This window comes from Pelecanus crispus, chromosome 3, assembly GCF_030463565.1.
Source record: "Pelecanus crispus isolate bPelCri1 chromosome 3, bPelCri1.pri, whole genome shotgun sequence".
Classification (NCBI taxonomy): Eukaryota; Metazoa; Chordata; class Aves; order Pelecaniformes; family Pelecanidae; genus Pelecanus; species Pelecanus crispus.
In genome coordinates this window covers 81,862,405-81,988,907 of record NC_134645.1, presented here as the reverse complement: position 1 = coordinate 81,988,907, position 126,503 = coordinate 81,862,405, and the positions used below count along the sequence as shown (strand labels likewise).

Genomic DNA, 126,503 nt, shown 5'->3' with positions numbered 1-126,503 from the left:
GACAATGCTGTTTTATCTAAATGCTTTGCTACTTTAGAGAAGAAACCAAAATGTGCACAGGGAAAGATAGAATGCACGTCCTTTTATCTTTTTGTTTTGCTAAGTCCAAAGATGATATGGTGACGTTTGAGGTGTAGCAAAGAATACATGTATATTTATAGATATATTTATACCACTATACTATATATGTATATGTATATATATTTATACCACTTAAGTTGTGAGCCAAGCCATGTAATAAAACTTATTTTTCATCTAAGTGTGAAAATCCAATGTTATCCAGTTTTGCGTATTACCAATGACCTCAAAACCAGAAGGTTGTACTAAGGCATTTATCACTTGCAAGTACGCATGCACAGCTGTCCCGGTGACGCCTGAACTTGCAAACACCTTATGTGAATAAGGTCACCCACGCGTGGCGTCTCGGCGAGTTCGGTGGGAGTGACCCTGTTTGCAGGACGGGGGTCATCGGTCCCCTGCTCTCCCGGCACTGTGTCCTGGGGGGAAGGAGGCGGGTGGTCAGTGAACAAACAGCCAGCAAATGTAACCGAAAGAACTTGAAAAGAAGCCAAACACGACCCGTGCGTGGGGTGTGCACAAACCACAGCGAAGGGCAGGATGGAAGTTAGCTGGGATGAGCCCCTCGTCTCGTTTAACCCTGCCATTAACGAGTTGCGCGGTCGACTCGCATAAATAGCAGTAGCATTATTACACACCTCACCTCCACGTATATCTTTTTGTCTGGTTATATTCTTACAAATCTGAAAATAGCCCACTTCAGCAATCCAGGATTCGGTGATCTTTTTTTTTTTTCAGCAAACTTCATTTTAATGCCTTCTGTTAAAAAACAAGCACTCCTGAAATACAAGTCTCTCGACACAGCTTTTGAAGGACTACAGTTCATTACATTTCCACTCCTGCAAATTGTGAGGCTGACATCTTTTAAATGTAGCAATAGTTCATAAATATAGTACTTACTTGTAGGATAAACCAAAGTATCACTACTCTGTCACTGGACACACACTTTTCCTATTATTTGCCTGTAGTGCTTTCTTGTATTTGATACAAATTTTACAAGAATTTATATGCATCAGCTTTAAGAATTGTTACTTCTCTTTACTGTTTCCCCCTTCCCTTAGAAGTTTTACATGTGAATGTAGCAACAATCAACAGTGTTTTGGGGTTTGTTTTTTTTTTTTTTTTTTTTTTTTTGTCTCTCTTAAGAAAGACTCTGACCAAAGTTAACAGGCTTTTTACTTTGCTAGAACAACAAACTATCATATGTTTACGTATTGGTTTACATCATTATTTATGTGCAAATTGTCAAATGTAAATTAAATATAAGTGTTCATTGCTTTACTGATGCTTCCCTTGTCTTCAATCTCTCTCTCTCTGCACTGACTGCGTGCGCGGCCGCGTTGCGGGGCGCCTTCCCCTCCCAGCCGCAAACAGGCGCTACGCTGAGGGCGATGATGTCTCCAACAATGCCGGCTCCTGCCTTTGCGGGCTCTGATTTTCCATGATGGAACGTTGCAAACAACAATGCCAGAGCCGAATACCCTGGCTTTGTTAGTGATGCCGCTCCCTTCAGTTTTAGCCAATACCTTTTTAAAAAAAAAGGGGGGGAGGGGGGATATATATTAAAAAAAAAAAAAACAAAACAGAATTTTCAATGTTTCGATGGAAATACTTGAATGCTATCTGCCTCGCAGATATGTGACCAGGGCTCTCATTTACATTTTTCCAAATGATTGTCATTTCTGGCCCGAAACCCTAACCACTGGGACCACAATGACACACTCAAAATGTCAGCGTGAGACCACTTAGTCCCGTATCAGCATGGTGGGAACTACATTCAAAACAAATGTGGATCTGTTTTCGCTGCTCACAAACGAGACGCAAATGCAAACTAAATCCAGGAGAAGGTCAAGTGTCCGTCGTCCCCCCCCCCGCCACCTCAGCCAAAAAGTAACAGCAGGCCAGGATGCCCCAGAATAGCTAATTCAACATTTGCTACTTCCATCATTTACCCTGAGATCTAAACCAGAAAGGCCATGTGCTGCCCTGCCCTACCTGAACGTTAAAGAAATAATGTTCCTGCTCATATTGAGACACTCAGCGCCGTATGATGTTTTAAAAGTATTTCACTGTCCTCTTAAAAAAAATTCATTTAAACATCTGTCTCAAGAATTTGAAATACTGCCAACACTGAACTGTGGAGTTAAGAAAACCAGAGCACTGTTGTCATAAACGTGCCAAATGCAGCATGTTATATTCCTATATTCAACAGAGCTATTGCTGTAATAATTTAAAAAAAAAAAAAAAAACCCCAACCAAACCCATAGGATAACCGTTACCGCCATAAATCATACTTCATTACTTGGCACAGCATTACGTTGCGCTGGAGAGTTATGTCCTGGGGACACTTGTAAGCTTTAGAAGATGTTTAATAAAACACATTACATAAAAAGACAATGCACGTTATAGATCACAGCCCCGCGAGGCCGAGCCCGGCAGCTGCTGCCTCGGTTTCTGGCAGCCCCCGAGCGGGTTGGAAGCCACTGAAGGCGCGTATTGCGACCAGAAATACGGCGGGTTTCAGCCATGGCAACACCACCACCACCCGGCCCGCTAACCGCAACAGCCCTAGCGAGGTGCAGGGGGGAAGAGCTCGTCCTTTCGGGTGCTGCTGCAAGACGCAGCCCTGCGAGGCCGCGTGCCCCCAGCGAGGAGCCATGGGCTGCCCGCGGGCGGGCTGGATGCCCGCCTCGCTGCCGTCGGCATGAAAATTTTGGGGGGCCAGGTGATCCGCGCTTGCCTCCCGTGACTTTGCCGGCTGAGCTGCTTTGCCGCAGGATGGGGCGAATTACAACCGAGACGGACTCGAACACAGATTTAAGGAGGATCCTGCTCTTCTGGCTGGTTTGAGACACTCGCTGTGTCTCAGCTGGGTGCTGGGGAGACACCGCTAATTCCCAGCACAGGCAATTATGACCTTGAGGTCGAAAATGAAAAACGTGACTCACCGAGGGGGTATGAGCCCTTCGGGTTCAAATCAGCAGCTGCCGGTGCACGGCGGCATCCCGACACGTGCTGGGACTGCGCTCCGCGCGGGACGGAGCCCAAAACCTTTGCTGTCATTCAGAGGCATTACGTTAAGAGTGAGGGAAATAGTTGCGGCTGTAATTAAAGGCAGCCAGGAAACACTCGGCTAATTACTGCGTGAGCCGGGGCTGAGTGGATGCGGTGCGGCTGAGGAATGCGCTCGTCACGGGGCAGGTATCTGAAAAACACAAGCTGTCACGGCGGCCTAAGAAAAAAACTCACCGACGGAATCAAGGCAGCCGCCCTGGCACTGAGGCGGACCTCTCCCTCCTCCGCACGCGGCCTGGGTAGACTGGCAGGGAAAAGGCAGCTGCCTGGGCCGGGATGTGGGGGGCAACAGATGGAAATTTTGGCCACTTCAGCACTAACCAGTCCTGCCTGAACAGCGGGAAAACATGACTCTTTGTCAAAGATGTGACACTTCCCAAAAACACGGGTGTTTAGTTTTTCGTCAGATGCTGAAAAAGGGCCATCCCGCAACCAGCAGCACCTGGAAGTGCTGGCAAATCGCACATTTGCACACCCAGCGAGGCCGCATTCGCATCAAGTGCAGGCGACGGCCGAAGGCTCAAGAGAGTCTGGCACACTGCAGGACTGCACTTTTGCTCATTTTTGAAAGAGGTTGGGGACTCTGGTGGAAAGGGAAGGGGAGGGGAGCTGCTAATTCACACTGAGCCCCCGCTGCCTTGGTGCCTACTTTGGGTGCAGAGTTGTATTCTTGTCCCATACTGGAGGGACCAGAGGTCGGTCGCTTAGAGACGCGTGCGAGCAGACGTCGCCCCTGCTCGTCTTCTGCTTCAAAGCCAGGCCTCCTTACCGCCACCACAGCCGCTTGCGGCTTGGCACAAGCCGAACGGCGAAGCCCAGCACAGGGAAAATAAGGCGATGCTTTCCGCCTCCCGGCAGCACGGGCTCAGCTGGCTTGGGCCGCTCAGCTCTGCAAACTTCAGCCCGCGCAAGCTCACCTAGCAAAGGCACCTGAAGCAGAGCCAGGGCTCTCGAAGTGTTGTCTCTCATCCCGTGCCGATGCTGTCCTGCCACTCGCTATAAAATTTTCCCCGGCACCCTCTCCTAGGGCAGGGCGACGCAGCCCTGTGGCCAGCCAAAGCCCAGCACCGGAACATCTGTCTCCTGGCGCTTTGGAGGCGCCCACCAGCCGTCACATCTGGCCACAAAGTGCTTTCGGGAGCTGGGGGTTAAAGAGACTGGCTGCCACGAGAGGTAAGCCGGGGCCCCGAGCGGAAGCCCAGCAGCGGGGCGAGGAGCTGCGGTCACTGGGTGGGTGGCATGCACCCCTGGGAGGAGACCCTCCCCGGCAGGGACCCCCACGGCTGGCAGGGAGGAAACTCCAGCATGGAGCATGCATGAACTTCTGATCCCTTTTTGATGCCAGGGCTTGGGGCAGGCACCTGTGCCCAAGCACAGGGATGGGCGGCACTGGTGTGTGCATTGGGCAGAGATCCCTAAAAAGAGATGCCTGCCCCCCCGGGAAAGGGAGATGGGCACTCAGAGCTGGTGGCCAGGCACCTTGGTGGCACACGGGCACAGTGGCCCTTCCCTCCTCCTCCCGGCCGAGCGCGGGGAGATGGTTGGGATGCCAAACCACTTAGGTGGGTGTGACCAAATAGTCCTATTGAAGGGAGCCAAACCAGTATGACTTCCTTATTGTGCAATGATTAATAAAGGCCTTCAGCTCTTTTTTTCCATTAATTGTGAATAGGCAAGTCCTTGATCATTTCCTTATCCAAGGACCGAGTGAGATTCCTTACAGCATTCCTGCCCCAAAGTGGCTGCACTGCACTGGGAAGAGAAGTGATTCCTGCAATACTGAAACCACACACAGCAAAATCAAAGGCTGAAGACCTCTTTCCCAGTTTGCCCATGCAGAGGACTCAGCTGACACAATGCGATACCAGGCTTAGGGTTAGGGACACCCCAACATTCCTGCCCTTACCAGGATTTACACGGTAAAATCCTAACTTAAATGAGCAAAGCGGAGAGTAGCTTTTGGGCAGGAAGAGGGGCACGGCAGGCAGCAGTCCATACAGAATTTCTTGGATATTACAGTCTTGGTTCCCAGCTTCCCTACAGCTTTCCTACGGCAAAACTTTGCGCGTGAGGACTGTCCCTCTGCAAACTGCAGGCAACCTTTGCTTTCCCCCGTCCTTAGTCTACCTTGGGTATTCAGGTGGCCTTTTATGTTTTTAAAGGACAGGTTCTGTGCGACTTTACAGACAAGATCAGCTCTTCTTGTCAGCCTCAAAGCCCCGTGCAGAAGTTCTTGGGGAAGGCTTGGTTTCTCCTGGCCGCACTGGGGCCGTGTCCCCAGGCGGGGACCCAGTTAACCAAGCTGGGTGGCGTCCCCGAGAGGTCTCACTTTACTTGCAACCAGTCACAAAAAAAACAAAAGTTAAAAATGTTGTAGAAACTGCAACCAGGTGCGAAAGGGAGCAAGGATACATGAAAAGTGAAAATTTGCCTTTTTAATAAGCCGTTACAAGTTAGCTGGGTGTTTAGGAGGGAACGCGCGCTGGTGCTTATAGTCATTCAGAGAAGATTGTGCGTGTGTGTGTGTGCGCGCGCGCGTGTGTGTTTTTAATGAGACCAGAGGGTGCAGAACAGGGCTCCTTTTCTAACCTATATTGCAGCAATTTGTGCAGGTCTGTAGCTGTGGGTGTTATGTGCTTTCTACTCTGAGTGGTAGGTTTCAGTTTGATTCTGCTCTCGAGAGCCGTGGGGACAGTTTGCACTCGCCTTATCAACACAGAATCCAAATAGCTTCATGGTGTGCCCGGCCCCCTGACACTGCAAACTGAGAAAATACAGTTTAAGCACAGAACACCGAGTGAGGTGACGACCAGAGGGCTTTTTCTCACCAGAGCATCCCAATCTGCCAAAACCCTGCACCCCGATCAGTGGGGCAATAAGTCACCTCGAGAGCCGCAACCTCGGCACCGCCCTGAGAGGCCCCGGCCAGGACCCTGGGGAGCAGAGCCGGGAACCCCGGGGCTGGGGCTCTTTTCCTACATGCCCACTGCCCAAAAACCCTGCACCACCTCTTCTGGCCCCTTGCACCGATGCCCCGGCACTGGGGGCTTGGCCTGGCCGCTGCAAACTGGGCAGCTGCGGGAGGCGCTTGCCTCTCCCCATTCCTCCCTGGGCCGGCCCTGAGCAAGCCTGGCTTCGAGCCAGCAACCAAAATTGTGCCCACGATTAGAGATGGCAGCAAGGGAAGGGTAGGGCAGGTACTTCCACAGCCCTTGGGAAGCGGCTCTAGCTTGGCTCCAAAGACTCGTGATCTCAACAGTAATCCCTGTGCTCAGCCATGCAGCCGATTTCCAAACGAGCAATGCTATCTTTACATCTGTTCGCTAAAAACGCCCATCTTTTAGACTACACACCAATGTCCACGCTGCCCGTCCTGCTGTGCCCAGATGGGCTGTGACCGAGCGGTGCCCCACGTCCTCCATCCCTGCACCTCCTGCCTGGGGGTCCTGTGTGGCCACCGGCCCCCTGGCAGCAGCCCCGGTGGTCCATCGCCCTCGGGGCTCGAGAAAAGCCTGTTCCCTGCAGAGACAGACCCCGCTGCGGCCTCAGCAGTTGCTGACAAAATCTGCAGAAGGATGTTCCCCCCGAATCTGGAGCCGTTCAGGAGGAGTTCAGCGCAGTTCCCCTGGGACACCCGGGTTCCTCTCGCCCTCCTTGGGTGCCATGCAATTCACTGGGAGCCGCCTTTGTAAAATACCTGAGCGTTTCTCCAGTGAGGTTAGGACCTACACAGCAGCTAAGAGTAAGGTGCAGATTTCCTTCCTCCCTCCCTCAGATCTGCTTGAGGTTTTTAATCCCCCCCACCCCAGATACAACACTCAGGAATGACTGCGGTGTTTGCTGCAGTCACTTGTCTTGCTTGAGCTCAAAAAGGAGCCCAGGAGACGAGGTGGAGCAGTGGCTGCAGGTAGGGCTCCCTCTGCCCTGCCACACACAAGCAGTCCAGGCTCCTCCAGGGCAGGGGCAACGTGGCACTGGCCCTTCTGCTGTCTAGGGGGGGATTCTCACCCTTATTCTGCAAGCGAGCACCCAACAGAGAGGCAGGCTGAAGGTGCAGACTGTAGTGAAGGCACAGCGCTCTCTGGTCTCCATCAAAATCTCAGCTACGTGTCCAAATTAAGGAGGCCAGAAAACAAGGGCCTGACCATCAAACACGTTCTCCTGAAGCAGCACGCACCCCTGCAAAACACTCTAAGAGCCTTGTTAGACACCAACATCCTAAATCTCAGTCCTTTGCCGCCGGCCTCCTGCCTGCCGACTCCCTCTGCACCTGTTAGCCACAAGGCAACACCTCAACCCCACATGAATCTGACTCCAAAAATACATTCAGGGATGGACCCAGCCACAGAGTTCAGCTACAGGTTCTCACTTCCCCCATATTTGGGGTATTTAAGTCTGGGAATGCCTGTTGATGCCATTCCAAATGCATCTCTTTTCTTTTTAAATTGATTTTCAATGTAGTTGTTTAGATCAATCTAAACACTAAGGCAGTGATGTGCATCTATGCAGGGGAATACATCCAAGTTTATCTTATCAATGGAGATTTAAAGAGACTTCTTTTTTTTATCTAGAAATTTCAGTATTTCAAGGCCAGAGCTAAGTTTTGCAGCAAGGACAGGGACCCAGGAGCTAAGACAGCTGGCTTCTGGTTTTGGTACCTTCACTAACTGGTAGCGAGGTCTGGAACAAGTCAGTTGACCTTCCCATACAATGCCCGACTCATTTGTAGAATAGGTACAAGACTTGTGCAAGTTGTGGTGTAAGACTAATATTTGTACCTTGTTTTGAGATCCTCTGATATGTAACAGCATGTATTTTTGTTGTTTGTAGAGCGAACAGGTTGGTTATAGTGCTATCTGCAATATCGTAATATTTAGAAGTCTTCACTCACGGGCTATGACTACCCTGAACGCAACAAAAACTCTCTCTGCCCCAAAGAGCTTACAAATGAAGCACTATTAAAAACCCAAAAAACCACAGTGGCTAGGTGCAGAGCTTAAATTTCCATTTTCTCTCAGCATTTTCCCACGAGGGGATTGCATGTGAGAGCACACAACAGAGAGTCAGATCACGCCCGGTTCAGTTGCTCTGGCATGCCATTTGGCAATACAAGAATGACATAAATTAAAGTGAAACCTCTTCACCTCAGCCCAAGCGAAAATGTGAAGAGAGAGGGGGGAGAGGAGGAAGGAGGAGGTATTGATCCATATCTACTCAACAGTCAGACCAGTGGTGTGACAGCAATAAAAGACATGCCTTTGCTTTTTCAGTAACTAATAATCTATAGAGAACCATTTCCTCTTCTGCTGTTAAGATAACACATTTGCCACCTCAGCTGCATGCAAATAATTCGTGCCTCTGCTTAACTAATTTACCTCTCCGGTGCAGACAGAAGGGCAGAAACCTCCCACCAGTGTCGACCGATGTGCAACACTGAAAAAGGAGCCAGCTCACCCAGAACTTTCTAAAATGTTTAAATTGTTAGAGGACAACTGCACCAAATGCACTGTGAGAGAGAGACGGCTTTGTGAGATTAAATGGGTTATTTTTGCTGGTCTTCGGTCCTGCCTCTGACCCACATGTGGGTTGCAGGCTGGAACTGACATTATCCAAAGAAAAGCATTTGATATCCCTGCACATAGACCACAGCTGGTCAACAACTCATCCCAGATTTAAGCACAATATATTAGCTCTCATCTGTTGCCAGGAATATTACACGCCATTAAAAGCCCAGGCCCCCAGAAACTGAGTGGGCCTTCACTTCACATTGCTTGGAAACAAACGGGTATCGGGTTGGACATGTGTCTGTATCTGATGGAAACCTTGTTCTAATCAAAGCGCTGATGCTACTTTCACTCGCTCGCATACGCACACCTCTCTCCCCGCATTAACACTACGTGAGCAAGGTTGCAATGTCAAGCACCAAAAACTTCTGAAATACCAGAATTAATTAATTAAGCTTGTCCACACGTAAGCTTCGGGAGCAGCCCTCACTGCTGTTTTTGGATCACGCACTGGTTTTCCCACAAGACCTCTATCTCACGCAGCGCATAAGGTGGGAGATGCTCGTCCTGCGCGGGACGGAGCAGGTTGCCCCCCCCCATTTCTGTCGCTGGCCAAGCAGCTCTGGCCCTTCTGCTCCCACCCCACTCTCCAGCCGGGGCCGGTTGCTCCTCGGTGCTTTTGGTGGGCTCATGGGGTGGACAGCTGAAGGCTTCACCTGTGTCAGTCAACGTCCACGTGGGAGAGGAAGGTGATATCCCTATGCACGACAGAAAAAGAACAAAATACAGGAGTTGCAAGTCAAGTATTCTCTTTGGGTGCCCAGACTTTCCAGGGCAGTTTATCCCAACCAAAGTGTTATTTGACTGTAGCATAGCTCATCCTAACTTTGGGTTCACTGGGAATCCTCCACAACTTCAAACCCAGCACCAAAAACCAGAGAGTACTATACTTCACAGCCTGTGAAAATTCAGGTTGAGTGACTTGCTCCATGCTACGCACAGCTCCTTGGGTAACAGCCAGTGAAAAATGCGTTTCTCCCAGGCAGCACCCAGCTCCCCGGTGGAGACGGCCGCTCCATCTACCCCACCCCTTTCAGAGACCACCACCAAGATGCGGGGTTTACAGATCAGAGCCTCCTCTGCTTCCCAATGCCAAAGGCTATGCGGAAAGGCAACATGCATCCTGTAAAGACCACATCGATACGCACATCCATAGGGGCCTGACTCAGCCTTAATTCTGGCTTTTCTCAACCTCCGAGTGCCCAAGCTTGCCGCCTCGGTGCTGTTCTCACCGGCTGCCTGGGCAAGCTCCTGGGTTTCGGAAAGCACATGCACCGGTGAGATTTGTCCCGCTCCGTGGCTGGCGTGGGGTATGTCAGTACAACGCAGCAGGATTGGCATTTTCCATGAATCAAGCCACCAGCTCTGCCGGCTGTGGCACTGCTGCCAGGAGCAGCCTGTCACCCGTTACGTAGACCAGCATGGGCGAGTGGTGAGCCCCCATGCTCTTTCTCTCCATCCCGGTTACCTTTCTCATCCTCCCCTTCCCTGCACCCAGCTCCATCCTCTTGCCTTCTCGGTGAGCGTCCCTGGGGCTCCCGGCTCCCTGCCGGTGCCGCCAGCCCTGCCAGCATGCCGGCCATGGGGGAAGGTGGCCACCGGCTTCTTCAGTCTCCCCAGAGGGAGAGTTCCTGGGGAAGAGAAGCAGTGAAACGCTGCCTTTTCTTTGGAAAACCCGGTGCCTCCTAAGCTAGGGGACCCACACAACTAAGGGCAAGGGTGAGATGAAACACTAAGAGAAGGGGGGAAAAAAAAAAAAAAAAAAGAACATCTTTTCACAGTCTGTAGATGCAAAGTGAAACTATTTTGATAGATTCAGCTCTCCCATGCTGAAAGGCCTGGAGTTTCTCATCTCTGACTTTACTCTGAGGCATGAAATTTCACCCATGACTTGACAAACTATAACATCCACAATGCCTTGTGGCTCCTCAGAAGCCTGCTGCCACCCTGCCAAAGCTCACCTTCAGCATTTTGCTGTGTTAATATTGCCAAATTACTCCCTTTTTTAGGGTTTTCCTTATTTTGATGCATTTACTTTGCTAATACTTCTCCCTGGAGCTGAAAACCCAGTGGTGTGGAGCTGGTGCTCTTGTTAGCACACTGACACCTCCGTGGCTGGATACAGGCGGGCAGGGAAGAAACTAACTGGGCCCACACTAGCAAAGCGTCCCCTTTACTGGCAAGTGATAACTGCCAGCTTTCCCACAGATGCTGAGAAAATTACTAAGCTGCTAATGTAAGCAAGAGCCATTTGCCTTCGGCTTCCTCACAGGGACTTGCATAGCTCAGCAGTGGGCAGATCCAGCTTGGCAGCCTGATTTTGGAGAGTCTTCATCTACAACCCATGCAGTGGACATTTAAATTAAGATTGTTTTATGCAGAAGCATTTTAAATGAAGAGAACTGTGTTTACGCCCAGCTTATGAAAGCTCATCCATATGCTTGGCTTACCAAAGTTAGCTCAAAGGGATAATAATTCTATATGCTGCCTTTGAAAACATGTAGTGGTTTTGCTCTATTCTGTGTTGGTAAAAGAACGATCTAGCCACAGAGATGAAGAAATTGGTATATGTTTCAGTCTGGACCGAGCATCTTTCAAACGGAAATGGTCCATCTCAGTGAAGTTGCAGAGGGGTTCAAAGGAGTGGATGACACTCAGCAGTTTGTATCATACAAGGAAACAACCAGGGATTAAAAATCTATTATTCTGGGATTACTGTATGAATTTTGCTCCTAGCATTATGAAAGGTTTCTGATTCCCTGTCGACAGATCATCTTCTACGATGCTGTCTAAATACATAGTACCTTATCTGCTCACTGTCACTGTTGTCGCACCCTCTGATTCAGGGGAGATAAGAAGATAGGTCAAAAAAAGAGGTAGCAGGTGATCGTACCACCTGTGAAATATTCATGCCTAATACGTTGTTTGGTACAAGTTGATACTCAGGTATTTAAGATACGTTTCCTGCTTACTTCTCCTTCTCCCTCAAGACAATTTCTTCTTTATCATTTCTGTACCATCGTGGTCAGTTTTGGCATTGACATGTAGGAGGATGTATGTGCTCTGCCCTGCTTCAGGGACAACTAATGTACCTCTCTAGAAGCCAGGAATGGGGAAGAACAAAAAACAAAATACAAGTTCAACGCTTTGGAGACCTTTTGTCCTGGTACCCATGGGAATGAAATTGTGTTTGTCTCCTCCCCCAGCTCTAAAGACAGAGGTGGCATTAGTAATGCAGAGCACATCTCTCTTCAAGATCTCTTGCAGCTTTTAAAACATAGAGAGCAAATGGCAAACTTACCTTTCCTCTCCTTTTGAAACTTAAGTTAGGCCTTATTGGTAACAAGTGAAATTAAACTGGTTGTTGCTGTTTAACTTCTCTTTGCTATTTCCTCACATGAATTAGTCATGATTAACTCTACTTGGCAGTTGTCCTTACAAAAAACAGAACAGAGAGAAGGGTTAAGCACTCCCATACAACTTACCCAATAAATTTGTCATACCCCTTATATAGAGTTGTCCCTCCAGTTCTGCCTGTTCCCTAACATATCTGGCAGTTTGAACAATGTTGGCAATATTTAAGCAATTAGGCATTCCAAGTGGAAAGGTTAATATACCTTACCCTCAAATGCAGGGTGTGTTTTGTGTTGTGCCTTCAACCATCCTTGATGAGCATTGATTGCACAACAGCCGCAAAGTAGGAAGGTCTTCTTTCAATTTCAGTATGGCCTAGATTGTTTTGGTTTAGCAAAAGGCCAGTAGTCCAATGGTGAGGACGGGACAAACACACCTTGACTTGAGTGCTATCGAGGCAGATCACAAAGAGGGAACTTCATTGCAGTTACCACTTTCAGATTGCTAAAGCCTTTGGTCATACTGGCACTGGTGCAAAACCAGGCAAAGAATAACGCGTAAAAGAAACCCCTCCGATAGAGCTTGGAGTAGGACCGGTCAAGGAGATGTGAGATTTATGGTTTATTTCCCACCGTGGGATCTTGGTTTCTTTTTTGGCCAGTTCTCAGAGGCAGCGCTTTGTTTGTGGTTCAAGTCCAGCAGGAAGCTCTGGGTAGGAGTGAGCAGGGCTGGAGAAGTCCCTCAGCCTTGTGCTGGTGGGACCTGCAGGACCACAGTCCACCAGGACAGGGATGAAACCACCTCCCAAGCCAACCAGCCCAGGAGATGACATCCTCAGCCCAAACCATCACTGAGGTTGGAGAGCACATGCATGTTGGAACAACAGCCCTGCAGAGGTGCGCCCCAGGTCGCCGGAAGGCCACCAGCTGCCAGACCAGCTGCCACAGCCCTCCTCTGCCGGCAGCGGGGCACACCCAGCGGCCAGCCTGCCCACCCTGCCTGGCAGGGATGCTTGGCTGCATAGTCAGGACCTGGCTTAAGCCAGAAAAAAACAAGTCTAAGCAGTAGAGAAGGAAGTTCTGCAGGTCACAGCCACCACCAGTGCTGCCCATCCACTCTGAGCCTTCACAGGAGGTCCAGAGCGCTGGTAGACGAAGGAGATCAGGTCTGAGATGCCTGGCTGCCCCCTCCCGTGAGACCTGAATGAGTGTGAATGACCCAAGCTGTGCTTGCGTGCTCCTGCAAGGCCCCACACACCTCACCAGGGTCTCTCATGCGGCAACCCTGTACTGGTAAAAACTGCTGAGAATTGGGCACTCAGCCTCTCCACTTGTGGCTGGTGGTATTTCCCTGGCTGGGGTGATGTTGATGTTCATAATAAAGCTTTGGCAGAGGAAGAGAGACATGTTGTAACCATTAGCAGACTTTGCATTTAGAATTTATCTCAGAAAAGGACAAAGGATAACTCAGCTCAATGGGGTTTTTGTGCAAGTTTGGGTCTACACTTTCCATTGTAATACCAGTCCTGGTCTTCACCATTGTCTTCCTCTGACCCAGAAAAACTTGATCACGAAAATGATGTTAGTTAGAAAATAATGGAACTGATAAGTCATTGCAGGCACATGTGTGTCTCATTATACATCAGTTCGGTTTCACTATATATTTTACACTATGTAACATAAATTTCACTATGCGCCACAAGTATTTCAATATGTGATAGTCAGAAAGTGGCAGTTTACACTAAAAGTTTCAGTATGTGGTAGGATATTTCAAATACTATAAATTCTCCTTTTAAATGAAATGCATTGTGTAGATTAGTAAGAAATCCAGTCGGTTTAGTTTACCCAATGTGGTTTTCTTTCAGAACAGTATTTAGTACTGCGCCATTCAATTACCATGTTTATTTTTGTCATACATATTAATGGATGATTAAGTGAAAATTCATTAAACATATACCACACAGGACTCAGGCAACCCAAGTTCCGTTTCTTAGATCTTTTATCTCAACTTGACTTATACCGTATTAACAAGCACACTATATTTATGAACACTATATTAACAAACAACATAAGCTTCCTGTGTGAGGCTTGTTATCGGGCTCCTTTTTTTTAAATGAATTAGAATCCTCTTCGAGCAAGTAAAATTTGAGGGACCTGAAATCCCCTGTAAGGTTGAGTTGTTAAAGCAACAAGCAGGCATATCAAGGGTCTGCACTGAATCACCATTTATTGCACATGATCACTGTTTCAATTGCAACCAGCAGCAGAGGAATCTGCGCTGCTAGCACTGCCCTGCTAATCATGGCTTTGAATCTGTTGATAAGTTGACCATATAAGTGTTGTGTTAATCAGGCCTTTTGCTAGCAAACCCCATCCCAATTGCTGAAAAGGGGTATTCACTGTGATACTACCACACCAAAAAGCTCTGTCATATACGAGAGTTACCATATCAAATGTAGTCATAGTCATCCTATTTTCACACGTGACATCCTTCAGCGCTAGAGGGTACAGATTACCTTTGAAAGATAGTTGCCATGAACCAAGAGCATGTAAAAAACAATCATAACCAAGAGCATATAAAAAACAATCATGTGGCTTAGCAAAGCCAAGGCACATCTGCAGCAAGGACCATCTCCTGCAACCTTGGTCAAACCTGTACTAACGCTTCCAGACTGGTGCAGCAAAGCAATTTCCCCACATCCGGTACTTACCATCAGAAATGCAGAAAGAAGAAAAAACATGAGGCTAAATTTTGGTTATGAGTTCTCCCTCATTCTTGTTGTCTCTAAACACAAGCTACACCAAGAACAGCTCCATGCAAAGTTCTATTTTATTCAAAAAAACAGCCTCAGCAGAGAGCACAGGCAATGCTGAACTCCAGCCCAAGAGAGAAACATCAGTCAGTTACTTCTGCTCTGGCTTCTGCCCCTCAAGATAGAATCACACAGATAATTTTCAATGGATATTTTCAAAATGCTAATGATCTGTACTGAAGTTCAGTGTTTAGAAGAACTGGAGGCCTCATCTACCCCATCTCGCACTCAGAAGACAAGGGTGACCCTGAACTGGCATGACTCTGGGCAAGCCACTTACAGAGTTACAAAGGCCCTGGATTAATTAGAAACTGGGTCTTTTAACGTAACACCTTGCCCCATTGCAGGCCTAACAGACCTCATTGGCTCCCTGCCAAATAGTTCAAGCACCTATTAACCAAGGAAAAGGTAAAGAGCTTGGGTTGTAATGTGCTGGATTTCAGCCCAGCAGTTTCAACTCTCCTAACCCGCAAGAGCAGCTTATCTATGTTTGGAGGTCAAAGACCTCAGCAAAGCCCTGTTAACAGGTGCACGCTGGCACAAACTCAAATGACTGGCTCTTCAGAATACAGTGATTCCTTGGTTTCTTACAAATGGGGCAAAAAGGGCCACTGAAGCGGCCAGTGACACACTTGGGGCTGGCCCGAGACTGCTTAGGTCACAGGAGCCAGAACCAAATGCATCCAGCATACAGCTTGGCTACCCTACTCTTCCAAAACTTACAACCAAGACCCACAGTACTCCATGTTTGTAGTCTCTGCCTACCACAAGAAACAAATTCTATCCCAGACATACCACAAAGCAAAGCTCATGAGCGGCGTCAAGATGTTTCCCAGTGACTGGGTTGAAGGAAACGGGAATGTTTGTGTCAGATGTGAGGCAGGGGGACAGTCCGGAGAGCGGCAATTACTGCTTGCATCCCAGACAGGGGCTGGGTGCAATGGGAGCTGCCTTCCTGTGCCCAGCCTGAAACCTTGAACCATGAGTTTCCCCATGTGCCTCCTCCAAGGCAGCTTGAGAGCAGCCCTGCTGTCTGCCAGAGCAGTCCTGCATTACAATGAATAAAATGTGGGCTGATCTCTCCATTCGATAGGATATTTGGGATGAAATAAAGGTAATGTTTTTAAGCACCTGTCTGTTTTCCAGCATGACCAAACCTGAGCTGTTCCTGTTCCTATTTAAGAAAAGGAGAAGAGACAACAGTGCAAACTTTCCCATATTCACTTATTCCTGTGTTAGATCTGCACTGAGACATGTACAAACAATGTATTTATGCCCTAGATTCCACTGTCGATACTGCCAACAAAAGCTAAAATTACAATGATTTTCCTGTAGTCAGGTTGCTAGTCCAACAAGTTTTGGAAGGAGGGAAATATATTACACACATCCTCCAAGTCCCCTCCTAAGCACTGTCAGGCTATAATTTTAGCTTACTCTTATTACTGATCATATATAATTGATGTTGAGCCATCCTTTAGCCATCATGAAAGTTACATTATCTAAGTTGTTGCATTACTTTCACTAACTCATCCTGTCTGAAGTTTTTAGTATTTCTTGACTGAAAAGGCAGAATAGCAACAGAAGTTCATAAAATACATGCAACTCATTTATCAAATCCAAACCTTTCCATTTGAACCAATTAAGTTTCACTTGTAGGCTAAACCACATGATTTCAGGAAAAGAAATTGCAGTGTAGCTTGCAGTATTTGCTGTTGTGATTTCAGAAGCGGTTGGCATTGGCTTGAAGAGCACAGTTTCGTGTGTACTAATAACATTTAGCAAAGGACTTTTCCATCTTTGCTGACTGAAGAAGTAGGACCATTTGTAGTGTATAATTAAGCTGTTGAGTTTCCGTTGTTTTGAATGTGACCTAAGTTTTTTCCTCTTTACTCAGCTATGGCTGAAGCTAATATCTGTTCATCAAAATCCTTCTGTTTTGAATCAACGTATCTCTATCTATGCAAATCTGAGAGGGGAAATACTCACAACACAGTTCATATTCCTGATAGCTGAAACATTCCCATGGAACATCTCTGCCGCATTCGCATTTTACGGACCTTTCTTTGAAGTCAACTTCTACAGGTTTTCACAGAGAAAATTTTCATCAGCCTCATTTCCTCCAGCTTTAGCAGCAAAACATTCTCATCAGCACGCAACAGGCAAGAACCGTGCAAAGTGACACCTTAAAGAAAAACCTTTATACAAGGTTGTCTTGGCATGGTGTGAAAATTTTCCACATCAGCAGCTTCCTGCATTCTTTTCTGTTGATTTCCTTCAAATCAGCCTTTCTTTCTTTTTAAAAAAAGAACAAGTATTGGTGCTTCTTTTAGCTCTGATTCATAACAACCGAAGATCTCAACAACATACTGCGGCAAATAGTATTCTGCTGATCTTACTGGAAGGGAAAAGACCAGTTAGACCAAACCTCTTCATTCACCAAACCTCTTCATTCATTCATTGCTGCAACTCCCTGCCTCTAACTGATGGTCTCTTCAGGACACGGGGAGTAGCTTTGCTTTGCTGGTAAAATTGCTTGAGAGTTTTGATGGGAAAAAGGCCTTTCCTTGATGTTCGTATTGTGGCTTTTATGCTGCGAGACAGAAAACAACTGTGCAATTCAGCATCCATTGAATTCCGCCTCTGTGGACAGGGAGGCATTTCCCTGTTCTGGAATTGGGGCTTGCAATATTGTTTAAGAGGACAGCAAAACCGCCAGTTTTCATTTGCAAAATACTCCACAAATACAGACGAAAGCCACGAAGGAGACTGAGCGGTCACTTTTGTATCTTAAGCAGGATGGCAAAATGAAAATCAACAGCGTGTTGATTTAAGGGAGTGCTGTGAGAACACCTCTGCGGTAGCACAACGCATTTTGCTTTCAGGACAACTGCAGAAAATGAACAAATCGCTTGTTTAATGCTGGATTTCTATACCTAGATATCTGCTGGTTCCCATTTCCCATAAGCATAGGATAACACTGAGGATAACAAATTTTGCTCTACCACAGCAACAGAAAACAGCAGTCAAAAAGAGGGCAGCACAGAAAGGTGTACTGTAATCGGCAGTTGTCTTCTGAGGTTGACATACCTAATAATTTCCTCAATGAAATCCCCATAAAATTCCCCATAAAATCCCCAGATATTTAGCTGGTCACTGATATTGAGATTATTGACCATTATCAACGAGAGCAGAGATGTCACTCCACCAACGCACCAGCATGCCCCTCATTCCTACACATCTGACTTTTAAAATTTTTTAAATTAAAAAAAAAAATTTTTAAAATTTTAACATGCCATTATTTCCACGGAGCTGGCAGATCCAAAGAGTTGGAGAGGAACAGGCCAAATCCAAATGACTTCTTACACACAGAAACATCAGAGGATGCTGCAGTCCCAGAATGTGTTTAGGAAACTCAAGAGCTGGGGAAGGTTTCTGCTGCATGGGGCTTGTGCCTGGGATTAGGCACTGAGGCACAGCCTTTGGAAAGGACATTGCTCAAAAGGCACAAACCAGCACTGGCATAAAGGAACCTCACTGGTCCAGACAAATCCCGAATCGTTGCAGCTCATGCAAAAAACAAGCATTAAAAGTAAGAGTACTCTGAATTCATTCTCAGATGCCATTGCAGATCAGGTTCACACCTTCCCTGGAAGTTGACAATTGGAATTCACATTTATCCCCAACTGCTTCTGTGGAAGTAATGAAAAACACCAAAAGGAAACTCAGGAATCAACCCAGATCCTCTGTGCACTCCAGTTAGGCATAGCGCAAACCCTGGGTGGCGGGAGAGGGAAGCAGCGCTGTCTTTTTCTTGTTCAGATAGCAATACCCCAGAGCATACTGAAAGCAATTATTTCCATCTGCCACACACAACCTAGAAACCTGAAAATTGTTCTGCTAGTAGAAATCTAATACATCAGTGAGTAACCAGAAGCAACCTAGTGCTTTCTCTCGTGAATGGTCACAATGTTCTGGAGATGCCACAAGTGCAGTTCACTGTTCTGCTAGGCCTGGTAGGGTGGATGTTCAGTACTGGTCTCCAGACTGAGTAGTATATCAAGCAGCAGGTGGGAGAGAACAGAAGTACATCAAATGCTGATCCACTGCAGAAATTACTCTTTCGTTTTGGTCTGCATTTGGAAAGTATTAGACTAGTCAATTTTTCCCCTTCTTTTGAGGAAAAGCTGGTAATGACCCAATGAACTACTTGCAGAAGGATAACTGCTTTGAGATTATGAGGTTCTTTGTGCAAACAGCCACCATTTGTAATGAAAAGTAATTTCAGGATAAATGCGTAGGACTTCATAAGGTACAAACATCAATTTAAGTAGTGCAGTTGCCATAGTTCAGCCCATAAAATCTCCAGATATTTAGCTGGTCACTGATACTGAGATTATTGACCTCTATCAACGAGAGCAGAGATGTCACTCCATCAGTGCACCAGCACTGCCCCTTGTTCCTACACATCTGACTTTTTAAGCTGCTGCATCCACGTCTGCACCATCCACCTCCCCCCGCCCCCCAACAGGAGCACAGCACTGGGTGGGGAGGAGAAGGGAAATGGAAACTAGCTGTTAGCACTGTTTCTGTAGCCATTTAAGCCCTAACTATTTGTTAAAACACGGACCAGTCCAGTCTCTTTATGCAAAACACTCCAGGAAAAGCAAAGCGTTATTATCTGAAAGCACAGCCTAGCCTTTGAACAGCGTGCCAGTTTTCTTCTAACCATGAATACAGGACTATATAGTCTATATTCTGTCTTCTGCCTGTCTTCCATAGCTTGGTGAATAGCTATGAGTGTTGTATCTTGATCAAAAGGATAAGGACAGATTCCCAATCTTCAGAACCTATTGAAAAGTAAGCATGCTAGAGAGGGAAACAGATGACTTTTCTTCAAATGGCATGGATGAAGTCTGGTACCTGGCTCTCTATAGCCAGGCATAGCCTCCTGACACACCCAAATTGTCAGTCACCCAAGCTACATGGTGTCACCAGCTAATCCTCAGCAGTTAAGGCTCAGTCCCATGCACAGAAGACGAGCTCAGATCGAGTTACCTAGCAAAGAGCAAGTTGCTGGTTCAGCAGGACTAGCAGAATTTTAAATAAAAGATGAGCTCACGCACCTTCTTTTAAGGGAAGAGTCTCCGTAGCAAATGCATAAAGCAAAGCTCTCATGTTTGCTCAAAAAGAGATTTTAACTGATGAAAAATCTCCAGTTACTAAACTTGTCTCAGTATTCCCCATGAATTTCTCAATAACTGAGAAGTAGACTGGCTAGAAGCAGACAGGCTAGGCAGCCACTCTCCCATTGTTAAAATAATTGGGATGTCTCAAGATTCTCAATTAAGATAACAAACTAACTCTTGTGGTCTGATCTTGTTGAAATATTTTGGAAATTCTCTGTTTCTGACAGTCCAAGGAATTCTATTATTTTGTTTGACAAAAGAGGCAAAACCAGTAGATCTGCATGATGAATCCCCACATAATCACCATACAAGTCAGATCAAAGAGGAGCTCTGTCTGAGACTGCAATATTCATCCCCCCCTTCTTATTTATTGGGAGCTGCATTTGCCAGACACAATATTTTCGAGAAGGGAAAGTAAGATCCAGAATCTAAAATACTAGGAATGCCGCCTTCCCCTAACCATATGTACTAACCTCAGCCTTATCAAAGCAGTCAAGAAAATCTGAGGGTGCTGCATTGCATTGATTCAAATTAAACAAGCCAAGCAAGAGATTTTTTTATATTTTATTTATGAGATGTGAAAAAGTTGCCTTCTACTCTCCAAACCATAGTGCGAAATACCAAAGACACTGTGAAAGGGGCGCCTCTATTATTCATAAAATATTTGTGTGCTTTTGGTAGATTAATTGCATTTAACATTTTGGTTAAACACACAAACAAGCACAGCTTTTTGTTGTTGCTTCAAATGAAGCCAGAAAGAGAACAAAAGGCATTCAACTGAACCAATTTAGGTTTATAAACATATTAATTTTAAGAGCGCTATGTGTACACTTAAAATGAATTTAAAGCAGTCAACCTTTGCAGTACGATGCCCAATTTCACTGTATCCAAATAATCCATAAATCCAGATGCAAGTTGTCACAGACACGTCTTTGGAGAGCTCGCAAAGTTAAAAGTCAATGTTTCCTATTAATTAATAATTGTTTTCAGCTGTTTTGGCAAGTGATTAAAACAAAGTGTCTGCCTTTAATGTAACAATATAAAAGTTTTCTTCTTTAGAGGCTTAAGCGCCAAGCGGGTATTACCTCATTTGCAGGAAGGTGTCATACGTGATTGCCTGGAACATTTGTAAGCAAATAAGATGAACAGATATTGTACCTGCCGGTGCAATGATTTCCATACCACGTCCATTAAAATTATGCACCGAGCAGTTTCAGAGGAACATCAGCTGAGATAATTAAAACAGTACTTCTCATGTTAATGGAGTACCGTGCTATGAAAGAGTCAGTCCATAAAGAAAGCGTACGGGCTGTGCATCATTTACCAAACTCTGTCATCTGGTGAATTCAGTATCACACGCCCTTTAAACTTTGCACTGCAAAGCATGATAGCACCTGTCCCTTCTGAGCTCCAAACCATCACCAAGATATTACTGACAGGCTCGCCCAACGTGCCAGTGGATGGTTCAACACAACTGCAGTTCTGACCAGCGCCTGCTCTGCAGCAGGATGAAACTCGGCTTTGAGAAGGACCTTCTGCCACAAGAAGCCTTCTAAGCATCGTCTTTCATTCCCAAACTTCTACCAATTCATTTCCCCAGTAAAACTGAAATAATAGCTCTCCTAGGAGCCGAATTTCTACATCCCTGCAGAGGAAGGACAGCAGATTTCACGGCACAAGCTGAGAAGCTCTGCTTGCAAAGTGGAAGGTACTGACATCAACATAAGCAGCAGTAAGATCCCTAGTTATCTTCCCTATCTGAACATCAGACAACTCATTGAGAAACCTTTCTCTTCTGCGGCATTGAGAAGCCTGTGAAGTGATGAAAAGTGCAGGATTTGAGCTCTTCTCTGGTACATCATGGGAGTTGCTGCTGGGTCCTCCTAGGTCTTGGCTTCTGCCTCTAGTTTTAAAAACTTTTAAGGTGTTATTCGTTTGTTGAGGCAGGATATTTTTAGATTAAATAGCACACTTTATCTCTGCAAGGCAGTGAATCCAGATAAAGCTGCAGACTGTGCTGAGTAAGCAACAACATGGCTGTGCTTGGGGAGCGCATTAGTGACAGAATTCAGAAGAACCAGACTCAGGTTTAGGTCAGCCCTTATTTTGGGGAAGGAGATTTTTCTACCGGTACAATAGCCTTACTACACGATCTGAATGGCAGAGTGACCCACCAAAACACTCAGCAGAAAAGATAGCACAAACAGAAGCGGTCTCTTGTTCCTGTGATTCTATTTGCCATTGCAAAATAAACTCAAATAATTCTCAAGAAATTGCCAGCCACACCGTTCACACTTAATTGTATCTCATTGCACAGTGAAATTAAATAAAAAACCCAGCCACTGATTTGCTTCAAGTAACTAGCAATAATGCAAGTCAATGAAACGATCCCTGCCCTAAGGTTACTTCAAATCCCTGAAAACTCTTTTTGGTATGAATAACAAAATCACTCAGGAGAAATCCTGCAGGTAAAGATGAACACTCAGATTCATTACTGTCGGGTCAAGATGCACGTGTGGTTACATAGCATCTGGCAAATCCACAGTAATTATTCATCCTCACGTTCTCCCGCCCTGGCCAATGCCAGAGAAAGCACCCTGCTGCTCTCAGAGCAACCTGTTCACCCTGGGACAACAGGAGGTAAAAGTTCCCTATCTTGGGGCAGCTCCGAAAAGCTGACGCCCTTGTTTATTACATGGCAACTGCGGCACATGCCCGTACCTTAAAGATGTTAAAGATCTTCTCCTTTATCGATGGTATCTGCATCCATTTCATCGTAGCGCCTCACAACCCATTAGGATCAAACACCTAATTATGTTACAGTTCATTTGAAGCATATATTATATTAAAGATGAAGAATGTGTTTTTATGCCATCCAGACAATACCTTGCAGCAAAGACCTACTTGCTGATGCTGCACATTCGAGGCCTTTGATTATTTCAGCATCTTCTAACGATGAAGAATAAACTCCCTTTAAAAAAAGAGCCTTGTTTTTTTTTTTTTCCTTGAACTCTCAAGCCTCCTGAGACCATGAAATGGTGTTTTGGAGTGGGAGCTGCGTGTGGTTCTGAAGCACCGTTAATCACCTGCAGTGACACAGCAAGGACAGGGGGAGGGGAGCTGTGCAATATGCCTCTTCCACACGCCATCACGTGAGCTCAATTAGGTTTGCTTTTTGAAAGTATACAGAAAGCTGATTACCCAGGGGCAGCAAAATAAGTGTGAACAAAGGTAGTTATCAGCCTTTGTGGATACTGCCATTTACTTGAGTGACAATTTTTAAAGAGAATTTAATTTACACCTTGCATTATCTTCCCAGAAGCTTGCGTGGTTACCCCAGACCAAGTCTCTGTTAGAGGTGTGGCTCAAAAACTCGAAAGGCCTAAATTTCAGAGCCCCCTGAAATGATACCTTAAGAATTATCATTATGCCCAGTAGCTATAGTTCTGCTTCATTGTTCAAACCATGCAACAAAACCAGGAAGAGCTGCATTATGGAAAATTGGGGCATCTAGTTTGGGGAAGGGGGGAGGGAAGAGTACAAGCAGGCAGGCTTCAGAGAACTGAAACATTTTCCCCCATGTCCCCAAAAGACACCAAGCCCAACATGATTTATGGAGGCCAGAGAGGAAACAACTCCTGCTGCACCCCCCCACCCCGAGGAAGCCAATCGCAGCACAACCCTTGAATGCATTCAAGTTTCAATAAGAGAGAAAATAAAGACCAAATAGTTCCTCTCATTGGCCTATTAATTAAAAACACACAATATTTTTGAAGGAAATTGTAAGCTGACCCATTAGGATTGTGCCCTTTTACCATCGAAATAATTGAATGCACAACCAGAAGTAGGACATCACTAATCTCACTAAAAACTGACATTAGGATTTCTTAGCGAAACAATAAATTAAGCTGATTTTTTTTTTTTTTTTAAATTGCCATTATGGCTATTGTTCCAGTGATTTCCTCAACAGCTGTCAAGTATAAATTTATACACAGTAAAACAAAACTGGATGGTTTCCATAAGGGAGCAGATCCCCCAAATTGGCCGAGAAACTGCCTGGGTGGTTCAGCAAAAACACACCTCAGCAGAAAGGTGGAAGTCTTGGTGCATCTTCTTATCGAAGATGTCAAGCCGGAGCAGAAATGCTAAAGACTAAAACCGACATGTCCTCCTTCTACTGTCTATGCAGCCTGATTATGAATATCGACATATTTTTCTACAACTAAACCCAACAGAATGGAATCTTATTCTGACTGGAAAATGAAACAGAAAAGGCTTGTGACCAAAACTGGGTTTGGTATTTATTACACATGTTAAAATGTATTCTGCCGTTTTGTATGAAACATTCATAACAGCATAAAGTAAAACTTCCATGAAACAGTAATTTTCATGACACAAAGGTCCTCGAGTGACTCCATCATCCGTTCCCTGAATAAAAAAACCGAAACGCCGATGATTCGCTTTTCCGCAACGCATTCAGACAGCAACAAGAAGCGCCTCTGCAGACTGTGTCTCCATTTTGTGCAGGACCTCCCGATTCCTCGCAGCTGAACCAGGCCCGGGCCTAGGACCCGCTCCAGAGGAAAAAGCTCTGAGTTTTTGTAAATAAAGGCCTTCTTAAGCCGCGTGGTTAAGACAAGAAGGTTAAATACACCCCCCGAAGCGTCCTGCTCGCTCCAAGGAGAAGGCGGCTCTCGCAGACGGGGACACCAGAAGCGCCAGACGTTTCGCTTCGCAGGTGCACGCCCCAGCGCGCCGCCGCATTCATGGAAAGGGCGGAAAGGAAAGCACGCGGTGGGAGCTGCGAGATGATGAGTGAACGAGAAACCCTGGTGAGATCAAGAATCCAGCTCTGTCATTTCACTCCCCATGAAGTATTTTTCTCTCAAGCCCCACCTTCACTGTTTTTTTGTTGGTTTTTTTTTTTTTTTTTAATTCTTCTCATTTCCCTCTCCCCTCCTCCGCGCCTTTCTCTCACTGTTTTTCCTACCGGGCTACCCAGTTTGTGGTAAGAGCCAGCAGAAACGAACTCACGCCTCAGACGTCGAAGGAGAAGCTGTGCGAGAGGGGTCACGGAGTGCTCCAGAGATCGGGGTTTTAGTCACACTCGCTGCACGCTAGCGACAGCAAGCCCGCAAGGGAGAGACGGGCGCCTGAGAGCCAGGGGCAGGTTCCACCTCATCCCCAGTCAGCTGGCTAGCTAAGTCAGGGATTAGCTACAAAAGGACAAGCTGCAAATTAAAGGAGAGTTTGCAAGTAAAGGGACAGAACTCGTGTGATAAAATTGTCGCAGTGGAAATAGTGAACAAGCCCTATAACTTCCTGGGTCACGGCGGCACTACAGAGCTCGAGGGCCACTCCCACGGCCAGGTCGCTGCCTCCCATTTGCCTTGCACAGGCTGGGATAAACTTCAAAACGAAGGAACACCACCAGCTTATTTCACTAATTCTGAACCGTGGAAAAAATCCAGTCAGGGCGTGTGTACATACGACTGATGAAAATCAAACCTCTGAAGTGCAGATTATTTTAATTATAGCATGTAGTGTGCAACTTTCAGCCAGATAGTTTCCATTCTGATCTTTAGTTCTGTAGCAATGAAAATACTTGTGAGTGCCTCTGTCTAGCTTGAAAGAATTACAAGTTGTCTCTTTTACGGCAGTTGGGACACTACTGACCCTAAGCAACAAAAAATCTACACAAGGAAAAATTATATACATTATCTGTATGAAATAAGACCTCATCAGCTTTCGCATGCGCCCTCTCTCTGCACGCCTTTCAACCGAAGCAGGTGAGGCTTTCGTCAGCGTTTACAAAATTAATTACAAAGCGAACAACAATACGCTGTTTCTCTCCTAGAATTACCTCCTGTATATGTTAAGGACAACTAAAAGGGGCAGACGGGGTGGAGGGAGAGGTTTAGTGAACAACACTACTGATCGTGTCCCCCCGCCGCCCCCAGCCTGGTTTTCCTTGAAGGAAGACCTAACTTCTAGTAGCTTTTAAGATGTGCACGTGAACTTGTAAAATGCATTTGACAAAGTCTAGCAAGCAATCCTCCAAATTCTGGCAGATGCAAACTATGTCACGTATCGGCTTTACCCTTTCCACTGTACAATACTCACGATTACTGTGAATGCTAAGATAAGAATATAATGTGTATTAGTAACTAGATCACACATTTGTTCCCACAACGTATTCATTCTATTGTATCTGTTGACCTATATTAGAGAAACGATGCAAGGATTAAGGCTTTAAACATCTTCAGTGGAAAGTGCTATTTTAACATCTGACGCATTTCGGCAGTTTCGAGTGCAGTAAAGTCAAGATCCTCCAACCTTAACACGGTGTTTGACTGCCTCCCTCTCTACCCTGGGTGGTTTTTATCCATATAAATACTATTAAAACCACGTGGAAAAACATCCCTTTAAATTTCATATAATTGCTAGTTATTTCATACGCATTTAAAAACCTGAACTACACAAAACAACTCTTCGTGTACCTGTTTGCATAGTTTGAAAGAAGTTTTGTATTCTTTTGTGTTCTTTAATCTATTGTTTAGAGAAACTGGTGTTTCATTTCACAGTTAAAAGAACTTAATTACTTGAATCGTGGAGACATGAAAGGCAAGGGAAGGAAAGAAAACATCTCTCTCATTTTAAACTTCTCTTCCACAAGCTGATTTGATAGTATAACTTGAAAGTACAGAAATCTGAAATCTACTTCTGAGCATTTGAAACTTCACATCTTTTTACCTCTCGCAAGAGATATTACTCAGGTTTAGTGTGACATTTTGAAATGTCACCATCCCTGTCTCAAAACCAGAAGTTTTAATGCAGAATAGACACCTACCTGCTTTAATTCAGAAATCCATTCTATATGCGATATGCTAAGAACCTCTGTGCATACCCTTTCTCATCCTAAGGAAAGAAAAAAAAAAATCACTTCAGGAATCTCTTTCGTGTCCAAATAAACAGGGACTGCTAAAATCAATGGCTAAAGTCACTTTCCAAAAGCCTTATTCTTCTGATACAGCCACAAATTTTGAATCAAAAATATTGGGGGTGGGGTGGTAATATATTCCCCTGAAATACACTTTTGTCATGTCAAGAAAATAACATTATTTTCTCAGTAAAGACAAAGTAATTTTGGTTTTGCTGGAAGGCTGAAGTTGGAAAAAGTGGTGGTACTTGCCAGAGATACACTCAAACTTCACGTTTCATCCATTTGCAGCACCACAACAACAGCACTCACAGGAGACCTCACAATCACTGACGCAGTTCTCTTTCTGGCATAATCCAATAATCATCAATATTAATATTAGACTTGGACAAGTATGTAATCAGTTTTAGCATTTACATATGGTAGCATATGAATAAATACATTCTGTAAGCTACTGCTGCATTTGCAAGCAAACGAACATCTAGGTTCTTCAGAGAGTTTAAAATCATTACACTTAAAAATGTTCAATTTGGAAAGTACCTATGAAAGGGATTTAATCTTTTTCTTGTCCAGCCACTTGATTTGGTAAATTATCACTGGCAAGCTGTGACATTTGCTTAAAACATTTTCTGAATTAAGGAGTCACGTTTTAGCCCTAGAAGTCTTCTAAGAGTGTGCTAATACACTTGTACAGCTAAGATGCAGATTCTCCTAAATATCGAAACTGAAAAAACACCAGCTATCATCAGTGCCATAAACATGGGAGTTGTCACTCAGACATCCTTCACCATGTAAGGAAACAATAAAAAAAAAAGGCCATAATTATTATGCAGGATATAAATAATACTGGAAGTAATGATCAAGTCTTCATGAGCTGACAGGTATCCGGCTGTCAGAGCAAACACGCAGGAACACAGAACTAAAAGGACTTTCCCAGTCACCGAGTCCAACGACTGCTATCACAGGCAACCAGTTCTCCTCCTTTCCATAACTTAACCTTCACATTGGCTTCCTCCACAGCTCCCAAAACTCTTAGTGGAGAAGTGACTTGGTGTGAAGTGGCTCAATAGTTCTCCTTTCCATACATTTATTAATGGCTAGTTCATAGTGCACGTTCCTGTTCCTGATCTGTCCGTAAGATTTAGTATTTCTTCACATTCCTGCAAGATTTCCCAATCACACCAATACATATTCCCAGCAGTATCTGCATTTCTGCCACTAAGGCAGCACAGTCCCTATACCAGCCCGAATCTCTCCTTTCCACACAGGAGCAGTCAGAACACCCCACAATATGCCACGTAAGAACCACCGCCCCTACAGGCAAACAGTTCCCCCCACCTTTTCTGAATTTTCTGTACCTAATGGAAACCTAGGATTGCAGATGCTTTAGCAGCGTAACACACCATTGTACAAGCTCTAATAATTTCCCAGCAGAAATCCTTCTCCTTCTGTATATTCAGTTCAACATCTTTTCCCATTCTCCATTTTTCAGGGTTACCAGGCCTTCAGATGTTAAGTTCACATTCTTCCCAGTAGCAGCAATGTCATCTGACTTTACCAGTACAAATTTATTTTATTATGCTCCCTTTTTTTTTTTTGGCCAAAGAATTCATGGAAATTAATTTAAACCTAAAATAACCAATTTCTAGCTCTTAATGAAAAGGCATCATCTTGTCTGCTGACTGACAGTAGGCAGAGTGACAGGCAGTGGTTATCACAGAAATCACTAGAAAAATTCACTCTTTGTTCACCGAACACTCAAAAATGGAGGTAGCCTTGCCAAACAACATGAAATACAGTGAAGACAGCAACAGGCTCTGGGTTTTGCTCTTTTTTAAACTATGAACTTAAACTTAACTTGCTCACCTGATACACTTAAAATTCTAAATGCAGAGAAGTGTATGTGTATTTGGCACTTTTCCTTAGCATTGAAATTAATTTAGTGAGCACTATGTTAGATTCTGACCAAATCTGTTTTTTCCAGAAGTCACAGCATTTCAAAGTGAAGAAAGGTATTTAATTAAGCCACAATGCACCTTCTGTTGCTATTGTTATTCACACACTAAGTAAAAAAAACTACCAAAATGTGATTTAAATCAGGTAAAGCTAAGACACCACTTCATTTTTGTGATGATGTGCTTTTGTTTAGATACATCACCCAACCACTCTTTAAGAAGCTCCTACTTATTAAGTATTAATAAATGTTTTTGTCACTCCATGACAAAGATCCTTATTTAGCTGGAAATAAAGACAGACTCAAACTTTGTTTTATTTTTTAATAAAGTTTAAATAGTTAAAATAAGAGGCAAGAGTATGTTTTAAAGCCAAGCTATTTCTTTGTTCCATGCCAGGCCTTAAAAGTTGGATTTACTAGCAAATATGGGCCATGAGAAGAGCTGTATACTTAAAATGCTGGTGTAGAATATATTATAATAGCCAGTGAATTACTCCAGCTTACCTTAAAACAAAGGAAACACAATCTTTACAGTTTTTTAAATGTACTGCCTCTTATCCTGATTAATGGAAAAATTATCCCTACAAAAGACTTTTTTTTTTTAAATATGAAGAGTCTACAAAAAAAATTTGCTTTATCCATTGTTAGGACTTTAAAATTCTCCAGAGTATTTAGATGTGTCTGCCTAAGAAAGTTTATAAATGCCAATCCAACACTGTAACAAAAATTCCAAACAGGACTGGAAATTAGAATAACTCAACCAAATCATCCCACTATAAGAATATTGTATTTCAATTCTGCATAAACACAGATCAGCATGGTTTGTTTTGTTTTAAAAATTCTTCATGACCCACAGAATACAGCATAGGTTTATTTCACTATTACTTTTCCCCTTCCTTTTCCTTAATGTTATTTCCTCATTTTCATTTAAAACATTACCTAATTTGTCTACTGACTTTTTCTGCCCTTAGGGGTTTTTTTAGCCTCAATTCTATCCTCACCCAAGGAGATCCTCCCCCTCTTGCTTCTTAAAGAGGTTTTTGTTTGTTTGATTTTCATTTTATTCTTCTTCAGATACAGGTAAGTATCCTACCATAAAGGGAGCACGGAAACAGAGCAGAACGGGAACAGCACTGAGAAGTACCAGGACATTTGCAAGCCAAGACTGAGTAGGAACTTCAACAGCTACTATTTTTGAAAGAAAAATGTCATGCTTTCTTTATATTGGATAATATTTGACATATTTGATAATATGTCCACTATAAACATAATCTTGTGCCACGAACAGCCACAAACTGCAGACAAAGCAATATAGCACACAGTTTGATGAATTCGGCATAACACAAAAAAATGGTAGACTCCTAGTAGCAGCTGCAATGGTAACAAACATTTAGGAACTGAAGCAATCCAATAACCTAAAAATACATCTGCTAAACTAAGGAAAAAAATCTGTGCAATGAGATTAGAAGCTTCCAAATTTCAGACTGACTGCTCAGGGACCACAGTAGAAAACTAAACTCAGATGTAAGGAAGCACTAGCTTGGAAAAGCCTCAGCTTTCCAAAATTCACAATTTTTAAAAAGCAATACATCTGTTCATCATTCTACGATTTAACTGTTTTCTAGTCTATGGGAATAAACAGCAGGATACAATCGTTTGCAACATCTGTTTACTTTTTTTTAAAAAAAAACTTTTTAAACTAAATTAAGAAAATATTCTTACAGAAAAAAAAATTTAGATGAGCACAAAGAAATGCCATGACAAATCCTGAGACAAATTATCCTACATCATTGCTAGTCTATGAAAACTGGTTTGAATAATAAACATACTGGAGTATTCATGACAGCATACAAATCAGCAGTATTTGTAAATTATTAAGTTGTGCATGTTTTTAAATGACAAAACATGCTCACGGGTTTACTTTAAAATCTCTCACTGCTTGTTATCAAAGTTAAAAGATCATTTGCATACCAATACACATACTGTAAACATGAACTTCTCATTAAGGAAAGAGGGGTTTACAGTAATTTGATCTTTTACAAAAAGCTATTGGTAACTGAATCTCTCAGTGTCTAACTTTCTAGAAAATTAAACCAATGTTTCCACTCTCAAAGTTGAAACACTACCGCTTTAGGAAACAGCCCTGTTTATTTGTTAATCAGAAATACAATCAAGTGGCATATTTCCATTTGCTCTTCGGCTGACAGTTTCAGCTTCATTATATTTTACAAGAAAACAGCAGACTTGCAGAGGTCCTGTAAATTCTTTCATATCGCAACTGATTTAATTACAGCGGTGAAGAAAAGCAGCGGTGATGCAAAATAAGATCAGCCCTATTGCCCTTATCTGATGATAGGATCTCTCTTCCTGTTTGGCTTGCAGCAGTGAGGACTTCTTGTTTTGTTTCGTTTTTTTGTTGGTGTTTTTTTTTTTTTCTGGTCAGGCTGCCTCTGGCAAGACTGACAGAAGCAAGAAGTTGACATGCCCTTATAATTCCAGCTTGAGACTGATCCGCGTACCAATATGGCTGAGTTTCAATCAGTAGGTCGGGGAATGATACTAATGTGGAGAAAATTATCTGGATAGCTCATATGTTCGCTTAGCCACTGTATGGGTGTTTCCAGCATTGGCTCAATTCCATGAATCATCACTTGAGTCTTCTGCTCTCCATCTAATTCAAAGAAAAAGAGAAACCACTAGTATACCATTCAAAGTTCACAGAAAGATTAAACATTTACTTATACTTAATTTAATTGGTGTTATAGAGTTTAACATTTAACAGAACGAAAAGCAGGAAATATTGGTATGGAGAAAGCTGAGATTTCTATCATCTCAAACAGAAACTTTTAGTTAAAATTAATTCCAAGAAAAAAACTGCGTTAAAAATGAAACTTAATGAAAGTGCCACTCTTCTTTGTTAGTTGCAAGGTTTTTTTTCCTACAGCTATCACAGCTTGGTGTCAACACAGTTAAGGCATATCCATCTTGCCTGGCTATAAGCCATATGAATTTTACACAGATCATGCTTAAGATGTTGAGCATCCTAAAACATACTAATAAAGTTGTATTCTTAATACCTGATCTCCTAAAAGAGCTGGACTGCATGTAATATGTCACACATATAATACATGCAATAGTCCTGAAGTAATTTTGTTTTGCTAAGAATAATTTGCTTAAGTCTCTAGCAATATTTCAGTTACTCAGAAGGCTGAGTTGGCACCAGCTTTTTCTCACTTAGCTTCATCTCTTGGAAAAGCTAAGTTAGCAAACAATTCCCAGTATGACAAGAATATTTTCTAAGAATATTTCAATTCTCTTTATTTATACTTGTCCCGGAGGATGCAAGTACTTTGATCCTTTCATTCAAATGATGGGAACCAGCTAAAGCAACTGACATAACTGTCATGAAATGAACTAAAACAAACAAAAAATGAAAATTTATTTCAGAGTCTTGAGATGAGAAGAGCATCTGAAATATGCTCCAAATAATGGGTAGGGGAAAAAAAAGTAGGCAGTGACCTTTTACTGGTTTTATACCATACTCTGGCATTCTCACATGGACCCACCACAGTGAAATCCACATTCAGTGCTCAAAAATATCACTGCCTTCTCTAATTGGCATTTTACCCCCCCCAACTGTCTGTATTACAGAACAAACCACTGTGCTGCCCAAGAGTTGCATGGAAGAGAGCAGAAGCTAGAAAGTACCATTACTGGCTCTTTCATTCAGCTCCCCCAATTATAGTATAATTCCTGTTTTATAACATAGATAAAATTTTATTTATTTGATAATCAAAATGATTTGATAGCTGCCCGAAGAAGTTTGTATTATAACCAGGTATCTATGCCAGCACAGGCTAAATTAGACTAGGACGAATCATCCTTGAATATGCTGTTGACTTTATGCTAGTAATAATTCTTCCTGCAGAAGCAGACAGTTATGTTTGCCTAAAATAAAGCATTATATTAGTTACATGTTACCTACATATGCTATCATATTGGGTACAAATTCTTGATTAAACATATAAAGCTTGATTCTCTAAATGGCATAGTATACATATTACCACACTAAATTAAGCATAAACAATTGCTGGTTTCTGGTTTTATTGCAGATAGGTCAGAAGAATGTAGCATGTAATTTAAAAAATAAACTTCTGGTATTGCCAACCAAAGCAGGTATGTATTGGGCTGAAACATTACCAGTCAGATTGTCAAGAGCATTAACTCCAAAAGAAGAGATCTCAGAAACCAAGTTTTTTACACTGAGAAATTAGGGAACATCTAAATATTTTTAATATTAAAAGTAACTCCCAATTATATGTATTTAACACTTTCAAATTAAAATCTACCTACTGTATTCCATAAACTGGCCACAGAGTTGGTGATATTTATTTACATTTCATAATACTATTTAATTTTCAGAAACAACTAATTTGCATACACAGACAGATGGCAGAATGCTGTTTCAGCATTAGTACTGTGCTTGCTACCTATGCTGACTCTTCTTCGCAAAAACTTGCACAAAAAAATAGATTAAAAGCTCTAGAACCTCAGTATCATTTTCTTGTCATTGGAGGAAAGGGTTATAAATGATAAACACTTTTTTTGGCTCTTCTTTTACTGTGTGACAGAACATTTTTGGATGTCTGTGCGTGTGCGTACTAACTTGATGCATCTTGCTTAAAAATGAAATGCAGTTAATCCACATGTTCCCATTCCCTGCTCCCTACCCAACTTTGTCCTTTTCTCATACAAATCTTTTATTCCGTTCCTCAGCAAACTGAGAAAGTCTCAGAGGTCAATGAAGAATTTACAGTTTAATAAAAGTCTAAATCTCTGCGTTAGCATTGTTTGTGCTTTAGTATTATCTCTGACAAAGCATCACTGCTCCTTAATTCCTTTTCCCCTTGAGGCTTGACTAAAGAGATCTTATCTACTCATTCTGTATTTACTGTAGCCTTCTTTCACAAAATCCATTGTTTTTACTTTAGCATTCTTCCCTCCTTTTGCTACTAGGGACCATAAACTCTCACTTAAGTCACATTTACTCCAAGTTTCTTCAACTTTCACGTTTTCAGTAACTTCCCCATTTTGAATCACATACAGAGTCTCTTCTCCTATAGATGGCTCCTCTGCTTTACATAGCAAAAAGTTGTCAACAGCAAATATACTAAAAAATCACTGGAAAATATTCTTGTTTTCTCAACAGCTAATTCGTATCCACCATTACCACTGTGATCTGGGTTCTGGATGATCTGCTAGTTATCATGAAAGCTGCATCCACCTGGTTTGTAGATATAACAGATTTACATAATATTTTTCCTTCCATTATTGTTCATAGTCTTAAGAGTTGTAGCTTATTTTGTATGCATCTTGACACACCAAGTGCTGTCCTCTTCTTCCCCACCCCATATTCTATGATAACAAAACCTCTTTTTAGACTGACCAAATGCCTCTGTAAAAAAGCATACAAGTTGCTAAACACAACATATATTTAAATGAGTGGTGTAAGATTTAAATGACTCAATTACAAAGATTAATGCCATTTTATGTCATTGGACCAGGCCTATAAAAATTCGGGCAAATAACTCTGCTCATCTGTAGTGCACAGGGTCTAGACCTGATAGTATCATTACTGTCAGTACCCATTTTGCAATATTCAGTAGTGTAGTAAAAATCCCCCAATTTCCTCAAAACCAAGAAGTTAAAATTTTCCAGTCACCTCACTGACTTTTTTTTTTTCCCCCTTTTAAAATCATGATAGAACTGAGTTACATGTTAGGTATCATATGACCTAAAGATGGTTTCTTTCACTTTGTTGCAAACTAATCTCAGAAAGATGATGAAGTGGAAATATCAGAAAAATAAAAGCATAGCAATACTTGGTTTGTAGGAAGTTTCTATAATGTGTGTACATAGTAACTATTTACTTAAAATGATAATATTTTTATATTACTGAAGTGATGCACAAATAAATACTGTTTTGGCATTTACCAAAAAAAGCCTCAAAACCAATTAAGTCATCTCCTGTCAGTGGGGTTGTCCCAGGATTAAATGATTTTTCTTTGCTTTCCTTGTGGAAATCCATGAATATAGACGGCACTATAGCCCCTGAAAGTCACTAGTGGCAAGTGATAAGCACAGATTATAAAGCTTTTTGGTAAAATTTAACAATATTCCATCTCCAGAAGGCAGATAACTATGCTTAGATGTTCTATACCAAGACATTTTTGAGACATTTCAGATCACTTAACTGAGATACTAACTCAAAGGCTGCAACACTTAAAGCAGGTACCTGACCCAGGCTAATAAATCATACCATGTAAAGTCCGAAGAGTTTTCCAACTCTGTACAGAAAATGAAGAGAAACAGGAAGCTCTGAAGTGAAGGGTTTAAGAAGAGTTCTGCTTCTCTACCATCTATAAGGTCCCTTAGAGTTCCTGATCAGGAAAGCACCTTGATCCAGCCAAAGAAAGTATTGGCAAAGGACTCTTTTGCAGATAGGTACCTGCTGGAAGGAAGCAAGAGCTAGTGGCTGTTGCATCTCAGAGTCCTTGAGGCAGTGGCTCAAAGCCCTCCTCAACCTGAGGCAACTTGCATCTGCTCTCCCTTGTTTAAGGAGAATACCCTAACTACTACAATATTTGCTGTTGCTAATCCCAAGCTTCCTTTAAAAACCCTCAATGTTGAAGAATCAGTGAGAGACAGAGAAAGAACAAAGAGAAAATAAAATCCGTAGTCTTCAGAGAAGGTAGGAAGATGTGCAATGTCATGGTATCACATGGTAAGTTTTCGTATTTCCTTTGCAAGCAAAACTTATATAGCTAAAGTAAACCACTCTATATTAGGAAACAAAATAATTTAATTAGCTTATTCAGCATCAATTTAGATTGTTACACATACCCCTGATACAACCTAAATGCATTTTTCTACTGAATTACCTTTTTATTTAGAAAGGAAGAATTAAAGATGGAGGGAAAAGATTGGTTTTGAGATAGATTCAAGCGCCTAAGAGCAGAATAGTGAGAAGGCACTACTTCTGGCAAAGGTACATATTTCAGCCATTTTTCACTCAGATTAGCACCACAATGCTCACCAATGCTGCAGCTACATACTCCCTTTCACCTACAGAAGATCAGCTTCTCTAGCCAGACTACATCTGTGATGCACTAAAAATTCTTTATTGGGATGAAGTATCTGCTTTCTGATTTGTGGCCTCTAGCAATCACCTGGCAGGGCAATTTAGCTGGCTTAAATTCTTTCACTGATAGACAATACAAGATGTTCAGGATTTAGCAAAAATGTCCCCGAGTACTTCAGTTAGAATCCTCCATATGCAAGTCCTCTGCGTAGCAAGTCCCAGAACCTGCCTGTAGTCATCAAAATGGACAATGCAAAACCCACAGCTTCTTACTCAGGGCAGCACCACTTACAAAACTGGCTTTAACACCCTAAAAAGGGAAACAGAACCATGTGCTCCAAACTAGGAGCAGACAATGCACTTCTTAGATGTTACAAGGCCACAGGACTATCTTGGACAAGGATACTAAAAAGTGTAAGGAGTAAATACAACCAAGGAAAGCATCATGCAGCAGCAGCCTTATGAATAATGTAACAGAACTAGCTTCCAGCTTTTTCAGCTGTGAAGTGGGCCATAAACATTTGCTTACTTATCTTCAGAATCTATCATATGTTCTGGATTAGATGATACTAAAGGTATTCCTGACATTAGGTTATACCACACTGTAGGAAAACTCATCTTGGGTCAGCATTAGACGAACAGAGTTCTCCTTTTGTGGCTGTGGAGTGACTGCTTTCCTTTCCACATCTCCTGCTCCTCAGATTAGCAGGCAGAACAGGCCTTTAGGTGGATGTACCTTGAAGCAGCCAGGGCACTCCCTGACAGCGTGTGCTCAGCAGCTGGCACCTCAGACATCTCTGAATCTGAAGAGACACACCAACATCTTCACCGGGAAGATTTTCATCTACCTCTTTAGGATCTCTCAGGACATTACTTAAGGATACATAGCTTCCAGTAATGTGCTTCATGTGTAGATACAACCACTAAGTTTGTTACTGACAGATATTGCTGACTTAATTTTTAAAGCCTAAAGCCAAAGCTGGGTGGGGCTAAGTCCCTGGCAAGCAAAGGTGAAAATTTCCTTCTTGAAAGCTAGACTTCTGCTCTAGCACAGAGGATCGCATATGAAACTAAGTGCAATTATTTACAAAAGACTACACTATATTAGCAAGCAAATTCAAAGACTGCATTCTAACCTGTAACCACAGGTGGTAAGAAAGAACTGGACAGTGGTTGAAGTTATCCTTCCCCTCTCTAGGCACCTCAGGTTGGATATTCTAGGACATACAGAGAAGAGACAGCCCCAGACAAGCCTCATAGTCTAAAGAAGTACTCCTCTGGTGACTTCTGCACCAGTAGTACAATACAAACAAACAAGCACTTGATGAATGTACTTCACTTTTTGCACTTTTTAGTAGGTAACATCTCTAAAAAGACCACCAAACCTCAATATTGTCAGCAATGGTTCAATTTGATACGGGGATCTTTCAACTGCTAGCACTGAAACTGACAAATAGCACCTAGCTCTTCAACAACAACCTGTCCAAAACTGAAAACAGCTCCAATGTCTGATATTAAAATTGACAATGACTGAATACCATTTACAACAAAACAAGCTTCACAATTATTTTCATTGCATGTGCCACAAAAATCACATTTGCTCATGAAACATCCATAAACTTCAAAAAAATTAAGCTAAGGGGTATTTATGAACATTTTCACATCACTTTTGGAGTATTTACTTTAGCTAGATACCATATCTTTTTTAATTTATGGCAAAATATTTCTTTGCTCAGTGAGCAAGCTTAGCTTTAGAATGAATTCAACCCATCCATAAATCCAATATTCACACTTTGCTTTTCTTAAGTATCTTTTTTAATTAAAAAAAAGTATTAGAAGATAAAACATTATTTCAAGCTTTTCCATCCATAAACTCAAATCTAACTGGAACAGTTCTGCAATCAGTTTCTGGCATGTGTATATGTATGAGTGACCAAAGTACAGAAATATGGCGAGAAGTTCAGATTCCACAGTAATAATGACCTCAACATAAAGGTCTCAAATAGAAAAACAAAACTGTATTTTCAATAAATATTACCTACTCAGCTGAGTACTAACAGGTGCTCAATATCTACACAATTTTATGGGAAGTGCATACAAAAAAAGTTGAGCTTGGTCAAATCTCTTGGCCACGTGATCGCTTGCTCTTTGAATGAACTCAGCACAAGTACTTCTGACTGAACACTTAAGTTCTCTTTACTGATATAAAGTATTTTATAATTAAGAAATTATAGCTTCAAAGTCTAAGGTTACTACACATTCCACAGAGCAGGGTTTTTTTTTAGTTAAAATTTTTTAAATAGGAATAAAACCTTAGTACGAGTTTTCAGAAGCTTCACATTAGCCTATTTCAGCCATCATATCCAGGGCTTTCCTTACTTTTCTGTGAATTCCACCCTATTGCAAAAAGGGCCCTGCTTGTCACAGTAGTAGGCTCCATTGCTAGGCATGACTCATTTTCCATAGCAATCTTAATGTACTTTTTGCCTCACTTTAATTGCACATAAACTACCAAAACCCTTATTCTTTCCTCTCTCCTAATTTGGCATAGTTATCAGTTTAAACAGAAACACAGATGATATATTGGATCAGAATCAGCAAGATACGCTGTTCAGTATCCTCTGACCACGAGCAAGAACACACAAAAAATTCTGCAAAGCCAGCTCTAAAATAGCCTAGCCACAACAAAAGGTTCCTCCGATCTCAAACATTTAGAGGCCAATGTATGACACGAAAGCACAGGATTGACTTTTCCTTCTGGCCTACACATCCCACCAGCCCTGGGGAAAGCCACTGATGCCGATTTCAGATGAAGAACTCACACACAGAAATACATGGTCAATGCATCATTCAGAACAAGTCTTTTTCCTCAAAATGATTCTGTACCTGGAATAAACATTGTTCCAAACACAAGATGTAGTTGGAGAATGAGAACTTCAGTTCCTGGATATAATCCAACTGCCCAGCATGAATATAAACAACCAACCAGGTAGATCTGGTTAACTGGCAGCAACAAGAGAATCTCCCTCATTTTAACCATTGGTAGTAACATGAGTTCAATTGCTCAAACTGAACGTCACAGTTTTCCTAAATATATGTTCTCAGCTCTGGATATTCCTGATATCTACACAGATATCCCAGAGAGCTTTTAACTATGGCAAGTTCCTGGCCTCAAAGACAGCTAATGGTAAATAAAATCCACAACTTTGTATTTTGTTTAAAAACAAACAAACAACTTTTAAAAGGAATGTTAATTTTTACTGGGTTTACTGAACAACTCCTTATAGATAACAGAACAAGAGTGCTTAACCTATCTTTTCTAACTCATTATTTTGATTTTTTTATTCTCCAAAATAAACAGTTCAAAACATCAGTGTCTCCATCCTGAAGTGTTTTGTCATTCATATTAAGTGTCTCAATTTCATCCTTACTGCGCCTTGATGTCATCTTACCAGAGCCCATAAGAACTACCGCTTCTTAGTTCAAAATGCTATGATAGAACTAGACCTGTATCAACCTCAGCGAACTCTGTTCGTGCAGAGTACTTGACTACAAAAGCCTAACTCCAGGCAAGATCTCAAGTATTCCTTCATTGCAACACTGTCACGAAGTCCATATTCACTGATTTAGCTTTAATTACTGCTGTATTTCTTTACATGGTTTTGACACAGGCCAGTTGGCTGATCTCTACATGATCTTCTTGTGGCATAAACATCTCCTACTTGAGTTTAGACATTTGTGACTTAAAGGAGAGGGGGGGAAAAAAGTTTCTTTGTCACAATTCTTAGTCTGATTAGATTCCCTGGATTATATTCCAGCACAGTCCTGGCTTTCTCTATCCCCAAAATGAAAGTAGATGCATGTGCAACATTATGACCTACATGAGGTATCATTAAAAACTGAGATCAAACCAAATACTTGGCATCATCCCTATCCATCATTTTCTTGTCCATGCAATTTTTCCTCTTGTTATTTCCTGTCATTTTTCTACCTCAAGTCTATCCTCAGGTTAGATAGCCACATTTCTGAAACGTAACAGACAATGTGGGTTAAACTCATGACCACAAGCAAAAGTTATTTACACTTTGGAACAGCTTATGAGAACTTGGGTTACACTTCTAATCTCATAGCAGCCAGAAAGTATGTAAACAAACTAGAAAACACTTTTCTATTCTACTATTCCATAGTTTTTTTTCCTTCTGTAAAAGAGTTCATGCAGCTCAATGGAAAAGCAGGTAGAGGAAATGAAAGCTTTACTTAACTAAACTTTGTTGTGATTGGGTGTTGGTTTTGGTGGGGTTTTTTTATATAATTTTTATTCATGTATATTTAATAGAAGCTTTTTAATGGGGTGGTTGTAATAATCCCCAAACTAATTTATGACAGAACCCTGAGATACTTTTCTTAAACATCTAACATTTTAGTAGTTAAAAGGTTTTAGAAGACCTTACAAAGACCAAGCCTGAGATGCTTCCTATCAAACATCTAGCTTCAGGCAGAAAAAAGAAGAAATTTTATAAGATGAAACTCCCAGGACATATTCTTATACCCCTTCTTCCTTAGCATCAGTGCCTTAGCCTCAGCTTTGCACAACAATAAACCTATGCTAGTTTATAAAAGACTGGGGTTAGCAATTGACGCTTATAAAACAATTTTCTGCAATACCTTTAAGTTTGGCTACGCACATGGGAACAAAGTGGCAAAGTTCAATGCAGATCATGCTGCTGTTCCATGAAACAAGCAAGCACACAATACATTTCTATATACGAGGAACAGGCAAGGCGTGCATTAAAAGATAAGCACTTGAATGCATGACAAATTGAGCCCAACTCATCCATGATGTTTTCCATTGTTGAGGGAGAGCTAAATCGCTTTTAGGAGTTGTGTAGCTTTTTTTAAATGGCAGGCATCTTGACTTACAATAAGTTAACTCTTTCATGCACCATGCCCTTAATTGGATTTGAGGTTTCCCTTCCCTCTAAACTGTGTACAACTGACCCTCAGAAGTTAAGGCTATCTCTGTATACAGCTAGGGAGCTAAATGTGATCAATATGGTTCTTGAAAAAATGAAACATTTGATAAAGATTTTTCTCTATAAAAATTGGTATAAAACAGATCAATTTGCTGTAAAAGACCTCTTGTGGCTAATAGTTTGTAAGAACTTTTATAATGTCATTGTTTTCAAAATAGTGTTATGCCAAACAATTAAATAGCAAAGTCTCTATACAATCATATTATATATTCCTTATGCATATGCACATTCATACACTTTTAAAGGTTTTTAATGGCATTCTTGAACTTTCAACCTCTATTTTACTTCATTTTCAAGTTACTATAATTCACATCATGCCTGCAAATATTCTTCGATTCTAATGGCCGTCCATCTTTTATAATGAACTTTTCAGCTAATCAAAAGACAAACTATTCCTACCAAGGCAAAGCAAAAAAGGATTACTGTTGCTGCAAAAGCATTGTCAATACAGAAAAGACCAGCATGTTTACTTGTTTTCATCAAGCCATAATACTAATTGTTAGTTTACCTGCCCAGTTTAATAAATCAAATTCAAAAGTGGACATTCGGACATAATTACAGTTTTAAAACATTTGCCTGAAAAGTGATAAGCAATATATAGAGATCAAAGGCTTAATGGTTGCTATTTCATGATTTGTACCTTCCTCTCTTTAACTGGAGAAAAATAAACTGGTTTTGCTTTTTTTAAAGGCTACTTCCAGCAATTTTATTATGATATTTAACAAAGTAAACAACTTCACAAGCAAACTATACATGAAAATGGAGATGAGCTATTAGCTTAACCCCAAAGTATGGACAGTTTTGTTCCATGTCTAACAAATTCTTCAACCTCTGCTAAGCTGATCAGTAAAAACTTGGCTAATTGAATCCATCGATGTGAAAAACCACAGGCTCAAGTCTGTACTGCATACATCAAGCTGAAGGATTTCTGCTTCAGCCATGGCGGTAATAGTCAGTGGGGTCAGGTCAAAGAGGGTTAAAGTGAGTCAGGATATAGCCAGAGGAATACATCAAACACTGATTTTAAAAGGGCAATTAATCTTAGACAGAAATGCTTCCTGGGGAATGAGATCTCAATCTTAAGAGCACACTACATGATGTAGCAGTAAAAATGTACATATACAAGCTTAGAGCGCTTTCATCCTGTGATCACAAACAGAAGGGGAGTGCTGTTTATCAGAGAAATACAAACCCTTGCTAAAATACTTACATTAGCTTCTTCCGGGCCCATACTCATTGAAAAATAAATTCTTTAATGAGCAGGCAATAGAGTTTGCACACATGAAATATCTTTTTCTGTACATGTACTGTAAGTTCTTTTGAACAGCTGGTAGATTGAAGTATTTAGAGATCTCTACCACAGTAAAAATTGAATAATTTAAAAATTCAGGAAAGAGTGGATAAAGGAGTAACAGAATACCTGAAGGGATCTTTACACTGAACAGTAACTTAAAAAAACCCCAAACCAACCAAAAACCACACACACAAAAAACTACCACCCCCCCGCCCAAAACAGCTACCTGTTCAGAGTTAAGATTGGAAGTGACTTTTCATTGTACGTTCATTTTAATTTTTCCACTCCAAAATATCAGGAGTTAGCTTATCATACAGATATGATTATCATATAATCTTTATTTTTAAAGAGAGTTTGACTAGTAACTTAAGTATTTATTTTAGAGTTCAGAAAGTATTTTTCCACTTCACAGCAGGAAAGTAGATCCATAAAACTTAAAACACATAGATACAGCATTTGCAAACAGAATTTACTAAGTTAGTATCATTAATTAGTTGGCAATATTGCTAGGAATCACTAGCTATGTGGACAAAGCGCTGCAGGTACATACCTCTGAACTGAGTTACAGCTAATTCTGCTGCATTAGTTTGCAATTTTAAAGAGAGCTGGCTTTGCAACCATCCTTCCATCTGAAGATACTGATCCCCAACATCACAAGTGGCAGAATGGCATCTATTTGTGTATCTGGTCCATACATCTGGCTTCTTTGCTTAAATTGCCAGTGAGTAACAGTTTGCATTAAGATACTGGACTTAGTGAAGCTTCCTAAAGCGTAGACACCACTGCATTTTGCCATTGTAAGTGTGGTGCTGATACCATCAGGAAAGAGGGCAAGGAGCACAAGAGGCATTCAAATCTTCAATGACTAGAGCACTTCTGTGCACAAGCCAAGCCACTGCGTAAGATTTTGGCTTTGATGTAAAGAAAAGTTTTATCTCTGTTTTCTTACAAATATTCTCCAAATCCCTACAGGTGCCAAAGAAGACAGAAAGTACAATTTATTCACTGAATGTGAAGTTACCAAAATCTCTGATTTAAGCGAGGTATTCAGGAAGGGGACAACTACTATTAACAAGTGCTGCTGAATCCTTAGAGAAAAGTAGGACACAGTAAATAGTGTTTATCAGTGGATTGCTCTGCTTTACATTATTCATAAGGCGACTACTTTTCTCCTAATTATTTCTGTAGGTCCTTTAGTTTTGCAGGTTCTTTTCTTTTTAACCTTGTAAGACATTTATCTCCTGGGAAAATCAGGTTATACCTATATGCATCAAAGCAGAATAGAACAAGACTGCAAGAGAGAAGCAAGGAAGATGGGAATGATTTTACTCAGCCCCCCCCTAAAGATACAGTATATATACCTAATTTAAAGGTATAGATGTAGCTCATAAAATGGACCAGAACCCACTCTCTGGACCTCAGGGCAAGTGCCAGAGAACAGTTCATGCCTGTTCAGCTAAATTATCTCCCCCTCCATATTGCTTAGTGAGAACAGTCCCCAGACTGTTAATCCATGAACACTAAAATTTTCTGGGAGAGTATTAATTGGCCTAGACCAAAGTTATGCCAGAGAACTGCTAATAGTCATGCAGCACAAACACCACATGTTCTAGCCCTCTTCATTTACTAGTATAAATAAAACCACTGACACCACAATGTCTGAATCTGGTTGCGCACTGCAGTGTCCTGGTTGAGAACTTCATGTTGCAAGTCTTCACAGAGGTTTACTTATGTCTCCTGAAAGCTTTGGTAGACCCACTAAAGTCTCCAGTTACACTTGCACCAGTTACAGCACTAAAGGCAGCAGTGATTATACAGCATATGAACATTAACAGGATGATGACTCCTACTGAAGAAAAGAATTTTGGAGCATTCTCACATTTTCTATGAAACTAACCGTAAAAAATACCCTGTATGTCTATATACTTTGTGTACTTTAGCTGTTGCTGACATGCTTGTTTCTGTGAGCAAGGACAGATAAGAAACTAGAAGAAAGATTTGTTTTGGTTTTTTTCTGTGACGTTTTTGATGGCTCAGTCATACTGAGTGACCTCTGTGATCTCCTTGGGGTGAGACAGACTGATTTAGGATCAGGATTCAAAAAAATCCAATTCTTAACTCTGCTACTGACCTCAGCGTGAGCAGGTGCAAGCCACATCACCCCTCTGTGCCTCTAATTTCTCCTTCCTTTCTGTGTCTCTTCACTCATCTTTTGTCTAAGGGATAAATTCTGTGGGAACACACTGCAGTGTCCATACAGTGCATAAAGAACCTGAGGTCTCCTCCTAAAACACAAAAAAATATTCCTTTTAAAACTGAAAATCCACCACAACCAAAACATTTTTTTTGTCAAGATGCTTTGATTTCAGCAGTTTTCCTAGAACTCATATGCATGGCAGATTACCAACAGAAAACTTGCCCAATTTCTAGTAATTTTCCACAATCTTTTCCTGACTGCCTAGATTTTCAGATCCATAGGATTCCATCAGGGATTTGGGGGTAGGAGACTGATGCTCCCATGAAGTGCAGCTCTACTGCAGCCCATGAAGCAGACTGCTCTAGGATGGAATATCCCACCTCTCTTCCACAGAGAATTTTAGAAGTGCTGGCTTGTGATTTCCAAACAGAGTAAGCTAAATTTTGAAAAAGTTATTTTGCTCTGTGGAGGATTTTACTTTCTCCATTTCATACTACTACTGTTAATAATAGTCTTAAAACTTTGTTGTGCCTGAATAAAGTTATTTGCCTTCTGACAAATTTAAAGAGAATAGTCTGGAGTCTGATACTAATAAAACTTATTGGGTGGCCAACAGAACAAATTTAGCTTAAGCTGAACAAATTTCCAAAGGCTTCTCTGAGAAACAGGATTATTTCCCTATTTGCTGTACCTCTTCCTACATTCTACTCTTTTGAAAATGCAATGCGTGTGCATGCCCAAAGCCACTTTAAGTCAAAAAGAAAAAACACATTACTTATGTGATATTAGGAAAGTTGCTGGACAGAAGAGGAAAGACTAGACTAGAATATTTCAGTTGGAAGGGACCTACAATGATCATGTAGTCCAACTGCCTGACCAATTCAGGGCTGACCAAAAGTTAAAGCTTGTTGTTAAGGGCGTTGTCCAAATACCTGTTAAACACTGACAGGCACTGGGCATCAACCACCTCTCTAGGAAGCCTGTTCCAGTGTTTGACCACCTTCTCGGTGAAGAAGCGCTTCCTAATGTCCAGTCTAAACCTCCCCTGGTGCAGCTTTGAGCCATTCCCACGTGTCCTATCACTGGATACCCGGGAGAAGGGCACCTCCCTCTCCACTTCCCCTCCTCAGGAAGCTGTAGAGAGCAACGAGGTCGCCCCTCAGCCTCCTTTTCTCCAAACTAGACAAGCCCAAAGTACTTAGCCGCTCCTCATAAGTCATTCCTTCCAGCCCTGTCACCAGTGTTCTTGCCCTCCTTTGGATGCATTCAGCTACCTTAACATCATTCTTCAATTGTGGGGCCCAGAACTGCACACAATAACTCAAGGTGAGGCCACACCAGCGCTGAAAACAGTGGGACAATCACCTCCTTTGACCAGCTGGTTATACTGTGTCTGATGCACCCCAGATGCGGTTTGCCCTCTTGGCTGCCGGGGCACACTGCTGACTCATATTGAGCCTGCTCTCAAGCAGCACCCCCAGATCCCTTTCTGCAGGGCTGCTCTCCAGTCACTCCTCTCCCAATTTATACTTGTGCCCAGCATTACTCCATCCTGTGCAGAGTCCGGCATTTGGACTTGTTAAGTTTCATCCCATTTGCCACTAGGAAAGGGGCAGAGGGCTCACAAGCTACCACATGGATAATCCTTGTATAGTTGATTGAGGTAAAATTGGAGCAATCCTTAAAACCAAGTTATGCTTGCTGTTTCCTGAGAAATTCTATGCAGAAAGATCACAACCAGCCCCAGATCCCCACAATGTTTTTTCTTTTGTGAGCAAGCAAGCCAGAATATTCTGCATACACAGAAGCCCTCTCTGATTATGCAAAGAGCTTGTTTAGAAATGAAGATGGCCAACGAGAAGTCATATAAACAGCATAGCTGCCACACTATTAACTCTCAGATTATTCACACCTTTCTATGTAGTCACGACAAATTAATTCTATACTAATTAATTATGTAGTCATAGTCATGACTATTAATTCTGTAATCTCAAGCCAACCTCTGGACTTCTACCCCTTTTGATCAAAAGGAACTACTAAATCAAAAGGCACACGATTTTAACACAGAAAATAATCTTTCCACTTCCACTCGGGGGAAAAAAAAAAAAGCAACTGGGGCAGGTAGGGGTGTGTGTGTAAAAAAAAAAAAGTAAAATCAAAAAGTTGGAAGTCAGACAGATGAAAGGCAGATGCAGAAGGATAATCCAAGCAGATGGGCTGGTTAGGAAAAGATAACAGGCACAAATAATGACTCACACCAGAAAGGAGACATACATGATGACCTCCTCTAACACAGAGAGCACCACTGAGTCAAGGACACAAGGAGGGTGGAATAGCTTAAGTAGTGGTCTGAAGTTCAGTTCTGACCTGCAAGATGACTCTTACAGTAGAGGAGACAGTGGACTGGAATTCGTATCTCTGGTGAGCTTTTAATATGCCTGCACACTAAGACCTCTAACCCTTCACAATACTATCATATCTATGTGGGATGAAAGTGTGGCTAATAAGCTGCCTAAAACTGACCAGGACTAGTTATATTTCTAAATTTAGGTGGCCTGGAAAAGTATTTCAACACTGTACCTCCACAGCACTGAAAAGCAGAGACCAGCCTGCAGGGAGCACAAGCAGCCAGACTTACTAGCTAGGCATGGGGAGGGAAAGCTTCCTAAGTTTGCTCGTCACTGGAGCGGCAAGGACTGGGATGGTGCTGTGCTGCTCCTCTCCCTGCTGTGCAGCTCCCATGGTAAACCCCAGGTCCAGCTAATTCTGACCTCAGACAGAGCAAGCCCAGTTATATTTCATGTGAATCCAAAGACATTCATACCGCATACATTTACCTCCTCCTATTGCACTATTTGTCACTCGCATCACAATTAGGAGCCTATGTGGCAAATCTAATCTAAATTCAATTTTCTGTTTGACTAATTTACTGGAAGTCAATGCTTAGAAAACTGAGGGAGAACAAAAACAATTAATACGGAGTCTCTCATACAATATACATTAAAAAAAGCTGAGAGTTAATTGAAAACAGTTGATCCCTAATTTTACAAAATCATTCAGTACAGTAAGTCTTAAGAGAAAAATCCTGGAAGTCTTTTTGATCCTTGTTTTATTTCTGAAAGAACTAATGACACTGCTGTAGAAAGAGGTCAGTTCACACAGCTTTTCTGAATGAACAACAATGCTGTGAAAACTGGGATTGATTGATAGCCTACTGTTTGCGTCATTATGTCCAAATGTTTACCATTTGAGTCTTCAAGGAAGCATGAGACAAAAATCAAAACAAGTTTTATGAAGACTTCAACAACACTGGCAAATTAAAATTGTATCCAGAATTGTTTAGACATGATAGGAGTGGAACAAAACCGTTTCCTTCTGCATTATACAATTTTTATCTTTGCCTTATGCACAATGTCTTAAATTTCTAGTGTGGAAGAGGAAAGAAGTCTTTTCCTCCCCCAGAACAACTCTGTTTTCTATCATTTTAACCCTTTGCCTCTTCAAAGCATTCTGTTGAACTCAACACTGTTTCCTCTTGCAGTTGTTGCTCTCTAGTTATGCAAGATCATACTGTGTTCATCCCTTTCTCCTAATAAGATGAGTCACCACTTCTAAATGAACTGGTTACAGTATTAGGATATTACAGGAACCTCATAAATATCTACTAAACAATTTTTTTTTTTTAATTTGCTGTGAATTATTCATGTGGGTTTTTTCAAATTTGATAGTTCTGAACTTCAGAGTTTGATATCAGTAGTTCTGGAAACAAAGGCCCCTTAATTGGCAACAGAACGCCTATCATCAGATGCATAAAACCATGGGGAAATGCAGCATGACCTCTCTAGCAGCAACAGATAGATAACACTTAATTTTATTTATCTGTCATAAACAACATTGTTGCTGTATGCAGGTAGCCTAATCTACCTAATCTCAGTAAGGCAGAGGTTATTAGACAGTAGGGAAAAATAGCCATGGCGCTATCTCCTTCAGGCACAGGTAATTAATTTTGTTATTCAGCAGTTTTGGGAAGAACACCCGTAAGTAATGTGTTCTACCATGTCAGCTATGTGACCTTATGCTATATTTGCAGACAACAACATGGTCTTAACATCTTCTCTTCCTTACCTGCACAGAAACTATAACTATGCAGTCCTAAAAGACCACAGGCAATATCAAGCTTCATCTTAGCCTGTTCCTACATAATACACTAAATCTTCTCATAAATAGTAATAACTCTCAAGCTATTTAAAAGACCACCTAATTTTCTGGAACTGGAACTACTGCTGACAATTCCACTTTACCACACAAGAACAGTCCAATTAAAGGATCAACTTTTGTCTGTGCAAGTGGCATCCACAAGCACAGGAAAAAAGATCAGACAATGAGTTTACAAGCTGTAGCATGAATAATCAGAATAATCTGATTCTAACCCTGGAGTCCTCATGAATGCATGTTTCATATTAAAATAAAAGAGACATCTGTCATGAGCTTAGATTCAAAACTACATGATGCACAGTCTATGTTAAGTAAAACTACGACTTTGGACTGTTGGCTGGAAAGGATCATTGTACAATTTCAGGAGTGTAAAATGGTAAACAAAAAGGGGGACACTGGACAATTTTATTCTCGACTTCCCTGGTTAACCAGGACATTAGTAGTCTTGGAGGACATCTGAAAATCAAGAGATCTAAACTAGGAACTGGAAGGATGTTGATAGAGAGACACAGTCCCTAGGTGTCTAAATATTTTAGATTTTCATATCTGATAGTACAAAAAATTGCTGGAAAACTCAAGGAAACTGAAGTAGAAGTATAGATAATGGAACAAAAGGATGGAAAGCAAGAAGAAAGAACTAAAGCAGAAGTGACAATGACTAACTACTTCCGTGAAGATCTAGATCTATTTCTATTAGGTAATCAGCTAAGGTTTGAAAAACTACAAAAATGGTTATACAAATTATGGTGAGCTTAGTCAAAGAAGTAGAAGAGCCAATTTTAAAGGATGCAAAAGCAGATATTAAAAAAGTAACAAAGGACAGCAAGAATTATGTACAGAGTAAGAGGTATTGAATGAACATGATGCAGGAAAAAGAAAGGAAACCGCTGTAGAGCCACTGACATGAAAGAAAATAAGTTGAAGAAACAACTGAAAAATAAGTGCCACTCTTCCATGATGCTGGGATCAAGATCAGAAATAATTAAACATTGCCCAAAACCTAAATGACCAGCTTGTCTCAGTTTTCATAGTTTTTAGTATGAACAACTAGGGAGAAACAAACCTACAAACAAAACCAAGCACCCCTCCCCCCCAACAGGGTATGATCACAACTGAGAACTAAACAGTTTAATATGCTCAAATTGCAGAACTTGCAAAGTTTTACTTTAAAAAACTGAAAACTGAAATGAAATTGCACATCATCTAGTAAGGATTCCCAATAACTCTAGGAGGTCGTGAATCGTAATCCATGAATAGCATGCTAAGTATTTTCTATACAACCATGGAACTCCCAAGTTTGGTTTCAGTGATATGCAGCCTTTAGATGAATTTAAGTAAACAATAATTATGGAAATATAGTAAATAATAAAAAAATGTACTAATACACAGCTTAGGTTTACCCATAGTAAGATTTCGGACTGAGGTGTCTGTCTTTCATTTATCAACTGCTGTGTAACTGATAAATTACAATTTATTATTGCAATAACTAAAAACCAAATAGTAACATGCCTTAAAGAGACATTACAGTAGGCTGCAATACAGAGAAAGTGTAGATTAGTTTGTGTATGAGAATATTAATTTTAATATTTATTAAACATGACAAGTAGAACTTCACTGCTTCCCAAACTTCATGTCAACACAGGAGGACCAGAACAAAGAAAAAAAAATTGAAACAAATCAAATACATCAATATTAAATGCAAGGTGATGCATTTTCTGTGGTGACTTGGTCTTACTATTTCTGTTGCCACATAACCACAACTGCTACCTGTGAAGCAGCCAGAAAGGCACCAAGGAAAGAGAAAAACTACTGGGCTAATTAGAAAATATCAAATTTAACACATTTGCTGTCTAAATACTCATTCAGACAGAAAATTAGAGAGGGTTATATTAGACCAGTTCTATCCTAGTCTTCTGAAAGAAGGTACTGTACAGTACTGCAGTAGGGAGTACTGTAAGGTGAAAAAAGAGCATCTTCTCTGAAGGTTGTCTCAACATTGTATTATTCTTAAAGATGTTTGCTACTAATAAAGGTAGCCATTCTCCTTGTTGTTCTAGAGGAACAGGGTATCCTTTACAGTCAAGATAATTAATGTAATTGCCAAAAGTTTTAAGAACTACACTGGCTTCTTAGTGCTTGTTCTAATTCAAAGTACTGCTTTTCTTCACACCTTCTGATCATTACTGGTAATGTACAAATTGCTTGATATGTGTTTTGACAAATGGGTTCCAAACTGCTATACTCTCTGCAACAACTCCACTGTGGTGATTAAGGACAAAAAAAGATCAAGCCAAAACTCCTTGCAGTCTGAAGAGTTAAAGGATAGACTCTAAGTAGAAGTCACTCTTTTTGAAGGACAGACTCTAAGTAGAAGTCACTCTTTTTAAAGGATAGACTCCAAGTAGAAGTCACTCTTTCCTTTGGTCTAACAATGCCCATGACAAAAAGCCTTTAACTTTTATCCATCAGTTCTCCTCTGATGAACAGTTTAAGGAGATAAAACTATTCAGCCAGAAAGGTGAGCAGAGTACAGCATTCATTAAGCAGGATAATATATACGTAATTGAATAAAGGACCAGTTTGAGGAGAGACAGGGGAGTATGGGTTGGGATACTAACTGCTCAAGTTTTTATTTTTTAGAGCACTTCAACAAACAATAAAAGCCTTGAATAAATAGTTTCGTAAGCCAATTTAAATAAAATGCAGTATCTAAACAGTTACCCACAGTCTGTAACAGTCCAAAGTAATATTGAGACAATATTTTACAAAGGCCATGTTCACTATCAGTGTTTTAATGTCACTATTCAACCTGTTCTACTTCTGACAATGTTCTTTACATCATGTTTTCAACAGTTGGTAATCAACATATATATTCAATCCACATATATAAAAATAATTTTTTTCATTGAAATACTTTTTCTCAGCACAGTTAAAAGAGAGACTTAATTATATCCATGTTTCCTAAAGCAAAGGCATATAGACACTGTGGGTGGTTCTTGAAACCCTTCCCTCCCTCTTCTTGTGGTGGTCCCTAAGTATCTGGCAGCAGGAACAGCTCACATATATGGCTACAAATGCTGAGTCTGAAAATCATATATTCTCTGTGTTCCCACGGCACAAAGCTCAGTTACGGATGTCACCATAGACAAGCAATCACCACAAATACCATGAAGCTTCCAGTTGAATGAAAAGTCAATGGAAAAGAGAAAACCATAGAGGAAAAAGGAAAAAAAAAAAGTTCAACAGATGGAGAAAAACAGAAAGAAAGAGAAGCTCATATTGATTGTGTTGCACTGACAAAAAGACACAGCTAATGTCACCAATGCATTAATTCATGAAAGAGTGGGGAAAATTACTTTTTGAAAACAAGAATGAAAAAGGTTGAAAACAACTTGCTTCGCCAATATCTATTATGTCTTTAAGCATATCTTTGATGAGAAGCTACTTTTTTTTTTCCTTTGTTCTGAAAAATTAAATAGATCTAAACTTCGATAACACTGAATAAAATCTGAAAATCCAGATGTGGAAAAGAGTTTGCTATAATTTTCTAGTATACCTTTGATAATGTATTCTATTTTGTTACAACATTACTTTAATGCCTTGACCACAGTAAGTATAAATTGTGGATCAAGTCAAAACATGTAAGTTTACAAGAACAAAAATTAGAAAATACCAAAAAAGGTCCAAGGAGTACAATTTCTAATATGAAATTCAAACAGTCTTGACCACAAGCTGTTTTTCCTTCAGAAACTGTTTCATCAAGATTTTCCTGTGGAAAGAGACTGTATTATCATTTCCTAGATCACGTACTGAAGTTAAAGCAACATTATGGCCAGAAGTATCCATTTTTTGGCCGGTGAGAGAGAAGAAGAGTAATGAGGAGCCTAGAACTTGACTTCAGAGTGCCTGGTGTTTGCACACTTAAAGCCGCAGAGCTCTCACCGATTCCAAGTACGAGCAAGCAAGCTGTTCAGCAGAACACTCACATTGATCACTGGAATTTTCTGGTGCTCCTGTCTATAAAATGGGTGGTTTTGTAACACTCAGCTTGCCTAGTATCACATATGAATGAACTCCCTAGGGGAGAAAGAACTGAATTCAATTCCCAAAGGCAGTATTCAGCTGCCTAAATTACAATACTTCCTGAAGCACATTAATTCCCTGTCCATGACTTCAACAACCAGGACAATGATTTTTCACTGCACAGCCCTGACACTAAAACATGCTCAGCCTGTGCAGGAAAACAAGTCTTACAGAAAACAAAGGGAGATGAGAGGTGGAGAGTGATTATAAGCTGTATAATGATCACTGTGCATGTGTATGGAAATTAAGATTGTGCGGGCAGTCTACAAATCTGATACCTCCTAAATTTCAAGTATTCAACTTCAAATGGATACAACTACTTTAGAAGAAAACCATCTATGCATAGTTTCCCAGGTTTCCAGAAAATGCTTGCAAGTTAAGTTCTCATATGCCCATAAAATGGATAGAAACACTCAGCTCTACAATCTCCTCTGCATTTTGAACTGATGGAACATCTATTGACAGAGAAAGCTTGTTAAACTCTCAGTGAACCAGCAACAGAGAGAAGATGAGTTGACGGAATGGGTTTCACGGAGACTTCAGCAGCACAGATGTGCTGAGGTTCTGTAGTCTCAGGAGTCTAGTCCACTTGCTGGAAAAGGAAGAAGTATGTCCTTGTAATGGCTGCTAACATTTCTATAGGCAAAACTCAAAAGTGGCACTATGCAGTCTGGTAGGTTAGTGGGATTGTTTTTTAATAGTTCAAAGCTGTATTAGAGCATAAACATTTCATATGGTACACATTATATTTGAATAGTGAATGAGATGAGTGGATTAAGCCAAGCAAGAGAATAATCAAAGTTCACTTATTGGCTAAGTTGAATCATCAGTGAACAGTATGATGAACTGAAGCAGTCAAGCCTAAACCAGTACTGCCCTTCACACCTTTTAAGTGCGCTGACCTTACCTGAGCATGTTCCTCAGCAGTAAGAATCCCTGCTATCATGGGCATCCATCTTTTCAGGTAATCTTCCAATAAGTCTGATCCTTTCTCTATCACCCCTCCATTTTGTCCTAGTTCTGCTTCTTCCTGATCTATCTCCTAGGTCTTTTTTCTTTCTGTGTTGCCATGCTTAATTTTCTACTTTGTATTCCTGTCTGGGGTACAGTCTACTTGTACAGCAAACCCTGAACAAGTTTTCCCCAGTCCCTTATCTGACTATCTCCAGCTCCACTTGACCACCTATCCACCTGCATCTTCTCATTCTGCCAGTGCAGACTGCCCTTCTTTTCAACTTTTGATTCAATTTGTTTCTCCAAACGGGTCTCCAGACCATCGGAATCACTTCGCCAGCCCGACTTCCACTCCCATTCTTTCACAGATGCCTTGCACAATCTCAGTGTATGATCCACGTGCAATATGCTTCTTTTTGTCCCTCATCCTTTTATCATCTCCTATCCTACTTTGTCCAGGTGTTCACCGTTATTATGTCAGTTTTTGGCTTTTGCCCCAAACTCTTTCATCCTGCCACATTGTTTATAGTCGGTCTCCCCATCACATTTAATGACTCCCAGATCTGTCATTTTCTTCCAAATTACTTGTTCAGTCAGTCTGCCTCCCCCCCTCCACTGGCTCTATGTATCAGTCTACCCCCATATTTCGTCAAGAGTTCACATTATTTTCTGCATTTAGCTCAGACAGCTTTCCTTCTGTTACCTACCAGAAGAGGAGGAGAACACTCGCAATGTAAGAGGAACAACTGAACAACGCAACAATACAAAGCTGCATTACAGGAGAAATTCTGCTGAATCCCAGATAGCTCACACCCACATGAGTGATCAAATTTATTAAACTCTAAGTTTGCAAGTTGCTCAGTAGAATCTTAAGGATTCTTAGGCCAAATTTAAGCAGATTTATACAGGAACAGACAAGTATATTGCAATACAAGGACACCCTTCTGTCAAATTTCAAATCGCTCCTCCTAAGTGTAAGGAAAGTACCTATTTTAGTTTCTTTTCTTCCAAGTAATCACCATTTTTTGTCCCCACTGAGTAAACAGTATAGGGGTTTTTTTTAGCCTTTAACAAAAATGAAGGAAGCAATTAGCATAGCACATTTCTATTCTGCTATTAAAGGTTGACGCCTTTGTTGACATCTGAAAAGAGGCCTACTAACGGGAAGCATCAAGTCACTGGTACTCAGATAAAATGACATTACATTCACACTTTTAATAAAGGCAGTAACTAGCACATTCCCTATCTGCAGGTTTAGCAAGTCCACATAAAAATTGTCATCCACTATATCCTGGAATAACTTTTGCATAAATGCTTTTTGAGATTCTTTAATTTGTGGTCTTGACTGCCTTCCAAGTCAAAATACATCCTCCTTCTTATTTTTTTTTAAATTCACTTTGTACCTTTTCACTAGTGTCTGTAGGATCCTCACACTTGAGTACTTAAAAATGGTTAAACTTGATTGTGCTAACATTCAAGTATGTATTCGTATCTTGCTTTATCTTTTGGACAGTTAGTTGAAAGCATTAGCTAAAATTATGCTCTAAAATTTACAGTAGCTTTAGGAAAAATGGACACATGGCTAGCAAAATTCCATATTTTTCTTACCTTTTGTTATTTTTGGAAATTGTTTCCATGTCTTAAAAAGTATTAAATGGGGGTAAAAAAAATACTTTGATATTTCAGTCGATTTCTAAGATCACCATACTTAAAGAAATCCACAACAACTATTTGATTTTGAGTTACATAACTTCTGGGTACAACAACATCTTATAGATTTTTACATGATTTCAAATTCAGTGCTTTACTGTCAAAAGGTGCTGATACTATACCAGTAAATTCTGGGCCAAGATATTCTCTAGAATATCAGACATTTCTCAAAACAAATTGTGATTTATTGACTAAAAAAGTTACCCATTTACAGGTCTGATAAGACAACAGCAAGAACAAGATGAAACGCATTTCACATTAAATAATTTTGATCTTAATTTGTAGAGTACATAACTTTTACATTTATCCCACCTCAAAAGTATATCAGAGTTCTGATAGTTGTAATCTTTGAGGCTAAAATAACATCCAGAAATGCTTATTTTTCTGAATAAGTGCTGATCAACAAATGCTATTGAATGAAATGCTATAATGCTACATGAACTAATTGGTATCTTGTCACACAATACTACTTAGCAACCATACATAAACTATTACACACTTATAACAATCTCTTTTCTTTTCTGGTATATTTTTAAAGGTTGGGCTTCAACAGGGAAAAAGGTGTTCTGAAAACATCTTCAATTTCTGTCAGTTTTGGAGTTTTACATATGAAAAGTTTATGCAATATAAAATTAAAGGTAACTTAAAATAAAACTTCTGTTGACGTTGCTTTAAGAATGCTTTTTAAAAATGCAGAAAATAACATGTGAATGGTTTTATTAAGAACAGCGCGATGGCAAAGGAGCACACGAATTTTAAAATAAAACTTCCAGAGGTTAATTTTTCAGGAGTGCATAAGGACTCAATCTTGCCCTCTCCAAACACTGCAGGTGATGTATAACGGGCACACTAAAGGGCCAGGAAGAAGTGAAATCTGAAACTCTGATTTCAGTACCAAAGTCTCTGTAAACGTCTCCAAAATCCCCACATTAAAAAAAAACCCAAACAATAAATCAACAGAAAAAAATTATCTTATTGGACAAAAGTTATTTCTACAGTACCTTCAGGGGTGATAGCACTAGGACACACATCTTTTAGCAGATCTCCCAAAGTATGCAACTGTCCTCCTGAAGCAACTGGTCGAAACAGCTTCTGTATAAAAGGTCTCTCTGTTGTTGCCTGTTTTAATAATAAAATAAGCAAAACCAACAATTTAAGAACCATGCAAATATGTAGTATTACTATTTGAGACAGGCAGAATATAGGACAGAACAAGAGGTTGCAGCAGAAGAAACATCTGGCATTTCCATTTCTTTTTTTTTTCCCTTGCATTCCATTCATATCATGAAATGCAGGGGAGTTTTTGTTTGTTAACAACTGAAAGTTGACACTCCAGAAAACTATAAAGATTATTTATAAACAGTGTCATGGATATAAAAGCATTAAACTTTTTTTTTTTAATTTAAAAAAACCCTTCTGTTATGGGAATAGGATCTGCTCGAACAAAACATTTCAATATATTCTTAATTTAAGTAAAACAAGCAGTGAGCACAAACTTAGGTGCTCAACATACACCTATATATTTTACCAAGTCAAAGCAATATTGTAATAAATATCCTATACCTTCTGCAATGGTCTTTTAGAAACACATCAAGCACTTCCAATGGCAAACAAGTACCCTTATAGCTCAAGCCAGGTGAGTTTTTTCCAGTAGATTTTATGTTGAAAAATTCAAACTATTTCAGCCACAAGAAACAGAGTACAATTAAAAAAAAAAAAAGTGTTGTGCTTTGACAGACAACCTAGAGTCTTCTGCCTAATTAAGGAATTAGTCAGATGTAAGAACATATATGCCCCACTCGTGCTGCAGTTATGCACAGGAATTCAGAATGATTTCAACTATGGGTCCTGACAGATCATCATAATTTCTTTCGGAAAGGAAAAAAAAAAAAGCAAATGGACTGGCAGTAACTATTGCTAGTCACTGTCCACAACATAGGCAATAAAACTCCCAACATTGCAGAAGAAGCAAAGTAGCTTATGGGATCTAGAGATACACTTAGTGAAGAAGTATGGTTATGTTAAGGTAATCCCTTTCTGTGAGTATCTGTACAAGCAACCCCAGGGTCAGCAAACATCTAATATTGAAAGGACAGGAAAATGTTTTTTTCCTGACAACCTGACCTCTCCCCTCAAACTGGGCACCTGAGCCAGAAAACAGAAGTTAAAAACCTCATATTCAACCAACCCCAAAATTTTAATCAAGCTCTAAATTATTGCTGACAAATTTCTGCTAGCAGCTAGCTCCAGAAAGCAGCTGATGTGGCCTGCATTACAGGTGACTGGGCTCCAGTAAATCACACTTTCACCACATACTATCTTAATTGGAAAAAGCAATACAAGCCACTGTGCCTTCCAAATTTAGTTTCCTACCACTCAGAAAGTGGTTCCTGTCCTACTATGGTAATTAAAAACTAGAAACAAAGCAACACAACTCAACATCAAGAAGTATTTTATCTCCTGGTGGATTTTTTTTGGGAAAAAAAAAAAACGAAAAAAACAAGTACAGTAAAAAACCTGAAAGTTAAAAACTGATTTTGAAAGGAAGTTGCAATGTGGTCTCTGTCACCTACCTACATGAAAAGCCACAAGTAGTAGATTGACCATGACAACTTAATTGGCATTCACCTCTGAAACAGCCTTATTGTAAGAGTGGTACGCTACCTCAAAGCAATTCCAGGGCAGCACAGTGCAGAACTGTTGACACACAGCTACTTATTGCTTCTTGCCAACGGTCTCCAACAATGGAAAAATAGTCTTTTCCCAGTTTTTCCTTAGGAAGACTGATCAGAAGGAGCTGACTAGCTGCTGTAGTAAATTCTCTATGTCCTCAGGGTTGCAGAATGTGGATACAAACAGTGCTAATGAAATGTCTGAACATTTGAAAAATGATGGGAGGCACACAGCCAGCAGGATCCACCTCAGACAGAGCCACACTTGAGAAGTGAACTCTGGCACATTATATTGAAGTGTACTTCCAAAACATAAAAGCAGAAAGAGAGACCAAAAGCAAAAACAAGATACAAAACCCCTAAAACATTGTTATAGCCAAAACAATTTTCTGTGAGTTTATTTTAAAAAAATAATCAATTATTCACAGAAGTCTACTCACAGCTCCCAAGTGCTTACCCATCTGAAGTAGCAGCAGTGGAAATAAACCAGGAGGAGGATGGCAAGCAAAGGTAGTTATCACCAACAGACTTTTAAGATAAGAATTTCCCAAGTGCATACTGCAGTTTCTCATTATTTATTAATAAATTACAATCAATTTTTGCCTAGTTATCATAACTTAGTGCCAAGAGGGAAAAGGAAAAGATGTGTTTTCTAAAATCTCCCACATAGTTGCTGACTGCTGCAAAGCAATATCCTGAGCTGCTATCATGAAACATTATAGAAAATGAGTTAGATTTTATATTTTAAGTGTTGAGCAATACAGATGTGGTAATGTAACAAAAAAAAAAAATCACTGGTCTCCACCAATGTTAAAATGATACAAGTAACTGCACATTGTTTATACAAAGATTGCGGTTCACAAACACATTACCCCAACACACTTACACTTTTTCACTCCTGCGCAGCTGATGCTTTATACGTTACAGAGTCAAAAGAAAATGTCCCATCCTGCAATCTAGAATGTTTACAGGATAACTTTTCAAAGCATCTTAGTCATATAGGAGCCTAAATAATTTTAGAAAAATCTTACCATCGCCCCTTTTGAAGTGAGGTAGCTAGTAACATAAGCCCAACCTGACCACAGCTTTCTACTCTAGTATTTACTACAACACATGAAGGAATAGCCAATGTGAGCAACTGCTTACATAATGTTGTGTTTTGTACAATATTTGCTTAATCAATCATGCAAAACAGTACTATCTGTAGTCTAACCCATAAAAACATCACTGCGTAACTGTTAACTGACAAATGACCAAAATGATCTGAGGGCTGGAGCACCTCTCCTACAAGGACAGGCTGAGAGAGTTGGGGTTGTTCAGCCTGGAGAAGAGGAGGCTGCGAGGAGACCTTATTGTGGCCTTTCAGTACTTAAAGGGGGCCTACAGGAAGGATGGGGACAACCTTTTTAGCAAGGCCTGTTGTGACAGGACAAGGAATAACAGATTTAAACTAAAGAAGAATAGATTTAGACTAGACATAAGAAAGAAGTTTTTTCCAATGAGGGTGGTAAAGCACTGGAACAGGTTGCCCAGAGAGGTAGTGGAGGCCCCATCCCTGGAAACATTGAAGGTCAGGTTGGCTGGGGCTCTGAGCAACCTGATGTAGTTAAAGCTGTCCCTGCTCACTGCAGGGGGGCTGGGCTAGATGACCTCTAAAGGTCCCTTCCAACCCAAAGCATTCTATGGTTCTATGATTTTAAATAACCGACATCAGGCCTAAAGCATGTATTTGTACAGTATCCATCTTTTTTCCTACTAAGATTATCATAGCTTCAACACAACATAGTGCTTTTTAAATTACTTTATTTTACAGTGTAGGCCCAATGTAGCTGTGAGCTGTTCAAAAGATGCTGGATGCATTTGGAGGATACAATAGGTGAGAGTCAATCGGTAATCGCTGATGACAGAGTAGCAGCATTTCCTTTTGATGACAAAGGAAATGCCTTCAAGTATATGAAGACAATCACCTGGCCCAAAATTTGCAGTGCATTTTACACTGATCATGTCCACAATTTAGTATCAAATAATCAAATTTTTACGAAAGCAAATATTCAACTCTAAGTTAACACGTTTTCTAGAAAGTTGGACTTATTGCAGTTGAAATTTCTCATCTTCTATACTACTACACAGCACCACAAATCTTGTGCTTTGCAGAACAAATGAAGACTTTACTCGTTTAAACAATAACAGTGATAGGAAAGTGACAGTGAAAACAAAATTACACTACAGTGAGGAAAAATAGATTAAAAGTTACCTATTCAGGTATACTGGCATTGAGAAGAGTTATAGGTGAGGGAAAGTTTTAAGAGGCCCTTTAAGGCAGCATAAAGCCTCACAGGATCAGAGACAAGCTATATAGTTACATACTGTGCTAGCAATTATAACTCCTTTTCTTCCCTATCATGCTGCCAAAAAAAGAGTAGTCAGCTTGCCTGGTCCTTTTCAGAATCAACAGAACATCAAACACTGCATGAAATCCACAATTTAATTAGTCAGATATTTTGTACAGGATGCATCTTAAAATGAAAAACATAACTCACGAACTGCTGCGTTTTAAATCTGGAAAAATCACAGAGTTACCAGAATTTCCATCTAGAGGAAGGGATTTGGGTTTTCTGCCTAGACACTCTGCTGCTACTCTAACAGTATGCAAACAAATAAAAGTTACCATACATGTTGAACTCACAAAGTAAAAAAAGAACTCCTTACAATTCCCACATGTGCATAAGCTGGCAGCCTAAAACCATAAAACTTGAGACTACTCTACATATTCCATCATATTTTCAGTAACTTGTCAAGCTCATAGTCTGTGCTGTTTCGTAATGAACCACTTTACACTAAAAAACCTCTCATAATTAAAATTTATCATTTTGTCTGAACTGATTTAAACTCAACCAAGAACCTTTAAAAGCAATAGTAAGAGTTTGCATAATGAATTAAGTTATTTTATATAAAAAGGAAAGTACAGGAAAATTAACTACTCCCTGAAAAGAAAATTAATTCTATAAATTTTATTTAATATTTACTTAAAAGTACATTTTCCATATATTTTCTAAGATGTCTTCTGCTTTGTAGGAATGTTTTCAATTAAAAAAATCTCAATGCACAATGAAAAAGTGACTAATTGAAAAGATGACGAATAGCTGTAGTCACAGAACCATCACAATACCATGTCTGTCTGAAAGCAAGATACTACAAAGCCCCATCTGAAATACTGCTCTTTCACTGGTGCTGAAATGCAGTTTTTCTCCTGGTATTTCTGGGTGTGTATCTTTGGCTTTTTTTTTTTGCCTTTTTTTTTTTTTTTTTGTGCTTAACATTAGACCAGAATCACAGAGTACTTCATTGTGGAAAAGGCACAAGCAATGTTTCTGGGTTTTTTTGGCTTTTGCGTTTTTGTGTGTGTTGGGTTTTTTTTTTTTTTTTTATTGTTGTTAAAAAAAACCCTGACTCCACTCACTGCAAACTAGACGGGCAAGTTATCAGACTGAAAGATTAAATGGAAGTGGCAGCTAAGACTGAAAATCACGAATAAACTGAGGTAAAATGAATTTGCATCAGAATGGGAAAGAACTATTTCTGGGTGTGCAGAAAAAGCAAGCTCTGAGGACCTAGCCTAAGGTGGCCCTCCTGAACTTGCCCTTTCTCTTGTCCCAAGTTTTACAATTTTAATAATGTTATCTACAGTTGCTTCAACTGCTGCATATTTTGACTTTCATTCAGAAACTAGTCACATATTAAGAGGGGTTACTTGGCTCTTAAACTCATTTCATACATCCTGGTACCAGCAGAATAAGGCCGATAGAAACATTTGACTGGCTTTTGGAAAAAAAAATCACCAATGAATAAAAAAATACCACATCAGAGAGCTTTTACATGTATAAACAGCTGACATTAGATGGCCAAAACAAGCCAGCAAGGCAGTCTATGCAACAAACAGCATCAGTGATGTAGGAGGGTAAAAGGCATTTGAATAGCAGGGCAAACATTGACTATCATAATCTAGAAAACAAACAGGTGACTATACAGTAAAGAAATCTAAGAGCAGATTTAGTCCAACTCACATTCATTATTCGGCATTATTGGGATGCCTGCAGGCTGCATAAGCTGGTGATCACAGCAGATAATAAAATGCTTTATAAGCAAAATTGTGTGTACGTAGACCCCTAATTCTTCCCCGATCATTCAGTGCTGCTGTTCTAAGCTTCCTATCTCCAGTCATGCCCTTTCTTAAAAGCAAAACTAAAAACCCATCATTTGCTTTTGCCATGGCCAGTGTAACTCAGATGAAATCAATTTTGTAAGTTAAATTAAATGCTGCAAAATATTTGCATATAAATAACCAGCAAATATCTATAGCAGTCCTTTTTTGTACTTTCCTGCATATTTCTTGTTCATACAACCTATTTAGTATTTTGATGTATTAAGTTGTGTTCCACCTATCAAGACATCTTAAGCTTATGCTAGGACAACAGAAGAATCTAGTGTGATACTCACATCCTAATTAACTCCACAGCAGACTAAAGGTGATCATGTAGCTAAAAATATCAGTACTGCTTAACTGACACTTGTAAGTGATTCCTATTTCATCATTCAATTAATAAAAGCTTACAAAAAGGGCTAGGCAAGCATGTATGCCCTTCGCACGTCCAGAGAAGGGCAACAAAGCTGGTGAAGGGTCTGGAGCACAGGTCTTATGAGGAGCGGCTGAGGGAACTGGGGTTGTTCAGCCTGGAGAAGAGGAGGCTGAGGGGAGACCTTATCGCTCTCTACAACTACCTGAAAGGAGGGTGTAGTGAGGTGGGTGTTGGTCTCTTCTCCCAAGTAACTAGCGATAGGACGAGAGGAAATGGCCTCAAGTTGCACCAGGGGAGGTTTACGTTGGATACTAGGAAAAATTTCTTCACCGAAAGGTTGTCAAGCATTGGAACAGGCTGCCCAGGGAAGTGGTTGAGTCCCCATCGCTTGCAATGTTTAAAAGACATGTAGATGTGCTGCTTAGGGACATGGTTTAGTGGTGGACTTGGCAGTGCTAGGTTAAGGGTTGGACTTGATCTTCAAGGTCTGTTCCAACCTAAACGATTCTATGTATTGAAGGAAATACTACTCCAGGTACAAACTTGTGATGTTAAACTTCAGATTTTCCCTTTCACTTTCATTTGTAATCTCAAATTAAAAAAAAAACCCACACAGGAGACACTGCATTACTTATTAAATTGATTTGTTCTCCTATGGTCCAATCTTCTTTTTAACTTGTGTTTTTAATCTTAAAGTATTTCCCTATTCATAGTTGCTGCTATTTCCCAGCATACCTTCCAGTTTATGCTTCTAAATAAATAGATTCTGAAAGGTTTGTGTGTCAGCTGGAGTCTCGGCATTTTACTTCAAAAAATATTTTAAAAAAATTATTATACTCTTACTTCTTCATCGAGTATTTTATAAGCAATCACTTTGTGCTTCAGTCAGGATAACCTTGAAACAGTATTTTCAAAGTGTGCTAAGTAATATGCTTATACACTCTAAGGCTAGAGATTGAAGTTACAGCATAACTTGAAACACATTATTTAAATACCAAAACACAACATCAAGGTAACTTCATTTTCACTACTGAATTGTAGTATAGCATACCTATACACAAACACTACATTCCAGTAAGTTAGCCACAAACCTAGAGATTTTAAAAAAATGTAAAGTAATCCATGTTTGTTACTTACAAATAAACTTAAATTGTGTCTACTTCCCAAAGAATTCAATAAAAGGTTGCTATTCATTTCAACACAAATGAGGGAAGCCTTTTCTGAACAAGCAGCCATTACTCAAAGAGCAGCCTGAGAAGCAGAAGGAAAAGAACAGATTCCTCTCTGATACAAGACATTTAAAACAAAAAACTGTTTGATTCTTCCATCTTCATTAGATGTTTGGAAAAAAAAAAAAAAAAGGAGGAAGTTGAGGGCCTTTCCAACCTTAATGATTCTATTCTGGTTTTACTTTCATTAAAAAATAATCCAGCCACCAAGCCAGGAAACATGAAATTAATTATTACTTTACCCTTAATTGGTTTAGTGTTGGACTTGGTAACATTAGGTTAGTGGTTGGACTGGATGATCTTAAAGGTCTTTTCCAACCTAAACGATTCTATGATTCTAAGTTGTATGTTTCTTTCCACATCACATCATCTATGATAGTAACCATTTTTGAGTCTTGTTTGCTATGTCAGACAGAACTATAATACTTATATTTGTTATGATCCAAAGACAACATTTTGACTTTGGTTTTTAAAAATCTCTATCCCAAGATACAGAAATCTTACACCCCAAAATACATCTATTAAAGCAACTCAAAGCAAGTTACCTGCTATAAGCAAAATGCAACATCATTTAAATGAAAATTCTGATACAAATGGATAGCTATAACAGAGAGAGACTTCCCATGGACTCCGAAATTATCACAAAGTTTTCCAAAGGAGGAAAATCATTTTAGTCACCGTATGTCTTTGTTAAATTATACACAGTTGTGTTTTACCGAATGAATGTGATAAATGAATGAATGAATGAATGAATGTGATAAAACCAAACATGAAATAAATGCATTCCATTCAGTGTCCTCAGACAATTGGAATTACAACACAAGAGAGAAAATACAATGTTAATATATTGACCAGCAAAAAAAAAAAAAAAAAGAGAAATCTAATGTGAGAATGCTACTTAAAAAATATCCCTGGATCACTTTTTCTTTAGTCCAGTTTTTTTCTGTGCTGCAAGGAACTTTGATCACTGTCCTTAAAATCATTGTATTATTCATCACAGACTTGCTCCAAGCTGTAGTTATAAAATTCCATTTATAGGTTGTGGTAACAGCAAAGCTGACTTCTAGAAAGATAGACATTTAAGTAAACAAATATTCATATTGCTTTATTAAATCTTAAGTTATCTGAATTTCTGCATTAAAAAGTATTAATTACCCCCCTCTAATTTCTTTAAGTGATTACTTTACTTCAACATATCAAATTCAATGCTACCAGTGCACAGACTGAGGGGGTGGACAGGGGATGGACAGATGGATGACAGAGTGTGGAGGGAATCTGTAACTCTGTTATTAAACCATTTTAACTGACTTTTATCTCTGTTCCCTCCAAAGATTCTGTAGGAGCTCTTAAGCTGCCAGAATGCAAGGAGTTTCAAGAAAAGCTGTTCTCTCACTTTTTATGCCCACAGGTTTACAAGGAAACAATTCTAGTGTGAAAATCAACAGAGACTTCCAGAGAAAGATGGGCTCAAGTTTATACCGTTCTTTTTGGCTTAGTTTGTGAGAAGGATGCAAAGTAACTATTTTGTAATTGCTCCAATGCCCAAGACTCTGCAACACTCTCATCTAATGCTTTAAGGGTCTGTTTGCAAATTGCTGCTTTCTGACAACAGTCGACACACAAAAGGGAGGAAATTCAAACACTAATGATATTTATTCTACTAGAATACTGAAACAGAGTATTTCTACAAGCTTGTCCCACTTTAAAAAAAAAAGTAAAACCAGATCCTTTCTACACTAAGCCTAATTTACAGCTCAGCACAAGGTTGTCTCTGCCACTCTAGAGCACAGCATTTCATGCTATGTGGAACTTTCCAGTGACAAAATGAGAGGTTATCTTCAGGGAACTCGATGCTCAACGAGGATCAAAGTGAAACACGCCAAAACACCTCTTTTTATTTCTATCTATTTCTCTTTTAAAAAGAACACAGTCCTCTTATTTTAAATAATTTCCTTGGAAGCACTGGTTACACTGTTGCCAGCACACATAATTTATCCTTGCCAATTTCTTTCCTAGAAGGAACATACCATTCTCTTAGAAAGCATATTAGTGCAGTTGGGACTAAAACTCTCTCAACAGTAGACCTCACAAACTGATTACTCAGATTTAACCTTTATTTTTATACCTTTACAGAGACTCAGCTAGAAATCAGTAACCGTTCTCCTCCATTTCCCTCGGCTAGCCTTCATTTGAAATATTAACATAGTAGGTTTTAGGAGGCATACACAGAGCATCAGTAAAACAAACTAAATGAAAGGTACAACTCTCTTCCTCTGTGTTTTAAGCACCCGCCCCCCACATCAAATCCCACAACAAGCAGTCAGTGACTATATGAAGGACAACTGGCTAAAGTTAAACTCAATAAGAAATATATGTACACACTGAAAGAAGCTTCAAAGAACTTGCTCTTCTTCAATCATAGAATCATCTATTAAAAACCTATAAACTTCATCTCCTTGTGAGGCAGCAAGTTTACCCTTGATTTTCAGCTCAACAAGCTAAAGCATACACATAAAAAGGAAATGATCTCTTGTTTTATCCACTTGCAATCTGTCACCTTACAAGTTTTATCAGTATTTTTTGAGCTTCCATTACGAGAGGCATAAAACATGACTACGTGATTTGTCTTTATCCTGTAATCATTGCTCCTCTCCTCTCCTTCAAATCTTCCAAGCTGAAGAGGGCTTCTCCCAGACACCCCACTGCTTCATTGTATACCTTTGATGATTTTTCTATTTCACTTACTCCCCAAGCTGTTAGGACTGGAACAACGTTCCAAGAAAATTAAAAGACTATTTCCAGTATTTCTTTAATTAGTCTCTGCAAACTTCACCTAATAGATGCTGTAGTTACGATTTTGTCTGCTTTGAATAAGGCTAGCACTGCTTTTGTTAGCATTTAGAATTCTGAACTGCTCGCCTGCAACATCACATCACTGTTCAAAGAATAAGGTATGTCACATTGCAAAGTAGAACTAATTAAATTTTTTTGAATAAAAGAACTAAGTAATAGTTTTATATGTCCAGTATGTAACTAAAAACCCTAAGACGAAAAGAAGGAGTATAAACATGCTCAACACACCTATCTAGAATTACCAGAAAAATTGACTCACTGACAGGATGTGATGCGGGTTGCAGGACTAGCTGTAAAGTCAACATATAGAATAAATCAAATGACTTGTTTTTCCCATAATACATTCTAAATTGCTCTAATAAATTACATATTTTCAGTGGCTGTAAAGATTACAATATATACCTGATTACAACCTATAGAAAAAATGCATCCTTTCACTTTTTCTTGAGTTTGTATTAGGATTTCTGCAGTTATGTGGTGAGAAGGAAGCTTTGGTTTCCTCATGAAGTTAAAAGTCTTTATGGTGATGAACAGGAACTTTATACTGCCTAATATCTTTAAGAGGCATGCAACAACAAAAGAAAAGATGAAACAAATAGGCTACACTTCATACATTTAAATCACACTAACAGCAGTCACATAAATTAGTAGTGCAGAAGTATATCACTAGATTGAAGCTTAAGATGATTCTATGAATACTTGTACATACACTTTAATATGGTCATGACAAATATGTATTGGGATACATCTTTAAAACTTCTTACTCCTAAGATTTGAAATAACATAAAAGGGTAAGATATGAAAATAACATATACTGTTGCATAACATGAAGGACATACAAACTTACTCAGTGGATCATTTTTCTCCTATAGAAGTGTGTATCCAAATTACCTCAAACTGATTTTCTTACATTTGCATACTTTACATGATCAAGACAATACAAACTTGCGGTCAAAATTATAACCTGTACACATATCAAGTAAAGTGAAAATTATGTTATTCTCGAAAGCACTCAATAGTATTACACAAGCTGGAAATCCTTTAGTTTTTGAGCATTAATGATCACTGTTTTAAAAGCAAGAACAATTATATGATGTGTTCCCTTGGTAGAAGCTTTAACTTGTTATGGTCTGTTATGTGGCAAAATATTATGTCAAGAATTGATGCAAGTAATATTTAATGCCAGAATTAACTAGTACCTTAGTCAAGACTGCAGTCAAATTAAAGCCACAACTAGAATTATAAACACATCTGAAATAAGGTTAAAATTTTATGTAGTAGGGCTTATTACAGTTATGTCTAGACAATAATATTGAACAATTTTTGGTCATGAATGGTTAAGGACTATTCTCCTAATCATGTGTGGGCAACAACTCATGTCTTCCTTAAAGGCTTTCATTGAACAGAGCACACCATATGAAGCAACTGCAGTTCTATCCTAACTTCCTACACAATTAACAATAATTTAACATTATTACAAACCTACAGAGAAATGCGGCAACTATTTCGGTTAATTCTCCCACACACATTGTTGAGGGCCATTACTTGCTCATCCTTAAAAAGATCAAAGAACCATTTAAAATATCACCCTTTTCCATATTATTTAAACTGGCAACGTGCTTCCTTACAATCTTTTAGAAAAAGCTTTATGTAATAGCAACAAAGTTGTTATTACAGCCATGTAAAACATTTGAAAGTTAAAGTCCTAGCACATACTCTACCAATTTGAAGAAGATATGCCTAGTTAGAACACATCCTTTACCAAATTCAAGTGATTAAAAACTTAACGGGTTGGCTTAATTGTAACACTTCAGAATAGAAGACATTGCTTCAGTTTCTGTAACTGTTTCTAAAGATGCACACTGTCCACATTGATTTTGTGTCCATGTCAAACATTCACATCACATTGTGTAAGGGCGTAGAGAAGAAAAGAGACACAAACCTCTCTCAGATCCTTCTAGGAATCCTAGATTTTAGCTTTGCAGCATCAAGTAGGAACCTGTCACAGAATTCAGAAGAACAATGGTTCCTAAGGAACAACTTAAGCTTCTACAGCCTGATAGAACATCTTCGAGGTTTTCCAAATGGCTTTTCAGCATGCTAGCATGTTGATTCCAAATAACAGAATCCCAGAATGGTTGATGCTGGAAGGGACCTCTGGAGGACATCTGGTCCAAATCCCATGCTCAAGCAGGGCCACTTAGAAACAGACACCCATAGCCAAGCAGCTTTTAACTATCCCTGAGGATGGAGACTCCACAACCTCTCTGGACAACCTGTGCCAAGTGCTCGGTGACCCTCACAGTGAAAAAAAAAAAAAAGTATTTCCTGATGTTCAGATGGAGCCTCCTATGTTTCAGTTTGTGCCAACTGCTTCTGGTCCTGTCACTGGGAACCACTGGAAAGCGCCCAGCTCCTTCTTCTATGTACTCTTCCTTCAGATATTTATACACATTGATGGGATCCCCCATGAGCCTTTTTTTCTCTAGGCTGGACAGTCCCATCTCTCAGCCTTTTTTCCCCCCTCATATTAGATGCACCAGTCCTTTAATCATTCTAGTGGCCCTTTGCTGGATTCTCTCCAATAGCTCCACGTCTCTTCTGTACTAGGGAGCCCAGAACTGGACACAGTACTCCAGGTGTGGCCTTACTAGTGCTGAGTAGAGGGGAAGGATCACCTCCCTCAACCTGCTGGCAAGGCTCCTCCTAAAGCAACTCAGGATACCATTTAGCCTTCCTTGCCATAGGTCCCACTGCTGAACTCCCTGTATTCTTTGAATTCAAAGGTTATCTAGGAAAACCTTCACATTTATGAGTGTAGAAACCGAGACCCTTATGAGATGTTCAGAGATTGTACACTCTTCCATCTGAAGTGGGTCTGTCTGTTTTATAAAGAGTTCTTATTGTAGAACCTCAGTTCCACTTGAGTCTACCGTGTGGAAGAGTGGTTGCAGATCTGTTAAATTAAGAAAGGCCACGACATAACCACATCCCTTTAAAAGGTAAAGTATTTTCATACTGTTATTTCTGAGCAAGTCTGCAACTGTTTGATAAACTGCTGTTGGGAAATATGGATTATTTAATAGTAACTCTTCTTCTTTGAAATGCGCTTTATGTCTACACAAAATCTTTATTCTGCAAACTGCCAAATCATCTATGGAAGGACTGAGTTGACTCTTCAGTTCTCAACGAAAAATTTAGCATTTCTTCAAGGTTTCTGTGAGAAAACAGCTGGACAGATGATGAGTTGAGAATGTACATCTGTTCTTCAAGGTGTGTTAAAGAACACTCTTAAAATGCTCATTATGCTGTGAGTGACTCCAAGCAGTATTCCTTACAGAGCATGATCACTTGGAGAGTGGTCCTGAAGTCCCTTGTTAAATGAAGGCTGAAGCACCACCAAAGCCACATTATTTTGGTTTCCATAACATGACAAAAATTAACAAATTAACAAATGTGTGAAGAATCTCCCTAGGTCTGCAAGATGGCCACTAATATTGCTAGAGCTGAAAGAGACTTGGCCCTAATCAATACTTGCTTGTATCCTGACCATCTTGGACAAGATTCTTAACTGGATACAGGTTTAAAAAAAAAAAAGCTGTGTTGAAGTAACCAGTGCTTTGGGATTTTTCAAAGCACTTCAAGTGCAATCTGCAAGTGAAGAACTCTCCTAAAGGACCCTCCCCAGTCAATGTCAAAAGAGAAAGCCCACAACACATCAAAAATACGCAGCAAAGCTTCAGTCTGGGATGCATGCAGTTATGGACAAGACTCTGGCAACACAGCATCTTGACTATTGACCTGGGAAAACCCTAAGTATTTAGGATTGCCCAAAACATGGTATTGTTCTTACAAGTAGTGATATAAGAAGGACCATCTATAAGAGCTTGCATAGTCTGGCCCTTTTGGTTTAAATTGCTTGGAGCTTTACTAATAGATAATAGTAACATAAAGACTCTAAGAACAGACTCATTCATTCAACAGATTCCCATAGAGGAAAAAGATCTCTCAGAAAAGAGGAAGGAGAGAGAAATCAAGATCTCCAAGAAGCCTATCAGTAACTAAGTAAATTAAAAGCCCTGAAAAACTCTTCATCTGCACATATACAGCAGATACCCAACTAAGTGACCTTTGCCAGAAAGGGCTAAAAACCTCTAGAACTAAAAGGGTACATGCTGTAATCCAAAATACAGTGCAGATGCCTTACCTAGAGGCAGCAGTTTCACTTCACAACAATCTAAAAAACTCAAACTGCTTCTCTAAATAGGCATTTTATTTTGTGCCATCTGCACTACAACATTTCTGACAGGGAAGGAGTACATCTGTAGTACTATGAAAGCTACCCAGTAGAAAAAGGGAACAAAGGTTTGAAAGGTGGTGATGATCCAGCTGCTTTACAAGAAGGGTCTAAGAAAACCAGAGTGAGTTCTGGGCATTGAAATCAAGAGGCAGAGTAGGGTGTACCAAAAAAACCAAAGTTTTTTAGGACAAGCTGGAACAAACATTATCCAAAGCAAACGTCCTGTTATACCTTGTGGGTCATTTTTAGCAAGAGTATATACTGCCCAAAGTTCTATTACCAGTTCCATACCAGAAGTTGCAGAAGTACCACTCTCAAACACTTTCATGTCGAAATACCTAACAAGCACGGCTGAGCCACATTCTGGCTGTGGCCTGGTCTTTCCAACGATCTGTTAAATTTGCTTCTGCAGGGAAAGTAGCCCTATATTCTCTCAACAACTGAATTTGCATTATTTAACTTCAGGCGAATTGTACAGATCCTAGAGGCAGAAGAAAGTCAACACTCAAGAGAGCAATAACACACAGAACAGACAGCAGGCAACAGTCATAAGGGCAGAAATAACAGAGACTAAATAGAAGAAACAGTTCCAAGAGACAGTTTTGTTGAGCACTGAAAAGACTGACATCTACAATATAAGCATGGCCTTGAAGTATTAAATTTCCTTCCCAGAAAAGGATTCATATTTGCAATTGATAAAATATCAAGGTATCTGAAGGGTCAGTGACAACAAATCAATAGTGCTTTTCACAGCTGCAGTGCCATATGTGCACATGCAGACCTAAGCCTCACATAAAAGTAAGCAATTGAGTACTGACTGCCTATGAAGCAAACAACTTTAGAAATGGATTTACATCCACAAAAGCAAACACTACCTTATTTGCTTAGAGCAATGAATAGTACAATACTTCATACAACACTTTCAATCTACTTAAAGGCATTAAAACCAATAATCCTCCTTAGTTTTCTAGAATAATGATTAACCAGAAGAAACTCCTATAGTTAAGGACACCAAAATGTCAAATTTATGTTTGTTAATTCATAGTGTATTCCTAGAGTATGGTGTCATATCCCACTTCCTCATAGGTTTGTTCCATTCCACATTTACCTGTGTAAAGTTTGCTTTCAGTCTTCTGGAAAACGCAAATAGAAGTCTTGGTACTTTCCAAAAAATGAACACTTTCTATATCTTCTAATCCTCAATTTTGTGCAAAAGTTAACCTTTTTTATTTATCTATTTTACTTAAAAATAAGTAAAGGGAAAAAGATGGCATACTGATACTGACAAATCAAAACATGTACTGCTGTGACTTTCATCTATGCAGAGTTAACTTTTTGCATCATTATGATAAGCTAGGCTTTGTTCTAGTTCAATTCCTAAGCAATAGGCACTGCATACGCTGCACAGCCACAGAAATAACTCTTGAAGATGACGTTCTTCATCCCTCTGAAGAAAAAATTCCGTATCTGCTTTTCCCCTTTTTCTGAATGCAAAGCAGTTTACCAACTGGGGATTTTTTTTTTTGCTGTTACGTCAGAGTACGAGAGCCAATCTCAGAGGAATACAGCTCCGGATTGCAAGTTTCAGGTAGCAAAAATCCCTCTTGCTACAAAATAAGAACCTGACCACATAACAAAGTATGTAGTGAAAGTGGCAAATCAGTTTGTGTTGACTAAACCAGTGAAACAGAGAAGTAAAATAATCAGCTTTAATGATCAAAAGAAAGGCAGCAATATACTAAAGAGCACTGCATTTAATTTACAAGATCTAACAGTAACTCTACACAGACCTAGTTCAACTGAATTACTGCTTCATTCATTGTCTTCATCCCAGCCTCTCAACACTTTCATATTCTTAAGAATTAACACTCAAGGTTGAGATGAAAAGTGCAATTACTTTTAATTGCATGTATATATTAACTTTAATAACAAATTTAGAATGATATATAAATATACAAGAGTACTACCGTAATAAAACAGTTTGGGGAAATAGAGCCACAAGAATTCAAACCTCATGGTTTAAATTGAAATTTGTAGCATGAATACTTACATAAAGTTATTTATATCTAAGTTCATTATCACAAGACAATTCAGAGAAAAGATGACAAATTAGAGTTTTATACAAAAATAATTTCTTAAAAAAGGAACTACCAATTTGTGATTAGGGAATGCATAAGACATTTGGTAAGATCAAGGCATTTTCTTATTAGGAATAGACAATTTTTTTCACCAGAAGTGTTCATTATTTCATAACTCAAAATGTATTTTCACTTATCTTTTGCTAACAAAACAAAAATCTATGTAACTGTTCACACAAAGTTAATAAATTAACCAAGATGCTACTGGTTTTTGATACACCTAGATTCTTCTAAGACCTAAGAGTATCTGATAAGATAAATAAAGGATTTAAAACAAAATACTACCCAGTCTTCCCCAATATGCAGAATCCAGTATGTCCCTAAATTGTATTAAACTAGTTATAATGTAATTCAGCACCTCAAACTATTTTTCATACAAGCAAAACTACTTTGTTCTTTGTCTACAAGCTACAGCTGCATTCAACTCAGAAGGATTACTGTAGCTCCTATCAACAAGCCTGAGCTAACTTAAAACTACCCAGTTTGGTAACAGTTCAGCCATGGCTCAGAGAAGCTACCCAAATTGAGGTTTTATAGCCCCATCTCTTCCACGCCTCCTTCCCTGAGCACCAGGCAATTTTTACAATAGCTTTGAATTAGGTAGATTGACAGTTTTACAGGTAACTTGGGCATATTTATGTAAACTTTAGTCACATCTCTGACAACAAATACAGTTTATAATCTCAGAATTTTTCTTTTAAACTCTGATTCACAGCCCCCATCCTGTACTGAGATTCTTAAAGGCACAAGACTGATCTTGCACGTGGGTTTCTTAAGTCTTCTAAAAGAAATGCTGGGCATTCCTTAATACAAGACTTAAAAAGTCATCTTTAGCAGCGTTGGTTTGAGCTAGCCCATTTCACTTTGCACTGAGATGGACCAGAAAAGCTTACGCAATTATGGAACCTCAACTTGGTGACAGTGGCCTTCAACTCAAGGTGACAACTTGTCAAATTGCTATTACTTTCAGCACAGAAGCAATCAAGTTCAGAAAACAAGTATTCATAGCAACTTCTGGATCATGCTGCCCATATACAATACTTAACAGAAGGGTTTTTTTTTTTTTCTTTCCCCAATAATGAGGCACTAGGAAAAAATACTTGCCTACCAAAGCTTTTAAACTTTCTCATTCACAGAGCTTTGATTTTGAAGTAATTTAAAACTGGTGAAAGTGTGCTAGTGTTTCTTCAGTGCTGAACCATCAGTTAGAGGAAGTCATTCTGTGTACTCAATGATGAATCAGAGTCCGATTCTTTTCAGCACAGAAATTCAGCTGAGCACAGCTCTGCTACACAAATGAACCATCATTTCACATTATTTTCCTATTCACTCAAACTTAAAAGGAAGTTTTGAAGAAATAAATTGACCTATTTTCAGCAGGTCCTTTGTGAAAATGTCATTTTTAATAAACAAAAACTTAAATAAGGTATTACACACAGGTCTATTCAAGAGTTTGAATTGCTGTGTTGTGTTGCCCTCTTCAGGTCGACAGCACTTACATTTTCTAGTTCTTTTGCTTGACGAGTCATTGCATTTCAACTTCTTTCATAAAAATTTTCATATTTGCAGTTTCAAGTAGCAGCTAGAGTTATTTACCTCTATCCCACCAGTGCTTGAAGTATTTTTTTGATCTAAAATCTCACAGAAATAAACTTTATTTTTGGCCTCTATGTCTCCCTAACTTTAATACTAATCTTGAGGATTACCAGAATATCAGCTGGTGTTTGAAAAGATTGCTAAAAAACCAACTTCAGCACTCGTAAGGAAGTGTTGTGACAAGAGGCTTAAAGAGCTCAATTGATTCAGCTTACCAAAGAAGACTGAAGGTGCTGAAACCACTGTAAGTGAACTTAGAGGAGGTTAGAAAGTCAGATGACTTTAAAGTGGTGTAAGGGAAAATGTCATGGTTTAGCCCCAGACAGCAACTAAGCACCACGCAGCCGCTCGCTCACTCCCCCTGCCCCGATGGGATGGGGGAGAGAATCGGAGGAGTAAGAGTGAGAAACACTCCTGGGTTGAGAGAAGAACAGTTTAATAATTGAAATAAAGTAAAATAGTAATAATAACAATATAATAATAAAATACAAAGCAAGTGATGCACAATGCAATTGCTCACCACCTGCCAACCGATACCCAGACAGTTCCCGAGCAGCGATCGCTGCTCCCCGGCCAACCCCCCCCAGTTTATATACTGAGCATGACATCACATGGTATGGAATAGCCCTTTGGTCAGTTTGGATCAACTATTCTGGCTGTGCCCCCTCCCAGTTTCTTGTGCACCTGGCAGAGCATGGGAAGCTGAAAAGCCCTTGACTAGCATAAGCAGTACTTAGTAACAAGTAAAATATCAGTGTGCTCTCAGCATTCTTCTCCTACTAAATCCAAACCACAGCACTACGCCAGCTACTAGGAAGAAAATTAACTCTATCCCAGCCAAAACCAGGACACAAAACAAAATCTAGAAACTGGAGTTGAAGTCAGACAAATTCAGCCTTGAAATGCAATGAAGGCTTTTCACTGCCCCCCACACCCCCCCGAGATTTTAATAACCTACTAGCATTAGCATAAAATGATGAATCCATTATTACTTGAAAACTTTACAGGTGGACCCAGTATCTTTCCAACCAATCTGTTTTGATCAGTTTCTGAGTAGTTGTCATAACATGGGCCAAGTTGTGATGCTGATTTGCATACTTGTAGTAGATTTTGCAGTTGATTATTGAGCTCTGCCAATTAATGTGGAAATACAAGAAAACAGTCTTCCATTGCTTGGGAATTGGCCATGCTTGGGCTTCCAATTCATTTATTGAGCCAGATATTAATAATGTCTTTGAATATTTCATTTCCCCCTTCCACCTTGCCATTTTTAGAGAACAGGTCATGGTAGACATTTCAATCTATTTAGACATCTCAGTACTGCAACTTTGACAGAACGAGCATAGTGTTGCATTTAACCCATGTAGTATTAAGTTAAAGATGTCCCTGCTCACTGCAGGGGTGTTGGGCTAGATGATCTCTAAAGGTCCCTTCCAACCCAAAGCATTCTATGATTCTAAGTATGGAGAATTTCACTCACATTACTAAGGCAGATAAACATCATAACAATTTGTGACTATGATTTAATGATAGAAGAAAAAACCTGTTCAAAGCTAAGGACTACCATGCAATTAGGCATTAAAATTAATAACCTAATCAAAACCCTTAGAAAACAGAGGCAAAGGAAATGCTCATTCCAGTACCACGGCATGTCCCAGTACCCAAATAAAGGAATAATCAAACAAACAATCCCAGATCATCCGATTTTGGGCTGGCAAACACAAACCAGCCAGCCTGCCTTAAGCAAAGTGCGACTCTAGAAAAGCTCAGAACAACTTGTCAGGAATAGTTTTAATGCATTTTCTTTCACATACTTTTGTAATTTTATTCTCAAGAATGAAATGCTGTTTACAACTTTAAATCCTGTAGACACACAGGGCAGACTCCAGAGGAAAGAACAAAGATTGACAGGGAGAGAAGAAAGAGCAAGTGGGTGAGCATGACACAGGGAGAGAGCAAGATACCAAAACTCAGGGATGTGTGCAAACTAAGTGCACAACTGAGACTCAAGAGTGCTCCCATCTGCAGCATAAGACAGCAGTTCATCAGGGTAGTCTCTATCAGCATGTAGAGACTCCTCTCTGGTGCCTGACTAATACACCCTGTCACAGTGCCTGGAGCCAAAGGCTGATGAAAACTTCTTGCCATCTATCAGCCATATAGTTTGTTCAATTAGAGAGTGCAAAACCAGCTGGTCTTATAAACATGGGGAAAAAGTCCTCAAGCCAAACTAACTCCAGTACTGTACAAGAAAAGCATCACTCTTAAATGCATAATATACTCCAAACATTACCATTATTTTCTCTCTTGCTGTTAAAGAACAAGTGGAAAAAAGCACTCTATTCAACAGTACTATCAGACAAAAAGGCAAAAAAGTGTTCATGCAACTGTCAACTGAAGACACAGCAGCTTATACCTCTGAAGTGATGAAACGGGACACTTTTTTTTTTTTGGATGCCTGTAAGTAAAAGTGTCACAAAAATATAACCACTATTTTTAAACTGGCTCTGGTAGAAAAAGTTTCCACCTATGTCAAAGGTTCATCTGGTGCAAGTACAGTTTAGACTATGACAGCTGGTAATAAAATCTCCAAGATCTCTTAGCTAACTTTTAAAATTGCAAATGAGTTGATCCTTAGTTATACTCAGTCATCGTCTTCATCATCTACAGTAGGTGCCAGGATTCTGGTCCAATCTTAGCTGCTACACTTAAAAGAAGAGGTGCTGGACAAGGGCTTTTAAAATTACCTGTGGTTAGTTTAGTTCTGACTTAGTCGAGTACAACATTTGTATTTTTGCCATCTCTTTCTCCCCCACACACCATCAGATTTGGATACCACACAAGGTATGATTCATATTATTCTTTAGAAATGTATTTTAATAGGCAAGCTTTACAATTGAAAGAGCATTTGGGTTTTGAAAATATCAAGCCTTCACTGAAAAGCATGTCAGATCACTTTATTGCACGCATTTTTTCTACAGCAACTTTTCCTAGTCACATTTAATTATTGCTAAGACGGATTTTTCTTAGTTGATATCGTAATCTAGTATATTTCTTTGAAGGAAAACAAATTCATCCACCTCATACTACCAAAACACAATCTACGCAGTTCTCTTCACAGAATTTCCTTCTCATAATTTTGGGGTAATGGAAGGCATGGAGGCTAAGAGGAGGAACTCTCCTCACTGAAGGCAATGCCTAGTAATTTCCTGCCATCCACCTGTATATTCTTAACATCTACACAAACACTACATGAAAACACATAGGGAATAAGTGTCCACTGTAATACATACCCAGGCTAAACTGGCTTTCAGGTATTTACGTAGGGATATGTAAGCAACCAATTTGAATGCAAAGCTGACTTCTGCCAGCACTAATGGAAATTAAATGCAATCGGGGTGGAGGTTAAATACATCTTAAGAATACTTTTGAATCAGTTACTTCAGCATATGCCAGTCTGTCACTAAGTACTGTAAAATTATGTTAAAACTACAGGAATTAACTCCTTGCTTGGAATCAAATTATAATCTCACCCTTCCTAACACCTTCTGAAAATTCCTTTAAATACATAGAGTTTTATGATGAGCAGTATCAGTACACAAACCAACAAACCGAACAAAAAAGCTAGAAACACCTGCATCCACTTTTTTAAAAAGAGGAACATTACTGAAAATATTTAGAAATATTAAGAGCAGCATTACTGAAAATAATATACACCAACCTTCTCAAAGGCTGTCTCAGCATCATCTTTCTTTATGTTTGGCCTTCTATTCTTAGTTAGATATTTTGGGTTTAAACTACAGCATGTAAAGGTTTCCAATTGAAAAAATAATGAGAATCAGGATTAAGTACTACTGGCTAAAGAGATAGATATTACTGAATTAGATTTTTTTTTTTTTTTTGAAAAGCTTTACTAGCCTGAAATCATGTGATATCGTAGAAAATTTCCCTCATGGCTTAGAAGTCTGTACCTTATTCAGACAGCAAAACCTCCATTTCGCAAACCCATTTACGTGATTTCTATGAAAAGACTTAAAAAAACCCAAACCCATCTGAGAACAAACAACTTGGTTACCAACCAAACAAAATGCTGTGAGTGAACTACTTTTCTTGATACATACTTTTTGATATTTATACAAACCTTGCCATCTGCTATGATCTCTGACAAAATAACTGACTTCCGTTCTCAATCTAAGGTTTCAGTATGACGGTAAATGTCTTATGTCTAACATTAAAAGTTACTTCAGTCCCACTGCAAGATTGTATAGGTTTGTATGGTCATTAAAACCTGTTATAAAGTAGCATCAGACTACTCAATACTATGAATAAAGGACTTCTTTGATAGTTACAGGTGCAAAACTTAAATGTAAATAGATTAAAATGTTTCAAAGACTTAACAGAGCAGAACTGTTTAATTTACACAAATTATGTATAAGCTTTTAACCATACTTAATTCCAAACTTCATCATGACCTTAACACTATAAAAACTAAGGGACACTGAAAATTTGTAAGGATTCCAAGGAATAGATCTGCTGAGAAAAATAGAGCACTGGTGTATTAAAACAGAAAAAATATTCAAAGCTAGTTTTGGATTGTAAAGTATACAATTAGAGGACAAAGGTAAGAACTAGATGCAAGACCTATGCCCACTAATTTCACCTTATAATGCCAACAAGAAAAGAAGCCTGCACAGTGGTTGATGGAAACATGTTGCTCCTGAAATGTTTGACATAGACCTTTCAGAGGGCATTTTTACACACTTACAGCATAATGAATGGTAACTACCTATTAGAATAAATACAGATTACCTATTAGAATAAATACAGTCTATTTTGTCTTTGCTAATTCATACAATTCAAGGGTCCAGCAAAGATGAGCATACAAAGTTTTATCATACTATTAGAAAAGGGAACATATAATTCTGAAAACAGATTATGATATATGACACATCAGTGGATGAGTTTGGTAAAAGTGATTTTATTTCATTGTCTCCTACCTGATAAATTCTAAATGGGATGTATCGAAATCCACTGTCTTCTGGAGGATACTCCATGAGTTTTCGATTTATTGCCCAAAACTGCTCAAATTTATCTGTGAAAGTAAAATTAGATTTTGTTAATATTAATAGCATATATTCTTTTTCAGCTAAGAGGTAAATGCAACATGATTGGAACAACATGCAAATTTCTCTTACAGAAGTTTGACCTGTATGACTCTATATTCCCTGCATCTCTTTTCCCTATTTAGCCTTAAGCCAAAGGTAAGTCATCTGCATTCTCCTATGAAAACAGTGATGTGGCAACTTCTCGAACTGAAAGGGAAAGCAACTTGAATTCATATCGTATGACTATCTTAATCATATCATAATTCACTGTTAGGGAAATATTGGGCCACAAATTATGGATTTTATTACCTCAATTCACAGTGCCTGTTTCTCCACTCCCTGCTGCTACTGGTCCACACTGTCTTACAGTTTGTTAAAACCATCTAATTGTTCTTAACTATAGATGAACAATAGGTGCAAAGTGTAGAGAAACTAAAGCAGTAGAAAAACTTCTTGCAGGGTTTACATTTGGATATGTAAATCTTAAAATAATCTGCAACAGTGTACAATACAATCAGAAAATATAGTGCCAGTTTCATGACACAACCTGAAAATAAAAAGTTTATGTTTGAAAAACATTTTTGTTAATATTATCCAAGTAACTAGGTTTAGTAAAGTAGCCCGAGGCAGCACACTATTTCATCCTGTTCAGACATTATAAGAACTGTATAGTTTATTGCGCTTAAAATGTATTAAGGACAGCATAGGTCTAGAGCATTAAAGGCTTTTATACATGCAAATCAATTATTCAAAATCAAGCAAACAACCTATACCAAAAGTGACAGAAAGAAACATGAAGAGCGAAGATGACTAAAGCTGCTGCTAGCCTTACTGGAGAAAGCAGCTTTAGAAGGGGAAAGAGCAAGGGATAAATTTGCTTGTAGGCCTTAACTCCCCAAGACACCAAACACAGCAGACGCTTCTTCAGAAGGAACGCACAGACTCCAATGTTCCCTCCTCGGCACAATGTTCAGCCGACTCTCAAGAAGCCTGGCAGTATAACCGTTACAGAATTCAGCCCCCCTGGAGCAAGGTAAAATTCAGAAATCTATTCATGGAACAAAGGTTCTCCCTGCTTCCAAAACTGCTGATAAGAATTAAAGCAATCGCAGAAAATTAAGAGAGCCTGAGATTTGCTTCACTCCAGTGTACAGCACAGATGCCTGTCAGTGCACTAAAAGACACAGTTAATATATATTGTGGGGTTTATAACACGTTGCTTTTCCTGACTGAATGTGACACAAGACAGGAATTTCCAAGAAACCGTAAACAAACTCCTGCCAGGTATTCTGTAGGAGAATTTCCTGATACTTATCTCAGAAAGTACTTCCACACCCTTGTTTCCTGATTAGCAGCAAGCACCTCTTGACAAGCACTTACCTGAGCTGCAGCCAGCACCACCAGGCAGGCACCTGCCCGAGATGAGGAGCTGCCTGGATGCAGGGTGCTACCCCAATAGCAGGGTGCTACCCCAATAGCTAACCAGCTGGGAAGCTCAGCAGGCAGCAGTGACAGTGACAACCCTGGAGCTGACTGTACCCAAGCAAGCCTACATTTGGCAACCCCAGCCTACAGAGTCAGAGGTTTACTCTTTACAATGTCTGACACAAAGAACGACTGCATCCTCCTCACCAACTCTGTTCAGTGGGAAGGTGAAGATTTAGCATACTTCCCTCATCCTTGGAGACAGCACTGAGAACAGCTTACAGCTTTTCACTACAGATTGTGCGGACAGGCATCCTACAGTAGGCATTAATCGATTTATACTTCAATTACCACTTGTGACTATGAACTCAGTTGATAAAAGTATTAATTATGGTGATACACAAAACAAGCAAGACCTACTTAAGCTAGTGAGCTTCAGCAGACTCTTAAATAAGGAATCTACATATTTGGACACTTCCTACCTGAACAAAAATAAAACAAACATTACTTTCATTTACTTGTTTAATGCTCATATTACAGTAACTAGGAAAGTTGGGTAAACAGCTTACTCTCTTCAAAATTCGAGAGAGATGAGCAACACATCTTATGGATCAGAAGAACAAGAAATTCTGAACAAGTAACAGACTTACGGTAGGAGCTTAAGTATACTGTCCCTTGCGGCATATATGGCAAACAAGTGAATCTTTGAAGGACAAAAAAAGGACTTAAACAGTGGTAGTAATGTACAGCTAACTCGCTTCTGTTCTTCATTCCAGCTTCCTCACCTCCCGGAAATCATGCAGGTAATCTTATTTAAGGCAGGTAAATTTACAGATTTATACCTCTCAGATTATTCTCTGGACACTCAGACAATGCTCAAGACAATCTATTGCTATATCAATATTTTTAAATTTCTAGTAGTTCAGTAATTTCAGTTCAGTTCTAGTAAATTTCAGCAATAAATCTGCAACAGTGGAATGACAAACTTGTTGCATTTTGTAATCAAGTACGTTCTGTCAATCCACCTGATAACCCAGGGAATGAAAAAACTTTCTAGTAAATTAGCTAGACATAATGGAGTCAGACATCTTAAGACACATCTCCACCTTGTGTACAGCACTGTCTGAAGACATCTAAGCTAATTAATCCTCATAATTTTATACTGCTGTCCTCCAAACATCTTTCCATGCACGCCATATTTTCACTACAGGAAACTGAGCTGGGTGTAAGAAAATTAACACAAATTAAAGCAAGCAGCAGGAAAAGGCTCTCCAGTTTGCATACTGGTATTATGACCTGGCAAGAGCTTTTATTAGCATCAGGAGTGTTGGCTAAGTGCCAGAATCCAAAAGCTCCAAAACACAAAATCCAAAAATAACTGCTTTCACAGAGCCCTTAAGACTCAAAGGTTAAAACAAACAAAAAACCCAACACCACCCAACATCCCCCCCGCAATCCCCTCAAAAATATAAGTGAAAGAATTCATCATTCTCCCGGTTTTGTGTGTCAGTACCTCCTATTTATGCAAAACAGACTTAAGGAAGCTATTAATGCTATGATGAGCTATAAGAACTAATTAGTGCTTTGGCTAGACAGGACTTAAAGACAGAAGGTGCTGGCCGGAAGTTTGACAATCAAAACAAAACTGAGTTTTCATCAAGCCAGTAAACAAGGAAGAGTTCTCTACCTATCCGCAAAAGCACTTTACACGCTCATCTCCCTCCCTCGTGAAAAGCTTATGCAGTCTGCATGATATCTAAACTCCCGTAACAGTCAAATCTGATTACTTTTGTTTTCCACAATCCATCTGTTTTTAAGAAAGTGCTTGACCGATGTGTTAAAGAGTTTCTGTATTAGCAAAAAACAGTACTTGCAGAAGGCAGATGTTCACATCTGAATAACAATATTTAAATTAATGGCAGTAAGATTTGAACAGAAGCAAGATTAGTGACAGTATAAAAGTTTCAGATGACTCTACTAATCATGTTTCTTAAACAAGAGAGGATGGGTGCTATATAACTTTGCCTGAAGTGACATATAAAAAAAGCTTTTCTCCCTGTATTTTATGTCAAAGATCAGAAAGTTAATAACAAAATAATGGGGGAGAGATCCAGCTGGAAAAAAAAAAATCTATCAGCCAAATCACTTATATTTCTAAATACTCATTTATTAGAAACACAGTCACTGCAAGCCCAAACACCAGACATTCTTAGCCTTAAGTACTACAGAGATGCACAGAATCTAAAGACAGCTTTGTAAATACATATTTACATATACAGAAATAGTAAGAGTTGGCAAAATTACAAGGACTTGATGTCATCCATAACAATAATCTCAGCACACAAATTAAGCAACAAATTAAACCCCAAACATAAATTAACAAATAGAGCATGCCACATTATGTATTTAACATTCAGAAATCTATCACTGAAATTGTTCATGCTTTTAAAGCGTCCTTTAATACAGTTTAAAATAAGACTGTTACAGGGAAACGCTTGGAGAATTGTCATTTCCTCCATTAAGCAAGACTGGAGATCCTTTAGCAATCACTGAAATGAATCTAAATTTATAACTGTTACATTAAAAAGTTGTTAGTAACTCCAGTCATAGCTTGTTCTTAATAGACAGTAACTGCTGAACCTTTTAATATTACAGTTTTAACTAAGGTTTAGTCCAGGCTGAAATTTTCAAGGCTGGGCCTCTTTCTCAGGGTGAGACCCGGGGGCAGTGTTTTTCAGACAACCAGAAAAATTAAGTTTCATTCGTGCTAGCGTCTTACAGTCATTCTCTGAAACTCAAGTGCTGTCACGCTTCAAACAACTTGAAATTTTGCATGGATCTTGATGTTAGATGTGTCTCTTCCACCCACCTGACTCTACGAAAATGGTAACCAGGATGGATCACCGAGAGGGTAAAGGGCACTGCTCGAGTGGTTGCAATCAACATATGCATTTCAATGCAGCATAGCTTTAAATCAGCATACACAAACAATATGACAAATTATTACAGAATGAGAAATTGTAGCTACAAGTAACTTGCAATAAGACACAGTGGTCACAGAATATGGCCAGTTAAAATGGAGTTCCCACTGTAGAACAGTGGGCAAAAATTAAAACCACCGCCCTAATCTTTCAACTTAAAAGAAATATCTTAGTAATAAGGAAATAATTTGTTTCTGTATTTGACACTGATGCAACTACTATCAGAGTATGACAGAATTGGATATATTTCAAGAAGACTATGGACAGGGTTTAAATAACCGACAGAACTAGTGCAAAAACAAGGGAAAGTGTTTAAATTCAAAAACAAAATGGTAATTCATGGCTTTTATCTTCCAGTATCTTTTTAGAAAGTCAAAAAGGCGAACAAACAGGTATAGCCTTCAGGGTAGCATATACGCATGATTCTTTTGTCTGGACTATTAATGGTTTCTTCTTAAAGCCATCTAGTTGTACAAATTAAAAAAAAAAGATTTGAATTGAATTGCATTTCTAGCTCTATGCAAGCAATACCAACTTGCAGCTTGCATAAAAATGTGTCCAATCCATGAGTTTAAAAAACACACCACTTTTGTCTATTCTCAGTGGTTCACCACTGCCTAATAACCATATGAACCACAGAAATGATGCACAGCTAGAAGTACTTGGGGGGCAGAACCAACCATAGCATTAACTAAGAGACCAAACACTCTCCAACTGCTGTTATCAGAACCATAGAAAAACTTTACATTGGAAGTGCCTTCGGAGGGCAAGCTTTGGAATAAAAGCTCCTGCCCAAATAAAAGAGCTGTCTACATAAAGTTAAATGTGTTTGCTCAAGGCCTTGCCCAATCACGTTTTGACCGTCTCCGCAGGTTTCCACTCAACCACTTTCACAGCCCCCCGCCCTAATATCCCATCAGGCTTCTTCCTGCCACATCTTGTAACCCTTTTCTTTTGGAATTGCCCAACTCCACTGCCAACAGAGGCATGTCTGAGAGGAGCCTGACTCCATCTGCTCTACAAGCCTTCCTTTTAGGTAGTGGAAAGCAGCTATTAGACCCATCTTCAGCCTCCTCATCTTCAGGCCAAACAAGGCAGTTCCCCCACTCTCTTTTAATACAGCACATGCTCCAGCCCCTAATCAACCTAGCAGCACTCTGCTGGACTCTCCTCTGTCTGCCCACATTTCTTTTGTCCTGGGGTCCCAAAGAGGACACAGCATTCCCAAGCACAGCTTTACAAGTGCTGAGCTGAGGGGAAAAACTACTCACCATCTGGCTCTACTCTGGGGGGCACAAGGGCTAAAGCAGCTCCCTGGTTAATCTTCATTTCTGCAACACCACACAACAGACTTTTCATTCAGCTTGTTGTTCACCATTACCCACCTCCACAAAGCTGCTTCCCAGTCAGTCCCTAGCCTGCCCCGATGTGTGGGGTTTTTCCTGTCCCTGGTGCAGGACTTTGCACTTGTGTCTGTGAGCTCCAGGAGGCTCCTGCTTGCCTACTGCTCCAGCTTGTCACGGTCCCTCTGAATAGCAGAGCTGCCCTCCAGTCTATCAGCTGCTCCCACCAACTTCTTTTAGTCATAAACCAACTCACTAAATCTGTCACATATGTATAATCAAACAAACTGTACTGTACAGAGAGCTACAGCTGCAAGTCAAGGATACAGAGTGTATTTTCTTAACATTAAAGCAAGTATATTTTCTTCTGACTTGTGCTCTAACAAGCATTGTGTTTAACTGCTACAGCCAGAAAGGAGTCTTCTCAAAATTCAGTATCAATTCTACTTCCACATTGTTTCCAAGAAGACTAAGAATCTACATACATACATAGTTCTGCTGACTGGTGAGCAATTTTAACCAGTTTTGTAAGAAGTTAAATTTTGGGCTGTATGCCTCAAGCATGAAGCAGCTTTGTTGATGAAAGACAACTATTTTAAACACTTGAAAACTAGTTGTACCATGTTATTCAGAAACAGTATTTACAGCTGGTTACTCTCATTTCTCAGCTATTTAAAGGCCTGTCTCTAAGTGACTTTAGGCCATCTAAACTCACTGTTCTTATACAATTGTACAATAAAATCACAGATAATTATGATTACCAAGGACTTCAGGAAGACTCCGATACATTTGACTCTCGCTGACTACTACAGTTCAGTGCCAGCCTTTTTGAGACCACAGTTTGAAATATTGGTATGGCATCATGAAAACATAAGATTTTTTTTTTTCTTTTCTATTTTACACATTGCCACCATCCGCAGTTAAAATATTCTTGCTATTAAATGCTTCGGTTACTTAGGTATTTTAACAGATCATGGTATATAATACAAATCCACAACTGAAGAGGGCACACAAATTTACTAATCTTTTCAGACTATCTTCACACATGAGTAACTATCGGATAATGGAGAGATAGAACCTTAGAACTGTTTTGACTTAATGTAAGTGACAGAAGCTAGCTACAGAAACATGTGGAAATATTCTTCAGGTCACAGATAGCAAAGTAACAACATTCAACATGAATGTACATACCTGAAGTAGTCATAATTTTGCCTTGTAATTACACAACAGTCATTACCTGAAATATTTCTACTGCATGATGTGCCCGTTAATCTTACATACCCTCCAAATTCGCATTCAGCTGGCATGTTACTATACAGTACCACAGGAAAGCAGCAGAGACGGTAAAATTTGAAAGTAAAAAACAAATAAGCTTTATTTAGCATGGACAGGTCAAGTAAGACATGGAATCACTGCAAAAGTAAACATCATGCTAACTAGCTCAAGTACTAATAATAGTCAAGTACAGTGGTATGGGCCTCAAGGTTGGCTACCTAGGTCTGTCACTCCCTTTTTAGTACTATTATCGTGTAAATGAATTGAATCAGTTCAACTCTGCTTGCCTATATGCCCTATAACAAGTTTCCAACAGCAGTGTTTACAACCAGAGAATAGTTAGAAGAAACTTCCTTATGTATAGTTAGCTGTGAATTTCAGTTTAAAAAAAAAATAATTCATAAGCTGTAAATTCTAGTTAAAAAAAATATTAATTCGTAAGCCACACTATAAATTGAGCTATGGATGCAACCCAAGAAAAAAGGGGGGACCCTCCCCTAACACCATACAGTTAGGTTTGAGATCAGTGTATTTAACACATTTATGCTGTAATTTATCCATTAGTTTTTAGAGCAAAGTAGTGTTCTGAAGATAGAGAAATATAAGCATATTGCTTAAGTTTTGCAGGTCATTTTGAAAACTGTATGACAAAGCAGCATTTCACTCTTCAGGTTATCTATCAGATCCAAAAAGGCCTTTCCCCCCTGTTTTTCTTTTAATATACAAAAGGAAGCCATACCTTACCAACATTCTTTTCACTTATTAAACGTACTCACGAAACAGAAGTTTCACTTTAAGTACACTGTTTCCTTAATGCCACCTCCCTTCATTTCTAGGTCATCAATTTATCTGGAAAAGGTTCAGGGGAAGAAAATAATCAAGACAGACTACTTTCTTTCCTTTATTCAAAGATGAAAATGCATGCAGTCGTACCAAATTTAAGCTTTCTGTGTAGCCTAAAAGCAGGTGATCTCAGTTGGTATTGTCACTTAAGCTAAAAAGAAAGCTCTGATGACTATTAAACAAAAATGTGTAATCCATTTTTGAAACACATAACCCACAGGTTGTGTAGGAATAGAGCAGCAGGGCTTGTTACAGACTTCCCTGAGTAAGTCAAAGGGAAAAGGACTCCTGACAATTTTATCCATCCTCCAGTTCTCTGCCCCAAGTCTAGAGAGCCGGGATATTTTAATACCTTCTTTGCCTCTGATCATGTTCTGTTTATATACATGAAAACAGAGCAGCATATCTCCGTAATAACTCTCTGACCTACTTTGCATTCCCTGTACTATGCTTTTTTTGAAATACAGCTTTTCTTAAAAGTTAAGGAACCTTTATATTAATGTATCTGTCAAATTCAGGAGTTTATTAGCAGAAAGTAACTTAGAAGCATTTCAAATTGCAAAGCAAAAAACCCTCAACAACTAAAGAAAGTTAATTTTAAAAGTGAAGTCCATTTTTTAGAGAGAGTTTACTCAAATTTAGTTAGACCTTACACATCTTTCAGGAAATGACATATTTTGAGGGGGAGGGGAGGAAGGAAAGCAGGAGGCAGTAAAAATTAAAGGTTCTGCATCACTTACACCTAGGTAAAATAGATTTAGAGAAATACAGTCAAAGATTCTCTAAATCTGAATCCAAGTCTACCAAATATCTGAAAAAACTACAGAAGACGGGAGCAGTGAAGGTAGAGAAACAGCTTATTTGTGATTCAGGTTGAAGATGAAAGGCACACCTACTTCAGTAATAAGTCTGGAAGGTGGCTGTATTTCTGAAGAAATGGTAACGTTCCAGGAGGAAGAGACAAAATGAGGACAAAACACAAAGGCCTTGAAACTGCAACAGGTATATAAATTCAAAATCTCCAACATATATGAATACATTATATGGTTGGCAGATTACCTGTGCCAAAGATGCAGAGATCTCCAAGCTTGCTCCCTCAGAGTTTAATCGTTTTTGTTAGACACGTGGACATCTAACAAGATGGTGAAAACATAAAGCATCTGTACCTATCTCTGTCTACCTGTTTCTAGACAACCTCCTCTCATGGTGAAGACTTCAGTATAAAGTACCATTGTGAATACTGGGTTACCTTTTGCTTTCCTCCCTTTCTGCCTTCGTGGAGTTCATGCCCTCCCTTTGAGACCCACCGATTCTCACCAGCCTCACATACACAGCAGCTCTGCTCTGCCCCCTCTTTGAGAGCAGAGCAGAGGAAGCCAAGGGGCGAATTCAGGCTGCCATCAATTCCCCACCTTCGCGCTGCAACAGAGGGCGGCTATGCAGGTAGGTATCAGGCCAGCACAGAAGAGCAACAAGGCAAAAGCCAGTTTTGGAGGGATGACAGTTTAGAATCATGATACTGCACCCACACGGGTGGAGCATTAGTTTAGTCATTTGTGCAGAAAGGGTAACAAGCCAGTAAACACTGCAGAACTAACACCGAAGTCAAGGTCACAATCCATTACCAGAAAGAAAACCACAACCAATCAAACCCCAAACAAAAACCACCACCACCAACAAAAAAAATCCCTGGGAAGGCCTGCTCTGATGCATCTGATTCATTCTGCAGGTCCAGCCTGTCTGAACCCAGCCCCAGCTCAGCACCGAAACAGCACTGGGCTGACTTTGTGCAGAGCTATTTGAATCTGTCTACACTGCACTCCCCGGTTCCACAATATCAGCAACTCCAATGTCTGGTGTATACCATGCTATCTTAACTCCAGAATAAGCAGGTATTAACACTAATTACAAAAGAACCTGATGCATTTTCAGAAATTTTTAACCACCAGCCCAGGAAGGTAATGAATTTTTTTTTTAAATCCTCTTTTAACCAATATACCAATTTTCAAAGCTCAAAAGAATTGTTTAGTCTTTCCTCACAGTTAACCAAATCTCTACCGATAGAGCATGGCAAGATATTACCATTTTGGTAGCAATACATAGAATCATAGAATCGTTTAGGTTGGAAAAGACCTTTAAGATCATCCAGCCCAACCATTTACCTACACTACCAAGTCCACACTAAACCAATTAAGGGCAGACTAGACTAAACCATGTCCCGAAGTGCCACATCTACCCGTTTTTTGAACACCTCCAAAGGAAGAGGGAAAGGAGGAAAAAAGATGGCTTTGTGATTTAAAAACTAATGGCTTGTTCATTCATTCTCCTGTTAAATTCCTGAAAATTTTTAAAGTACACATTGCCTAATTTAAGTTTCAAATAACCAGTTGAGATTAGAGATTTGTTCAGCTACCAAAGCATGCTCATCATGTTGCACTGAGGTAAAGAACAGCATTGCTCCCACCAGTTTTCTACAAAGAGGAGAAACATACATATCAAACCTGAGCGTGCCATGTGTACACAGCACAAAAGAGATGCTGATAATGTATGATACTATTTCTTTTTGGCAGTTCAAACATTTCTAAACAGGAATGTGATAACCCAGAAAAAACACAACTTCTGCCCCTCAAAAACCCAGGACTGGTTTAAGATACGATTTAGAAAGAAATGCAAGAAAACACAAGCCTGATTCTGTCAGTAAGACAAGACAGAGGTCACATGCACTAAAAGATAAAATATTGCATATTCTGAATGTTTGCAGGATTCTCCTCCTTTAATAAGAGCACTTCAATATGGCCACTTAACTTTTGGTAAGCCCTACAGGTGAATGAACATTACATTCTTTTTCCATAATATTTTCAGTAAAATGATGACTCCATTGTATTTTATAATATGTAAAGAAGCCTTAAAAACAGCCATGAGTTTTTACTGTTTATTTCCCCCACTCACATATCAGAAATACCAAGTCTAGTCTTCACCAGCTATAAAGGATGCTTGTGAAAGTTTCAGGGTACGGTTGCTTATGTCTCTCTACAACTGATGAAAAGCAGCTGTTTTGAATCTGAAACCCCTCCTTTATCAGAACCATTATATACTGAAGCTATAGATATTCATTCTTTGAACCATGCAAAAAATATAGCGCTCTCCCTAAAAACAGTTGAGATTTCATTTGATCCCGAGTCATCACTAGGCCCACAGAGTCTTAATGTTTCAAAGCTATAAGTATTTTTCCACACAAAAGGCAAGAAGAAAAAACACACCCACTTGAAAATCCTCTTTATCCATGATAAAAATGGCCATTAACGCTATTAAAGCAAGAACAGTAGTAACATTTTCCATCAATTCTGACCAAAGAATTTTAACAATTCTTACAAAGGAAGAGAGGTCAGTATAGCTATATAGCCTGCCTTTTATCACTTCCCTATCACAATCAGACATGCGTGACACTGGTCAAAATTAGGGCAACACAGATGTACCTGTCCCAAAGAAGCGTTCTAGCTAAGAAATACCTGGTTTATGGACAAAAACTGGCTAACTGAAGGCTGAAGAACAAGCAAAACCACAGCACAAGCAAGACAGAAAAGTATGTTTACCTTCCCGATTTGGTAGCAGATTAACACAAAACCAGAAACGGTGGGAGGAGGGACGTAAAGGTTGTTATGAATACCTACCAGCTGTTACCAGCACAAGGTTTTGCCACAAATTCACTATTACAGCTCTTCCCCTAAAACTGAAAAGTTTCTCATGCTACCTGTTCATGTACTTCCTTCTTAGCAGAAACATTTACACCAAATTACACTTGTAACTGGTAGTTACATGTCTCCAAACAAGCAAAACTGGATTTTTTCTTTTTCCAAATACGTAAGTTTAATACATATCCTGTAAGTATTGCTATCACTTGTTAAACAAGTAACACTTCCTATATTTAAGAACTGAAGAAAATTGTTTGAAGTTTCACAGAAAAAAAAAAAAAAAAAAGACTGCAGATGTAGCATTACTTACAAGGCAGTTATCACAAATGCTACTTTCTTTTCTTTTTTGTGGTCATTCATTCTGTTTCACAAAGAGGTTTAAAATTATTACATCTCAAACGAAAGCCTATAAAAACATACTGAAAGATACAACATGCTTAAAAAGAGTTTTCTTGGTTTCACAAGCTTTTCTTGTTTCTCTTTTATGAAGAGCTAAGAAATTAAAATTAGCATTTGAAAGTATCCAAAAGATTGTTTAAACTTCGCATTTAGGTGTCAGATTCCACAGGTGCGATTTCTCATTAAGTACAGTGAAACCTTCTTGAAATCAATCTTGCTAGGCAACCTCCAACCTCTGTTCTTAACATTATAAAGCAAAACAGTAAAATTCTGATTTCCCTACAACTGAAGATACTCTCAGACAAATAATCAACTAAAAGATAGAGCCTAAGGTGAGCATGGAAAGAACACACTGCATATCTGTTCTCTTACTTTACATATTGAGGTTATTGAGGTCCTATAACTTCTGGTTAAGAAAAGAACCTTAACTCATACCATTTCATTGTGTAGTCAACTCTTCTGCCATTATTATACTCATTATAACTCATTATACTCATAACTCATGTCAGAGGTCTTTTAGTTTTAATTTTAAAAAGCATTAATAAAAAGAGCACATAAAGTGCACTACTGGGAACACTTGAGCACCCGGACTAAGAGACAGGATTTCTTTTTGCAATAAAGCTAATAATTCTTCAAATAGAAAACAAAATCATGCTGGCACAGCGTTTTGCTTCTCGAACTAAACCGCTTGCAAGACAAGTACTATTAGAGCAGAATACTTTTTTCACAGAATTATTAAAATTGCAGTTTAAATTGACTTGTAACAATGTAAGCTTTAGGGAAACGTCTGGTTTTATACCGATTCTGGCTTCCAATGGACCAGAACTCTTTATTTACTGTTAATTCACAAAAGTTAATATATTATCAGTCAGTTTGCTGGCTAATATCTATACAAAACAGAATCTCTCAAGAAGTACTTTGAATTCAATCAGGAAAAGTGCAATTCCTTACCTGATAAATTTTGCAGGTACGTACTGCATCCCTCAAGATCTTACCACTCAAATGGCAAATTAATATAATGCCTCAATTTCTAACTCTCCCCCAGTTAAACAAAAAATAGAAATCGAAGTTTCTAATAAGCACTCAACCTTCAACATTATTACAGGAATACCTTTAATATGAAAGGCACTATCATTAAACAATAAAAAAAATTTAGAAAACCCACACACTCATTAAATACACACATTAAACCCAAAGTAATTTGGAACCTACTGTCTAAAGCAAACACATGCCTCAAGTCTTCTTGCATGCAAAGCTTCTCCTGTTTCATTTAATTCTCCTTATAAATATATGGGAAGATGTTAATTCTAAGCATTTAGTATTTTGTATCTCAACATAGAATAAACATCTTCATGCTTACAGCTTCTGTAAAATAAATTTACTAGTAATACAATGACAGCTTCAGGAGATGAGGAAAATGCATTGAAAGTGGCATTACCATCCATTCTAGACAGCAGTTTCTGAAATGCTTAGAAAGCTTTTCAACTTACAGGCCTCTAAGAACCATGATAAGAAAGAGGAGACACTAAAAACAAAAGAAGTTATATTTTGCACTGCGATATAGATTCATGCCATCTGTGCAAAGTAAGAACGCTAATTATTTTAGAACATCCTGTTCTGAATTATTCTGCTGACTTGAAAAAGTCAATACTTATCTATGCAGAAATCTTTGTGAAAGCCATGGTAATATCAGCAATAAAAAAAAATAAATTTGGCAGAGGGAAAAGTAAAATTATTAATCTACAGGTAACTTTTTTGAAAGTTTACCTGTATGGTTTTTTATGCAAAACTAGAGGAGACAACCCTTTTTACTCTACAGTCCAAGATAATTAATACTGAACAACACTTACCTCCCGGGTGTCTCCCAAATAAAAACCATCAGTTGCGCAAAAGTGCACTAGACAATATTTATCTATTTATTTTGTTTTGTTGCTAGTTTTGGTTTGTTAAAACAGAGTCATGATCCAACTGAGTTCTTCAAATAAGTCAAGCTACATTTGGATTATCACATAAATTGTGACTTTAAAAAAAATCTTGCCTGTGACATTAGACTAAAATTCTGCAGAACAATGACATTTTGTATCCTGTACCATGACTAAAATTTGAAGCAATTATTTATTAGCATGGCAGACCTGAATATAATTAATACTTGATGCATTATATTTACCATTCTGTAAGCCCATCCACAGTTGCTTATGATCCTTTTTTTGCATCTCATTGATGACTTGACTTTTGTGTTTTAAAGCATCTGCTTCTTTTATACAAGCCATAAAATGAGCTTCAATCACATCCTTAGAATGGCAATGTAAAAGATCCTTTTCTGGAAAATTCTACGAAGAGAAAAGATAGATCAACAGAAATACATGCATCACACACCTTAGAAGATGAAGAATAAATTGTAATTTTAATCACGTTTATATTTATACAAAAGAAGCACAGTGGAATCTTCTACTTATGGCAGAAGGTAACAACCATTCTCCCACTCTGCTGACAAGCAAGGTTTTTACAGTGAAAAACATTTCAGGAAAAATAAAAGTTGAACAATTTCCTGTAAAACCAGAAGTTACACTGAATCAACCAAACCTCAACTGGATAAATACATTTAAATACATCAGTGGAACATTTAGGCCCTTACATCCAAAATTCAGGAAATGAGTTTTAACATGTTCTCAAGCAAATGTTCAATTCTCTGGCAATGAACAGGAGAAAAAGGGGAGAAGTAAATGACAAGCACCCAAGTCCTATTGACTCTCAATGGCAGTTTAACACCTATTTCTGTACAGGCCTTTGAAAAATGTTTCCTCCAAGTATCATCATCCATGGATATGAACTATAGCATATATGCCACTTACAAACATTTTTCCTTAGATACTGGAAATCCTTGTCAGTTCCAACTTTACCTAATACATGCACCTATTGCTAGCCCATCTGACTATTTCATACTCCCTTTTTTTTTTGGTTAGAGTTGGTGTACTGTCTTCAACATTGCAGATGCACAGTTACCACTCCTCAGGTAACTTTTATTCCCTCTGTAAATTACAGCTACCTTCCTTAATTCATTTATTAAGGAATTACAGTAGTAAATCTCATTCATGTACAAAAAAAGATTTCTTTGGAAATTAACTAATCAGAAGTTCAGCATCGTACAGGTATACAGATAGAGTTGTTCTTCCTCTAATTTTTCTTTCATCAACACTTAGTATCACTTGCCATTTTACAATAATACAAGCATCCAGTATCACAAATTCATTGTCTTTAGTTTTCAAGGTTTAAAGACCCAGCATGTTTTATCCCCTCCTTATTAATCTTCTTTTCGCCGTTGCTTATGACCATACTGAACAGTGCAAACCCCCAGAGCCAAACCAGAGTGGCATCAGTAGTACTCCCCTTCATAACAGGAGCCTGCCATATATTTTTATACTTCACTTCTCATCTGTTATTCCACAAGAGGACCTTTCCTCTTAACCCATTACAAATTGTCTATTTAAAAAAGTTTGTGAGGGACTGTCAAAACCGTTTTGGAAATACAAGTACATATAATGGGATATTTTTTAAAGGCTTTTACAACATAGTTAACATGTCACAGTAGGAGCAATATAATGCTGGAAAAACCCATACCTTCCCTCCTCCACATAAAACCAGGAAAAATAGTGAAGACTGCTTCAAACTACAGGAACTCAAAATATCCAAGAACCACTAACAGTTGGCAATACGAAAGGGAGCTGGGGATTGCCTTACCTGAAGGAAATTCTGAGGACGAGAATGATAGTTCCCTCCTCATTGGGTTACTGAAAAAAGTTGGAAATTAAATAACGGAATTTCATATCATGATTCCTCCTTATGACAGTGAACCCAGACTCTGGAAACTGTGGATCAAAAGAATGAGTATCTTCCAAAAACAGAAGTATAAAGGGAAGAGAAGACTGCTAATATCTTTTCCACCAAAGCATACACAGTTTGGTGTTGAACTCACAAAGGGAGTACTATTGTTACTTAGGACTGATGTATATACAGCTGACTAGAAATCTAAGGACAGAGATAAAGTTTGTTTCTCACATGAGAATGGCCAAGTGTAAAGACATGAAAGAGGACAGAACAGAAAGGAGAGTTCTCCTTCTAGGGCAGACCTCGCTCCCTTTCTGCCCTACAAAGCAGAGTGTCTCAGACTAATTGGACCCAAGATGAATGGAACATGTTACTGGGATTATTAGTTGCCAGCTGACATCTGTATAGGCCTGTAAAATACTTTCAGAAGCTCAACTTACTTGCTCAAACAAAAAAAAGTGAAGTCTGGTAACCAATCCAGAAGAACAGTCAGAAATAGCATACTTCAAGATCAAAAAAGTTCTTTACATGCAAGAATGTGAGACAAAGTGAGACACTGGCATCCCTCAAAAAAAGATGAAGCAATGGAAGGTACCTAACACCAAGTAATATAGGAAGCTAGAAACTGACACTCACAGTTAAAAGCTGAAGTTTTAGCTAAGTTTATGAAAACAACAGTTTTGTTACAACTGTTTTCTTACACATATGTTGAAATATACTAAACTGCAGGGTCTTTTTTTTTTTTGGACATTCCTGTCTTTCTACAGGTAGGCATCTCCCTATTGACTTTCTTCCGATAATTTTCAAATTACAGGGAATGTCACTCCCTGGGGATGTGTTCCAGACAACGTACTCAGTGTGGTCTGCAGAAAAGCAAGGAGATATTTAAAATGGGTGAAAGCTAGCTAAGCTAGTGGAAGGAATCTAGCCACAGTAGTACAAAGGTGTGGCATGATTCATTTTCCCAGCTTCTAAGGGATAACACTATGGAAGACTGGAAAACACTCCTACAATCTCAGTGCTGTCAGCTCTCCTCTTTAGAAGAAAAATACTGACACAGTTCTATGCAGTACTGTGGGTAGAAGCTGAAAAACCTAAACATGAAAGTGATAACTTAGAAAACAACACGGCTGCATCTACAAGAGGCATATGAAACAGTTTCACCTACATGAGACTACCAACAGAAAATATGGCATCCCCACTGACTTATAAACTAGAGCACAGAATAATAAATTTTATACTTAAATACAGAACATGTATGCTTGTATTTTTTTTAATTCTTCTTGCCTTCTTTCTACTTGAGGAAATAGTGATCAAATGTAAATAACTTTATTCAGTTCCCTAAATTGAGACAATTGTAAACAAGCTTGTAGCCACCCTTAGCTACAGAGCTATGAGATCTGCAGAAAGTTTTAACACATCCCGTAGGCAGCTTTAATTCAAGTACTCTTATTGGTGATGTCTTACTGCCTCCATATTCCGCATCTTTGAAAGAAAATTTATTAAGAGTTGACTCTGATTTTCTCAGAAAGCTCAAGTAGTACTGGTTTTGTTTCACATACCAGTAGACACTTGCAGCATAAACTTGGTCATAAAGCAGTAGGTATCATCTGTACAGACAGGAGCACTAAATGACCTCTCACATAAAACTTCCAAAACCACTGCAGGTAATTTCAACGGTCTGGTTTCATAACTCCATTCCACCCATATTTATCTATTAGTTCTAGTTCACAAAACATCTCCCTATACTGTGACAATCTAGTTCCATTAGACCATGTTTGCAGAAAATTACAGCAATGAGATAGGGCATTAAAAAGCACAAGGAACATATCCAGTGACAGGGGCATCCATGTATTTGTGTTTAGTTACCATCATTGGTCTTTTTTTCAAAAAAGATTGATTTTAGAAAACCCTCTTTTATACTTCTGGCTTCCACAATGTCTCCTAGGAGTTCCACATTTTATTCATATGCTGCATGGAAAAGTACTTCCTTTTCACTCCACCTGACCCAATTTTGAGCTAAGAAAACCAATGACAACTATTGTTACACAAAAATAGATGCAGTCTCTCCTCCTCTACATCAAGTCATGGGTGGAGAGGCAGGCACCAGCAGATAAGGGCTTCAGCAGAGGAAGAATGTTAGCCTTTCCCCTGGCACACCCAATTTCCTCTCCTGCTACCATTTCCAGAGAAGTTCACCACCTCCTATGTACTGCCCAAAATCTGGAGAGCTGGTTACCACTCTGAGAACATGAATAGTGCTAAGCATACCACAGAGTAGCATGAGATGAGTTTAACAGGAAGGGATAGAGTTTCCCTCCTCCCTGTAAAGCCACACCTGGGTAACAAAAGCAACTTCCCGGACTACAGCTTCTCGTGATTCTCAGACCTTAGTATCTGCTCAAGCTCATCTTTCTATGACTATTTAAGGCAAGTGTATTTCAACTTTACTAGAGATAGAAACGCATGTTGTTTTATTGCATACCAGAAGTACAAATGAATAAACTGTTTCTTCAATGCAAACAATAAGTGTGTTTATTTGGTCTGCACACATAACACAGGAGGACAATTACAAGCATCTGTCAACTTTCAAACTTCTGCTGAACAGAAATAAACTTTTTTCATGTTTTTAACTTTAAACAAAGAAAACTGATGGGGGGGGAAGTTAAAAACCACTCTTTACAGATGGTTGAGATATCCGTTGTTGACTGCATGCTTTGGTAAAAGAAAGGAGAAAGCCATGACAGCAAAACTTAAACCCCAGAAAAATCTAATACTGTTCAATTAAGCCAGATTAAAACTGTGACTCTCTGAAGAATAACTACACACAAATGAAAAGAATATTCCAGACAGGAATCCCACACCTAAACTATTTAGCTGTAACAAACTGTAACACATGAAAATGTCTTCAATACTTTGACATACTTTGATACATTTCAGTTATGTTTTGACTTTAAGGATTAAAAGGAATTTATTTAAATAAACTTTCAGATTACATCAAAAACAGGAAGAGAGATTAAGCAGGTGCTTAATCCAAGGTGTTATATTTTTAAAAACTAGATTACATCAGCTTTTAAAATAGTACTGCCTTAGCAGTAAATTATTTCTGCTGATCTTTAATGTACACCTTTGAGACAAACTTAAATTAGCTGATCTTTTGGCAAGCAGCAATATAAGGACATTAAAGTCAGTTTACATTACTACATGAAATTGAAAAGCACTGTGGTGCTGCAACTTATTGCTCAAGATGGCTCTACTTTGGGATGGCAACATCCACACACTGCCACTGTTAATCTCCCACAGCTCTCAGAACACGTAACAATTAAATCATGAATTAGGAAACTACAGTTTCTTCAAAACAGTCTAGAAGTTTCTTCATCCCAGCTCTCTGACATATATCAGACAGGAGTGTAGCAGTTACAACAGTTTCAAAAACATCCCTAACTTCAGATTCATTCATTCACTCAGTCATTTTAAAGGGTTCAACATGTGGAAATACATATTGTAAGAATGTATGATTTCAGTGCACACTTCCAAAAAGAACCAGACTACTCCTGTTAGCAAGACCTTTTCTAAAACACCTTCAAGAGAAGAATTGCTTGAAAGAAAACTTTCAACACAACTGTTTCTTAGTATACTTTTAATTTCATCTCAAATCTCACACACTGAAATCAAGCCTATTAACGTAGCGTTTTCCTTTGGGTCAGTTTTCCTATCGCATTGTTTCTTGTACAACTGAGAAATTAAAGTTTAAAAGTTAAATACCATGATTTCTAGTTGTGATTTTGACTTCAAAACATACCTAGGATTATTGACTCAATGCATTTCAGAGTATGAAAGAATCCTGCAAAGCTAACCCTGCGCAACTACTCTTCTGAGCAAAGATCAGTAGTGCTATGAAGTCATACCTAATGGCTTTACAATGTGTAATCAAAATAACGTCTCTCCTGTGACTAAGTTGTCACAAGACCAAACTCATTCCACTCAGTTCTCTAAAGGGGGCCCACATGAAGTACAACAGCATTCCCTGACTTCAAGGATTTCTACAATATCTCACATCCATGGCCACATCCCTAAAAGGATGAGCACTTCTCAATCTTCCCAATCTTCAGTCAACTCAAGCTGACTGAATTAAAAACCTTATAGAAAGTTCTTCCCTTATATCCACTCAACTGCACTGACAAAGTCTCATAACTTAGCTTGAAAAACAATTTTGGATTTTCAGATTATAATAGAATCATTTTCAAAGGAAAGTAATTTGAAAGCACATACAATCTCATGGAAAACACCTGTAGACTTACAGAAAACTTTAAATGATTCCTGAAGAATGAACATTCTCCCCCTCAGGTCATACCATTCACTTATTTATAAAATAATTCTGAAACCTTTTCCTAGCTTCCAAATTTCACGTAATCTCACATTCACTTGTTCTTAACTAAAGGTGTATTTCAGTTTTACCTTGAAATGCACTGTGATGCTCCAAGGAAGGGCTGTATTTGATGCATGGAGATCAAACAGCAAACCAATTGGGTAATGCCTAAAAATGAAGAGATATTAAAAGAATATGAAAGGTGTGCATTTAATTCTGCATATAGCAGTTAACATACCTGCATTTACATGAAAAATAGCTGTTTGACTCCCACAATTAACTTTCATTACTGCTTATTGAGAAAAGTTATACAGGCAGGTATAAATGACTGACAGTTTCTGGCAGAATCAAGTCTGGAATTTACATGTTCAATATCTAAACCAGTGATCTCCAAGCTGTGCCCACAAAACACTGCTAAGTATTGCAACAGTGTAAGTGGCCTATAGCTGCTCTGTGGAATCCTTCAAAACAGTATTTTTAGTTAAAAAGCTTGATAATGGTAGGAATAGCTGGTCTGACAGAAAAGTATACATGCTTTCAGATATTTAAACACCATGGGTTTATACCACATCAACCCTTAACATCTCTTCCCTCTCCTACCTGCCTGATGTCATTGTGGAGAATAAGCAGTAAAGTGAAAAAATGACATATCTATAAAAGGGCTGAAAGAGGATAGATCAAGGTGAACTCTATATCTTTACTATCAAATTTATAAAAATGGAAGGGGGAAAAAAAGATTAATGGGAGTTTTGTATTTCAGTGGTGTTCTGGATTAAAGGAGTTACACAAAGAAACAGCTTCCTCCAAATACTCACTTCTGTTTTATAGCTTTGTCTCCTTTAAATTCATTAGAAATTACAGCCTCCAGCAATATAAGGAATATATACACAAAACTTACACAGGCACTCTAAAAAGGTCTTTCTGCAGTTTTCTCACAAGCAAATACTGCCAAGATTTTTGATAAAAATTTTTTTTTTTTTGCATTCAGCATGCCAAGCTCCATTCTCTTACCTTTCAAAAATCTTAACTAAGAGAGCCTTACTAGCTTTTCATCCTACAAAGATAAGCACACACTTAACTGTAAACTCAGTAGCTTCACTGAATTAAATGGGACTGATCACAGGATGCAGAGCCAAGCACGTACATAAGTTTTGAAAGTCCAGAGAGCAATAACTGAGAGCACTGCTCTAAAAGCACCTGTGCCAAACCAGTTTCCTGACCAGCTAAACTCTCACACAACAGTACTTTAGCACCCTCTACAGGTGAGCTAGGCCCAAAGCTAACGCAAAGTCACCACAACAGCAAAATAACAAAACCATAGTACTACAATTCTTGAACTTACCTATTGCATTTGTAACTTCTTAAAAGAAAGAATAGGGGGAAATATCAAGAAGGTATCTAGAACTGTGTTTTCCTGACAAAGGGAATAAAGAATATAGATAATGCATATCCAGATTTATCCCGATTCACTGCTAATGCGCAAGTTTTTACCACTAAGACTTTTTACAAACTGCCAATCACGTCTTGACTATTTCAACAGGGATTCAGCAAGAGTTCCATGAAAGAGTGGTTTTCCAGGTGAGGTAGGTAAAAGAAAATCAGATTTCCTTTGATAATTAGATGAACTCAAACAATGAATTTCAGTTACTTTCAATTTATACAACAAAATAGGTAGCTAAAAAAAAAAAACAACCCAAAACATCAGTTCTTGGCCTACCTCTATATTTTCTACCCAGTTCAGATTGCAAAATGAAGTTCACATACTCAAGCTTTCTTCAGTAGAATCCTTGTGCTTTGCACAGTTGATAGATTGTTTTTATTGTGAAAGAGGCCAGCCCTAAATTCATTTTGTTCCACAGCAGAACACAAGATGAATGAGGACAGTAGACCAAGAGAGAAATCATTTTCTATTCAGAAGCGCAGCCTTCCATTAAGAGTAAAGTTCACAACAGGAGTGAAGCAATCCTGAGATACAGACATGTCCTGCTTCAAACTCCAGTTCTCACAGACTAGCATTTAATCTGAAGCCAATAGAAGCCTTAAGTAATGCCTGTACGTAATGCTGCATTTCATTTATTTTTGAGATACAGTTACAAGCATTTTTTAAGAGTCTGGAAACAACAGCACTCCATATAGCAATACTAAAGCTATTCTTTACATTTCCCTTATAATAAAACCTGGTTTCTTAACCAGGATAGAGAATTAAGGGAGGCGTAAAGAGAGAAGTTGAGAAGAAAAGAAGCCTTGCCAATCTGTACAAGGAATACCACCCCCAACATTCCCTCTCTCCATTCTTTAGTGTGTATCTACCTGGTGCAATAAGCCAGTATTCCTTCATTAAAGATCTCGCTTCCAGTAGTACTGCTGCAATGCTGTTTCTGAACTTCTATTTGAAAAACAGGCATTGCAATTAAAGAAATACACAAATGCTCTCTAAAGCCTACAGTAACCAGAATTTTTTAAAAAAATAAATAAATTTTAAAACCCCAGAAAGCCTTTAAAGATTTGCCCCCCCAAAAAAAGAAAAGAGAAAACAAACAGAACAACAGCTAAGGGAAGTATCCAGCCCAGAAAGGTCTAATTTTAAAAAAAATATTATTATTGAAATCAAACTGGTCTTAACTAGAGTGGGAGCCAAGGACAGGCAGACTGTGCAAAACATTTTCAAAGGAAATAATGCGAAAAATATCAAAGATAAAATGTCTAAGAGAACACATCTTTTTATACAAGTTGCCAGAACAATGATTGCTTCAGGAAAACCTTCAATCTATAGAAGTGTAACAGCACCCTGACTTCCAGCCATTGCCAATTTATTACTGCTTTTATTATTACACAGAAGGTGGTTTCTGAGTGTGAGAAAAGTCCTGGAAAACACCATGTTAAGTACTTAAAATCCTTTTGAAAGTGACAGATGGACAGTAAGGAAAGACTGTTTTTCTAACCATTTCTTTCTGAACCCAGGACAGAAAGTGACAGCATGAGCTGGTAGGTTGTTTTCAGACCAGAATAATTTACTGTGGTAATTCAGTAACACATGTCACATGAACTGGTAAATCCAGGATGATAAAATCCTATGCTCCAGAACTGTCTGGAGTACTAAGTATATCAAGTGGCCAAAATCTCGTGTTTAGGTATTTCTATGAACAAACACCTCATTGAGGGAAATTTTGGCTGCAGCAGAAAATAGTCTCACCGTTTCCTTTAGTATTCAGTAAGAAATATTTTTTTCTTAGATCTTTCAAGCAAATGCTAACATTTTCAAACAATGTCACCTATGCCTGATCAAATGGTGCTTTGACCTTTTGTCTTCCACTGATTCCGGATTAGGAAGGGTCAAGCATCCATCCAGTTGATACTAGAGAGACACCTATGCAACTACCAGGGCAAGAGCACAATCCACAGAAAGGGGACAGAAATCCTGCGGAAGGCCACGTGCAAGTGCTCAAATAGGATGGTAACAAGCTATAGGGTGTCATCCTCTAGCATCTGCTGAAGAACCACCCCTGACACATCAGAGGCCTTCACTCAGGCAGAGCTTCTGAGAGGGGATGCAGCTCTCCAGGTCTGAAGCTGCCAGGAGAGCTTGGGACCTCTTCTGAGGGCTGGGGCAAGCAGAGGAAATGTCCTTGCCTACAGGAAGCGTGTGTTAGCAGAGGAGCTATGTCACCAAGTTAGGGAGCTGCCAGGAGGTCAGTGGGCTGCACAGCATCAGAGAAGATAAAAAGAGACTGATGGCCATCTTCACTGAGACCTTGCAGAGATGAGAGCTTGAACTCCCAGCTGCACATAAAGAGGGTCTGCAGTCATTGGAGTGGTGAATAGAGACTCACAAGATGGGGAAGACTGGAGTCTTGCAACCTCTGGCAAGAGAAGGCAGGCTCCTTCTCCACCTGCAGGGGCTGGAAGTTCTGAGGAAGCATTAGAGCAGCCTGAGCAGCACATCCACACCAAGAGGAAGCAGTCATAGCAGTAGAAGACTCCCTCCTGCAGGGGACAGAGCCCTCCCCCATCTGCCAATCTCACTTGCTACCTGCAGAGGTTTGCTGCTTTTTAAGAAGTCGCAGACAGACTGGTAAGGTTTGCCCTGTGCTTGGATTATTAGCCCTTGCTGTTCAACCACATAGGCACAAATCTTAAGTGCTGTGAGGGAACCTTTGAGTGTATCAAGAGTCACTATACAGCTCCACAGGCAAGGTGGCACCTCCACAATTTCACCATTGAAGGAGAAAGTCTCAGAGAGGTGTGAATGCTGGTCAGTAACTGCACGTCAATAACTGGTTGTGCAACTGGTGTGACAACAAGGACTTGGCCTTTACAGCCACAGAACACTCTCTGGGGTTAAAGGACTCTTAGGGAGAGATGGAATCCACCTAAGTGGGGCAAAAGTATATTTTCCTTCAGGTTGGCCTGCCTGGTGAGGAGAGCTTCGGACCATAAACAACAGGGGCGTGAATAAAAACACACAGACAAGTAGAAATTAATGGACATGGGTGGAAAGCAAGTGGTTGAAAGGTGACAGCTACAAGGGAGATCTCAAAATTATAAAAGAGGGTAGAGGAGTCTACAAGTGTATGTACATAAATGCACACAGCTTGGGAAACAAGCAGGAGAAACTACAGCTCCACAGGCAGTGACATAACTGCGACAGTGTTGGGCTACCTGAGGCACAGCAAGACAGCTTGCACAACTGGAATGCTGTTGTGGATGGATGGACAGACACAAGCTGCTCAGGAAAGACAGGCAGGGCAGATGAGGGAAGATGGTTGTCTTGCATGTGAGGGAGCAGCTTAGATGTATGAAACTTAATGGGACAGACAACAGGTTGGTTGAGACCTTGTGGTTCAGTGTCAGAGCAGAGACTAGTAAGGGCAACATCATGGTGAGTTTGTTACAGATCATGCAATCCAGGCAAGGAAGTAGATAAAGTCCTCTTTAAACAACTCAAGAAGTTTCTGCATCACAGACCCTGGTTCCTGTTAATCTCTGACATCTGCTGGAAAAGCAACATGGTGGGACACAAGTATTCAAGATTACTTGATACAGGCACTGGATGGACCAGCGCTGACCCACTGCTGAATCTGTTACTTACTAACAAGACAAAATAGTTCTGGACATGATAATCAGTGGCAGCTTTGACTGTAGTGACCATGAAAGGGCAGAGTTCAAGATCCTGGAGAGATTGATAAAGGAGAATAAGCAAAATCCAGACCTTTGACTTCACTCGCCACTTCCTCCTGGTGCCCCTGCACAGTTCAGGCTCAGCCACCTCAGATGCATCATTGGACAGAGCTTTCAGTCCCTCACCTGCAGCCAGAGCGCTGAACCTATCCTGTAGTTACAGAAATGCATGTGGAGAAGGAGCCTTCCTCCTGCTGCCGGAAGTCACAAGCTTCCAGCCCTTCCATATCTTAGGAGGCTATTTTCCAATCCAATAATCACAGACTCTGCCTGCATCTCCTTCAATGTAGTTGTAGGTTTAGGCTCCTGTAGCTGCATGGTCTCTAAGAAGATTCGATCCATTTCCTTTTGTAGTCTGTGATGCTGCACAGTCTGATGACCTCTTCCTGCAGCTTGTTAACTTGGTGACACAGACCCTCCCCCAGCACACACCTCCTGCAGGCAAGGAGACCATCTTCCCCTGCCCAACAACCTCAGTGGGAGGCCCCAGGCTTGGTAACTCCAGATCTGGAGAGCTTCAGCCTTCTTCAGGAGCCTGGCCTGAGTGCTGCGCACCATGAAGTTAAAGCTATGTTTCAGACTTCCTCCAAAATCTCACTGGAAAACAAAAGAGCTGCAGCTGGAAAGAGATACAGTACATCCCAAACCAGGTATGAAACCGCACAGACTGTAAGCAATATGACCTCACAGTGCAAAGTACATAATTAGAATAAGCAATATTATTAGCAAGTTCTATTTGATTCTGAATGCAGAAGTTATATTTAAAAAGATTAAGCATTAATGCTCACTATTCTTTCTCTACAAAACTACTAGCTCATTCTAATTCTCAGTTCTGATACTTGGGTCTTCTTTGGAACAAGCTTCAGTTATTTAGGGGATTACCCTTCTCCTAAAATAATGGTTTGCAGATAGCATTTTCCTTAGAAAACCAATTTCACTGAAATCAGTGGAGCTGTTCCTGGCAGAATATGCTTAGATTTTCTGAAATATCAGAGCCTTAATTAGTAAATCACAATTACACTATCATTTTCATTTCAATGTTCAATGAGTTTACTAACTCTTCAGTTAATTTTAGAATTATAAATTATATCTTTACTCTATACCTATATTCTAGATATATATTTTATTAATTTATTTGAAAACTTACAGAAGATACAGATCTGTTTTTGGTTGAAGTAAAAAGTCTCTCTTTCCTTTCTTGTTACAACCTCAGTGAAAAACTTATGAAGTTTTCTCCCATTATCTACCTAAGATTATGAACACACTGGGACAAACTTGGTACCTCGCCGTTTATTCAGATGGTATCCATGACTCAAGGTCACTATGGCACACCAAGAAACCAATTATTTTTAAATTCCAAATAATTTAAGTAGATTTCTAAAGCGGGTTTGCCAGCCAGTTTTGAAAAAGTCAAAAAAGCTACATTTTATGCTTTTCTATTTACGTATTTTCAAGGTTTATACTAGGTTGGTCTCAAAGAAACAAGAGACTAGAAGGTATCTACTGCATCACCAAGTCTAAAGGGACTCCATGATGTGATGCTCACTAATCACAAGACAATCCAGCTTCAAGAAGCTAAAACAGTCACTGGTGTTTTTCTTTCCTATTATGATACAGGAAATAAAGATAGATATAAAATCTCTTCAACATTCAAAATACGAAATACTTTCTGGAGAGCTGATGCTATCTGTACAGAGCTAGCAAACATTGCAGGTCTCAAAATGTTTTCTTTAAAACTCTTCATGGCAGAATTGGAAAGAAACAAAATCTGATGAACAGTATTTATGAAAACTAAGTAAATGAAACAATGTCAGTCTGATTCCCCAACCTCTCAGAAAAAAAAAAAAAGAAGATACTTTTAATAGACTATATGACAGAACAAAAATAAAAACAACAAAAGCCTGAGCATCAGCATTAGATTATCTGTTTTACAGTGCAAGTGCATATCACACCAGTGAGAAGTGAATGTTACACACATTTTATTATCTTTAAGCATATATCCTATCTGCATTCAGACTCCAGAAATAATATTTCCTATCTGTGTTATTAGGCATCTTTTAAGAAGGTGGAATAAGCTAAACAAAGATTTATTTTGTGATTCTACTGCAAGAAATGGTAAAGCCAAAACCACAGCCATTTCGTATTATGGTAACAACTAGAACAAAAACAATAGGTTTTTGTGCAATAAGGCACAACCTCTGCCTTATACCTATAGTAAGTAAAAGCAGAAAAATCAAAAATATGTTCAACATTAAACCTTCTTCTATTCTTCCCCAAACAACATGCTTTTCTTACGCTCCTCTTTTGCCATCTTTGCAACCCAATGGAGTGGTTAGTTTAGGAAAAGTACTGACACCGTGCTGAACTTGATAACTCCCTACATGATAAACTGAGTAAAGGTACAAAGTTAAACTCACCATTTCAGTGGTGTACCTTCATATTCAAACCATATTTCACTAACTTCCTCTTGTCTCATAACTTTCTGAAAGTGTTTCTTCACTTTGTCCGTTACCAGTGTCAAGTAGCTTATCCTTGGCAAAAGCAACTGAAAGAAAAAAATTATAGAAGCTTTAAGTATATATAAAATTTACTAAATCAATAAAAATCTGTAACAAGTATGCATTTGCATAACCAAAATTCAGTCAGCATCCTTTTTCTCCCCCCCTTTAAGGTAAATTCTTTTAGACTGTTTACTTATTAATGGTCAATGAAATGCTATAAAATTATGTACTCAGAAAACGCAGAATAGCAATATCCAACATGCTAACACACAAAAGTTAAAAAAAAAAAGTTCTTGATTCTTTTGGTGTGGTGGGAGGGAGAAGAGTAGAATTTAATTATTTAATTTCTGCTTTTCTGTATTTAAGCAGGCCAAAGAATGAAGTTTTTAACCATTTTCATATGAACAGATAGGAACACATTCTAACTTCTTATTGAATATCACGAGCAACTGTCTATCAGCTATTATTTCAACATGGAAATTCATACAAAATTAAAGAATGAAAACTATCTACTTAAGGGTTTGGTTTCCAAGTGCTTTTTGTATTTCCAATAGCTGGCAATTTCCATTTTCTTTGCACTGGGTTTGCCAATTCAACATGTTAGTCAAGGCTACTATGATTCTTCCACTATTTAACCTTTGCCCAGCTACTAAAATCAGAAAGAAAACTGTCAGTATTTTATCAGTTGAAACAAGATGCCTTCTTACAGCTTTCTGGTATACTATCTTTTTTTCCTCAAGTGTAATGTTATGCACTATCCAGAACAGAATGCTGTGTTATTTTTATTTGCAATCCCTCCCCCCGCCTTTTTTTTTTTAAAGTCTCATGCCTACTAAGAGTGGTTAAGCAGACTGCATCAATCAGTGTACTGACTGATGACTGTATAGCACATTTACTTAAGATTAATCAGTCCATAAGCTTTAACGAACAATGCCTTTCAGTATCCCAATAAGAAAAGATTAACCTCCCTGTAAAATAAGATTTAGCTCTGGAGCAGACATTTTAAATAAATTGTATTCATCCTGTAAAGTTATTTTCATTTCCTAATTATTAATAAAATAGATGGGTCTAAGGAATAAATAGAAATAAATTATATTTTGCATATTTAGAGGAAGAAAAACATTTGGTTTCCAGTGTTCCTCATAACCAGTGTTGTTTCTTAAAATAGTTTATTTATAGTATATTAATAATGCTAGGCTTTAGGCAAATGTCCATGGTACAGACATCCCAAACTACATAAGGATATATTTTGCCTGACAGAAAACTTGATCTCTGCTGCAACATTCTTCCAGAGTCTCTCCCAATTAGACCACACTTTGATATATAAATTAGATAACATTTTGGCCACGATACTAGAATTTATTTATAAATATCAGATTCACTACTAAGAAGTACAGAGAGTAAATCAAGACTAAGTTCTTATGAAAGAGAATAGATCTGTCTTTTAGATAATGCTGCATTAGGTTACTAATCTGCATACATCTGTGAAACAACTAAATTTTAGGATTATATAAAACTACAAAAGATCAAGACTCACCACTATCACAGTCATCAAGTCAGTTAACACTTGATCTTTTATGTGCCATATGGTTTTCTTTTTCTATCTGTTACTCTTATTACCATCACCATATTGTTTCTGCCTTCTTTCACAGGAGTCTAATTCAGCAAGGTGATTAAACACAGCCTTCAGTTTTAAAAGGTGAACAATCTCAAGAAATTCAATGAAGTCATGTACATACAAGTGAGAAATGCTTGGTACCTCAATGACTTGAATGACAACATAATCTTATCCTTTAACCTAATTCCACACATCTACACTGATTGTTCTTGAGAGAATAAAGCCCAGGCTATTCCAATCAAACACAAATATTTTTGGTAATAATTCCATATTATTTCTATGTGATGTTTACAACTAAATTAATGCTGGTATACTCTGAGACCCATTTGGACTGCTACAAAAGCCAATTTTCAGCATGCTGCATGTGGCACAGCCATGCAGGAATTGATAAATACATTGAAGCATTATTGATTGCAACAGTGTTTGACATAAGCCTTTAAACTGCACAACTAACTTCCTCTGTAAAATATTTTACTTCAGTTTGTAGTGTGGAAAAACAACACAGTTTCTATTTCAGCACAATTACAGATCACATACAATAACTGAACAGCATTTAACTGAATTTAACAGAACGTGGCCAGCACTCCCAGTGGGCCTCTTTGGAGTACAAAACCCAAATGTTAATCAGGTTAACAGGGACTGCCTGTTTTTCAGAGATGCTGAAATTTGCAGCACCTACTGAACTTTTTTCTGGTCTTGCCACCTCTTCTACCTTGCTGCAGTCTTCCCCTCCCATGGGAGACATGAAAGGATCCAATTCTATCTCTTTTCTAGCTTTAATTATCCTAGAGATTTATAAGTATACTAAATCTGTTAAGTAAGACCTTTAAAAGCATAGTTTAAAGACTTTTTCATTTTGTTACCCCTTTTAATATCCCTTCTCCACCAGTTGTCTACACTCAGTGAAAGACACCAGTTGACACAAAACATTTTTACTCCAAAAATCCTATAATTTTTAAATGCTATTACTGAGTATTTCCAGAGGAAAGGTACTAAAAATATTTAGAAAACCACCCCCTTAATGTATTTAATATATACTGGGCTTTAGTCAATCTCTGACAGCAGAATCACGTTAATTGTTTTAGAGGCCTCTATATGAAAACTAGAATTCTACACAGCAGTTCACCTTCTAGACTATTAGACACTCACAAACTTCTCCAACAGTCATGTGGCAAGCAGCCTTCCTTTTAGGCAAAGCCATGTTCACCAGAATGACACCTCCCCCACAAACACTTTTGCTACCGACTCCTAAACCAGCCTGCATTGAGGCTATATCCTTCCAGCCTTTGGTTACCCTACAGAAATAGTTCTAGATGCTGGGAATGAATGGCTATGATTCAGTGATAAGAGTAATTCTCGGTTTAGGGCTGTAATACCTAATTAAGAAAAAAACCCCGACATGATCATATGACAAGACATACTAATCCAAGCTAAACTCATTCTACCAGATCAGATTTGCCCAGTTGCCTTTTTTTTTTTTTTTTGATGAATAATCTTCTAAAATGAAATCCATCACACAGATTCTGGGTTGTTTTCCTAACCCCTCACCCTCCAGGTCTATGTCTTCCTCCATCTTCATAAAGCAACTTCCTCAGAGCAGAAGCTTTTTTCCCCCCACTCTTAACGTAATGATGCCAGTATTTCCTTCCCATTTATAGAAGGCAGTCTAGAATACAGAGGTTGCATCTATATTAACAAGTACTGAGGTGTGATAAGAGGAAACAGTCAAAGGCTGGGAATGTTCACTTTTTGTATCTAATTTTGGGGGTTTGCTGGTTTTTACTTCAATTGAGCTCCAGTTTGATCCCATACACTAAAGGCCCATTAGTAGCTGAAGCACATCTTCTGCTTCAGCTTCATGTGAAAATGATTCGGCTTGCGGGCTATAAGACTGCTCTGTGATGCAAACCTGGGCACAATAAGTGGAAAGGATGAAGACTTACTTCAAAAATGCACTGCAGATCTGAACAAAAACATTAACTTGGGTGCACTCTGAAACCATGATTTAAAACCTTGATTGCTATTCTACCTTCTACTATTCTAAATCCTTGGTCCCTTCCAGAAGCAAAGCTATATTATCAGCTCCAACATGATGATCAGCTCCAGCTTCCTGAAAAAGGAAGAAGCTAAAATTTTAGAATTGTGATCTGTGAATAACCACATTTTGCAGAAGCAGAGAATTAAGCCTTGAGAATTTTTGTGCACACTTTAAGCGGAGTAAATAAAGCAAACCCTACCAGCTTAAAACTATCTCCTTGGCTTACCAAGTTGGCCACACCATGAAGATAACATGGTTTCAGGGCTTCCATGCTGATGTTAAACAGATCAAGACTGCCTGTCTCTATACTTAAACTCATACCTTTTATGTAACTCTCATACAATATCCACATATATATTTTAAATCATATTTATATATAAAAATATACAGAATTTAAAGTCTGAGACTTCTAGATAGCTCAAACGTATTTGGCAATAGGTCAACCGCAGGAAGTGCTTCTATTTTACCAGTGGTGAAACTAAACCATAGAAAGATAAGCACTGTCATCACTGAATGAAAAGCATTAATGCTTTACTAGGTTTCAAAAACCCACTGAACACATGTGTAAATCAGAAACTGATGACATAAAGATGCTATTAAACACAGAAGAAAAGAGTATTTCTATCCAGTAACATTTTCAAAAAGACTAGAATGGGATATGACAAGATTTAAGGATTTCAGAATCACGTAAAAACTCATAGTACAAGGTTTTCCTCCCACATACTTGTTACATTTCAAATTTAAGTTTCACTGAATCAGCTAACATTGTCTATCAATCAAATGTCTACTAGGTGCTGAAAGGATGAAAACTGCAGAGCACACTATAAATAAATACCACATGATAAACTGGAAGGGCCTTCCAGTTTACAACTCACATAAAACCATCTCACCCTCACTTTTATCATCAGCTAGCAATCCAGTTCAGGCACTGTACTGTTAAAACATGATAGCTGCTTTTCCTACATCTGACCTAGATCTCTCATGGCTGCTAGCATTTAAAGAAAATGAGCAGAAAAAGTCCATGAGTAGAAATACTGGAGCCAGGGTTCATTATGAGTTTGTGTTACACAGGTGACTGACCTGAGCATTTAAGACTGCACAAAGCTCTGACTGAAGTTACTTCTGTAGCAAGGTAACGTACAAGTTCTCTCTCTTCTTCTGGTCATTATCAAAGAATGTACAAACTCACCACAAGTACAAGTGAAGTCTCCTCCTTTTAGCTAATTACTTATTGACTTTTTCATAACTTTTTTAAGACCTTAAGTATCTGTGATAAGTTCATCTCACTGGTGAAACAAGGTTAAAGTTTTGAACCTGCTATGAAGAGAGGCAAATCACTCAGAACAGTCATACGGTTTACTTTCAGAACATTACCAGGAATAAGAAGAAAAAAGTTGTGGGTTTTTTTCACAACATGTAGTAGCACACAGAATGAGAACGAAGGAAACAAACAGAACTATGGCATTGGACTATCTGTGTCTACCTTTGTTATACTCACATAGTAAGGTTCAGCTTCCCTTTCAGTTATCTCATCCTGATACAGAGTGAAACAGGTTGGTATTCGTCCAAACCACACATCTCGAAGTACATCTTTGTCATCTGTCATTCTTCCAATGGATAGTGAAGCACATGTAGATCAGTTTCTTTCTTCAGCTAGAACTGTAACCCCGTTCCCCCCAGAAGAAACAAGTCAGCACAACTGCAAATAACACACATCTTTTTAAAGGTTCTCCCATAACTACACTCCTACAAGCATGATCAACACTGTCACCGAGACGTTAAATGCATCAGTTTGTACAAAAAACGGGAGGAGTCAAGGCCTCCGAGTTAACACTTTCCCAACTACAAACACATGGCGGATGACAAATAAATGAGCATTTCCTAAGCCTGCATCACACCCCAGCCGTAGAGGCAAAGGGACCTTTCCCGTTACCGCCTTGCAGTCACCCCGCAGCTCCCACACCCCCCGAGGCCCCGGCTTTACCGCGGGCGGGCGGCCCCGGGCCCACGGGCAGCCAGCAGAGCCGGTGCGGGCGGACGGGCAGCGGCGGGGACGGCGAAGCGAGAGGGCCTCTCGCCGGCGGGGCCGCGGGCCGGCCCGGGAGGGGGAAGGGGGGGGTGTCACCGAGGCCCCAGGACGGGCCCCAGCATCGCCCACCGCCGCGCTGAGGCTCGGGGCCGCCCTGACGCCCGCCAGCAGGTTCGGGGCGGGTGGTCGCCCCCGGCACCCGCAGCAGCGGCGCGGCCCGGCGGGGTCCCCCTTTCCCTCCCTCCCAGGCGGCCACCTGAGGTGAATCAGCAGCCCGCGGCGCGGCAGCGCTCCGCCGCACGGGACGGGACGGGACGGGATAGGACAAGGCCCGGCCGGGCCGGGCCGGGCCGGGCCGGGCCGGGCCGAGGAGCGCAGCGGCGGCGGCCCCCGGCGTGCTGTCCCCGGGCAACGGGCAAGGCCGGGGGGCGGGCCGCAGCGGCCCCGCCCCAGCCCCAGCCCCAGCCCCAGCCCCAGCCCGCCGAAGGCGAGCGGCGTCCCCCGGGAGAGGGCCCGCCCCGGGCAGCCCGGCCGAGGCGGGCGTGGGGAGAGGGGAGCGGGGACAGCCGTTACCTCAGTCGCGACCCTCGCCACCTACCCGCCCGCGCGGGGTGCGGCGCGCCAGGCAGGAACTGAGCCGCGGCCCCGCCCCGCCTGGGCCCCGCCCCCGCCCCGCCCCTAGGCGCATGCGCTGTCCGCCGCACTGCTTCCGCCCGCCTTGCCGGTGGGCAAGCTCCGCCCCCAGCCGGCGCCGGAAGCCGGAAGCCGGAAGCGGGGCGGGGGGTGGTGGCGGAAAACTGCCGGTGGGGGGGCGGCCGGCGGGAGGGGCGTGGCGGGGGCGTGGCGGGCCTCCCGGTGGGAAGGAGGCGGGGCTTAGGGCGGCCTGGGGCAGGCCCTGCCCCGGGCGCAGCGATTTTGGTAGGAGTCGGTCCCGCAGCCGCCCACCTGTGAGGAGGCGGCCGGCAGTGCTCCCTGAGCGCGCTGTTGCAGCCGCAGCGGCGGGGCCGGAGGCGGCGGGGCGGGGCGGGGGGGGGGGGGGGGGGCTGCGGCTGCGGCTGCTGCTGGGCCGTGGCCGTGACCGGGGCTCCTGCTCCTGAGGTGTCAGCGGAGTCGCTCAGCCGATGGGCCGCGCTTCTGCCAGGGCGCAGGAGCCCCTGAAGCCTAATGCTGAAAGTTTTGGGTGCTCCCGGGTTTCTAATGCTCTTCTGAGGCTTGCGAGCACAACCGAACCACTTAAGCTCCCTGTTCTCTCTTACCCGACTGTTCTCTTTTCCTTTTCTTATAGGAATAGACTGCATATATCATGCAGTAGCTTTTAGACACCGTGGTTTTATACCATGATCACAGGAGGGTGAGGAGTACGTGCTGCCGCCAGGGACGCCTCTTGCATACCAAAGCATCATTCTCGATCAGTTTTTATCGGCCCAATGGATGCAAGTTCACAGCGAATTCCGCCTCTGCATTTTTAAAGAACATCTCCTGCAATTCTGTCACTCTGCAAATCCCCATCTCGACGTCCTGCAACTGTGGGAGTGAACAGGAAGGGCAGCGCTTTTCAGGTGGGAGGGAACAGCATAATTCCAAGGAAGATCTGTGTACCATAGCTTCCTTGCTAGCATGTGTCACGCACTAGCAGTTGTCAAAGCTGGGTTCTTCCGTGGCAAGACGTACAGCTGTAGAAAATGTATTACAACTGGTATTTTGGCAGTTAACATTCGAAAGAAAACTGATAAAATGTGTCTTTAGCTGATGCGGATGGCACACGCTGCAATTTCAGTAGTGCGATGTTCTTGCTATGCTGGCTTGTGGCCACCAGATGTCATGCACTGGCCACTGCTGCTGAAGGTGCCTTGTCTTGAGGAATTCAAGCACTAACTACAGTTATTACTGACTTTTTGTGGGTTTCACCCAGAAAGTGGCATTTTAATGAATCTGTATGTTACTGATTCAACCGTGTGATTTGGGGAGTTTTCGTATTTTTCCAGTCATGTGAAAGATTAGAGAAGTCTGAAGAGCTTGTTTTATTTTTTCCAGTTTAAATAAGCTTGTCATGGTCACCTCTTTTTGATAAAACATAATCTGAATGCAAGCCCTATTATAAATTATTAGAAAAGAATAACTTTTTTTTGTTAATGCTTTATAAGCAAGAAGTTTAGCTGTGGCACTTCTGTGATTTGGGATGTACACAGTGAAAATTTCCCTATCTGCTCTCCAAGGGTTTTTGTGACACATTAATTCAAAAACAGCTAAACTGGTGTAAACCTGGAGTACACTTCAGATTTGGTATGGTCTACCCCAAAGCATAGGGAAAGATGGCATATAGCACATGTTATATTGCAAGGGCTTTAGGCTCTCAAGTGACCGGTTCCCTTATGCTCCTAAATATAGGCAACTTAGAATTGCCTTGAGTGCACGTATTGGGCAGCACTTCTAAAAAGCATGCTAACGCTGAGATGATGGAAGGGGAGGAGTTCCTCTAGAAGTATTCCCTGTGCACTCACAACAGTTTAAGTAGTGTGGGTGGTATGGAAATGACTGTCTTGCAGACCTGGAATGGCAGAAACTTCTGGATGCAGAAGGATGCTTCCACAGAGACCTGCACAGAACCGATCCCACAGTTACAAAGGCATCCAACCCACAAGCACTTGTCATTGCTACAGGCTTCTCTATGGATTTATGCAAGAAACCCCCCTTAATGCTGTTACAGATCCCCTGAAAACGGTCTGGTGAGGATGCACTGACTAGTGGAGCTGCTGTGAGGTGCCAGCACCACTGGAAAAAAAAAAAAAAAAAAAAAAAAAAAGTAGTTAAGTAGTTTGCCCTGGTTACAACATTTACAACCTTTCAGAAAGCTTTGCATATATGGATTTTCCTACAGGAAATTAAGGCGAACCACATGTTTATTCTTTGCCCTTTCCACCTAGGAGCTCCTCAGAGTTCTTCTACAGGAAAGGGTTGTTTTGGTAGTGCTGAAGGGTTTGACTGATCATTGTAGCAGGATCACTAAAGATAATGCCAGCTTGCATTGAAAAGAAATGGCCCAGAAACATCCGCTGGCACAACTGCCCCCACTCATTTTTTCTCATGAGCAGGGAGAATTCTGCCAGTGCTGCTGTTAGGGATAGTACTGATAGTGTGTATGTACTGAGGGTGTGACCCATTCTTGATGCTGCCTGTGCTCACCTCCTGACGTCTTACTTAACCTCTACTGCTATAGCTCTTGAAGCACACCATTGGCCAGCTAGACTGTGTAATCAGCATTCTGTTGATTACTAATGATAACTTCTAAACAGATTAAACATTTACTTTTGCATTATTCTCTCATGCATAGTGTAAGAAGCATAGGCACCTGACTCAGGCATATGGATTCCACTCCATAGGCTGAAAATTGAACAGCAAGTGCCCAAGTCTTTTGCTGGATCTAGATACAGGATGCTAAGTAGAGAATAAACCAGTAAGTTATAAAGTGAGATAACTTGCTATTTAGAGTATCTTCCTATCCTAGCAAACTACTGATGTAGTTACCAGGCACAGATGCAGCAAGATACATTGTAAAATCTGTGTGAGATTATAAGGACAATAGTTTTATAGGCAAATGAGGATCTGCTACTGAGATGAACTTGGTTGTAGAAAAATACATGAGATATATTGTAACTGCTGAACAAATAAAGTAAACCTGAAGTGAATGCCAGCTTTGCTATTAATATGACTATAAATAATAAATCTGAATCCAAACATTAAAAGTAATTGCCAGGATGGAATGTCAAAACAGATACAATAAAAAAGGAACTACCTCCTTTGGCACATTGTTTCCCACATTGTTATCTAATGCTTCAAGTTGCATCGTCATTGGGCAGAATGGAGCAGTCTAAATTGGAAGGGGAAGAGCTCAACAAACATATTTCCAATTCCAAAGATCCTCAAGCAGTATTCCCCCATTTTAAATGTCATCATCAGACAACACACAGTGAGTCATTGCTTAATGGCACACTAATCAAAACACCAGTTAGTGAGTACATATGGAATGTGAAGATGCTTGTAAAGAACAAGATTATAGTTAAGGATGCATTAATTCTAACAGAAATAAGAGAAATGGAACAGATGGTTTACATATTTGTGGGCAGTTATGTTTTTGTGTAATGGTAGTGGAGATGAAGACTTGTAAACAGAATCACTGTATAATTTAGGTTGGAAGGGACCTTTGGAGTCCTTTCCTGACCTCTAGGCCAACACCCCTTCTCAAAGCAGGACTAGCTATGAAGTTGTATCACATTGCTGAAGGCAAATAATGCCAACATTTGGTTGCTGAAAAGTTACATGAAATAAAAAGTGAAATAGTATTTCCCTGTATATTTTGCTATAACTGGGATAACTGATACTCATTGCTTTGATCACGTGGAACGAATTTAATGCTGCTTTCATAGAACTACATACACACATGTACTTTCATAGAACTACATATACACAAAGTAAGGATCATTCATATGTATAACAAAGAACCCTGGCAGGTGGACAAAAAATTCCTTTTATTCAGGCCTGGCTCCTCTCTGTGTAAAATCCTGACTTCATTAAATCAATGGGAAAACACACAAAGATATGTGAAATTTAACTTATTCCAGTGTTGCTTTATTAGGAACTGATCAGCAGTCACTATTGACGTTTTCCCTTCATTTCCCTAACAGTTTTCAATAGAAAGCAGAACATATTTTGTTTTAATATCTTAGCTATTGTCTTTTGAGTATGTAAACAAAAACAGATTGTGAGAATCATTAATGTACACCTCTTAACATGCAACAGTGAGTAAGAGTCAAATTAAACTCATAATGCTGCTATTTATATCTAGCTAAATAGTTCATTGTTGCCTACTCCCAGTGAAGAATTAATTTGATTAATTACATGAGAAGCTGATTCATTCATCTGAGACCTGTCTGGAAATATTACAAGATGCAAGTACCACATCTGTGGCACCTAATGTTTTCCAGATACAATTTTAATTTATATGTTTGTGGAAGCAAAAAAATCACTCTTACCTGGATATACTTCTCCTTTCATGCCCTCTTCACGTACTAATACTTGCCTTCTATAACAGGTGAACAGGTTTGGAAGTATTCCAGACTGTTTTAAAACTCTTTCTTGTCTAAATAACTGAAGTGTGCTGACAGCTGTCCTAGTTTTCCCTCACAGTAGTTAACCCTGTTTTACTTTGCTGATTTCCTATTTTAATTCTAACTTAAAATTCCTAAGTCATATAGCAGACTATCAAAATAATCTTTTATTGCTAAAACAAGTGACTGGACATTAGGAACCCCTAGTTCTAAGTCTTCTGCTTATTGTTTACCTTGAACAAAATTTCTTGTGTTTGCTACTTTGTCGTAGCCCCATTAAGACATCTTGGTCTTACTGAGGAAGGAGGGAAATACCATTTTTAAAAATTTCATAGTATGTATGTATGGAGATTTCTTATAAACATAAATCAGATCATAAACTTTCTTGTTTAAAATATTAATAGTGCCAACAGCCATTTGTTCACTTAGCTAGATTTTCACCCCTCTGCATGTTAACTAAGTAATACTTATTCTGTCAAGTATTGTCACTTATCAAAGAGGAATGCCTGGTATTCAAAAGGCAGTAGGATGATGATTCCTGATGATTCCCATTTTTTCTGTTGGGAATACTGAAAGGAGTGTTAATGGCTTTGTCAGTACTATCTCGGTACGTGGCAGGATTGGCTCCGTCTATGTTTGATACATAAATCTAGCTGTTCGTGACCTAGGATCACCACTAACTTAGTGCTGAATCATAGCATGGCCAGGAAGTAAAACAAAAATGTAAGGAGGATAATATAATAATCCTGTGCTGCTAGGTTGGTTATTTTTAGGCAAGAAGGCGTTTCATCCTTAACCTCAACAGAAACCTCCTGTTAATGCTGTTGGGATGTCAGCTGCTGAGACAAGGGCAGTCCAGTCCTCAGTACAAGAAGACACTAAGCACCCGTGTGTCACCTGGTGCTCAGGAACTCCCGGAACTGAAACCAGCATTAACTGCTGTTTATCGACAAGTAATCTTTTACACCTTGGTAAGACTTCTTGCTGTACAGCTTTATATTAATATCCTTTCAGTAAGGATTTAATTCCTTTTCTGTGTTACACTGCATACTTTCAAGCATACTTTCAAGCATCTGAGTTAGACATGGTCATCCACAGATACTCATTACAACCTAGTTTACAGGCATACTTATGACAACTGACATACTATTGCAATAAAGTATCATCATAGAGGTTTATGGATAACACAGTGCTAAGCGTGGCGTAGGTACAGCAGGCCAGATTCCCTGCCCATACAAGTCACCATGGCTTCAGAAAAGTAATTTTCTATTCTCAGTAAACCTGTCTATTACACCTGACCTAGACCACAGTTTCTTTCTTAGCTTTCTGAAAGGAAATACTTCCGATTTGTAATAAAATAGGGGATTTCTCTATTCCAGACAAAACTGGTTTTGTGGTATGACTGGATGATCTTCATCAGTTTTACCCAGGGAAAGAATTTTTCTCAGTTTTACCCAGGGAAAGAATTTTTCTCAGTGATTCCAAATTCACTTTGATCATTTCGTAATAATAAAGTCTTGATAACTCCAGTTCTGAAGCTCTCATATATCTTTGTTTCTTCATTAATGAAGTGTGTTAAGGAGGCTTACATTTACAAAGACTTTTTAGAGAATTTAAAATCAGTATTGGATGTGAGTTCCTCCGTTTTTTCTCTTTGTTGTATTTGTACAACATTTGTTACATGAGCTAGTTGTTAAATCACTCTGATTTCTCAGGAAAAAAAGTAAGCATATAATGCATATAAAATAGGAGGATGGATGTTAGCATTGACGGGGAAAAAAGTAAAAATCCTAAAGTCTATCTGATTCCGTAAGAAGTGTAATTACCAGTGGCCTCACCAGTGCTGAGTGGTGGGGAAACAATCACTGGACACACTGTGTAATGTAGCCCACTATATGCTTGGCCTTCACTGCTACACGGAGTTTGCATTTGCCTCTGTTGAACTGGCTCATTCCTCTTGTTCGCTGGGATCCCTGTGAAGGGCAGCTCAGCCCTCCAGCATATCAACCACTACCCTCCCCCCCCATTTTGTATCGTCCAAAAACCCAGCAAGTGTGTGTTCCAGCTCATTTTCCAGGACAATGATAAAAATGTTAAATGGCACTGGCCCTAGTATTAATGCTGGAGGAACGACACTAGTAACCAGCTTCCAGTTAGACCTTTGTGGTGGGTTGAACCTGGCTGGACACCAGGTGCCCACCAAAGCTGCTCTATCACTCCCCTCCTCAGCTGGACAGGGGAGAGAAAATATAACGAAAAGCTCGTGGGTCGAGATAAGGACAGGGAGAGATCACTCAGCAATTACTGTCATGAGCAAAACAGACTGGACTTGGGGGAAATCAGTTTAAGTTATTACCAATCAAAACTGAGTAGGGCAATGAGAAATAAAAACTAAATCTTAAAACACCTTCCCCCCAACCCTCCCCTCTTGCCAGGCTCAGCTTCACTCCTGATTTGCTCTACCTCCTCCCCCCAAGCAGTGCATGGAGACAGGCAATGGGGGTTGCGGTCAGTCCATCACACGTTGTCTCTGCCGCTCCTTCCTCCTCAGGGGGAGCACTCCTCACACTCTTCCCTGGCTCCACTATGGGGTCCCTCCCATGGGAGACAGTCCTCCATGAACTTCTCCTACGTGAGTCCTTCTCATGGGCTGCAGTTCTTCATGAACTGCTCCAGCGTGGGTCCCTTCCGTGGGGTGCAGTCCTTCAGGAGCAGACTGCTCCAGTGTGGGCTCCTGTCTCTGCACGGGTCCACAGGTCCTGCCAGGAGCCTGCTCCAGCATGGGCTTCCCATGGGGTCACAGCCTCCTTCAGGCACATTCACCTGCTGTGGCGTGGGGTCCTCCCCGGGCTGCAGGTGGATATCTGCTCCACCATGGACCTCCATGGGCTGCAGAGGGACAGCCTGCCTCACCATGGTCTTCACCACGGGCTGCAGGGGAATCTCTGCTCCGGTGCCTGGACCACCTCCTCCCCCTCCTTCTTCACTGACCTGGGTGTCTGCATGGTCGTTCCTCTCACATATTCTCACTCCTCTCTTCTGACTGCTGCTAGTGTTGCGCAGTTTCTCCCCCCCCAACCCCCCTTCTTAAATACATCATCACACCGGGACTACCACCGTCACTGAATGGCTCGGCCTTGGCCAGCCACAGGTCCATCTTGGAGCCAGTGGGCATTGGCTCTATCGGACATGAGGGAAGCTTCTAGCAGCTTCTCACAGAAGCCACCCCTGTAGCCCTGCCGCTACAAAAACCTTGCTACACAAACCCAATACAACTTTGAACCATTAACCACTACTCTCTGAGCCCAGCAGTCCAGCCAGTTTTTCCCCCACCTCGCAGTCTACTCATCCAGTGCACATCTCCTCAGTTTAGCTACCAGTGTACTATGAGAGACTGTGTTGAAAGTCTTGCTTCAGATAAGCTACATCTGTAATTCTCCTTTCATCCACAGAGCCAGCCATTTCATCATAGACGGCAATCAGGTTGGTCAAGGATGATTTAACCTTGATAAATCTCTGCTGGCTGATTCCAGTCATCCTTCCGTCCTTCACGCACCTGAAATGGGGAGGACTTGTTCCTTAATTTTCCCAGGAGCTGACCAGCTCCTTCTTGTCTTTTAAAAATATTGATGCAACTTTTGCCTTTTAGCAGCAACTGGGGAGTTCCCCCACTTGCCACAGCATTTCAAAGATGATAAAGAGGAGCCTCACAAAGACACCAGCCATCTCAACTTCCGTTGATGCATCTCATCTGGTCCCATGTCCAGAATTACTTAAATTCTCCCCAACTTGATTCTCCTGTATGGTGGGTAGTACCTCATTCCCCCCAGTTTGCTACTAGGCACAGAGACCTGGCCTTGCCAGTAAAAAACAAGGCAGAGAAGGCATTAAGTACTTCAGCCTTTTCTACACAGTTTGTGACTAGGTCCTTTCTAGCTTGCCTGCACTGTTTAGCAGCAAGCTTACATTTCCCTTCACCTTTCTTTCAAGGTTACCTACCTGTAGGAGCCCTTCTTCTTACCCTCTACATTCCTTGGTGGTTTCAACCCCAGCCATGTGTGGCTTTCCTGATTTGACTTTTGCATGCCTGCATGATGCTGCTAGATTTCCTGGTAGCCTGTCCCTGCTTTCACTTTCTGCATACTTCCTTTCCGTGTCTGAGCTCAGCTAGAAATTCTCTCTTCAGCCAGCCTGGCCTCCTGCCATATCTGCCCATCTTGAGTAATCACGATGGGCTGTTCTTGTGCTTCACAGATTTTATTTGAAGACCAGCTCTAATGGGATCTTTTTCTTTCTTGGCTCCGCAGGGATTTCTGCCTACCCATTCCCTGACCAAGCTGAAATCCATTCTCCTTAAGTCCAGGTCTTTGCTATGTACCTTCCTCATTTCCCTTAGCATCTTAAATTCAACTTGTTTCTCCACATCTTTCTAGGCTTTGATCTTTATACTCTGATGAACCTGCCTTTGTCAATAGACTAGCAAGACTGTTGGGAAAGATGATCTTGCCTCTCTTTCTCACACTGGTGCCATCACTCTCCACCAGTCCTTGCTCCGAGAAGATGATCCATGGGCATAGAGGCCAAAGGCCCTGCCTGTGACACCAGCCACACTGGCTTTCATCTGCAAGATACATCCTCTCCTACTGAGCCCATTTCCTTGACTGGTAGGATCAAAAAGGAACACCACCTTAGCCCTTTTTACCACAGCTTAGAGCACAGCAGTCATGTTTGATCTGTTCAAGGTATCTTTTGGCAGCAACTGATATTACACTAATAATACACTACTATAACACTAATGTTACCCATTCATCCTGTTACCTCACTTCATCCTTACGGTGCTGGTTTCAGCCAGTTTGGGAGTTTTGTTGGATACCCCTGGGATTCCCCAGGAACTTCTCTAATTTTAGCTATTCCCCAAAAGTTTCTATCCCACGTAGATGTTACTGTCTTGCTACATAGCATAGCTCATCAATAAATATTTTAAATCAGAACAATCTCATTGGAGATGTTTAAGGAAGTCCATTGCTTGTTTCATCTCATATTGATTATTCTTACTCTCTCTGTTGGTCTATGACAGCTCTTTTTTCTCTCAACCCGTAAGCATATCATTTCCTTGATAACCTATTGGGAAGGGCATGGTTATAAAGACTGAATGAGTTTCAGCTTACTCATTCTCCTTCATCTACTTTTTTGTAGACCAGCTAGTAGATAACTCCCTAATTATTGTTTATTGATGGTAGAAATTCACTGACCTGCATTCTCACACTCTCTGTGCTTGTTTTAAATATTACATCCTTATTCTCTGTGATCACAACTGATTAGCATGGGAAAAGCAAATGCTGACAAACAGCTCTGCCACTTCATGCTTCTACTCCCTGGGACTCCTGATAACTGCTTTGCTTCATCAGGCTGTTTCATCACCTCCTCTTTTGGATAACTTTTCATGGGACAGTGCGAGGTTTATATTCATTTGAGAAGAGGACAGAGCTGATGGCTGCACAGAGTGATACTAGCTGATGGATTTCACAGAGTCTTCATGCAGACAAAAGGCCTTTGTAATACACAGGAGACAGGAGGAAGAAGTGACTGGTAAACACAACTATGAACACACAGTTTCCATTTCCTAGTAATGCTCCTGTATTATCTGCAGATATATAGGAACAGTTATGCTTTTAATTACATTTGGTCAGCTTAATATTTAATTGCAGATTCTTTAGGTTACAGAAGACTGGATAGCTCTTGGATTTGTCACAGGACACTCATATCCCATAGCAATATAATCAGCTGTGCTTACGCTTCAGTCTTTAGCTTTTTGGTTTTAGACTGTAAATTGCTGAAGATAGAGACCTGCCTTCCTGCATGCTTGTACATTTCCCAGCTCATCTGTTAGTCAGTATAAATAATAATAAATAACTGATAATTATGTATTTAATTTCCAGGGCTACTGATTAAGTAATATACTTGGAATCTCTATAAAATAATTAATTTTAAATTTTGTGGTAGTTTCTGCCTTCCTTCTTAGAAACTAAAAGAGAAAGATCCTATCCTAACTTAAGCCGCGCTGGTTGATAGATTTCTATGAGAGATACAATAGAACGGCATTGCTGATTTAGTCAAACTTAAATTCAAAATTACTCTCTAAGGTGACAAGTTTCCAAATTAATTTCAACTTAGAGAATGATTAGAATTCAGATCCAGATGCAAAATAAGAATATGACATACAGCTTAGCTTTTGGGCAACCATAAAAGTGCAGCAGTACTATGCACACTAACTAGTCGAAAACTGGAAAGCAAGAGAAACAAAGTCATAAAATATTAACCTGGAAATATATACATTTCAACAAAGCTATACCTATTCAGGAAAACATAAGCACATCTTGATATTAAGCAATAAATTATCAGTTTGCTAGTATTATATTCCTAATGCCTAATTATTATGTTAATTTTGGTATTTTTTAATTGAATTGATATATGGTCTTATTAGTATACCTTTAAATTGTGACTACGGGAGAACAGAGTGCTAGAATTAAGATTCTTTTTTTTTTTTTAAATCAAACTCCAGAGGAGCCTGGAGCCCGTGATGCACAGAGCAGCACGGTGCTGCCAATCAATGGCATCCTGCCCTCGTGAGAAGCAGCATCTCCCACCTCCCACTCAGTTTCTATCAGTCTACAGAGCCACCAAGATGGGTGTCATGGTTTAGCCCCAGCCAGCAACTAAGCACCACGCAGCCACTCGCTCACTCCCCCTACCCCGATGGGATGGGGGAGAGAATCGGAGAAGTAAGAGTGAGAAACACTCCTGGGTTGAGAGAAGAACAGTTTAATAATTGAAATAAAGTAAAATGGTAATGATAATAATAACAATATAATAATAATGATAATAATGATAATAATGATAATAATAATAATAATATACAAAGCAAGTGATGCACAATGCAATTGCTCACCACCCGACGACCGATACCCAGACAGTTCCCGAGCAGCAATCGCTGCTTCCCGGCCAACCCCCCCCAGTTTATATACTGAGCATGACGTCATATGGTATGGAATAGCCCTTTGGTCAGTTTGGATCAACTGCCTTGGCTGTGCCCCCTCCCAGTTTCTTGTGCACCTGGCAGAGCATGGGAAGCTGAAAAGTCCTTGACTAGCATAAGCAGTACTCAGCAACAACTAAAACATCAGCATGTTATCAACATTCTTCTCATCCTAAATCCAAAACACAGCACTATGCCTGCTACTAGGAAGAAAATTAACTCTATCCCAGCCGAAACCAGGACAATGGGAAAGAAAAAGAAAATTTGCCACAACGTGGAATGTTCTTTCCTCTGAATAGCATCCACAGAATTTGTTTGAATCTAGTTATAAAGTCTGTTTTCTCGTAGCTATTTTATCTTCCCCTGTTACAGTTTCAGGGAGGAAAAAACTACTTATTGAAAAACCTCAGATACCAAACAGACACCATAATGAACCAATGCTGACATTAAGGGAGTTGGTATGAAAAACAGAGCATACATATAGTGTTTTACAGATTTCAATGTTCAGCTTGAGACCAGGCACAGTATCTTTATGTAAACTCTTTATGCAAACTGGCAAGTCCAAAAATTGAAAGCTTTCAAGAAACTGTGAGATGAAAAATGTACGGAGGAAACATTCACCTTTTACAGGGGGGCAGAACACAATACTTGGACACTCAGAGCAAGGCTGAAGTGGGTTGTAGGTGTTGTCTTGGCTTTGTACTGACACTGCCCTTCAGTGAAAGGTAGTTAGCATTAAGAGGAAAGTAACATTGGATTGTCATTAACAGAATGAGAAAAGTACTT

General features: G+C 39.9%; 1 protein-coding gene across 3 annotated transcripts; it reads right to left on the bottom strand.

Annotated features, from left to right (window-relative positions):
* Positions 1 to 30,615: 30,615 nt before the first annotated feature.
* ATG5 (autophagy related 5) lies at positions 30,616 to 114,187 on the bottom strand. Of its 3 annotated transcripts, XM_075707102.1 has the most exons (8): positions 114,150 to 114,187; positions 113,046 to 113,206; positions 107,808 to 107,935; positions 100,302 to 100,380; positions 94,186 to 94,348; positions 79,953 to 80,047; positions 56,592 to 56,709; positions 53,485 to 53,518 (listed from the first exon to the last, which is right to left on the bottom strand). In XM_075707102.1, the coding sequence occupies exons 2-8, from the start codon at positions 113,151 to 113,153 to the stop codon at positions 53,499 to 53,501; spliced, it is 711 nt and encodes a 236-aa protein (XP_075563217.1). In that variant the 5' UTR covers positions 113,154 to 113,206; positions 114,150 to 114,187; the 3' UTR covers positions 53,485 to 53,498. The 3 variants fall into 3 exon arrangements, with proteins under 3 accessions (XP_009491701.1, XP_075563218.1, XP_075563217.1); XM_009493426.2 differs by lacking the exons at positions 53,485 to 53,518; positions 114,150 to 114,187 and adding an exon at positions 30,616 to 31,634 and having other exon boundaries at positions 113,046 to 113,154; XM_075707103.1 differs by lacking the exons at positions 53,485 to 53,518; positions 107,808 to 107,935; positions 114,150 to 114,187 and adding an exon at positions 30,616 to 31,634 and having other exon boundaries at positions 113,046 to 113,081.
* Positions 114,188 to 126,503: the final 12,316 nt, after the last annotated feature.

Bases quoted from the DNA above. Each gene is read 5' to 3' on its own strand.
- ATG5 (XM_009493426.2), bottom strand. From the start codon at position 113,153: ATGACAGATGACAAAGATGTACTTCGAGATGTGTGGTTTGGACGAATA. The intron at 107,936-113,045 runs GTGAGTATAACA...TTTTTCTTTCAG, and splicing joins GGGAAGCTGAACCTTACTAT to TTGCTTTTGCCAAGGATAAG. The intron at 100,381-107,807 runs GTGAGTTTAACT...CTTCATTTTTAG, and splicing joins GAAGGTACACCACTGAAATG to GCATTACCCAATTGGTTTGC.